We start from the raw sequence: 144179 nt of genomic DNA, 5'->3' as shown, positions 1-144179 counted from the left end.
GAGGATCAATCTATCTGGCAGAAGAGAATGGGAAAAGCTTCCTGGAAGATGTGACCCTTCACACAGAACAAAGGCTACACCTATGCCTCTGCAAGCCCCAATTTTTATAAATTCATCCATTCTGTAAACAGGCTATATTTCATCTGAAGAGCCTATAGAATAACTTAACTGTAAATCAGTTAAGATTCCAAATCCATGCGATTCCAAATTGAAGAAAGGACTCAGGAACCACCAATTGGCTTATGATTATATCCTAGGTTCTACACCATCACCCAAAGAAGCTAGTGGGAAGCAGATGTGAGGAGGCATAGTTAGTGAAAAATTGTTAGGAGAAAATGAAGAAACTCTGTATTTCATTCTCCTCAAATAAATCAATTACCAAAAGAAAAGTCTCAGTCAAAAACTGAAGATGGCAAAGATTTTAGTCTACCAAGTGATGAAGAACTGTGCAATGAACAACACACAAGTCATGTGTGAAAGCAAAGAGAACCCAGCTTAACCGAGACAGCGACTGAAGTTTCATCTTCACTGTTTACAGTTACTCTGTTTATCATTTTTACTCTTGTAAAAGAGCTAATGTATGCTGGGCTTAATACCTAGGTGATGGGTTAATAGGTGCAGCAAACCACCATGGCACACGTTTACCTGTATAACAAACCTGCACATCCCACACATGTACCCTGGAACTTTAAAATATAAAATAAATTAAAATAAAATAAAATAAAGCATTTTTAAACCTAGAAAAAGAATTTGCAAACTTTTTCAGTGCTACATAACAAATATGAAATAAAACTCAGGCCCATCCCCAGCGTGAGTGCTTCTCTTCAATCATCATCTCACAGCCAACTACAGACTGATGTGGCAACGGGAAAAAGAGAGAAAGGGAAAATCTAAACCCTCAGGCTTTTCCCTTCCTACCTCTGCCCAACCCTGGAGTCCCAGGTGGCAGCCCAGTCCTGCTCCTTTCCCACACCACTCCCCAGAACCACCATCTAGTCCCACTTGGAAGAAAAAGTGCTTAGAAGACTGAGTCTAAGTTTTCCTCTGAGTTATAAATGAATCTTCAGTTTTTTGCATATATCTGAAAACTTACTGTAGGCTCCCATCTCTGCCACCTTTTCTTACCAGAAATGAGTTGCAAAAGAACTGATAAGAGTCGTGGTCATAAGTAGAGAAGAGGTTGCTGGGATTAAAAATCCTTATAAAATTGAAATCACTCTGGTAGATGTTATGAGTAGGCATTCAACATCCATTCCACCCGCCTCTTTGTGTGTCTTCCTTTACTGCAAAGCCTGAAAAGCTAAAAAGCACAGTTTTTACAAACACTTGGACTTCTAGATGTGGTTTTGGTTTGACCCATTCAATGAACTGGTGCAATATCTGGAAGGTGGAAGTGAGTGGAGGCCATGTTACTGCTTTCTTCTGCCATTTCTACCCTTTCCGAGGATAAATCCATTACGGAGATACAACAAAATTGCCTCCTGATGTGATAACTTGGTCCAAAATTTCTCATCACCAAAAATGCAGGCTGGTGTTTTCATGAGATTAATGTAGTGACTGGAGCAAGCCCACCCAGCCAGCCAGCTGGGAAGCTCTGAGTTTCTAGCTGCACACCTAAAGTTTGTTCTGTCCCTGCTCAGCTTGTGGTCAACAGTGGCGACTATTTCTCCAGCTTTAACCTCAATGATACTCCCCAGACAGTGGCAGTATTTCCAGAAAGGCTCATCTTTGTCAGCCCCATCCAGAGAGTCTGGGTTGGGGAGACTATCAGTGATGCAGAGACTCTCCCTGTGCATCCCAACTTCTCAAGGTAGGCTTACCTAGCTTGCCCTGCCTGGCTTTACCTCTTCCCACCTAGCCCCACTTTCCCCAAGAGAAAATGGGAACTTCAGCTCACTCCCATTCATAAACAGAGCAGACTGGGTGATAGCTGCCAGTCACTTTATATCCACACTTGCACTGTTGTGGGCCGCACCATCATGGGTTTTATTGGATTTGATTATTTCATGGCTGCATTAGCAGAAGACCCTATCACTTAGCTTTGCAGGACTTAAGAAACAGTGCATGGGCATCCATTCTTCCAGTGTGAATCATAGCAGTCACAAAGCAGTTCTGGTACAAGAGATGGCAATAGTGACAATCCAATCACAGGGCATCACTGGTTATACCAGCAGGAGATCCCAGCCCTCCCTGAACCACTTTTACCTCCTCTTCTCTGTCCTCCTTTGCATTCCCACTACTTCATCCTCTTTATGGAGATTCTTACCCCAGGCAAGCAGTTAGACAAACCCCTTTTTCAACTATCCCCCAAAATGGGAACATCCATCCAGAAAGGGTTTCCTTGTTTCATTTCTATTCCTTCAATAAAAGAAATAGATTTCTGGACACATTTTCCCCAAATAATCATCACAATTTATGGTCACTAGTTACTCTTGGTTTTAACTTGAGTAAGGTACATTGCTTTATATATACTAGGTTGAAATATATTAAGTTGCCATTTTGTAGGATAAAAATGGTCAAACATTGGCAATTTCATATAGTTCAACCTAATACTTTAACAGATTTTTGTGAGCTAGGCTATAGACTATATATAATATTGTCTACAAACCTCCAAATAATGCTTACAAATGAATTTTTGACAAATATTTCTATACTGACTTGTAAGATGCTTTAGAGGAGCAGTAGTGTATTATTCATCTTTGTATCCCTTACAACACTTACCATAAAACCTTACACATCAAGCCACTCAATAAATGTCTACCAAATGAAAGGAGTCTGATACAGATATAAACTATATTTATATATATTGTTTATATGTGTAAATATATACATATATTATATATAATTTATTTATATCTATACCTTATTCCTCAAAAGATATATGGCCTCAATTTAAAGAATAGAACTATTCTAATAGGGACAAATTATATCCAAAAACTATAAACAATAATTTCACAAAAATTTAAAAGGGAGAGATTGACATGAGACTAAACCATTTAGAAACACTTGAATCACAGTCAGTTAAAAATTCCAAGCTTCCCTGTCTGCACAGGATGGCCTGTTGAATACCCCTACTTGCTTAAGTATTCCAAGCTTCAGGGTGATCACTCCAGGCTGAAATTCCCTTGTCTATTTCTCTAATATTGGGGCCAATCTGAAGCAACTCCCAGATCTGAGAAATAGAAGACAAAGGTGGAAGCTGTCATTCACCCAGGCTGAATTAACTCACAGTGAACTTATAAAATGTTGGAAGATGGGTGGTTGGATTCAAGAACACATGGATAGATGCATGGATGGGTAAATGCATAGGGAGAGAGACTAATGGATGGGCTGTATGCTCATGTGAGGAGGAAGATGAAGAAAGAAATAATGCATGTCTCTTTTTCTCTACATATACATAGAGATTGGTTGTCTTCAATCTGCACAGTTCCTTTAATAATAATAATAATAATAATAATACAGAATATTTTGTGTGGTATCCATTTGCCTGGCTAAAGTACTTATTTTAAAGCATCCTTGCCTTGGCAAAGTCCAATTCTGCTGAGCACACTCTCCTGCTAAGAAACAGGCTGAACCCTGATGATTACTAAATAAGAACATAATTAATTATTTCTTCAACCGAATAGTCCTGAATTCTACCACAAATCAATCAGTTCTTCTAGCCTAAGAAGCTCTGACTCTATTTTAGCTCAATGAAAACAAAATCAATGAAGGCCAATTATAGCCCATCTCGTTAGAGTATGCAAATGGTGTGCCATACAAATGCACAGCAATTGCTTCCAGCACAGCAGAGGATCCTAGGGGAGCCAACCGCGGGCTGCTCCGGGCCCCTAGCTGCTCAGGCCACATGGTACAGCCATACCTGGGGTCTTCCAGTGGAAGGCCAAGGGTAGGCTTCCTTCCTTCATTTCTTTAAAAAATATGTGTTTGGAGGTTCCTAGGCAGAAGACATCACAGTGGGTCAAGGTGCTGGGGAAAGTCTAAGGACAGATATCTGATGTTCAAAGATATTGGTCTATATTCTAGTGTAACAATGTTCTAGAGCTGAAAGCTGATTTCCTTATAATTTGTAAGCCTGCAGCCTGATATGTGACACCCAAAAGTTTCTCAGCAAGGATAACATACATGTCACAAAGGGCCAGGCAGGCCTTAGGGAGAGACACAGAGGGTTCATACGCAAGTGAGGCAGCGTCATTTGCCTGGAGTAATATCCAAGGTTCATTGTCTCATGCCAAGGAAATTAAGGACACAGACACATGTGGAGTGAGGTTAAGAGTGGAGGTTTAATGGGCAAAAGAAAGAGAAAACAGAATAGCTCACTCCTGCAAAGATGGGCACCTGAGTGGGTCCTCAGGTCCGGTGGTAAAGAGCACAGGGATTTATAGACTGGCTTGAGGAGGCAGTGTCTGTTTTACATAGGGCCCAAAGATTGGTTGGACCAGGTGTGACATTTACATAGCACTGGAAGAAGCTGGCCACCCCCACCCCCCGCTAATCTTTTATTATGCAAATAGATTTTCTTACATGGCCGCGCCATGTTGTTGTCAGCTCCTTAGGGTACACGGGATTGATAAAAGGGAAAATGGAGCCCCCATATTGAACATGCCTAGCCCCCAGGTAGCCTTTTTCTATTAGCACAGCTGCTGGCATTCACCCGTGCAAGCTTCCAGCTTGCTTATCTACGTTTGCAGCCCAATTTTACAAGTTGCTTTTTGTTAGAAAAGAAATTATTTGGGGCTGCTTTTCATTAAAAGGGAAACGTTACTGAGGACTTCCTTACCCTCACTATCTGCCTAAATAATTTCTTTTTAACTCCTATATCACAAGGAACATTGAGGGGATCCAAAATAAAGCTCACTTGCACACACGCCCCCAGGATTTCCCAATACCCACCACAACCTTGCCACAGGGCTCTTTGGGGCCACATCATTGCATCTCTAGAGAACCCCTATTAAAATGCAAAGGCATCAGATGGGAAGGGTAGGTCACTAAGCTACTATTTTTCAAACTTCAAGCACTAGCACACCGCATCCCCATTTTTCTCCACATATGAGTACTACTGATAGGTGCAGGAAGCAGATAAGGTGGAGGGTCCCCGGAGAATCTCTGACCGCCTGCGCACTGGGAGAACAGGGTGGAGCCACAGGAAGTTCTTACCCTGTGCGTGGGGGAGGAGCCTGACCTCTTCAGCTCATGTGTGTGACCTGGAATCAATCTGTGAGGTTGGGGGCCTGTTAGCAGGACTCCCTCTCACTTTGCTGGGAGTTTTTTCTTCTTCTTCTTTTCCTTTTTTTGCCCAATAAATTCTGTTCCCCTCACCCTTCAATGAGTCTGTGTTCCTAATCCTTCGTGGTCCTGTGACAAGAACCTGGTTTCAGCTGAACTAAGGAGCAAAGTTCTGCAACACTACCTGTAGTATTTTTATCATATTTTATTGAATCCAAAACGCTCTTATGTTGACCTTTCTTGATTTAACCACAAGTATCAACTAAAGATTCTACACCACCCTAAGCACCTTGCCTGACCTAGTTCATGGACATTGTAAGATAATATTAGTTGCATGCTGTATCATGATTCCAGAAAGGTTAAAATAATAGTGGAGCACAATGTGAACCTTTAAAAACAGTGAAATACAGCAATATTTTCTCCTTAAATCAACTCTTTATTTTACTTAATAAATTTCTTTATAAAACTTTTTTTCAATCACAGTCCTAGAAACCAGTATCACTAGCATAAATAAAAGGAAACTGTGTAAATAAATGCAATGAGAATAAAGAAATAAATTTAAATTCTAGCTAATATAATTAATCAAAGTGTACATTTTTATTTATGCCCCCTTCTGGTGTGTATATTATACTTCAATACAAAAAGCAGTCTAAGAAATTATTCTAGCCCCCAAGGCTTTGAGCCTGAAGCCTACACTTGCTTCATTTAAAAGGGAGACGAGCAATTTTCAAGGGTTAAAAACACACTAGCACCAAAATGAAACTTTATCCTTCACTGAATCAGAAAGACTTGAGAAGAAATTGAAAAGGAAATAATTTTCACTCTACGTGATTCAATGTTATGTAATGTCACGTTCATATGCCACCACCTAAAATGTTCTCCCCCACACCGCTAGTCCCACAGTGCCACTCAGTAACTAAGAGACACTGGAAAACTACCATTAACCCCTTTCGAATAAGTTTACAGAATTCATAAACTGTCATTTTGGAGTGCCAAGTAAAGGACCCTAGGCAATGGGTGAGACGAAAGGTAAGTTCTGAGAGGTCTGTGAGGAAGGGGAAGCCCAAGCATAGAGGGACATCACAGAGAAAGCAGCCTGGGGGAAGGCACCAAAGAGAGCCAGCAGGAGGGCCCTGAACTGCCAGGAAGAGGCCACCTAAGTGCCCTGTGCATACGGGAAAGAGATGTCCTGGGGTGGGTCTGCGGGAAAAGGAGACAATTGAAGGCTAATTGGGAAGAATAGAAAACAAATCTTGCCAACTGAGCAATTCTGACATCACACCAGAATTCCCATTGAAATGGGCACCTGTTTATTAGAACTCTTACAGAAACATTGCCCTTCCACCGAGTTAAGGTACCGAGGGTTCTATGACAACACAGGTAAATAGTGTATACATAGGGACCCTGAGTTATTATGCTAAGGATTTGAGAGAAAACTAGCACTCAGTTCTGGTATTTAACCACTGTTAGTTTAGGGTTTGGGGATATTTTTTGTTGTTGTTGTTTTTGGTCTAACTCTCTTAATTCCAATATATACCAACTCCCTCCTATACAAAGAACAATTAGCCAGAATGGTTTTCACAATAATCTTTCTTATACACTAGCTGCCTCTTTTCCAAAAAGGAGCAAGCCCACTTCCTTTAACCTAAGGATATGGCTACTTAGACAGAGATCACTTAAAAGGCAAATTCTAGGCATTCTGAGTCAGTACGATCAGGAAGTTGGTACTCTTAACCAAGATAACATAAAAATGGAGAATTTAACTTTTTATCGCAGCCATTGGAATTCCTTACTTACTTTTTGTTTCATTCATCATTTTGTGATTCTCTTTTAATATACAGGGACCAAAATTGGTAATTATATTCTAAATAATGGTTGATCAATGCCAAGTATTCAAGAACATATCCTTGCCCTTTTCATGTCATACTCCTGTTAATCCATCTCTCAATAATGTTCCCTTTTTTAAATAACAGCGTTACTAACTGCTGACTCATATTCAATTTATGGTCCACAATACTTCAGCCAATTCTTTTCGTACCCTTGAATGCAAATCATCAGGGCCTGCACATTTACAGATCTCACTTATTTAAATTATCTCCCTCCAAGTCTTCGTTTTCCCTTTTCATTTTCCTAAAGTATGCATTACCCATTTCCAGAGCCCATTCACTTGATCATGCAGAAAGGTTTTTAAAAAAGACATTGAATGCCCTGTGGCCTTTTGATGTCATCAGTGAGTCTCTTTCTTTCCTATCTAATTAAAGGACAACACTCCATTCTAGTCTTTTCTTGCTCCTGATAGAGTAGAAAAAAAAAGAAATACTCTATTTCGTCTTTGGAAGTTGCATCTCATTTCCTGCTTTAGTAATTCTGACCTTACTTCTATAAACCTTTCTACAGGTATTTGTCCTTGAAGCTTCAGCTTTTTCTAGAATTTTTTTCTATTTCAGAAGCTTATGTAGTTCTTTGACAAATCAATTGGATTTTTTCTGTCTTCTCAACTTTTTTAGACATGTATGTGAACCTATTCTTCCTTCGTACCCTTGACAAAGTTCTGATGACGTACTTTAAGAAATCTAATCTCATGTCTAAGTAATTAGTTAAAAAGGAGATGAAAGGAAGGAGCCCAAGTGAGCAGAAATTTTGCTAACAAAACATATCATTATAACATAAAACGTGAACCCTAATGTAAACTATGGTCTTTGGGTGACAATGATGTGTCAGTGTAGGTTCATCAGTGGTAAGAAATGTACCACTTTATTTGGAGACACAGGAAGCAGTAAATGCTATGCAGGTGCAGGTACAGGGGATACGTAGGAAATCTCTGTACCTTCCTCTCATTTGGCTGTGACCTAAAACTGCTCTAAAAAATAAAGTATATTACAAAAAGAAAAAGAGAAATGGCATGTTGCTTTTTAACAACAAGCCACTGGGATTTTTTTTAACACTGAAGAATATACAGTTACTTTTACTTGGAATATTTTCTTCCTTTAAATCCTCAATATTTCCTTTTTCTAGAATATCTCAGAAAGTTATTCCAACATTATCTCCATCTAGCCAATGCAGAATTTGTTCTCGCCACACTTTTTCCTGCTTTTAAACTAAATTCCTCTACTTACCCAAGTCCATTTCTTCCTATAATGTCCACAACATAGCAGGAATAAAAACCAGATTGTCACTATTTTTAATGTAAATCCAAATTTTATTGAGTATCATTCCACAGCCACTTTTCAACACCCCCACAGCCAGTGCTCTAGTGCAGATGATCAGCTAACTCCAACAGCCCTCAATTGTTTGTTTATTTATTGATTGATTTTTGGGACAGAGTCTTGCTCTGTCGCCCAGGATGGAGTGCAAGTGGTATAATCTCCGCTCACTGTAACCTCTGTCTCCTGAGTTCAAGCAATTCTCCTGCCTCAGTCTCCCAAGTAACTGGGATTACAGTCACCCGCCACCACACCCAACTAATTTTTGTATTTTTAGTAGATAAAGCGTTTTGCCATGTTGGCCAGGCTTGTCTCGAACTCCTCACCTCAGGTGATCCACGCCCCTCGGCCTCCCAAAGTGCTAGGATTACAGGCATGAGCCACCGCACCCAGCCAAGCCCCTAACTGTTGACTTGCTTCTACTTTACCTCACCTGCAGTGTATTTTCCATACAGTAGCAGAGAGATCCTTTCAACATATAAATTAGATCATGTTGAGCCCCTGCTGTTAGTACTCTATTGGCTTTTCATCACACAGTTACCTCCAAAAAAAGCCAAATTCCTTATCATGGCCTATCTTCCCCCCACCCCCACCCCCCAGCCATGCCCCTTCCTGCTGTTGCTTATTAAGTGGTGATTAGGGCCATGCTCATCTTGGTACCAGCGCCATTGCACTTGCTCCCCATTCCTGGAACACTCTCTTTCACATCGTTGTCTGCTTAAATGTCATCCCTTACTACCTTGTGCTGCTTTATTTTTCTTCATTCCAATGACCAAATCTGACATCATATTTATTACATATGTATGTATTTATTGAATACATCTCCCTACTAGAATGTAAGTCCTGTGAGGACTTACAGGGATTTTGCCTGTTTTGTTCTCTGCTTATTTCCAGCCACTGAAACAGCTCCTGGGATGCAAGTGCTCAAAAATAATTTTGGAATGGGTAAGTGATGAAATAATTGCTGGTCTTTTTTACCTAGTAATCTATCACATTCCTTTAGGCACACAAATTACACAATGGTTTAACAATTACTTGATGAGAACAGAATGCTTGGAACTCACGTCTTTGCTCCTCAGAAGTCTCATACAAAAGAAAAGTATTTGACTTTATAATTATAATGCAGTCTGGAAATTCCTATCATGAAATACTATTCTGGGTCATTCGTTGCAGGCTCACTGGGAAAAATAATTTGCAGTTTATAATTTGTGGAGGAAAGTTTTGCTTTGCCTACTGCTCTTTGTAAACGTCAGAAAAGATAGCATTGATGAGGGTTCAGGAGAGGTGAGAAATGCTAAGGAAATAGTCATTCTGGGTTGAATGACGAGATCTAGGAATGCATGAGAAGTGTGCTAAGTGCTTGAAGAGAAGCCTAGAGTAAGAAAGCTCCTGGGAGAATGTGTTCCTTCTGCTGCGGCCACAGCAGCAAGGAAAGAGAAAACCAAGTTATAATCACCACGTGAATCTCATTTAAAATCAGATCTGGTCTGGAATAAAACCCTCAGGAGGAAAATAATTAACTATGATATCCAGGAACTGTTTTCATAAGCATTCTTATTTTTAAAATGTTAAATCAAAATGCTTTTCTTCCAAATGAGAAAACCCCTATTACATTTCCCATTGTTTCATCACAATTAAAAATGAACATGTGATCCATTTAGCAATTATGCATTCATGCATTTCATCATTCATTTAAAAAATAGTCAAACATTTGTTGCACACTTGCTATGTCTATGGTGCTAGAAAAACAGCATTAATTGTGGCAGGGGGTTGGGGGCAAGAAGTGGTTGAAAGATGTCGTCCCTGACCTCACAGAAATTGCAGGCCATTGTATTGGTCAAATAGGCTTCAAACATGACTGCTGTCTGCTGCTCTTGTTAAAAAGAGAGTTGGTTATGATCCAAGCATCCAGCAGCAACCAAAGAGTCCAAGGAAAAACAATTCGGGCACTTATTTGACCATGGCCACAAGAAAAGTGATGATTCTCTAAGTGTATTACAAAATAAACAGCTCCATTAAATTCAATGTTATTAAATATGCTTGTATGTGAGAAAGAATATGAGTTGTTATTTATTTCTTAATGGTTTTAATGGGTGTGGGTTTTACAAACAGTTTTAAAAGACTGGGACTACATTTTCCAATGATATTCCAACATTTAAGTTAAGTTGCCTTCGCTCTCTAAGCATACTTGGTATTAGCAAAGGGCTGGACTTTACTAAAGTCCTAATAATTCAGGTTCTGTGTTATGGTTAACTGAAATTAGTCAGAGGATCAAGATAAGGTGAATGTTGTGTAGTTTCTGATTACAAACACTTATATTCTGTTCTTCCACTTACATACAACAGCACGCAGAACAGAAAAGAAGAACTGACACCATCCCAATCTTTTAATTTTCCACTGGGTAAACTATAGTAGTAGAAATCGTAGATGGATTTGCTCAACATCCACTCCAACATTTCTGGCACGCCTTCTGCACTGCAGAAGCTAGAAAAATACAAACCACATTTTTCCTAACTTATCTGAAGATGCACTTGAGCAAGACCCCAATTCAAGCTAGTGTAAGTGGGAAGGGAGATATTTATCTTGCTGGCGCAGCTTTAGCAGGCAAATCATGGCTCCAGAGTCCATCATGTTGGAGCCAGTTTCCTGATCCCTAGATTTCAGCCTGGGTGATATGTTTCTGAGCCAGCAGTGGAAGCAGTGATTTCCTGATTCCAGATGCACAGCTAAGTTAACATAACCCTGTACCCAACAATAGGCCCCATGATCTCCTGATTCTCCAACTTCCTGATTGTGCCCAGTTTGAGTTCCTTTGCCAGGCGGGGTTTGAATTGTCCTTCTGTTAGTAGCTGGGGGAGGGCCAGCCTGGGACCTGCTCCTCCAGTCCTTCCACCCTCATTCCATGATTTAATCTTCTTCTGCATGAAATAACTGAAGTGGTTTCTCCTGCATGCCACTGAATGCTGACTGACAGGACCTCTGAGCACAATTCTACCCCAGGGTTAACTGTCAAAACCAGGCTGCCTCTGCCTTCTCCATGTCTATAGAAAACCTTCCCTGAGTCTTATCTAAACAAGACATTGTGTGGCATTTTAAGGTTTTTTATTTTATGCTACTTTAATGACTCCTTAAAAAGAACATAAAATTCCTTTTATGTCTCTGTCCTCTCTTCTCCTCCATTTTTGGTCAGCCTCCATTTCCTGGGTCATGGTGAGCTCCTTGAAGTAGATCTGTTAATGCAGGGGTAATAAAAACAAGACGTGCCTGGAAAATATTGGAAGGGGATAGGGTAGGGCAGGATGGAAGTGAGAAATTCCATTTTTACTTTGGTACAAATTATTTTGTTGAAAAATTGTGCCTGAAAAAACATGAAAATCTAGGATTCCATACTTACTTTTAAGACAGAACATTAGGGATAATGTAGTCAAGCCTTCCAAAGTTGACTAAAAGAATGAGATATTTAGTTCTTCTTTGCAATTTTTAAGCCAACTATCACCTTCCAGCATTAGAGAGAAATAATAGTAATAATGATAATAATAATAATAATAATAGCTTCTATTTACTGGGAGTTAAGGCTACACAAGACTATATGATAGATCAAAACTTACGCCACCCCTCAGTCATCATTTACTTTCTATAGATGAAAAAACCAAGGCCAGGAGAGAATAAGTAAATTGCCCAGGGTTTTAACTCTAAAAACAGTCCTTCTGGTAGGTTCATTTAATCCTTCATTACATTTCTCTCTGCGTGCTTCAAAGGGACTCTGCTTCCCCAGGAACCAGGTAGGGGGCTAGAGTAGGAGATGTAGCTGTGAATAGATTAGACACAGTTCTACATCATGCCCACTTCAAGCAGAGGACAGCTGGTCATGCCCACTGCCATTGCTTGAGAAACCTTATGTGACCAGTTCTCAAGGCATCAGGGACCATCTCTTTTAAAGAACAATTTGCTTTGATTCTAACCTTTTCCCTTTTGCTTTTCATGCCTGAGTTTGCAACCTAGCACTGCTACCTATTGGCGATGTAGCCATGGGGGAGTGATTTCAACTCCCTGTATCCCAGTTTCCTCAACTTGAGAGTGAGCGTAATAAAATGACCTATGTCATAGGGGTTATGGTAGGATTTGGGTGGCACAGCACCATCTATTACAAAGGGATTTGACCTTCAAATATATAATTGTAAGCAAAGCATTTAGAAGAGTGCTGGCACACAGTACCACTCAATAAATGTTGCTTATGGTTGTAATTATTCTTACTGTTATTATGACTGTAGCACGATACAACCTTAGAAGTACAGAGTACTTACTATTTACCAGAGTATGAAAAAAAGGAACACTCTTCTCAGAATGGGAAAAAAACAAAAACAAAAAACAAAAAAAAAAAAAAACAAACCAACAAAAAAAAAAACAACTGTAGCTCATTCATTTTAGTCTGACTTGGTTTAACTTTGGTAGCATGGCCCTGTAACCAACAGTGGGCCCTGTGACCTCCTGATTCTCCAACTTCTGGAGAAGGCATATTCCTCCTAACAGCTTACTTGAGCTTCATTTGAGGATTGGGCTCATAAAGCCTGCTTGCTACTTCACTTAAGCTTTAAACCAAGGCAGTCCCTTATGGGCAAATGTGTGGGTTACTATAGTTTGCTTTGAAAATCCACACTGACGTCTATTTCCCCAAGTCAGCAGTACTTCAGTACATTTTACTAGTCTCTCAAAAGATAAGTCCTTTTGTAATAGACAGTGCTGTGCCACCCAAATCCCAGCTTCAGGGCTGGAGAAGTCATTCCCACTGCTGCAGGGCACCCTGCCCTCCAACAACCCTCAGCTCTCAGCCCTTTGGGAACCGCCCTCAGCTGGCTAAAGACAACCATCTCAGCCAAGATCTTGCCCACTTTCCAGGGTCATTGAATGCAGATTGACCCTGGGAAGTGGGCAAGACCTTGGTTGAGATGGTTGTCTTTAGCCAGCTGAGGGCTGTTCCCAATCTGCATTCAATGACTGGTGGATATAGGAGTATAAAACTCTAGCCTCCAAGCCCAAGTGGGGACAACTCCAAAGGGCTGGGCCAGCTGCAAAGCTCCTAGGAGGTCAGCCACATCACAGCTCAACTTCTTCTTCTGCCCAATCCTTCCCCAGTAGGCGTTCATCCCAAAAGCATTAACTTTGGGGTTTGTGGACAAAAACTTAGCCTTTTGGGATTGACGCCTACTGGGGAAGGATTGGGCAGAAGGAGAAGTTGAGCTGTGATGTGGCTGGCTACTTCCCAAAGAATCCAACCCACGACATTCATTCTGTGGCTGTGAACTCCAAGTTTGCTACATGTCAAAACTGCTCTTCTCAAAACTACCAACCACAATTCAACTGTACCCACATCTCAACTGTAAATATTGAGCAGTTCCCCAGCTCCTGGGCTTCCCCTTCAGTAGAATGGTCCATAGTGAGTTCTATTGGAATAGCGACTTTGTCAGCTTTTTTCTAGCTCTTTGTTTTATTTTGTTCATCCATCTGTGCATTTGAGGTAGAATGTGTTCAAGGCATGTTCCTCCTAACAACTTACTTGAGCTTCATTTGAGGATTAGGCTCATGAGGCTGGTTCCTACCTCACTTAAGGGGAGTCCTCGCCCATGAGGCTCCCTAGCACCTTATGCAAATAGACTTCTGTCAGGCCCCTTGAACCCCAGCTGTAAACACAGCTGACGTTCACATGGCTTGTCCAGGACACTTGATTTACTATTAACTGCTTAATGTTGTTTTCTGGGAGGAGGCAAGCATAAATATTTGCCTTATTCTTTTTTTTTTTTTTTTTTTTTTTTTGAGACGTAGTCTCACTCTGTCCCCCAGGCTGGAGTGCAGTGGCGCGATCTCGGCGCTCACTGCAAGCTCCGCCTCCAGGGTTCACGCCATTCTCCTGCCTCAGCCTCCCAAGTAGCTGGGACTACAGGCGCCCGCCACCACGCCCGGCTAATTTTTTGTATTTTTAGTAGAGACGGGGTTTCACTGTGTTAGCCAGGATGATCTCGATCTCCTGACTTCGTGATCTGCCCGCCTCGGCTTCCCAAAGTGCTGGGATTACAGGTGTGAGCCACTGCGCCCAGCCAGTATTGGCCTTCTAACAGAGAAGAGTCAAACTCAGCCCAGTTGGAAGTTGTCATTTTAAAAAGACTGAACAAGGCGGGGCACAGTAGCTCAACGCCTGTAATCCCAGCATTTAGGGAGGCCGCCACGGGCGGATCACAAGGTCAGGAGTTCAAGACTAGCCTGGCCTACATAGTGAAACCCCATCTCTACTAAAAATACAAAAATTAGACTGGCATGGTGGCATGCGCCTGTAGTCCCAGCTACTCGGGAGGCTGAGGCAGGAGAATCGCTTCAACCTGGGAGGCAGAGGTTGTGGTGAGCCAGAATCGTGCCACTGCACTCCAGCCTGGGCAACAGAGTGAGATTCCATCTCAAAAAGTAAATAAATAAATAAATAATAAAAATAAAAAGACTGAACAATTGCTAGTTTTCTTTGAAACCAAAAGAATTGTCTTAGCAGCAGAATTCATCCCTATGAGGGTGAATTCAGGACATTTACTGTCTGACTGGTGTATAATTTCTGGCTTCCTAATAAGGAGGACATGACATAAATTTGCTTTGCAGCCCAGGGCAGGTACTTCAAATGTGTCTTTCTTCTCCTTGAGCACAGACTTAGCCTTAGTGGTATCTGCTTCTTGCTCTCATCACTACCAGAGCCCTTGAGGAGGATTAATCCCCAATACTAGGATGACTTTACCTAGTGCAGAAAAGTCAGTGGAACGGCTGCCGAAGAGGAAAGAGCAAAACAAATCGGGTGGTGTGGGTTTGTGGACAAGGGTGATTCTGTTTCAGCTGCTCCCATTGTCGGTCACTCTTTCAGGTGTCCCGATTGCTATCCACGGCTCTCATTCCAAGTGCAGTGAGCAGGCCTCCCACTTTCCATCCTGATTCTCAGCCCAGAAGAGTAGATGGCACAGGGTGCACCTATGCCCATGAAGGAGAGGAAAAACTACATCCCAGGGGAAACCCAGGCCCCCTCTCAGAAAAATAATAGGCCTGTTACTTCTGAAGAAATCCTGGATCAGCCGTTTTAAACATAGGTCAAATTTTAATCCTAAGAGATTTATCAAATGGATATTTTATGCCTTAAATCTATGCATCCACTAGAAAATGGCTCTTATAATTACAGTACATATCAATAAAAGAATGATTTTAGTTCAGGGGGAAAAATGATTGCATAAGCTGACAAGAGAAAGAACTCACACATGTTAATCCATCACAGCAATCGAGTGAAATGCCTATCCTATTATGGATAATGATAATATGCATAGCTACTATGTATTGGGCACCTGTACCAGGAATTACGCTAAATTGTTTTACATCATCTCATTTAATCCTGATGACTAAACTATAGTGAAGGAATTGTGCCCCAGATTACAGATAAGAAAATGGGATTTTAGAGGGAGGAAGTAGACTGCCCCAGATTACACAATAGAGAGTAGTGGGAAAAGGATTCCAATCGGGACTGCCTGGCTCTGCCCTTAACCTCTACTTACTGGCCATTGCCAGCTTTTCACACCTTTGTGACAAAAACCAGGATAGAGGTTCTGCACTGAGCCATTCTCTCTCCTTCTGTTAGTAACAACATCAGGGCCTGCCTGTCCTGAAACTAAACCAAGGGACTCCACGGTTTGGTTCCTGAGGCTTCCTGTCTAAAGGCATGCACAGGCTGGGCACAGTGGCTCACGCCTGTAATCCCAGCACTTTGGAAGGCCAAGGCAGACAGATCACCTGAGATCAGGAGTTCGAGACGAGCCTGGCCAACATGGTGAAACCTCGTCTCTACTAAAAATATCAAAAAATTAGCCAGGCATGTTGGTGCGCACATATAGTCCCAGCTACTTGGGAAGCTGAGGCACGAGAATTGCTTGAACATGGAAGGCGGAGGTTGCAGTAGGCTGAGACTGCACCACTGCACAGCCTGGGTGACAGAGCAAAACTCCATCTCATAAATAAATAAATAAATAAATAATAAAATACATGCACTCTACCACCCTGGCTTCTCTTCACTGTGGTCAAATTCATAGTTCTCTTTCCTCGCATTCAAATCTGCTTGAACCTGGACCCATTCTCAGATGTTACAGACGTTGTTTCCTCAAGCTACTACACAGTCTTGGTACTGAAGACAAATATATTAGAGATGCCAACTTGCTTCCATCTTCAAAGTTTTCAATAAAGCACAATAAAGCTTTCGATAAAGCCCAAGATTCATCTTGAATGCAGTGGACAAACTCCTTCTGACTAAGGGCTTACTCATATATTTTTGTCTTCTGAGATACATAAGAAACACTGAGCTATTTGCATGGCATTACTGAGCTTTAGATATTTTTGTATTAATTTTTTTGAGACAGTCTCACTCTGTCATCCAGGCACTCTGTCATGCCAGAACTAAACTGTGACATGATCTTGGCTCACTGCAGACTCAAACTCCCAGACTCAAGTGATCCTCCCACCTTAGCCTCGAAGTAGGCGGGACCACAGCCATGGCCACCATGCCCAGCTAAAAGGGTGTTTTATTTTTAATTCAAAACGAAATGCCAGAGAGCAGCTTATTCATTTGGAAGGGACCATTCCTTCCTTTGATTCTCCCAGCCTATATAAGGGCTCCAGTAGCTCTTAGCTTGGGTCACCTCGACCTGCAGCTATCTGAGGACTTGATTCGCCAGTTAGTCCAAGGAGAAAACTCTCTGAGAAGAAGAGATTTGTTTTGCTGATCTTCTGTTCTTAGAGGCCCTTTATGTCCTCAAAAAAAAACAGTTGTTGAGTTTAATTTTACCTTTAATTCACACTGAAACAAAGTCCAAAGAAAACCCATCTAATAGAGTGATCCACTCATCCTGGTTTGCCAGGGACTTTCCCAGGTTGGGCACTGAAAGTTTTATGTCCTGGGAGCATCCTCAGTTTGGGGCAAACCAGGAAATTGGTCCCCTCTGGCATATGTATACCGACTTAAAAGTCAGCCTCCTACCCAGGAAAAAAACAAAAAATATCTTACATAAACATTTGGCCTTTTCCAAAAACCAAAATGGAACCTAATATGACAGATTTGGAGACACTGTAAGCTACACAATAAACTTAAAAAGAAAACAAGATTTTATCCCTAAAGATATTTCTTTTCTACACTCTCTTAAAGAACTTTATAATTACATCACAACTATCAAAAGATACAAGAGAAGGGGTCAGATGATGGCAGGAAGAGGCCAGATCCTCAGTGTGTGTTTCAGCTCTTAGAACTCCAAGTTAATGTGAACTAAATTGTACCTGTGTCATTTCAGCAGCATACTGTTGCACATGGTTTTTGGTTTTAAGTCAATGTTTCTTAAGGGCCAAAGGGTTAAGAAGAGGTTGCAGGCACAATTGGAGAACCTAAAAACCAGATATCATTCTTGAGAGACTATAATAGCCTGGTGATCAGTTCAAGAAAATCACAGTCATTCAAGATGATGTCTTACATGCACTGGCTTCTCTGTAAAATGAATTTACCTTTTCATTATTATTTACTGAGTGAGCCAGTATTTCATTTGTATGGATTTTATCCAGCAACTGGGGGGGAAGAAAACACAGAAAATCTAATAAAAAAATGAAGCTGCTGTACAATATTTGGAGTCTGTATCCTGCCTTTGTAGGTCATGTTGCTGTTTTTATGATGTTCATTTTAGAAAATGAAAAATATGTATACATACAGAGATATGCATTTTATGTATTTCAATTGACAGCAGATTTGACCTGACAAGTGTGGAGACATACTTATGAGGAATGACAGCAACCAAATAGTGGCAAAAATAAAATCACAACCTCACAAGCAGGTTGGCCTCATAGGTTTGTCATTTCAGTAATAATGTGAAATCTTGTCTGCCCAGCACAGACGTTTCAGCTCCACCATCTCGGGATGGGTGGTGGAATACAATACAGTTAGATTTGGCACTGGGTGCCATTCTGCATGGAGAAAGTTGAACTTTTAGAAAGCATGTTCATTAGCAAGTATCCTCCTCTTAAAAGGGACCTTCACTAAACCTTCAACCTTTCCATTTCTCATCATCTGTTGTTAACTCCTGGGAGGCAGGAAGCTTCACAATCAAGCATATTGTTTATAGTATCACTGCATTGTGCTGCACGGTACCATCCAGGCCAGAGTTCACTCAAAAGCCTTTAGAAATTAAAATATCTTGTGCAATAATTTTCCAACTGGACCCTGGTATATCATCACATGACAGATAGCAGACCCTGAAGAAAATCAAAATATTTTACCCCCAAATATATACATATATATAGAGAGAGAGAGAAAAAAATATATATATAATATATATTTCTCAAAAATATATATATATAATATATATTTCTCAAAAATATATATATATGTAATATATATATTTCTCAAAAATATATATATATGTAATATATATATTTCTCAAAAATATATATATATGTAATATATATATTTCTCAAAAATATATATAGAGAGAGAGAGAGACAGAGTCTCACTCTGTCACCCAGGCTGGAGTGCAATAGCATGATCTCAGCTCACTACGACCGCTGCCTCCCGGGCTCAAGCAATTCTCCTGCCTCAGTGATCCCTAGTAGCTGGGATCACAGATGCGTGCCACCATGCCCAGCTAATTTTTTGTATTTTTAGTAGAGAAGGGGTTTCACCATGTTGGCAGGCTGGTCTTGAACTCCTGACCTCAAGTGATCTGCCCACCTCAGCCTCCCAAAGTTCTGGGATTACAGGTGTGAGACACCGCGCCCAGCCCCGAAACATATTTATTTGACATATTTTGAAATACCCCTGCAAAGCCATCTTTTGTGGGAAAAGTTTGCATCTTTAGAGAATCTCCATTAATGCAGCCAGACCTTCCTTTTCCAGGCCTTCTAGGCTCAGCTGACTTCAAGTCTTTAGACAAAGCTGAAGTCTTTCAACCACGTGCCAATCGGAAAAGTCTTTGAATCCACCTGCGGCCTGTAAGCACCACCCTCTATTCAAGATTTCTCACCTTTTTGGGCCAAACCAATACATACCTCCCATGTATTGATTTTATGTCTTTGCCCATAACTCCTGGTCTCCCTAAAATGTATAAAACCAAACTGTAACCCAACCACCTCAGGCACACTTTCTCAGGACCTCTTGATACAGTTCCCCAGGCCAGAGTCACTCGTATTGGCTCAGAATATACCTCTTTAAGTGTTTTACAGAGTGTTTCATGAACAGGAATATTCATTCCCATTCTATCTCTGATTGTTAATACTTGACCACATTTTGTTTCCCCAACTCTTCGGCTGCTCTGACAGTGGTAGAAAGTTCACCTGTCGAGCATTGCTTACAGTATCCAAATACAGGAAGTGGCATTCCCTTTTCATCAGTGAAGCATCTGGGTGTCTCTACCCACATCCAGAGCCATAGGAGCAGCTCCAAACCTTCTGGGTCCTCCAGGAGAGAGTCCACAGTCACTCATCCAGTGCTCAGAGCCTGCCAGAGTAGAGGTATCAGCTGGGTCATCCATCAGCAGGATAGGAGGTGCAAGAGGCGTCAGCTTGTTTCCACACAGGCTATTACAACATCTCCAGGCCCCATATTCATTGCAGATTGCCCCTAATTTGAGAACTCAAGGTAAATCTTAAATCTTTGCTTGAGCTGAAAACCAAAATTCAAGCTAAAATTAACAGTAAAACCTGCAGTAATTCTGAATAATGATGGTCTCTGTGACAATACAGCACCAGAAATTAAATACTAAAAACCTATTTGAAACAACAGTTCTGTGGCCCACTTTGATGAACACAAAATAACACTTTTGTTGTTTGTATGAAGTAACATTAAAGAGGAAAAGGGGAATACAAAATGGCATTGTTAGGACAATGTAATAGATTGGTTATCATGATGCAGAATATTTATATGTACATTAGTAAAGATAGAAGATTATTTTGAGTAATAAAGTGGCTTAATAATTATTTTTGGTAAATCTGTTTACACTTGGAAAGAAATTTGAATGGAAGAGAGAGAGATGTGCAGAAAGAGTTAATATAATTTTAAATGGAACTGGTTTTAAGCAAGTGACTCTGTGCTGCTGTCCCACAAAACGCTCCCTTAGAAACCTCTGGCATCCCTCAGGGTCAAATGTGCATAACTTAGTGACCATTTCATCCTCTAAATCTGTAGGTGCCATCCAAGTCACACATTACACTATCACCTTTAACTTTGTCCTTCTTCACTCTGCCTAGACCAGAGCAGGCTTTTAGAGAATCAAAAGTACAGCCCCACTGGAAATGAGTAAAACCCTACCCCCCAAATAAATGTTTGGTCAGATGGTGTTATCCATCAGAGCTGAACGGACATGAGGCCAGCCAAGAGAAGATTCTGGGCTGTATGTTAATGCTGACCTTCTCTGGAGCAACGTGTTCTCTTTAGCTTCCACACATGTCTAATCGCTAGGGAGTTGTCTAGCTACACGAATTTTTCACATTTGTCAGCTAAATCAGCGCTCCAAATGCACAATGCAGCACTTAGAAACATTATGTGAATTTATTAAATTCTCTGGAGGACTTTGGGTCCATAAAGCAGTAAATTGATTACAGAGAACTGAGGCCATAATATTTTCATCAGCAGCAAAAGCTGCCGTGCTCCCATATTGTGCGTGGCATATGAAGAGAAACTGTTCCTCACTTCACTTGAGCTGGCAGGCTGAGAATCACACAGGAAACAAGGGGAAGGCTCTGGAATGCATCAAAATGATGCGTCATTTAATCAGTTTCTTTCACAATGCCAGCTTTCAGGTATGCCTCTTATAAGAAAACTAAGGAAAAATATAAATAGCCTCTTCCTGCTTTGGATTTGCCTAGGAATGCTTTCAGAATTAGCCCTCATGATCATAGCTGTTCATTGACTTTACCATGAAAGAGCATATTGACATTATTATCAAAATGAGGGGCATTAGTAGCAGGCCAGGAGGAGATGATGGGTCTATGTTGATGACATGGCTTGGATACTAAACATGCTTACATGTGGTTTGATGATCACATAACTGATGACCAATATCCCCTCCAAAGAAGGAAGGGAGAATCCTAGCACTTTCTGGGATGCCCACAATGCCAGGAATTATTATAGGTGCTTTTCCATAGATTATCCTATTTCAAACTTTGCAACAATCGTAAGAGCTGGGAATGATAATTCCTGTTTTTAAGCGGGAAAGCCAAGGCTTAGTAAATTGCCCAAAATCACAGGGCTGAAAAATTAGGTTGGAATCCAAACCAGGACTGTGTGTTTCCAAAGACACCCTTGTTCTTTGACCCCATTTCAACATCTTTGATGTTCTTGTCTTCTAAAAGTTTTCACTCCTCCAGAAAGTAATTGGATAGCTTTCTGCTGCTGCATGGGAAAACTTTTGTCATCTCAAATGTTTCTGGAGGGAGAGGAAGGGGTAAATCTGGGGGCAGTCATGTTAGTGTCCTGGCACTAGAGCTGTCATTTTAGAACCTGCTAGAAGACCAGAATATTCTAGGCTAGTCCTAGAATATTATTTTGGCCATTTCACTGTGTCTTTGAGCCTTCTTCAGGCATCCTGGAAAAGGGAGTGATTATGACATTTACATATGATTAATGATAATCTTTTTTAAATCTATTAATTGGATTTTGATAAACATCTAAAATGACCATAGTTCTTCCCTCTGCATTGAAAAGAGTGATGCAAGAGGAATAACCAGTGTGTTGGCAATTCTTACTTCTTGGTTGCCTCCAGACTAAACAAGGTCTTCGTATAGAGGAGCAGAGACCTTGCTACAGGAAGACCACGAAGGCAAGGAGCAACCACTCCTCTCCTTGCACCACAGCTCTTGGACTGAGTTCTTTGGCTGTGATGGAAAAGAAGCAGTGTCTCTATAAGGCCTAAAAACCCCTGGCTAAAGGCTAACCTCGAAGGGAGGGCTCTGTCTTACTAAAATTTGTGGATTCCCAGTGCTTGGCAGACTGCCTGGTACACAGTAGACCCCCAATAAGTGTTTATTAGATTCAATTGAAATATTAAGACAGCTCAGCAGTTTGTCAAGTTATAAATACAGGAGTATGAGAATTACATTGTGAGCTGTTTTTAAATATAGTAATTTGTGAGCATAATTGTATTTCATATGTGGTAATTCACAAAGTTAAGCCCAGCACTTCCCAGTTCATCTTAAAGCTATCTGTTCAAGCAACTCTTGTCTCTATAACAAAAACTATCCACTATCCATTATATCTGAATTTTTCTCAGCATATGTGCCCATCCAGAATAGTCTTTCAAAACTGCAATTATCCAGGCCACACTGGAGCATATCATCAACTTGGAATTAGCCATTTTTTTCTATTTTATTATTTCTTCCCCATATTGGCTGCAGTTGTATGAATTACAGATTTTTATCTCCCTCAGACTTCTTTGCTTATGGAGTGGGGTGACTGATTTTGGCGCTTTCTCTTTTATTGCCTCTCTGACGTTAAAAATTCTATCAATCGTTCAGAAACTAATCTAATTCATTTCGAGAATAATGTGAACTCTACAGAATCCAAAGCCATAAAGCTTCTAATGCTACGTGAAACAGCACCACCTACTGGCAATGTTGTCACATTACATCATCATACCCTCAGCCCTGAAATCCATCTCTCTCCTGTTGAGAAACTTTGACAAGTAACTTCACAAACAGAACCTATTTAAAATACTTCAAATAGAACAAATCTCTTACTCTGTTTTACCTTCATGGAAACTATTCCTTGCTAGCAATTTTTGCTAGGAAAGGAAAATATCTGATCTCCCTTTTTCTAGGACCATAAAGTTGTAAAAGGCAAGTTTCCTCCAAACTTAACATCAGGTGGGTCCAAACCATGCACTTCATGTCTCTGTGTTAAACGGGTTCAGCAGTACAATTCTTCGTATAGCAAATGTACGTTCTTACAAAACACCAAAACTAGCTTTAAAAATAATTGCATATGATTTTTTCACTGTGACCATTTATTCATTCCTGACCACAGCATTCATTCAACAAGTAATTTTTTTGTTTTTTTTTTTTTTTGAGATGGAGTCTCACTCTGTTGCCCAGGCTGGAGTGCAGTGGTGTGATCTCAGCTCACTGCAACCTCCACCTCCTGGGTTCAAGCGATTCTCTTGCCTCAGCCTCCCAAGTAGCTGGGATTACAGACACGTGCCACCACGCCAGGCTAAAATATATATATATATTTTGTGTATTTTTTGTGGAGACAGGGTTTCACCATGTTGGCCAGGCTGATCTTGAACTCCTGACCTCAAGTGATTTGCCTGCCTCTGCCTCCCAAATTGCTGGGGTTAGAGGCGGGAGCCCCTGCACCCGGCTACATTTAACAAATATTTACTGATCACCTAGGCTTGAGAATACCAGTGAGCAGCATGCATCTGGTCCCTGCCCGCATAGAGCTTACAGCTGAGGTGACAGAATAAACCCATCCAATGCTGGATTTGACTAAGGAAACAGCTGTGGAATCACAGAGCAAGGGTACTAGCATAGCCAACGTGAATTCAGAGACAACCTTATCGCTGGCACTGTGAGTGTCCCAACCATTCCCCAGGACACACTGAGAGTTACTTGGCACTTCGGTAGATTGTTCTCATCTTACTCTTGGTTTCCTGCATCAAACACCTGCATTTCTCTGGCTGAGGACTTCTGCTAGCCACAAAATGGGCAAGCTAAAAGTACCAGGGAATTAAGCAACCCTCAGCCAGTGAGGGACAGGAGTTGGTGGATAGACACCCTAGCTCCCTTGCCCTTCAATAGATAATTCTGAAGTGTATTCCACTCAGACTCTTAGAAAGTCCCCGGCCAGGTGCAGTGGCTCACACCTGTAATCCCAGCACTTTGGGAGGCCAAGGCGGGCGGATCATGAGGTCAGGAGTTTGAGACCAGTCTGGCCAACATAGTGAACCCCGTCTCTACAAAAAATACAAAAATTAGCTGGGTGTGGTGGTGTGTGCCTGTAATCCTAGCTACTCAAGAGGATGAGACAGGAGAATCACATGAACCGGGAGGCGGAGGTTGCAGTGAGCCGAGATTGCGCCACTGCACTCTAGCCCAGGTGACAGTGCGAGACTCGGGAAAGAAAGAAGAAAAGAAAAGAGAAGAGAAGGAAAGAGAAAGAGAGAGGGAAGGAAGGAAGGAAGGAAGGAAGGAAGGAAGGAAGGAAGGAAGGAAGGAAAGAAGGAAGGAAGGAAAGGAAGGAAAGGAAGGAAAGGAAGGAAAGAAAGTCCCCAGTAGAATGTGCACAATTCATTGTTAACAGGACTGCTGGGATTTCAACAGGCTTGGTAAATGACATCCATCTTTCTCACAAATGTTGTGAGGCAATTAAGAAATCTGACCAAAGAATAAGGCAGCTAGGAGAGTAGACATCACATTGTTAATATTGAAAAATGGGGCTACGTCTCTAGGCAAGTAGATCACATTGCACTCAAGAATTAAACTGCTGGTCTTTTTAAATTTTTGTTTATTTTTTTGAGACCTGGTTATAAGACTGGCTAATTTTTGTATTTTTCATAGAGATGGGGTTTCACCATGTTGCCCAGGCTGGTCTCAAACTCCTGAGCTCAAGCAATCCATTTCCCTCAGCTTCCCAAAGTGCTGAGATTACAGGCCTGAGCCACTGCACCCAGCCACTGCTTATCTTTTGAATCCCAAGTAGCACGGACTGGGGCAAGCCTCTGAAAAACAGGGCCTGCCTGGTGCATTTATGACAAGGAGGATCAGAGTGGAATGCAAGCTTCCAGAAGACAGGCTCCTCCCAAGAGAAAAAGGGAAGAGGCTGAGCTATTTGGTCACAGTTATTCCTTCCACATTCGCCAGTCAGATAAGTGACTTATCCTCCAGAAAGGAGCAAGGAAGGGGCATAAAAACACCAAGGAAGGGACCTAGAGAAGACACTATGTCTGAGCCTAAGAGGAACACATATCATCCAGAAATTCCAGACTAGTGGAGCTCCTTCCACAAGAATAAAACCTCAACAGTGGGAAAAAGGGTCCCCACCACCACACACTCCATCCCATGTCAAAACTTTAAGAGAGTTTTGCTAGTCCAGTGATTCCCTCATACCACCATTCAACATAGTAAATAAAAACAACATCTTTTGTAATTTCCATACTGTCAACACTCTTTCTGAGTGACGTTGGTCCCCAATTAAGAGAGCAGTAATCAATTATATGAACAAATAATAATCAATTATATGAACAATAATCAAGTCTCTATAGCATTAATAAATGGATTTTAGCCATGTAGTGCCTACTTTTAAAAGGCACTTAAGAAAGGCTTCACTTTTTTCTAATTATTCTTTCAACATGTATATAGACCTTACTTTATGCTAATACTGTGACATATTTATTTAACACTCACAATGACCTTACAAGTTGAGTACTAGTACAAGTTGAGTACCACTACTTAAATGAGAAAACTAAGAAAGCTAAGACTCTTACTGAAGGTCACAGAGCTAATAAGAGTGAAGCCAGGACTAAACATTGGTGACTTTTTTTTTTTTTTTTTTTTTGAGACAGAGTTTCGCTCTTGTTGCCCAGGCTAGAGTGCAATGGCTCAATCTCGACTTACCACAACCTCTGCCTCCCGGGTTCAAGTGATTCTCTTGCCTCAGCCTCCCGAGTAGCTGAGATTACAGGCGCCCACCACCACGCCCAGCTAATTTTGTATTTTTAGTAGGGACAAGGTTTCTCCATGTTGGTCAGGCTGGTCTCGAACTCCTGACCTCAGGTGATCCGCTTGCCTCAGCTTCCCAAAGTGCTGGGATTACAGGTGTGAGCCACTGCACCCAGCCCACCTTGGTGACACTTATATCAAAACTTATGCTCTGAAGTACTATCCAGTCCTTCCCTCTAATCATTAAGCTAGATGTTTGTCTTAGGAAGTCATTCAATGTGTTTTAAATTAGAAATGCCAGTAGGACAACCAGTTAGTGAATAAAGCAAATTGATTCAAATATTCTGCTTCATAAGTAATTGGCCCTCAAATGCACAAACCAAAATTTGCTAGAACAAAAGGCCACATAAACTAGGAAAAGGAAGAAAATGGTTCTATCATTTTTGACAAACTGTTACCAAGTATCTTCCAACTTAAAATTGGTCCTAATAATAACTCTAACTCTTTGAGGTTCTATTTATCCCTATTCTCTGTATCAATGAGAGTCTCTTATTTCTGTGGTTTCAATTTTTCATAAATACCACCTGTAAAATATGTACAATTCTGTAAAAACGGTAAAAATAGAACATACATGCAATTCATACTGCAATTATAGCCCCTTACTGCTTAGTTATTTGCTCATGTCTTTAAGTTCAGAGAAATGAGGGACATACTCCTAGCACCTAAAATGATGCCTGACAAATATTAGGGGCTCATATAAACACTTACTCAAAACACTGATTTAAATGAATAAATAGCTTTCAAGTGTTTGACTCAATAAAATAAGACACTTACAGGATTTGTCTCTTTTGGAAATCTTAAAAGGTATGTTAAGTGAATCCGAAATAGATTAAATAACTGGCTTTGTGGTCAAGTTTTTTTCTTAATGGAAATAGATTATTGGACCTGGAGTAGACACTACCTCTGAACCTAAGAGGAACACACATCATCCAGAAATCCTAGACGTGGTGTTGAACACATCAATTCAATATATCTTTAATTCCTCTTGGGAAGAAGATGAGTTTGTACTGTGTCTACTCAGGAAAGTTACAGCATTTAGGCACTTTGGGAACTGCACGCATGGGGAGAAGGGTATGGATGTGTTCTGCTGTCTCAGTAGCAGAATGCAGTAGGTTGTGGTTGCTCTTTTTAGTTTGCTCATTTGCCCAGCAAGCCTTCCCACTCTCTTCCTAAGGTAACATATTCTGCCTCTTCTTCTCCATCCCCCAACCACCGAGGATGATCACCCAACTCAAGCTGGCTGTTCATGGTGTCCCATTCCCCAGAATACATGATTGGTACAAGGCTTGGCATGAGACCCAATCAGGCCAGGGTCCTTCCTTGAGATTCTTCTGCTTGTAGCTAGCTGAGTCATAATGTGGAAAATTATTCAAAATCTGCATTTCTGATAACAACCTTCCTTGAAGCAAGATGGAATAAAACCAAAGGCCCTGGTTCTTACAGCAATTCCTTCTTCTGTGAGAAAACCCCTTCTTGCTGAAGCCAGTTTGAAATAGGTTTCTGTCACCTGAAGCTGAAAAAGACATGACTAATATACCAGGTCTTTGCCATAGTAGGATAATGTAACCTCCCTTTGTGACATTGGTTCTATGGAGAAATGTATTCAAGCCTCAACAGCCCGAAAGCCGTCATGAACTTTGTACACGGTCTCCAGCAAGTTGAGGATGAGTTGAATTCAATGCATTCATAATGCTGACCACAAGATGGCGCCTAAGGCATTCTTTCAAAGGCCACTCATGCCCTACGTAAAGAATCCTAGATTCTATTAAGTTGCAAAATCCTTCCATTCTAAATTATTCCATAAGCACTCTGGTAGTTACAATGTAGCCTTCAGAGTATCATGCACATAATGGTCTTCAGTGAATGGTCAAATCACCAAAACACTGAACAAATATGAAAAGATGATGTCCGGAATTTTCTTACAGGATAACAAATCAACCAGCAACATGTTCAGGAAATTTAGTCAAATAAAAATGCTCTATGACAGCTGAGATCAGCAAACCCCTATTATGCATTCATTAAATTAACCTGATTATCCTCCCTGTCTTCAAGGGCAAACAGAACTTTACACTATTTTTAAGTTGTTTTCCCTATTGACAACTTAAGGTCACAAGTTCATGTCCCTGTCTCTCAACCAGGTTTAATGTCCATCAGCTGGCCCAAGAAGTCTCCTCAAAGCTTGCCTTCAGTTTCCAGATACAACCTACAACACATAAAGTCAAAACCAAAATACGTTACGTCTTACAGATTCTTTGAATTACGTTTTAAGGTGAGCTCATGAAAATGGAAGGAAAATGCCTCTTGGGTAAAGTACAAGGCTCCTACTACCATAATAAGTTTTGTGAACTTTCTTTATGAAGAAAAGTTTTTCCCTCTTGTCTCTCCTTTGGTAGTAAAACACCATCACATGTTACATTCTATTCAAAGCCAGCAATTTTCCTTTTGAGCACTTGGCACACGTTTTGTAATTACATATTTCTACTTAATTGTTTATTTTTCTATCCTCCACAGTTATCTATCTCCATGAGGGAGGAACTATATTTTGTACTACTATGTACTTAGCACCAACAGCAATGACCAGCACTCAATAAATATTTATGTAGGCACCCAATAAAGTTATTGAATGAATAAACAAATGAGAGTGTCAAAAGTATGTCAATACAGAGAATTACTATAAAACAAGTACAACTATTTATCAAGATACAATCCATGTCTTGATAAATAATGGAAGGTACAGAAAACAGTCTCACATGCCAACACTTTTGGGTTGGTAGAAAAGCCTTAGTCAGTCTATTAGTCTGTTCTTGCATTGCTATAAAGAAATACCTGACAGTGGGTAATTTATGAAGAAAAGAGGTTTCACTTGCTCCTGGCTCTGCAGGCTGTATAGGAAGCAAGACGGGGAGGTCTCAGGAAACTTACAATCATGGCAAAAGGCAGAGGGGAAGCAGCATGTCTTACATGGCCAGATGAGGAGGAAGAGACTGGGAGGTGCTACACACTTTTCAACAACCAGATCTCATAAGAACTCATTCCCTATCATAAGAACAGCACCCAGGGGAAATCCACCCCCATGTTTCACTCACCTCCCACCAGGCCCCACCTCCAACACTGGGAATTACAATTCAACACGAGATTTGGGCAGGGACACAGACCCTAACCATATTGGTCAGAGAGCCCAGGATCACTGGTATCCAACCCATCTCCAGCATATCCTCTCCTCTAACTAATACAGAGGCTGACTACGAACTTCTGGATCTATTTCTATCCCCACCAGAGTTCTTCCTAAACTCTTGGCCATACATAGATGAAACCTACCCCAGTCTCCAACCCTAAACAGGGTTCTTGTCCAGTCAACATATTTCTAGCCACCCTCTCATTTGTCTTTTTCTCTCCTTGTTCTATTCACTGTTTCCTGGTCACCTCTGTCAGATTTTCCTATTTTTATTAACTGTTTAGCCAAGTTCCAGCTTGTCTTCTGTCTAAAAAGTCCTTTTTTCCCACAAATTAGTATACGTGCAGAAATATCTGCATAGAAGATGAAAACTGCCCACAACAAAGGGGACATTGAACAACGCTTTACTGCCTCTGTACCTGTTAGGGTAATTTAACTTTAAGGAACAAAAATTAACTCTGGCTGATTTAAACTAGAAAGTAACAGAAGTAATTCATAGAATCAAAATTTTTAAAAAGGCTAAAAGCGGTGGCTCACACCTGTAATCCCAGCACTTTTGGAGGCGTAGGCAGGTGGATTGCTTGAGCTCAGGAGTTCAAAACCAGCTTGGGTAACATAGCAAGAGCCTATCTCTACAAAAACAAAAACAAAAAATTAGCTGGACATGGTGGCGCACACCTGTGGTCCCAGCTACTCGGGAGGCTGAAGCGGGATGATGGCTTGAGCCCAGGAGGTCTGGGGTGCAGTGAGTGGAGATTGCACCACTGCACTCCAGCCTGGGCAACAGAGCGAGACCCTGTTTCAAAAAAAAAAAAGAAGAAAATGAAAGGAAAGGAAAAAAAAAAGGCATAGAAGCAGGCTTCAGGGAGGATAGAAATAGCCACTAATGAACACGTTCTCTCTTCAAGATGCCTTCCACAAAGGCAATGAGTTCAGTCCATGTTCAGTCCTTATGGACAATTCACTCCAGGTGCCAGTTTCACAGAGAGTATCTGATTGGCCTAGAGTAGATCATTGGACCAACCCTTGACTGGAGGTGGGGCACCTAGATTGACAGGCATCCTGTACAGTGCAGATAGAACGACGTCATGGGGCAGAATTGCTATCCCACCCTGCACTGTCTGCCTTCACATTAAGTGAGCAGGGCACAAATTTTACCTTGTTTAATCCACCGTCATTTTAGGTCTCCGCCCCTTGCAGACGAATCCCAACAGATGCACCCATGTGAACCTTACTTATGGTTAGAACACAAGCAAGGATAGACGCCAGCTGTGTCGAGGGGAAAGTAATCCCTCCTCATGGAAATCAGGAGAGGAAAAGAGGCATTCTTCTCTAATTAGTAATAATTTCTGCCTGATCTGGCATAGGTATTGAATAATACCTACTTCATTCATTCTCTAGGGCCTAAGGACCATGGAATTCAAAGGATCCATTGTCTCGCGCGTCCGTGTGAAGAGACCGCCAAACAGGCTTTGTGTGAACAACAAGGCTGTTTATTTCACCTGGATGCAGGCGGGCTGAGTCCGAAAAGAGAGTCAGCGAAGGGTGGTGGGAATATCACTAGTTCTTACAGGTTTTGGGATAGGCAGTGGAGTTAGGAGCAATGTTTTGCAGGCAGGGGGTGGATCTCACAAAGTACATTCTCAAGGGTGGGGAGAATTACAAAGAACCTTCTTAGGGGTGGGGGAGATTACAAAGAACCTTCTTAAGGGTGGGGGAGATTACAAAGTACATTGATCAGTTAGGGTGAGGCAGAAACAAATCACAATGGTGGAATGTCATCAGTTAAGGCTATTTTCACTTCTTTTGTGGATCTTCAGTTGCTTCAGGCCATCTGGATGTATATGTGCAGGTCACAGGGTATATGATGGCTTAGCCTGGCCTCAGAGGCCTGATATCCATGAACTTAAATGGGGGAAAAAAGTTACATCTTGATTTTCACTAACCTCTTAACTGAAATTTAAAATTTGTTTCAGTTAAGAATTTACGGCCGGGCACAGTGTTTCATGCCTGTAATCCAGCACTTTGAGAGGCCAAGGCAGGGGCGGATCACCTGAGATCAGGAGTTCGAGACCAGCCTGGCCAACGTCGTGAAACCAGCTAACAAAAAATTAGCTGGGCGTGGTGGCAGGCGCCTGTAATCCCAACCACTCGGGAGGCTGAGGCAGGAGAATCGCTTGAACCTGGGAGGCGGAGGTTGCGGTGAACCGAGGTCACACCACTGCACTCCAGCCTGAGTGACAAGAGCGAAACTCCATCTCAAAAAAAAGGAATTTAGGCAACAGCCAGGACAGGACGGAGTGTTTACAACTAATTGATTATAACCAGTTACAGATTTCTTTGTTTCTTCTCCACCCCCACTGCTTCCTTTGACTAGTCTTCATTTCTTTTTCTGCTTTTTTTAGACGGAGTCTCACTGTCTCACCCAGGCAATCTTGGCTCACTGCAACTTCCACCTCCCAGGTTCAAGCAGTTCTCCTGCCTCAGCTTCCCAAGTAGCTAGGATTACAGGTGTGAGCCACCACACCCAGCTAATTTTTTGTATTTTTAGTAGAGACAGGGTTTCACCACCCTGGCCAGGTTGGTCTCAAACTCCTGGCCTCAAACGACCTACCCACTTCAGCCCCGAAAATTGCTGGGATTACAGGCATGAGCCACAACGCCCAGCCAACTAAACTTTAAAAAACAAAACCAAAACAAAGAATTTAGGCAATGAACCAAGTATTATAGTACTGGCCAGAACCTGTTGCTTACTCAACCAAGTAATATCATAGTTTTTTTTGTAATAGTTTATAGTTGCTGCAGATATCATAAAATATATACACTCATCATTACTTTCAAATTACAGTAGTTCTTAGACCTACCTATGGAGGTTAACATGTTGCTAAGAAGCACACGTGTTACAAATTTTCTCTTTTAAAATAACTGTATTTCAATATAATTGGTTTCTTTAGTGATGCTATTTATTTTATGTTACGCATGGAAAAATATTCCTCTGAGCTTTACTGGACTAGTCTACGAACATGTGGTACAACAAAGGTTTCACCATGTTGCCCAAGCTGCTAATTTTTTATTGTGTAGAGACAAGGTCTCCGTACATTGCCCAGGCTGGTCTGGAACTCCTGGGCTCAAGTGATCCACTCACCTTGGCCTCCCAGTGTATTTCAATCCCTATTCTACAAATAACCCCATAAAAAAGGAGCAAAGGACATGAACAGGCACTTCTCAAAAGAAAACATCCATGCAGCCAACAATCATATGAAAAAAAAATTCTCATTATCACTAATCAGTGTCTCACTAAACCACAATGAGATAGTTTCTCACACCAGTCAATATGGCTATTATTAAAAAGTCAAATAATAACAGATGCTGGCAAGGCTGCAAAGAATAAAGAATGCTCATACTCTTGGTGAGAATATAAGTTAGTTCAGCCACTGCAGAAAACAGTTTGGAGATTTTCAAATAATTTAGAACTACCATTCAACCCAGCAATCCCATTACTGGGTATGTGCCCAAAAGAAAATAAATCATTCTACCAACAAAAGACGCATGTACTCACTCATATGTTTATTGCAGCACTACTCACATTAGCAGAGACTGGAATCAACCTAGGTGTCAATCAATGATGGATTGGATAAAGAAAATGTAGTACACGTACACCATGGAATACTTTGCAGCAACACAGGTGCAGCTGGAGCCATTATCCTAAGTGACACAAGAACAGAAAACCAAACACCGGCAGGGAGTGGTGGCTCACGCCTGTAATCCCATTAGTTTGAGAGGCTGAAGTGGGCAGATCATTTGAGGCAGGGAGTTCAAGATCAGCCTGGACACCATGACAAAACCCTGTCTCTACAAAAAAAAACACACACACACACACAGAAAGTAGCCAGGCGTGGTTGTGTGCACCTATAGTCCTAGCTACTCAGGAGGCTGAGGTGGGAGGATTGCTTGAACCTGGGAGGTCAAGGCTGCAGTGAGCCATGATTGCACCACTGCACTCTCCAGCCTGGGTGACAGAGTGAGGATCTGTCTCAGAAAACCACACACACACACACACACACACACACAAACCACATGTTCTCACTTATAAGTGGGAGCTAAACATGAGGTACTCATGGACATAAAGATGAGAACAATAGACACCAGGGACTACTGGGCAGGGGAAGAAGGGGGGAAGTAGGGGGGAGGGGATGGGTTTTGAAAACTACCTACTGGGTACTGTGCTCACTACCTGTATGAATGACGGGATCATTTGCACCCCAAACCTCAGCATCACACAATATATCCATGTAACAAACCTGCCCATGTGCCCCTGTATCTAAAATAAAAGTTGAAAATATTAAAAACCCTTTAAGGAATAAAATACATTGTTATTAACTATTTTTTTAAAAAAAAGAATTTCTACTTTTATTTATTTTTTTATTTTTTTTTTTTTTTGAGACAAGCCCTCATTCTGTTGCCCTGATTGGAGTGCAGTGGCACCGTCACAGCTCAGGCTCACTGTAGCCTCTATCTTCCAAGCCCAAGGGATCCTCCCACCTCAGCCTCCAGAGTAGCTGGCACTACAAGCACCTGCCACCATGCCTGGTTACTTTCTGGTTTTGGGGTGTTTTTGTTTTTGTTTTTGTAGAGACAGGGTTTCACCATGTTTCCCAGGCTGGTAATTTTTTATTTTGTAGAGATGAGGTCTCCCTATGTTGCCCAGGCTGGTCTGGAACTCCTGGGCTCAAGCAATCTACCCATCATGGCCACCCAATGTATTTCAATATATTTGGTTTCCTTTGTGATCTTATTTATTTTATGTTATGCATTGAAAAATATTTTTTCTGAGCCTGAGCCTCTGCACTCAGCCAAGAATTCCTGTTCTAAGGGAAGTCAATACAAGACTTTTAGCTAAATGACATGATCATATTTGTCTTTCATAAAGAGAACTCTGGAAACCTTTATAGAAAGATCTAGAGTTGGGGGAAATTAACATGTCATACAAGGCTCTCTGCAGGCTGGCCTCCACATCCCTGTCCTGCCTCTTGTCCTGCCTTTCTCTCACTTGTATCTGACCTTCTGGACATCTGGGCTTCTCACTGTCTGCCATATGTTTCATGCTCTTGACCTCTCTGGGACTCTGAACATGTTCCCTCTCCTCTGAATGACTTCCTCCCTCTTTCCCACAGCATGAGCTTCTTTAAAACCCAGCACACGTCATCCTCTCTTTGGGGCTGCTTACTCCCTCTGTCATATTCCCATAGCCACAGCACCTTGAATGTAATCCAGAATAATACACAACACATGGTATCCCTTGTCATTCTGAGTACCTGTCTCCCAGCTAAGCTGTTCCTTCCACTGTCCTGGGGTCTGTAGGAATCATAGGCCAGCCCTCCTTGATCCATCTCCTCTCATGCTGGTTTTGTTGCTGACACAATTCATCCCCTCTTTCTTTGATTACCAAGACTCAGTCACCACTACATGCAGATGTGTCTTATCCCTGTCCCCTTTTGCTTCAGTCACCAAGCCCTAGCGAGAGAGCCTGGGTCCTCCTCATTCTGACTGCAAGGCACCCCCACCCCAAGTTCTCTAGTCAGGGTCCCGGTCAATTTTATGCCCCTGTGGGGAACTTTTCCGTGCAGCTTCATGTGCAGGTGGGTGGATGGGCCGGGGGACATGCTTGCTACACCTGCCACGCTACCACTTATGCCCTTCTTCAGCTGCACCATATTGGCAAGTGGGCTAGTATAGAAGGGCTTCTTGTCCTTCTGCCATGTTTATGCTCATTTCATAAATGAGTAAGTGGAACTTACAAAGGCCAGTTTACTGGCCCAATGTCATGTAGCTACTAAATGGAAAGCCAGTTTTCAGCCTAATGGTGTTTAAGGCCAGAGCCCAAGCTCCTAACACGGACCTACTATGTGTCAGACACCATGCCATGGGCTGGGAATACAAGGAAAAATAAGATACAATAGCTGGTCCTGTGTTGCTGGGTCTGCTAATGATACAAACTACTATTTGTCTGCTGCTGCTGCCTGCAGTGATATTTCTGCAAGGTGAGAACAATGATTTATCCTTTGAAATCTACTTAATAACTACTTACTCATCAGCAATGTCATTTACTGCAAAGATCACAGGACTTAGGGTCTAAAGCTTCTGGTTCTAGCCTTCTCTGCTACCTATTAGTAATCAGTTCAGTATGGGCCTCCATTTCCAATCTGAAAAAGAATAAAATATGTGCACTGATAAGCTCACAGGGATATTGTGAATTTCACGGACTTGAAAACATAAGGCCAGGCTCAGTGGCTCACACCTGTAATCCCTTTTGCATCTCTACAAAAAATACAAAAATTAGCCGGGCATGATGGCACACGCCTGTAGTCTCAGCTACTCGGGAGGCTGAGGTGGGAGGATCACTTGAGCCAGGGAAGTTGAAGCTGCAGTGAGCCACGATTGCACCACTGCATTCCAGCCTGGGTGACAGTAAGACCCTGTCTCAAAAAAAAAAAAAAAAAGAAGAAGAAAAAAACAGACTTGAAAGCCTTCAATATAAGGTTGAGGATTATTGTTAATACCAATCTGAAGTCACCTTGCATATTCTCCCACTAAGATTTTCAAACCTTTTCATAAATAGTTATAATCAGTTCATAATAATTTTTAAAAGTAAAGCACAGTAGTGGTTCCTAGTGGGAGGGGAATGACAGGAGAAGCAAGGAACTGAGCAGATGAATACAATGCCATTGTTATTGTTCTGGCTCTTAAGTTGATCAGTGGTTCCACAGGTGTCCAATTTATTAGTATGCTTGTTAACTTATATCTGTGTTATAAGTATTCTTTTTCATATATTAAATATTGAATAATAAGTGTTTGGATTTTTAATTTTAAAAGTAAGGCTTTATTGGAGGAAAAAAGCTGCAAAGCAAGAGGTTAGAAATATGGAAACAATCTGCAGGAGAATTCTTGTGTTTGGGATTCTTGCATGAAGGGAACTTAAAACCACACAGATTTTATGGGTGGAGGGGAATGAAAGCAACACATATGCCTATTAATTTTTAAAACTCAGATCCTACCAAATTTCAGCCTTAGAAGGGCTGAGTATCATGCCCACTTTATACTGAAAAATCTATCCCTCTTTGAATTGTAGGAAACCATTTATTTCTTTTTCCAAAAAAGAACTCTCAGCTAATCTAGAGAGATAACACATTTGTTGTAGCTATAAATTTATTTGGAAGAACAACTGGGCTTTACACAGGCCATCTGGAGAAGACAAATGTTTCATGGAAGCATGTGGGAAATTTCACTGACAACATATGTAGCTAAATGAACTGTCTTTGGCATTGCCAAAAGGAGAAAATTCCATTACACACAAGGAAGGTATTTCAACAATCACCTCAAAGTAAATATACATTAATCTACTAATTTAACTAAAACATATGTAAGGTGAAGCTATGCTTCTCTTCCATGTACTGACAGCTAAACATACAGCCTCTGCAGAGAGAGGCATTTGGTTCAACTGCACAGGGACACCTTTGAAATCACTGTATTCTTCTGCACATGTTTAAAGAAATGTGTCTTCCTGAAACTCCCCCTTCCTCTGCACACCTTCCACTCCCCTGAACCCTTATGTGATGTCATGGAAGTGTGGAAGAATATTAGGTAGGGAATCAAGAGAGATAGTCCTACCCCGTCACTAATTCAGAGACCTCAGACCAGCCACATAGCTGAAAACTACATTTCATGTAGTTTTATCACCTATAAAATGAAGGAATAATTCCTTCTCTAGTTACATCACAGGGGTTTTGTGAAGACACTATGAACACCTCATGTTAGGATAATAGTTTACAATTTGATAAGTGTTTTAAACAGATTGTTTCATTCATGTCACAACTTTATCCCCATTTTATAGATGAGAAAATTAATGCTACATTAGGGAAACAGTAATTGCTACAATAAACAAAACAGTCAGTACTTAACACAATAGGGTTATTTCCTGCTCATGTAACTGTGTACTGAGGGTGTTCCTGGTCAGGGCACAGTTTTCCTCCATGAAGTAATTGAGCCCTGGCTCCTTCTGTCTTGTGGCCCCACCAGATCCTACAGCCTTGGAGTCTCCTGCCTCGAGCTGGCAGACAGGCAGAGAGGTTGGATAAAGCACACCTACTTTTTAACAACCTCATGCTGGAAGTGACCCAAATGACTTTCACTTACATCTCATTGGTGAGAACAGTCAATGCCTCCACCCAGATGCAAGGGGTATTGTGAAATGTAGGCTCTCGCTGGGTGGCTGCTTCCCAGTGATACTGCTGTTCTGTGGAAGAGGAAGCATAACTTTATGGTGAACAGTTAATCACCTCTGCCATGACAAAGCAGTTATGCTATTAACTCAAGGCTGCACAACTAGTAGATAGTCTATTAGCTATCTATTTCTGCATAGAAAATTACCATGAACTGAGTAACTTAAAATAACACACAGTCTGAGCCAGGAGTCTGGACATGGTTTAGCTGGGTTCTCTGCTTCAGTCTCACAAGGCTGTAGTCAAGGTGTCGGCCTGGGCTAAGTTCTCATCTGAAGGCTTGCCTGGAGAAGAATCCATTTTCCCACTTAAATGGTTCTTGGCAACATTAAGTTCCTTGCAGCTACAAGATTCATGACAGCTTTCTTCTTCAAAATCAGCAATGGAGATGGTAGAGGGGGTGAGGGAGCAAGAGGCTCTGGAGTGATATATAATATAATGAAATTTTAAGGGCAGCATCTCCTCACCTTTGCTATAGTCTACTGATTAGAAGTAATTCACAGGTCTGCCTACATGCAAAAGAAGAGGATTGTATAAAAACATAAACACCAGGAGAGGAATCATGGGGGCCGCCTTAAAGTTTGCCCATCACAATAAAAAACTCAAACCCAGAATTTCTGATTACAAATCCAATGTCCTTTCCATTTAATCATTTGTCCATCTTTGGACTCCACAGTTCTAATCTGTAAAATGAAGACAATATTTGCATATAACATACCCAGTTATTATGAGGAACAAATAAAATAGTGGATGTGAATTCACTCTATAAGCTGTAAAGTACCTGTAAATTTAATGGTTTTTTATTTTTATTTTATCCCCTTGCCTATGATGTTTCCCTACTCTTCCTAACCATCTAAATCCTATTCTTCCCTCAAGGACCATCTCAATGCTACCTCCTCCATGAAGCATGTGTATCATTTGGGATGAAGTTCAAATGATGGCTCAAATAATTTTGAAGCCAGAGCTGATAATCCACAAAATCACTGAGGATCAAGACATCTTCCAGATCTCTAACCTAGAGTGTGGTCTCTATTCTCAAGGCCCAAGATGGCTGCTAGAGCTCCAACCATCACATTCCCAAACCAGACAGCTAAAAAGAAAAAATACTTTTTATAGATACTTCCCAAAAGTCCTACTTAAGACTTGGATTCAAGTCCTTTTGACAAGAACTAAGTCCCATTCCTATACCTGGTTGCAACAGAGCCTGAGAAATACAGTTTCTAGTTGGGTATGCTAATATCTTGAGTAAATGTAGGGTTCTGTTACTAAGACAGAAGAGAGAATGAATTTGGAGAGAATGAATTTGGAGAGAGTAAATATTCTCAGCCATAAGATGTTATTTATTTATTTATTTATTTATTTATTTATTTATTTTTGATACAGAGTCTTACTGTGTTACCCAGGCTGGAGTACAACGGTGCAATCTCAGCTCACTGCAACCTCCGCCTCCCAGATTCAAGCCATTCTCCTGCCTCACCTGTAGCTGGAACTACAGGTGCACACCACCATGCCCAGCTAATTTTTGTATTTCTGGTAGAGTCAGAGTTTTACCATGTTGGCCAGGCTGGTCTCAAACTCCTGACCTCACATGATTCACCCACCCCAGCCTCCCAAAGTGCTAGGATTACAGGCATGAGCCACCGCACCAGGCCTCATAAGATGTTTTAGAAATATCAAGTATACACATCTACCTAGAGGAAAGGGGATAAATAGGAATATCAATAATTTGGAAATACATTTGTAGAGAGCCTAGAATTGCAAGCTAGGGAATTAGATTTCACTTGGTATCTAATAAGGAAAAGTGACACGATGAAAGGTGTGAGTTAGGAAGCTGAATGTAACTGTGGCTTCAGGCTTAGGAATATTAGTTCTAAGACTGTTATGATCTAGCAAGAGATGAAAAGATCTGAATGTTACCTGAATAGGGATGACAGGGAAGAATGAAATTAGAGAGCTATTTTAAAGAAAAAAATCCAATTATATATAGATGGCAGAAGAGAGAACAAAGAAGCCAAGCTGGTGGAGAGAAAATGAGACAGGAAAACCTAAGGAGGTACCATGTCAATAGAACAGGAGGAGCAAGGAGAACTCTGTGGCTGACTGCTAGAGTTAAGGAAGGAAAATGATGGGCCTGATAGCAAATATGAGAGCCATAGCAGTGAAATATTTATAAGAGAAATAACTTAAGTGGCTCCATCTCCCACAACTTAGGCAAGCCTTGGCTGGGCAAGATGCTCAGGCTCTGTGGAACTCAATTCTCCTCATTTGAAAATGGGGATAATGATCCCTACCTCGCAAGATGAGAGTTCCTGGTACGCAGAGTAAACAATGTCCATTACACCTAATTTTGCAACTAGAAGGGGGAATAGAGGCATACCTGGCACTTCACGGCATGCCCAGCTTTGTGGCCTAAACACATCCACCTGTTAAAGCAGCAAGTAGATGAAGTTCCTTTCTCTTCCAGAAAATTACATGAATCTACTAGCTTTAATATAATAGAAAGCCCAATCATGGGGGACAAGCAAAAAGTAACAAAAAGTTTCCTTATTTGAACTCAGTATTCTCGAAATGCCATCCACCTTTACCAGCCATCTGCCAATCTGAGACATGTGCATGCACCAGCCCGGGGCTGCATCCCACTCTACCCACCACTCCTCTTGAGGAACACCAGTAGCCAGCCTCGGGAGCCAGCCTAACTCACCAGTTATGCCCCTGGCCTGGCCCCATACCTCAAGAGGCTAGGGAGAGCTAGTCCAAGCCTAGAGAAGGGTCTGCAGATAACAGATCCTGCCCCAAGACCACACCAGCAGACAATCTGAGGTTGCCCCAGACAAGCCATCGTACAGATAGGCAAGGCACCCAATGTGGAAAAACAACATTCATTCCTGCCCAGGTAGCAGGTTGTTTGGAAAGGCTCTGCTTCAGTGAGCACTGATTAAATAAATGAATGAATATCCCTCAAGCTTGCATTAAGAAAGATGGGCTACAGAACAGATTTATCTGTGAAATATTTTGAACTGCTGCCACCAGATCCACTCTCTTAATTTCATCCATAAATATAATGTGACAATAGCAGAACAAGATCCTCAGAGTTGGAATTTATCAGAAAGTGTAGAGAAAGAAATTTAAACATGTAACCATGTAGCAATGCTTTGCAATTTCCCATTACAGAGAAAAGCTGTTAAGAGGACATTGTTTTACTTTGTTAGTAGAAGTTGAACTTCTGGCCTAAGACTTAACGTTTTATGAAAACCTAAGTTTTCATAAACTTAAAACTTTCCTAAAAACTTCAGTTTTTAGGAAAACTGAATTTTCTTTTAATGATGTAACCAATTACATGATGAGACCACTTTAGAAGGAAATAATATCAGTACTAGGAAAGAAAATGCTTCTTGCTCCAAAGTAAATCTGATAAGAATTCACAGATCTACTCGGAAATTCTACACTTAAAAAAAAAAAAAAAAAAAAAAAGTCTAATTTGGATGTCGCCTCAGTAATGATTATGCCTTTGTTAGTTCAGTGACTTGTGCTGCCCAGATACATGACTTTGATCCCAAACTACCTCCACACAGTGTTTAAAAATAGCAAACCCAGATGAACTGAGCATAGGTAACCCAAGCCAGACATGCGCTAGAGCCACACTACAAATAGAAGGAAAGACGATCCAGAGAAAACAAGGTCAGAGAAACAGCCAAAATGGTTTTTAAATACCGACTGATTCTCTTTCCCAGAGACAATAAGAAAATGGGTTACTTCCTACATTGTTTTATTGAAGGCTGACATGGTTTACGCAAGCTCCTGAATTCTAAGAGCAGTGTTTCTGTGAAACAGTATCGCCTCCAAACAGCGGTGTATGTTCACGGAGGAAATGCACTGCTGGAATTTTCACCTGCTCGCCTCCCCCTAAAAGAGGGACTGCAGCATTGCAGAACCTCTAACTACCAGTATTTATAAATCCCTTCATAATTCTGTTAGATTTAATTTTCCCTTTTATGTTCAGATTTGAGAGTGGTGTGTTCTATGCCAGAATTAACCACTCTGCAACATTAAACAAATGTGTGTGTTAGCGTTGAATTTGGGGATTTCTTTTGGGCTATAGGGAGTAGAATCAGGTGTAAATTAGCAATAAGAGATATTGACAGCCTCAAATGCTCTGTTTTTCTCTATCTCACTCATAAATTGGGAATGAGGATTCTGGAAAGTCTTCCTCCGGTTCCTGTAAGTTTGCAATACTCTCCCTGGCTGTCTTTCCTGGCACTCACCAAAGAACGTGTGCTCTACAGCTCCTGGAAGAACTCGTGCACTTTTGAGGCCTCTATTGTCTGGGCAGCACCCAACAGTGGCTTCTCTGCCTCAGACATGAGTGTAGCAGCAGGTGGGAAACTTCCAAAGGCTTCTGTGCACAATTGCCTATCTCAGCTAGTGTCCAGTTTAATTAAGTTAATATTTAATTTAGCTCAATAGACATTAGATTCAATAAGCATTCAACAAAGTCTGTTGTGAATATTTTATATTTAAATCAGTAAAATTAGGTCCTACAATAGAGAGGGGAAGAATCTCTTAAAGTAACATATTTCTTGCTCTAAGGCTGTGTTTTAATGTTTGCTTCGCAGAGCCTCAGGGTTTAATAAGGTGCGTTAGAGACTATCAATAGAAGCAGAAGGATGAGGTCAGGAGTTTAAGACCAGCCTGGCCAACATGGTGAAATCTCATCTTTACTAAAAATACAAAATTAGCCAGGTATGGTGTCGGGCGCCTGTAATCCCAGCTACTCGGGAGGCTGAGGCAGGAGAATCGCTTAAACCTGGGAGGTTGCAGTGAGCAGAGATCATGCCACTGCACTCCAGCCTGGGCGACAGACCAAGACTCCGTCTCAAAAAAAAGAAAGAAAAGAGAAAAAAAAAAGAAACAGAAGGAGACCAAGGGAATGGGGCTCTGAGTCTTTGGAACCTCATCACTGATTCAATCAAAGCATTATGTAAGATTTCACTGAGGAAAAACTTCTATAGGTAAAAAAAGAAAATGTATGTGTGTGTGTGCACACACATGCAGACATAACACACATATGTATGTATAGATATGCACACATATATACTACACGTATATGCTTATAAAACTCTTCATTTTAGGACTATTTCATTTGCAACTCAATATAGCTGTAAATTCAATTAGCTAATTGCAAACCCAGTTTGCTCTAGCTGAAGTATGTGGAAAAGATTGGATTAACTGTTATATCTGGAAAGTCAAAGGGTTTTCTGGCTTCAAGCATTGATGAATGAAGGGTATCAAGCTATATCATCAGGATGAGTCTCTCTCTTTTTTCTCCACTTTCCTCTGTGCTGGCTTCATTCTCAGAAGGTACTTTCCTTGTGGCAGCAAAGATGACTCCCACGATCTCTGGATCTGCATAGTTCTTACTATTTGCAATCTAAGAACCTATCTCTTTGTGTCCTTATTGCGCTTTCAGGAGGACTCTGCTTGACACTCTTAGATAATGTGTCCACCCTTGAGTCAAAAGAAGTTCTCTAACCAGCCAGTGTGGGGGCATGTGCCAACCTCTATGGAAGGAGAAGATGCCCAATAATATAACATATCAACAAAAGAAAAGAATACATGGAAGATAAAAGGTAACACTTACCCCTTACATCACTGAAATAAGGTAGGACAATTTTGTTTCATGGTAATATCAGACCTCCATCTTCAAAATGAAATTTGACGGCATAGCCCAAAATATACTAACATTCTTTGTTTATTAAAGCCAAATTGAAATTCACTCAGTGTATTAGCTCTGCTCTCACACTGCTATGAAGAAATACCCAAGACTGGGTGATTTATAAAGGAAAGAGCTTTAATTGACTTACAGTTGTGCAGGTCTGGGGAAGCTTCAGGAAACTTATAATCATGGTGTAAGGGGAAGGATGGTGGCAGCTTCACAGGGTGGCAACAACGAGAAGTACAGAGCAAAGTAGGGGGGAAGTCCTAATAAAATCTTCAGATCTCGGCCAGGCTTGGTGGCTCATGCCTGTAATCCCAGCACTTTGGGAGGCTGCGGTCAGGAGTCGGAGAACAGCCTGGCCAAAATGGTGAAAAGCTGTCTCTACTAAAAATACAAAATTGGCCAGGTGTGGTGGCACACATCTGTAATCCCAGCTACTTGGGAGGCTGAGGCAGGAGAATCGCTTGAGCCCAGGAGCAGAAGTTGCAGTGAGATGAGATCACACCATTGCACTCCAGCCTGTGCAACAAGAGCAAAACCCTGTCTCCAAAAAAGATAATAAAGTAAAATAAAAAATAAAACCATCAGATCTCATAAGAACTCACTAATCATGAGAACAGCATAGGGGTAACCGTCCCCATGATTCAATTACCTGCCACTGTGTCCTTCCCACGACACATGGGGATTGTGGGAACTACAGTTCAGGATGAGATTTGGGTGGGGACACAGCCAGATCATATTATTCTATACCTGGCCCTCCCAAATCTTATGTCCTCACATTTCAAAACACAATCATGCCTTTCCAACAGTCCCTGAAAGTGTGAACTCATTCCAGCATTAACTCAAGAGTCTTAGTCCAAAGTCTCATCTGAGACAAGGCAAGTCCCTTCCACCTATGAGCCTGTAAAATTAAAAGCAAGTTAGTTACTTCCTAGATACAATGGGGGTACAGGCATTGGGTAAATACACCCGTTCCAAATGGGAGAAATTGGCCAAAACAAAGGGACTACAGACCCCATGCAAGTCCAAAATCCAACAAGGCAGTAATTAAATCTTAAAGCTTTAAAATAATCTCCTTTGACTCCATGTCTCACATCCAGGTCATGCTGATGCAATAGATGGGCTTCCACAGCCTTGGGCAGCTCTGCCTCTGTGGCTTTGTAGGGTACAGCCCCCATCCTGGCTGCTTTCACAGGCTGTTTTTGAGTTCCTGTGCCTTTTCCAGGTGCAAGCTGTCAGTGGATCTACCATTCTGACTTCTGGAGGATGGTGGCCCTCTTCTCACAGCTCCACAAGGCAGTGCCCCAATGGGGACTTTGTGTGGGGGTTCCAAATTCACATTTCCCCTCCACACTGCCCTAGCAGAGGTTCTCCATGAGGGCTCCACCCCTGCAGCAAACTCCTGCCTGGACATCCAGGCATTTCCATACATCCTCTGAAATCAAGGAAGAGGTTCCCAAATCTCAATTCTTGACTTCTGCATACCCACAGGCCCAACACCACGTGGAAGCTGCCAAGGATTGGGGCTTGCAGCCTCTGAAGCCACAGCCTGAGATCTACCTTGATCCCTTTTAGCCACAGCTGGAGAGGCTGGACACAAGGCACCAAGTCCCTAGGTCGCACGCAGCAGAGGAGCCCTGGGCCCAGCCCATGAAATCATTTTCTCCTCCTAGGTCTCTAGGCCTGTGATGGGAGGGGCTGCCAGGAAGGTCTCTGACATGCCCTAGAGACATTATCCCCATTGTCTTGGTGATTAACATTCAGCTCCTTGTTACTTATGCAACTTTCTGTAGTAGGCTTGAATTTATCCCCAGAAAATGGTTTTTTTCTTTTTATTGTATTGTCAGGCTGCAAATTTTCCAAACTTTTATGTTCTGCTTCCTCTTGAACACTTTGCTGCTCAGAAATTTCTTCCACCAGATACACTAAATCATCTCTCTTAAGTTCAAATTTCCACAGATCTCTAAGGCAGGGGCAAAACATGCCAGTCTGCCAGTCTCTTTGCTAAAGTATAACCAGAGTCACCTGTGCTCCAGTTCCCAAAACTTTCCTCATCTCCATCTGAACCACCTCAGCCCAGACTTTATTGTCCATATCACTATCAGCATTTTGGTTAAAGCCATTCAACAAGTTTCTAGGAAGTTCCAAACTTTCCCACATCTTCCTGTCTTCTGAGCCCTCCAAGTATCTAGGAAGTGTCAAACTTTCCCACATTTTTCTGTCTTCTTCTGAGCCCTCCAAACTATTCTAGCCTCTTCCTGCTACCCAGTTCCAAAGTTGCTTTTACATTTTCAGGTATCTTTATAGCAGCACCCCACTCCTGGTACCAAGTTACTGTATTAATTCCGTTCTCATGCTTCTATGAAGAAATACCCAAGACTGGGTAATTCACAAAGGAAAAATGTTCAATTGACTTACAGTCAATTACAGGGCTTGGGAGGCTTCAGAAAACTTACAAACATGGCAAAAGGGGAAGCAAACATGTTCTTCTTCACATGGCAGCAGCAAGGAGAAGTGCAGAGTAAAGGCGAATGGGAAAACCCCTATAAAATTGTCAGATCTCATGAGAACTCACTCACTAGCAAAAGAACAGCATGGAGGTAACTGCCCCCATGATTCAATTACCTCCCTCTGGGTCTCTCCCAACACATGGGCATTATAGGCACTACAGTTCAAGATGAGATTTGGGTAGGGACGTAGCCAAACTATATCATTCAGGAAAGTGAACTGGTTATTAAAAGAGACTATGTCTTAAATATGCATGCTTATCTATGTGTAATTTAAAGAAACATGCAAGAGATGGGCTTCCACAGCCTTGGGCAGCTCTGCCTCTGTGGCTTTGTAGGGTACAGCCCCCATCCTGGCTGCTTTCACAGGCTGTTTTTGAGTGCCTGTGCCTTTTCCAGGTGCAAGCTGTCAGTGGATCTACCATTCTGACTTCTGGAGGATGGTGGCCCTCTTCTCACAGCTCCACAAGGCAGTAAAGGTTGAATAAAAGGTTGAAAGTACAGGTTGAATAAAAGATACACTCTGTAACCACAAATCAAAAACAAAAATAAAAGCCATGCATGGTGGCTCCCACCTGCAATCTCAGCACTTTGGGAGGCTGAGGCAGGCATGGTGGCTCCTACCTGCAGTCTCAGCACTTTGGGAGGCTGAGGCAGGCAGATCATTTGAGCCCAGGAGTTCCAGACCAGCCTGGGCAACAGAATGAGATCCCATCTCTACAAAAAATATAAAAATTAGCCAGGCATGGCAACACATGCCTGTGGTCCCAATTACTCAGGAGGCTGAGGCAGGAGGATTACCTGAGCTCAAGAAGTAAAGGCTGCAAGTGAGCCAAGACAGTGCCAGTGCCCACTCCAGCCTGGGCAACAGCCAGTGGCATGATCTCTTTTTCCCCTTCCTTGAATACTTCAGTCCTAAAGCCATAGGTGGGCAGAGCAAGGTGGGCCTCCACACTGGTGATGGGAAGCACTGGTGGCCCAGAGCATGGTCTGTGCGTGGTGGAGCCTGTGTATGGTGAGAACATCCTCAGAGGAAGGCTGCCCAACCCAGGGCATTGGAACCCAAACAGGTGAGGTGACAGAGCCTGCATTAAGTGAGGAGGATATCTTCATTGGGAGGGGACAGCCTGGTGTAGGGAGGCAAGCCTAGAGCAGTAATGGGAGGATCCACAGGAGGGAGTGGCCCCTCCTATGCAGGGTAAGAAAGGCATTCACGGAAGGAGGTGGTCCTCCATAAAGCAGACACTAAGTGAGGTAAGGAAGGCATCTATATGGGGAGAGTGCAAAGCCATTGAGACTGGTTACAAATAAGTAAATATATCAGATAGGGAACCAGGCTCCTCACTATTTGAGAGGGGACTTACAAGTACAAAGAGGGAGAAAATTAAAATGAACCTGTAATCTTGGATTGGAAATGGACAGTATGGGGGAAACCACTCCTATGATTAAATTATCTCCCACGAGGTCCCTCCCACAACACGTAGAAATTATGGGAGCTAGAATTCAAGATGAGATTTGGGCAGGGACACAGCCAAACCATATCAGATACTTGTATAGTTTCAAAGTATCTCCCTCAAAAAGACTCATTCACTAATGAAGGAGAAAAGAGTAAGTTTACCATGGAAAAGCCAGGCAGACACCCCCTATTATGTGCTGGATTGTGTACCCCAAAAAATGTGTAGGTTGAGGTCCTAATTCCCAGTACCTCAAACTGTCACTGTTTGGAGATAGGGCCTTTAAGATGGTGATTAAGGTAGAATGAGGTCATATGCACGGGGCCTAATCCAATATGACTGGTGTTCTTGTAGAAAAAGGAGATTAGGACCCAGAAAACACACAGACTGGGGGACAACCTTATGAGGACACAACAAGAAGATGAAGTGAAAGGGAAAACCCTTTTTAAAACCATAAGATCTCATGAGACTTACTACCAATCCAGTCACCTCCCACCAGGCCCTACCTCCAACATTGAGGATTACAATTGAATATGAGATTTGGGGTATGGGACACAGCTCCAAACCACATCACCACCTTAATCAAGCACCCAGAGTACTGTGCTTCAGTCATGGAGCAAATCAAAAGTATGCGCCTCCTGATAGGAAACAATGAAAAGGGCGCTGAGCATCAATCACTTCTTGTTTTTCCTGTCAAAGATGCATAACCTGGAACTAACCATGAGAAAACATCAGAAACATCAAATTAAAGGAACTACTGAAAAAAATGCCTGGCCTGTAATTCTCAAAATTGTTAAGGGCATGAAAGTCAAGGAAGAACTGAGGAATGATCACAAATTTACCTGTTCTTTGGCAAATATTGATCAAGCTTATAGTGTGGCGGGGGTGTGTAAAACTAACAAATAATGTTCAAAAATAAGTACTCATGGGAAAAAAGCAGGATAGGGGGATAGGGAGTGGCAGGGGCTGCTCTTTTAGGTGGGATGGCCAGGGAAGTCCTGTGAAGAGGGGATATTTTGGCAGACAAATGAAGAAAAATGAGCTTGGCAAATATCTAGGAGATCATTCCAAGCTGAAGTAGCAAGTGCCAAGGCCCTGAGCATAAAAATTCATAGTGGTTTCCAAAAAAGAACAAAAAGGCCAGAGTACTGCAGGAGGTTGAGCCAGGGAAAGCATGATAGAAATCAGGCTAGAAGACTGATCAGTGGTCAGATTGTTTCAAGGCTTCAGACACTGGGGTAAGGAATGTAATCTTTATCCTCTGTGTAATGGGAAGCCACTGAAGAATTCTGATAGTGGGAGCAACATGATTCAATTTATGAGTTGAAATTATCACACTAGCTTCTATTTACCAAATAGACTATTTGGGGAACAAGAGAAGAGGCAGGGAGATCCATTAGAAGAGTTACTATAGCCCAGTAAGAAATGATGATGGCTTGGGCTAGGGTAGTGATGCTGGGGAAGTGGTAAATGGCTCCAAAATAAGACCATGGGGCATTTCGGAGTCAAAAAGGTCTGCGATTATAAACAACCCTCTCCTATTTGATTTTGTTTTGCTTTGTTTTCTCCAGGGTATGGGGATTGGGAAGGACAGTACATGTACAGAACAAGGAATCACCTGCACGTTTCCTGACTTCACTGGAGAGCACTTAGTCTTCTCCAAGGCACACTCATGTCCTCCCTTCTACACACCCTTCCACTCAACATTAATCACTTCTCCACACTCCCACAGCAATTTGTTCCTGGGCTGGAAAACAGGGCCTCGCCACTTCCTCCCGTGGTTAGTGGTGTTTGTCTCCACTTCCAGATTTTTCTAAGCTCCTGAACGGCAAGTTCCTGTCTTGGGCAGCAAAGAGCCTCAGGACTAACACAGCCTGAATTATAGTATGTATTTTATAAAATATGTGTAAATGTCTAAACAGAATAACTGTTAAACAGAAGCAGTTTCCAAAGAGAGCTATTGGACCAAGGAATTTACTAGGTGAAGCTATGGTATTTCATTCATCACTCCATTGGTTAACCAAAAATCTGGAGAACGGACTGGATAGAACAGGATTTCCAAAGTCATTTCTCTGCCTGTCCTAAAAAAAATTCTGGTTCTGCAGGAACAATTTCAGAACCTGCCTTACAAACAACCAGCACTGAAAATTCCTTCCAGTTAGGAAGTTTGACAGGTTCACTTGTGCTTAATTTAGCAACAGACATCAGGGCTGCCTGTATCAAAGAATGATTGCAATGAAAAACAGGCTTTGAACCAAGGTCAACCCCACAGGTGACTCAGCACATGAGCACTGTCACGTGTGCATTCCATAGATGTCCGCTCCACTCCCGGCTCCTAGTCACACAGCGTGATTCCATTGACACTATACTTTAGTTGTAAAGGAGGTATACTTTTCTGTAAACTCTTTCAAAAGAGTGCTTAGGCATTTACTATCCCAAACTTACATGAAAAATGTTCAAAGCCACTCTAAATCCCCTATGATGTTTTCATCCAAACATGTTTCTTGATTTTGTTTTTATTTTCCACCTGCTTCAGTGGATTTCCATAGCCCAGAGTTTTTGTCTTTGTCATTGCTGTGTCCTCAGACCCAGAACAGTATAGGAATTGTAAGCACCAAATATAGGTGTTTTCCTTTATAAAGCTAGAGAAACAATGATTTGAAAACTTGCCCAACTCTAACCTGTGATCCCTAATTGATTTGTGTAATCAGCAAGGATATATCTTAACTAAGCCAAGACATACGATTGTCAAAGGTTCTCAAAAAAGTTTAAATTCACCTATTTGTATAAGAAATATATATATTTCACCTTGAGAGGAGACTAACTGGTTCTGCTCTTTCAGCTATCCACTCCCTGATCACAGCATAGAGGGAAAACGGATTTGAAATGTTTTAGGTCACCAAGATAGAGTATACATTTTTTATTCTCAGAGTTCTCCAAGACATCTTTCCGGACGTAGAGCCAAGAGGCCAGCAAGTGGCCAGAATTACTATAGGCATCTCGCAACAGCAGGGAGTGCTCATAACAGGAATTTATGACCATGGAGGGCCATCAAAACCTTGATGGGATCCTCAGCCTAGGCTGTAACATGTGCAGCCAGAAAACTCACCACCCACCCACAATGCCAAGAACACCAACGACCTGGTGGCTTCTTTCAGCTGACTTCCTGCTGTCGGGTTCTTGTATTCTCCACCAACACCAAAATCTTCCAGTTTTCCCTGTGTTAGTACAGATCTCCTATAAATCACTTTATCTTACAAAAACTTTCAGCAAAACATTTAATTTGCAAATGAACTGTAATGATTCTAAAGGAGAGGCTTTTCTCCTTATATTTAAATAATGGCTTTAATCTAGAGTAAAACACTCAGAGAAACTTCTTTTTAAATTTAAAGTTGTCTCCTTCTAGAACTTTTATTTTTAGCAACAAGTACTCACTCTCTTCCTATATGATAAAAGAAAATGATTTTGAATGCTTTCGTAACTAGCAAGAAAGTTAGGACTACTCAAGTCAAAGACTAAAGGAAGATCAATTCCCAGAGAAAAAAGCAGAGCAGAGAGCTCAGCAGTTGTCATTTACTTTGCAGGCATTGGCTGAACCAGGCAAACTCTAGCATTGGTTTCTAGAGCCTTAAGGGCCTAAGGGACAAAAAACAAAATTGAAGTCCTGCCCAAGATGGAAAGTCTAACTAGAGTCTTCCTTTGAAGGTGAAATATCAAAGAACTATAACCTCTGTGTAAGAGTAAAGTAGAAAGGGCTAGGTGCAGTGGCTCATGCCTGTAATCCCAGCACTTTGGGAGGCCGAGGCAGGCGGATCACCTGAGGTCAAGAGTTTGAGACCAGCCTGACCAACAAGGAGAAACCCCGTCTCTACCCAAAAAAAATACAAAATTAGCTGGGCATGGTGGTGCACGCTTGTAATCCCAGCTACTCTGGAGGCTGAGGCAGGAGAATTGCTTGAATCCGGGAGGCAGAGGTTCCGGCAAGCCGAGATCACACCATTGCACTCCAGCCTGGGCAACAAGAGCGAAACTCCATCTCAAAAAAAAAAAAAGAAATCATCCATCCTCCACTCTCAAATGTAAGCAAGGTAAATTGCTTGTGTCAAACCTTACTGCTAAGTGAAAGGGAAAAATAACTTTCCCCTAAAGATTTAAAACTATTTGGCAATTAAAAAGAATGAATTACTTATAAATACAATGTGTATTTATCTAAAAATAGTACACAGATCATTTAAAACCACAATGGCTCACATTTGGATTTACAGGCTGAATTCTCACTATTTCCATAGCCCAATAACCTCAAGCCAATAATATAGTTTAAAGTAGTACCAGATTGATAGTGCCCTAGAGCTGGGGTGGGCAAACCATATCAGATGAAGAAACAAATAGTAAACATTTTAGGCTTTGTGGGCCATGCAGGTCACTATAGCAACTACTCAACTTTGCTTTTGTCAAGCAAAAGCAGCTATAGGCAATATATAAACAAATGCTGTCTTCCAATAAAATTGTATTTACAAAAACAGACAGAGGGCAGGATTTGGCCTACAAGCTTTGGTTTGCTGATCCCTGCTCTCCAGGTCTAAGAGAGGATAAAATTCCAAAGATGATAATTATGAAAATTCTCTAAACACACAAAGACTCTATGAACAAGAAGCAGCAGAAAATATAGACCCAGACCCTCAAAAGATATAAGATTTTGGAGTTGTTGGGAAAAACATAAAATCAATAAGCATAAGGTACTTCAAAACTATGTGAGAGTAATCACATTTGAAAAAGAATTAGATATAACTCTTACAAATGAGAAATAAGGCTGGGCGCAGTGGCTCACGCCTGTAATCCCAACACTTTGGGAGGCTGATGCAGGCAGATCACCTGAGGTCAGGAGTTTGAGACCAGTCTGGTCAACGGCGAAACCCTGTCTCTACTAAAAATACAAAAAAAAAATAGCTGGGGGTGGTGGTGCACTCCTGTAATCCCAGCTACTCAGGAGGCTGAGGCAGGAGAATCGCTTGAACCCAGGAGGCAGAGGTTGCAGTGAGCCAAGATTGTGCCACTGCACTCCAGCCTGGGTGACAGACGGAGACTCAGTCTCATAAAAAAAACAAAGGGAAATAAAGGACATCAACAAAATGGCTGACTAGAGTTGCCTGGCACATATCCCTCCCAACAAAAAACAACCAAAACAACAAATAAACAACTAACATTCAACTCTAGTGTCTGAGGGACAGCACTGGAGTGCAGAAAGGAACTGGTGAAATCCCTGTGGAGAACAGAAGCCCAGGATGTCAGCAAAAAGAGGGGAGCAAGGCACCCTGCCCCTGCCACCCCATCTCTCCCATTGAGATTGGCTCAGATCCAGGAGGGACTTCTCCATATGGGGAAAAGGTAAGCAGAAGGCCCCCACCTGCCTGAACTGCCATTGCAGATTCCTGTAGTACTTACTATAGGAGAATCTCACAGTCCTCAAAAGCCCTTAGCCCAGTTTGGGGAGCTGCTTGGAATTAACATAGCTGCATTACTCCAGAGTAAGAACACAAGGTGTGCACTCCCCACCCCAATCAAACCCTGTGAGCCAAGCTACTGCAGCACTGTGCCATCTTGAAATTGGAACCACTGCTAGAGTCCACCCTGCTCTGGGGTCCAGCAGCCACTGTATGTCTCCAGCCTTGAGTCACTGCCATTATTTTACCAAGTCCACACAGGTGGATGCAATACCACAGCGCTGTCTGCTTGGAGCATGGGGCCAGGAACAGCCATGACTTCAGCACTGCACAGTAGGAAAGTCAACCCTTGGCTGGCTGAACTAAATAGTCCAATGGACCTTCCCCCAGAAAGTCTCCCTTCTTGGCACTCACTACCAAAGAAACAGCCTGACAAACCTGCCCCTGAGACAAACCACCGAACTACTGCACACCCATGTCCCAGCTGGAGAAGCAACAAGGTGAACCCACCTCCAGCAGAAACATTCCTGGTGGACCCACCCCCAGGTCCACCAAGCATCTGTATCCCCACACCCATGGCCAGCAAAACTGCATGGAAAATTCACCCCCAGCAAGCCAGTCAACAAACCAACCCACCCACTGCACACTTATGCCTCTGGCCAGAGAAAAAGCTCAATGGTCCCATCCCTGCCAAGATGCACCACTGCCACTATAGATTCTACAGCCTAGGCCACTGAGGTACTCGCAAAGATCATTAATGTGGATTATAGCCAAACAATCTTAACAGATTAACAGACTACACTACTGTGTCCACCCAGAACCAAGGCCAACTCAACTTACCCATTGACACCATATGACTCACCTACAGGAATGACTCTCCCTACCAAAGGTACTCCATAAAATTGGAAGAGGCAATTGTTTCAGCAGATACACAAGTATCAACATAGAGATACAAGAAAATGAAAATGCAAGGAAACATGACACTTCCAAAGGAACATAATAATTCTCCAATACCAGTGCCCACCCCAAAAAATTTACAGGATGCCAAAAAAGAAATTCAAAATAATGAGTTTAAGAAAACTTGGTGAGATGCAAGAGGATACATACAGACAATTCAACAAAATCAGGAAAACACTTCGTGATCTGAATAAGAAATTTAACAAAGAGACAGATAGAATAAAAGAAACAAACAGAAATCTTGGAGCTTAAGAATTCAATGAATGAAATAAAAAATACAACCGAGACCTTCAACCAAAGACCAGAGCAAGCAGAAGAGTTTCTAAACTTGAAGACAGGTCTTTTGATATGACCCAGGCAGACAACAACAAAAACAAAAGAATAAAACAGAATGAAGAAAGACTACAGGATTTACAGGGCATCATAAAGCAAAACAAAAATTCACATTATGAGAATTTCAAAAGGAGAAGCGTGTAAGTCCATTTTGCATTGCTATAAAGAAATACCTGCAGCTGGGTCATTTATAAAGAAAGGGGGTTTATTCCTGTACAAGAAGCATGATACCTGCATCTACTTCTGGTGACAACCTCCAGAAGCTTTTACTAATGATGGAAGGCAAAGGGAACCAGCATGTCACATGGTGAGAGAGGGAGCAAGAGAGCAATGGGAGGAGTGCCATGCCTTAAACAACCAGCTCTTGTATGAACTAATAGAGTAAGAACTCATTCATTACCATGGGAAGGGGACCAAGCCATCATTCATTACCATGGGAAGGGGACGAAGCCGTTCATGAGGGATCACTCCCACTAACCAGACACCTTCCAATAGGCCCCACCTCCAACATTAGTGGGGATGGGTCACATTGCAACATGAAATTTGGGGAAGACAAATATCCAAACTATAGCAAGAACAGATGGGAAAATACATAGAAAACCTATTTCATAAATTAATAGCTGAAAACTTCCAAGGTCTTGGGAGGGATAGAGACATCCAGATCCAAGGAACTCAGAGACTCCCAAATAGATTCAACCCAAAATGGTCCTCTGCAAGGTGCATATAGTCAAACTGTCTAAAGTCAAAGACAAAGAAAATTCTAAAAACAGCAAGAGAAAAATATCAAGTCACATATAAGGGAATTTCCATTAGACTAATAGCATAGTTATCAGCAGAAACCTTACAGGGCAAAGAGAATGAGGCAACATAGTTAAAGTGCATTAAGAAAAAAAAAAAATGCCAGCCAAGAATACTATACCCAGGAAAGCTATCCTTGAAAAATGAAGTCCACAAACCCTTTCCCAGACAAGCAAAAACTGAGGGAATTCATCAACACTAGGCTTGCCTTAAAGTAAATGCTTAAGGGAGTTCTACATCTGGAAGCAAAAGAACAATAACTACCATCATGAAAACATATGAAAGAACATGAAAGCATAAAACTCACTGATACACCAGATATACAAAGGAGAAAGAAAAATAAATCAAATCTTATCACCACATAAAACCACCAAACTTCAAAGATAAATGATAAGAGAGAAAGAAAAGAACAGGGGCTATACAAAGCAATTAGAAAACAATTGACAAGATGACAGGAATAAAGTCCTCACCTGTCAATAATAATCTTGAACTTAAACAGATTAAATCCCCTACTCAAAAGATATACAGTGGCTGAATGGATTTTTTTAAAAGACCCAACCATATACTGTCTACAAGAAACTCACTTCACCTGTAAAATACACATAAACCAAAAGTGAAGGGATAGAAAAAGATATTCCACACAGAAACCGAAAGTGGGCAGGAATAGCTACAGTTATATCTGATAAAATAGGCATTAGGTAAAAAAACTATTTTAAAAAAAGGGACAAAGGGCCAGTCATGGTGGCTCACGCCTGTAATCCCAGCACTTTGGGAGGCTGAGGCAGGTGGATCACGAGGTCAGGAGATCAAGACCATCCTGGCCAACATGGTGAAACCCCGTTTCTACTAAAAATACAAAAATTAGCTGGGCATGGTGGCACGTGCTTGTAATCCCAGCTACTCAGGAAGCTGAGGCAGGAGAATCGCTTGAATCTGGGAGTCAAAGGTTGCAATGAGCCAAACGCACCACTGCACACCAGCCTGGCAACAGAGCGAGACTCTGTCTGAAAAAAAAGAAGGTTATTATTTACTGATAAATGGATAAATTTTGCAACAAGATATAACAATTGTAAATGGATATGTACCCAACACTAGAGTACCCAGATATACAAAGCAAATATTATTAGATCTAAAAGGAGAGATAGACTCCAATAAAATAATAGTTGGGGACTTCAAGACCCCACTCTCAGCGTTGAAGAGATCATCTAGGCAGAAAATCAACAAAGAAACATCCAATTTAAACATACTACAACCAAAAGACTTAACAGACATTAACAACATTTCATTCAACAGCTGTAAAATACACATTCTTCTCATCAGCACATGGAACTTTCTCTATGACTGACCATACATTAGGCCACCAAAAAAGTCTCAAAAGATTTTTAAAAACCAAAATCTCATCTAGTATCTTTTCTGACCACAACGGAATAAAACTAAAAATCAACAACAAGAGGAATTTTAGAAGCTGTACAAATATATGGAAATTAAACAACATGCACCTGAATGACCAATGAGTGAATGATGAAATTGAGGAGAAAATTTAAAAATTTATTTAAACAAATAAAAATGGAAACACAACACCCAAAACCTATAGGATACAGCAAAAGCAGTATTAAGAGGGAAGTTTACATCAGTAAACACATAAATCGAAAAAAGTAGAAAGATTTCAAACAAATAACAATGCACCCCAAGGAACTAGAAAAGCAAGAACAAACCAAACCCAAAATTAGTAGAGGAAAATAAATAATAATATCAGAGCAAATATAGATGAAATTAAGACCAAAAAATGCAAAAACAAAAGATGAAACAAAGAGCTGCTTTTTTGAAACAATAAACAAAATTTGAAAAGGAATAGCTAGACTAAGAAAAAAGAGAAAAAACCCAAATATATAAAATCGGAAGTGAAAAAAAAAGACATTACAACTGATAGCACAGAAATACAAGGGATAATTAGAAACTATTATGAACAACTCTACTTCCTAATTTCTGTTAGAAAAACCTAACAGAAGTGGATAAATTTCTGGACACATACCACCTACTGAGACTGAACCAAGAAGAAATGAAAAACCTAAACAGAATAATTACAAGTAACCAGATTGAACCAGTAATAAAATATCTCCCAATAAAGAAAAGACCAGGCACAAATGACTTCACTCCTGAATCCTACAAAATTATTTAAAAAGAACTAATATCACTGCTTCTCAAACTATTCCAAAAAGTTAAAATGGAGAGAATTCTTCCAAAATCATTGTATGAGGCCAGCATTGCTCTGATAATAAAACCAGACAAAGTCACAATAAAAAATAGAAAAGTATAGTCCAAAATATCTGATGAACAAAGACCCAAAAATCCTCAACAAATACTAGCAAACCAAATTCAACAGCACATAAAAAATACACACCATGATCAAATTGGATTTATCCCAGGAATGCAAAGATGGCTTAATATATGCAAATTCAAAAATGTGATACATCACATCAACAGAATGAAAAACAAAAACCGTATGATTTTTGAGCAAAAAGAACAAAGCTGTAGGCATCACACTACCTGACTTCAAAATATGCTACAAAACTATCTTAACCAAAACAGCATGATACTGGCATAAAAAGAAAAATAGACCAATGAAACAGAATAGACAATGCAGAAATAAATCCATGTACTTAAAGCCAACTGATTTTTTACAAAGGTGTCAAAAACATTCAATGAGAAAAGGACAGTATCTTCAATAAATGGTAATGGAAAAACTAGATATCCATGTGCAGAAAAATGAGACTAGATCCTTAGTATAAAAATCAATTCAACACAGATTAAAGACTTAAATGAAAAACCCAAAACAATGAAACTACTAGAAGAAAATAGAGGGAATGTTTCAGGATATTGGTCTTCTTTAAAAACCCAAAACTATGAAACTACTAGAAGAAAATAGGAGAAATGCTTCAGGACATTGTTCTGAGCAAAAAATTTATGAATTAGACCTTAAAAGCACAGGAAACAAAAGCAAAAATAAACAAATGGAATCATATATAACTAAAATGCTTCTGCACAGCACAGAAAACAATAAATGGATTAAAGAGACAACCTGCAGAATGGGAAAAGACTTTTGCAGACTAATCATTTGACAAGGGAATTTTTTTTTTTTTTTTGAGCAGGGTTTCACTGTCACCCAGGCTAGAGTGCAGTGATCATAGCTCACTGCAGCTTCAAATTTCTGAGCTCAAGTGATCCTTCTGCTTCAGCCTTACAAGTAGCTAGAACTACATATATGCACCACCATACCCAGCTGATATAAAAAAAAATTGTAGAGACGGGGTCTCACTGTGTTGCCCAGGCCGATCTCAAATTCCTGGCCGCAAGCTATTCTCTCACCTCCACCTCTCAAAATGCTGGGATTACAGGCGTGAGCCACTGCACCTAGCCACTGACAAGAGATTAATATCCAGAACATACAAGGAACTAAAAAAACTCCATAGCAAAATAATAATAATAATCTGATTTTAAAATGGGCAAATGATCTGAATAGACATCTCTCAAAAGAAGACATGCAAATGATCAAGTTTACAAAAAATGTTCAGCATCATTAATCATCAAGTAAATGCAAATCAAACCCACAATAAGATAGCATCTCACCCCAGTTAGAATGGCTGTTATCAAAAAGACAACAAATAACAAATGCTGGCAAAGGTCCAGAGAAAGGGGGACTCTTATACACTGTTGGTGAAGATGTAAATTAGCACAGCTATTATAGAAAACAGTATGGATGTTCCTCAAAAACTAAAAATAGAACCACCATATGACACAGCAATCCCAGTGCTGAGTATTTTTCCATAGGAAAGAAAATCAGAATGTCAAAGAGATATCTGCATTGCCATGTTTATTACAGCACTATTCACAGTAGCCAAGATATGGAATAAACCTGTGTCTATCAACAGATGGATGGATAAAGTAAATGTGGTGTATATACACAATGGAATACTATTCTGCCATAAAAAGAATGAAATCCTGTCACTCACAGCAACACGGCTAAGGCTGGAGGACATTAATGGTTAGCCAAGCACAAAAAGATAAATACCACATGTTCTCACTCATATGTCGACGCTAAAAAAGTTGATCTCATAGGAGTAGAAAGTAGAATAGTGATTACTAAAGGCTGAGAAGGGTAGGAGGGAGGGGGGTATAGGCAGAGATTGGTTTACAGATACACAATTATAGACAGATAAGTGGAATAAATTCTAGTGTTCTATATAGCATTGTAGATGGCTAGAGTTAACAATTTATTGTATATTTTCTTTTCTTTTTTTTTTTTTTTTGAGACAGTCTCACTCTGCCACCCAGGCTGGAGTGCAGTGGTGCAATCTCGGCTCACTGCAACCTCCGCCTCCTGGGTTCAAGTAAGTGATTCTCCTGCCTCAGCCTCCCAAGTAGCTGGAATTACAGGTGTACGGCATCATGCCCAGCTAATTTTTGTATTTTTAGTAGAGCCGGCGTTTCACCATGTTGGCCAGGCTGGTCTCGAACTCCTGATCTCCGGTGATCCGCCCACCTCAGCCTCCCAAAGGGTTAGGATTACAGGCATGAGCCACCATGCTCGGCTTATTGAATATTTTCAAATCGCTAGAAGACAGGATTTTGATTGTTTCCAATATAAAGAAACTGTAAACGTTTAAGGTGATGGATTTGCTAATTATCTTGATTTGATCACTACACATTGTACACATGTATAAAAATACCACACTGTACCTCATAAATATGTACAATATCTATCAATTAATAATAATTTAAAAATAGATATGCTAAGGCTGATGTTGCAAATATCAACAGTCTAATTAAAACTTTCAGAAATTATGTGCCATTAGTTCATTATATAAGCTTCCAAAGTTTTTACAAGCCACAAATTAACTTAACTATTACTTAATGTTTTACATTTAATATGAATAGCCTGATGATATATTTTGCAATTTCTTGATTTTCCTTACATTTTGGGCACAGCCACTATACATGAGGAAAGAAAACAACAAAACCAAAGGAAAGCCCTTTCCCTAGACTGCCCAATTTTGAAAAATAGGGCTGCAGGATAGTGTTGTGGATGACTGAAACTATTTTATCTGGGAATAAGTGCTGATTCTGAAGGAAAAGACACAGGATTGAGAAGTTACAATCTATCACCTATATAAAGGGGTATGAATATGAACTGAGCTAATAAAGACATATGGCAAGTAGAAGACATTATGAGCCAATCACCAATGCTTGCTTACAGAAGTAGTAATCATAATAAATATTTACTGAGCATTAAAAAAGGAATGTGTAATAAAAAAATAGAATTGGCCATGTGCAGTGGCTCACATCTGTAATCCCAGGACTTTGGGAGGCCAAGGTGGGTGGATCACCTGAGGTCAGAGATCTGAGATCAGCTTGGCCAACATGTTGAAACCTCGTCTCTACTAAAAATACAAAAATTAGCCGGGCATGGTGGCGCATGTCTGTAATCCCAGCTACTCAGGAGGCCGAGGCAGGAGAATCACTCGAACCTGGGAGGCGGAGGTTGCAGTGAGCTGAGATTGCACCACTGCACCCCAGCCTGGACAACAGAATGAGAGTCCATCTCAAAAAATAAAGAAAATATTTTGTTTTATGACTCTGTATCCCATTAATCCCATTATCTTAACCATTTTTTTAAAAATCATTGCTAGTATCAATCCACTAGAAACAGCTGTTAAAAAACAAAAGCAAACACACAGCTTTTGTGAAGATACTTATTAGGGCCCCTAGCAGTATCAATCCCAGATCCCAGCCTTGCCCCCCACACCCCCAACACCCTTCCCCACTTCCCTCCACCCCACCTCCGCCCCCAGCCTATCCTCCTATCATAACCTACCCTTTTCTATCATGAAGCAGTTTAGGTTAATAGTGCCACATTGAAGGAAAAAAAAAAACCTGAGAGCAGCTTTGGCCAAGAGGCAGTCCTCATGACTACAATACATTATTTGTACTCACAAGAAACCAACAACCCTTATCATGTAGGTTAAAATAGCAACATGGCACATGTATACATAAGTAACAAACCTGCACGTTGTGCACATGTGCCCTAGAACTTAAAGTATAATAAAAAAAATCAACAGAATGTGCAAACTGCAACATATGCACTGAGATCATGCAAATCACCAAGACAAAGATGACTATGTCTTGGAAAGTCTGTTGACGCAAGAAAACTTCCCGAGACTGTTCTTTGCCCCAGAGTGGCATCTGAAACTATTTCCCCTGTGCTCCGGGTATATTTACTGTTTCACACATGGCTGCTCATCCAGTCCCAGAATGTGGCATGTTTTAGAAACCCTTGGCATTCCTAGAACCTGCTGTCTATAAATATGACCGCAGGACAAATAATTGAAATAAAAATAGGGCAACCTTGAGGCTCAATGAATGAATGTATGCAAGAGTTCGATGAAAGGTCTTACTTATTGGATGAGATTTTTCTACCAAATCCTGCCTTCCCTTTATATTGCCTCACAATTAGGGAAGACTCAGGCATACTAAACTCTGGACATAATATCTCCAAAGTGGGTATGGAATAATATTAGGGAAAACAAACATAAAAGGAGTTCTAAGGAGCATACACTAAATCTGAGCAATATCAGCTTTCCAAAAACATGGTTTCAACAACATGGCAATTCCTCAAGCAACCTGAAGTCTAGTTGTGTAAATGAGACCTACAAGACAAAAGTTCAGATTGAGATACTATTAGGTTATCTAGTGAATACATGATAGCATTGTTATTTTTATAGTGCTCTTGGAAAGATACACTTGTCTGAGAACTGGGCTAATGAAATTGATTTATTAATTCAAGTCATAATTAACATAGAATTTTAAAAAATGGTACTCCTTTTTCTGAGGAAAAAAAATAAGACAAAAAGTCACCCAACATACATATTTAGATTTGCTAATTTTCAGTCAAGATCACTACTAATAGAGTTTGTGGGGCAAAATTTCACCAAACAACGAAGGGAAAGTGAGGAGAGTGAGAACAGAGAGGTGGATGGCCATGAGAGTAACCTATTTGCAAGTTTTCTTTTGGGATGAAATCCAACTAGCTAGATAGATAAGAAGAGTATATACTGATAGTGCTATGTTAGGCCTACCTAGATAGTTAGATATAATTGCCTTAATTCACCTGCAAAATAACTGTAGTCTGTGACATTGCTCAAGGTGGAGTTCACAGGGCCAGAGTCCAAATAACTAGACTGAAAAAAAGATTTAAGCGGGGGAGGGGAGGGGGAGAATCAGTGGCTCATGTTCTTGTTTCCCATTTGTTCCAGTCCAATAAAATCTAACTATGTCACTGAAATGAAAAACAAACAACCCTTGTTTGTAATAGGAAAGAATTTAACTTACTCAAAACCAGAAAAGGGGGGAAGGGAAGGGGGAATAATGCAACACACATTTAGAAATATAGAATTTATTTATATTCATAAGACAGTTTCACATTCTGTACATGGTTACCAGAACAGATACAATACTCTCAGTAGTTTACAACGGCATTATATTGCTGTCAAACATTGCTTATGCTGTGTGAGTTGGGGAATACTTATTTCCCCCTCTAAAAAAAATTAAGGCTCAGTTTCCAAAAGGTAATTATATCAGTCATTTTTCTGTTTAAGAGATTGGGAAAATTCGGGAATAAACCACAAAGGGGTGGAGTGTGAGGGGTAGCTCCACACACTCTCATTCACTCATACTGAAGTTACTCAATGTGATTTTTTTTTAAGGCTCCTTCTATCTGAAAATGTGTTTGGTTACAAAAACAAACAAATCAGTAGATGGGAGGGGTACTAGGTATAGATCTACAGCATTCAAACAAGGAAAACTAAGCTCTTTGTTACCAGTTGCTGGCTAAAATGTGGTCTACGAGCTGCCTACATATAAATGCACACACACATTAACTTTGACATACTTTTCTCTGGCGAAGCTTACTGAATAGTATTTCTCTTCCAACACACTAATAACACTAATTTACATTTCCTTTTGACTTTCAGAGCAGGTGGCCATAAAGTTGTCCCTTTTCCTAAATACAATCCTCCATTTTTCCTTTCAACCTTGCAGTAGACCATAACCATAATGGTCATCTTGCACTGATGTGTAATCTCACCATTTAAGTGACTGAAGAAAGTGACAAGGCTAATTACAGAAAAAGAGTTTGGGCATTTTTGGAGAATTACCCTATCAATGAGTTCCAAACACACTTTACAAGCACTTTTTCTATACAAATATTTCATTCAGTCCACAGTGACGCCATCATTTTACAAATGCAGAATCTGTTTTAACTCAGTAAACCACCTTACAATCCATGGGGCTAATGTTACAACAACAACAAAAGCCAAAAAGGGCACCTGTAGGTTCTGCCTCTGGCATAAAGAGGTAGAGACAATCATTCTGTAGAAAAGATTAACAATAATAAAAACAAAACAATAAAACAAAACAAAAAATAAAGCCATTCCATTTCTAAGGGCTAGTTCTAGATCTAAAGGCTGTCATCCGTCCTCTTAGCTGAGAGATCCATTGCCCACAATCATCTTGCTGTAATTTTTCTGCTGCTCTTCCTTAAAGATGTCCTTCACCTTTGCTCTCTTTAGTCCTCCATCCCTGCGAACAGAAAGACAAATACATAAAAGATACTTTACAGCGGTGATTTAAAAGAGTTAACTTAGTAATTACATGCTGCATGATACCATGACACTTAGGCAGCTGGGATGAAATAAGGGAAAGAACACTGGATTTGGAAACAGGAAGACCCAGGTTTCAGTCTCTGCCCTACCGCTTGCCAAATATATATTACTTTGAGGAAGGAACAATCTCTCTGATGTTTGGTTAAAATAAGTAACAATATCCCCAACTCAGTTTCTTTAGAAGTTAAGGGGTGGTGTATTAAATATTTGGATTGGCCAGGCACAATGGTTCACATCTGTAATCCCAGCACTTTGGGAGGCCGAGGTGGATGGATCATCTGAGATCAGGAGTTCGAGACCAGCCTGGCCAACATGGTGAAACCCTGTCTCTACTAAAAATACAAAATTAGCTGGGCATGGTGGTGCATGCCTGTAATCCCAGCTACTTGGGAGGCTGAGGCAGGAGAATCACTTGAACTCGGGAGGCGGAGGTTGCAGTGAGCCGAGATCACGCCATTGCACTCCAGCCTGGGCAACAAGAGCGAAACTTCATCTCAAAAACAAACAAACACACAAAAATTGGATTGAAACAAGGATTATTAAAACTAGGATTATTTCTCTATATTGTTCCTTAAGGAAAACAAAATACTGGTTTTTCATCTACCTATGTCTTACTAGAAAACCACAGGAAAATTTAAAATATACACAGAAGAAACGGTAAGGGTACTGTATATGTGTGGGTAAATTTCTTAAAGATAAATGATTATTCAAAAAAGATAAATCATTGTTCAAATATAACCCTATCTATGTTTAACAAGTTGTATTTTCTTTTTTTTTTTTTTTTTTTTTTTTGAGACAGAGTTTTGCTCTTGTTGTCCAGGCTGGAGTGTAATGGCACAATCTTGGCTCACCACAACCTCCACCTCCTGAGTTCAAGTGATTCTCCTGTCTCAGCCTCCTGAGTAGCTGGGATTACAGGCATGCACCACCACGCCCGGCTAATTTCGTATTTTTAGTAGAGACAGGGTTTTTCCATGTTTGCCAGGCTGGTCTCGAACTCCCAACCCCAGGTGATCTGCCTGCCTCGGCCTCCCAAAGTGCTAGAATTACAGGCGTGAGCCACCGTGCTCGGTCTAACAAGTTGTATTTTCATTCAAACCACTACATTTCCAGCATTTATAATCTTTTGTATTCCAAAACAGACTCAGAATAAAACAACAAAATCATAAGTTGCATTCAACCAGAAGTGCCTATGTAAGCAGCATTCCTTCATTCAGAGCCTGTAAATCTTTGAACTCTCTCCAGGGTGCCTGCCTGGGTATAAGAACTCTGCATGCTTTTCCTTCTTTGGACTACACATAAAGAAACAACAAACTAGAGTTGCTGGGAGTAGTTTGGACTATCATAGGTCACTATCTGGCTCCTAGTCTAAAGTTTTAGATTTTAACTGCTAGGAGAGCATGGACTGAGAACTTGCTTACTTTATACTCTGACTGTTTAATTTTAACCCAGTTAAGCACGCATGTTTGCCAAATGCTTTCTGATGATGATGAATGATCATAGGTTAGCCAGTGAACTCAATGCCATGTGGACAGAACTTGACCTCCATAGAGACACTGGCTTGAGACAAATGCAATGTTCTGGCTTCTAGAGTCAAATCTAAGACATAGCAATAAGTCCTCAACTTAAAAACAAACTGTGATCCACAAATCATCCAGGGGGTCAGTTGTGGGAGGTTTTCATGAAACAAGATTATAAATTGTTGTTAGGTCCACAGAATTGTCCACATAAGCCTCTTTTATCCAAATGAGCTTCTTCTATTAACAGCACTTACCTGAATTCTGAATAGTGAGAACTAAGGAAACTAAAGAAGTAAGAAAGGCCTTTCTCCTTTCACAAGATCCAAGCCCAAAACAGGCAAAAATTTAAGTCTTGAGCAATCTGACATCATTTTGTACAATTCTCCTTCCCAAGCACCCAGTAAACCTCATGCTGCTCTAAGCACTTAAACTGTGACTTGCCACCCCTAGAGACTTCAAAATTTTATCCAGTTCCCCTTTGTAATGGCAGCAGGTCTTAGTTCTTAAGAAAGGGAGCATCCATATATAAGAGCCAGTTTAAGATCATAAAATTAAATTTTCACTCAATCTATGAAAAAATAATCTAGATATGTTAATTCATAACCAATAGGTACATGACAAATATATCTAGAAAGGCAATGAGGCCACTTTCTTTTTTTTAAGAGGCTAGGTAATTAAAAGTAATTTTATTATACAATTGCATATGGCCTGAAAAAAGGAAACTGGACAATTCTGAGGATCATTTTTGACGGATTTAGTTCACCCACTCTGATGGAGAGTCTGTACTTGGCTGACTCCCCTAGGTTGTTCTTGTCTCTCAAGGCTTTCTTCCCTTCCTCTGTGTCTGAGACTACAGACACTGACTTCAGGGTAGGAGCAGGTGGGCTGAGTGTCAGCTAAGATAAAGAGTGAGTAAGGAGTTTTAAATAAGGAAAAGGAACCCAGTTGCACATATGACCGTGGGTTACAGGACATTTGTGGACCAAGGTTGTTTTATATAGTTTTGTGATGCTATGATTCTGTCATTTAGTTTAACATATTCCAATGTAGACAGTGTAATACAAATGTTTAGTCTTAACCTATACCTTAGGACTAGTCAGTTTCATACTCCAGGGTGTATGGAACTCAAGTCATACACCTTGTTAGTCAAGAACTCATACTCCAGGGTGGTCAGCTACCATTTAATCAGAAGGCCGCCTTTCAGAGATGCCACTAATGGCTTCAGCTATCTTTATTGCCTATCGATTTCTCAAGCTTTGTTAATTAGCATAACAAATTTTATTTATTTGTTTATTCATTTATTTGAGACAAGGTCTCGCTCTGTCACCCAGGCTGTAGTGCAGTGAAACAATCTCAGCTCACTGCAGCCTCCACCTCCTGGGTTCAAGGATTCTCAGGCCTCAGCCTCCCGAGTAGCTGGGACTACAGGTGCGCACCATGGCGCCCGGCTAATTTTTGTATTCTTTTTGTAGAGACAGGGTTTCGCCATGTTGCCCAGGCTGGTCTCGAACTCTTAAACTCAGGTGATCTACCCACCTCAGCCTCCCAAAGTGCTGGGATTACAGGCATGAGCCACTGCACCAGGCCCTTGCATAACAAATTTTAGAAATGAGTTTTCACTGTAGAAATTAGTGGTTTGTTAATTTGCATAATGGATATCAGAAACTGGTTTACCTGGATACAATTTGTTGTATTCACGCTATGTGAATGGATAAACATTTTAGTGATATTCCCCACCCTTGCATAATGGAGTACAGTAAGTCCTCCCTGAACATTGTTGATAGGTTCTTAGAAACTGCAACTTTAAACAAAATGATGCATAAAAAACTCAATATTTTTTCTCATCAACATTATAAAGAAACAACATTGAACAAAATGATGTTATTTATTCAAGAACCTACTATAAAGTCATTTTGCTTAAAGTCACAGCCTACAAGAACCTATCAATGATGTGAAGTGAATGCTTACTGTGTAATATCTAGCCAGCCCTTCTTCGAGAGGCAGACACCTTAAACTATCCTCTGCTGGTTCAGGAGGGTTCTTGGTATCCTGGCTGACAGCCTAACTCAGTTGGCCAAATCCTGCTCCTAGAAACATTGCTACAATTGTCTCAAATAAACTTTTCTTGCAAAGTGTTTTTGAAACACCAAAAAACACAGCAGGGAGTTTATTAACTGTGTAGGACTTGAAGTATAGACTGTTTTGTGACAGCCTGCTAATTTAACATCCTGTATGTAAATAAGAATCCAACCTCCCGGCCAGGCTCGGTGGCTCATGCCTGTAATCCTAGCACTCTGGGAGGCTGAGGTGGATCACCTGAGGTCAGGAGTTGGAGGGCAGCCTGGCCAACATAGTGAAACTCCGTCTTTACTAAAAATACAAAAAAAATTAGCCAGGCATGGTGGTGCATGCCTGTAGTCCCAGCTACTCAGGAAGCTGAGGCAGGAGAATTGCTTGAACCCAGGAGACAGAAGTTGCAGTGACCCAGATTGCACCACTGCACTCCAGCCTGGGTGACAGAGAGGACTCCATCTCAAAAAATAATAATAATAATTCAATCCCCCATTATAATGTAGGTATAGTTAACCTTCACTGAGATAGACTGAATGTTTTTTCCCCCCCAAAATTCATATGTTAAAGCCCTAACTACCAATGTGGTGCTATTTGGAGATGGATCCTTTGGGAGGTAATTAGGGTTAGATGAGGTCATGAGGGTGGGGCACTCATGATGGGATTAGTGCCCTTATAAAAAGAAACACTAGAGAACTTGCACTCTCTCTTCATGCCTGCACAAAGAAGAGATCATGTAAGCACACAGGAGAATGCAGCTATCTGCAACACAAGAGGAGAGACCTTATCAAAAACTGACCATGCTGCACCCTGATCTCAAACTTCCAGCCTTTAGAACTGTGGGAAAATAAATTTCTGTTGTTTAAGCCACCTAGTCTGTGGTACAATAACTCCCCCCTTATCCAAGGTTTTGCTTTCCATGGTTTCAGTTACCCACAGTCAACCATGGTCTGAAAATATTAAGATATTTTGAGAAAGAGAGAGACCACATTCACATAACTTTTATTAGTCAGTGTATTATTATAATTGTTCTAATTTATCAGTTGTTATTGTTGTTAATCTCTATTACTAATTTATAAATTAAGCTTCATCATAGCTATGTACATATAGAAAAAAACATAGTCTATATAGGATTTGTACTATCTATGGTATTAGGAATTTACTAGGGCACTTGGAACATATCCCCCATTATCTAGAGGGGACCACTGTATTTTGTCTGGCAGCCCAAGCAGACTAATACATTCACCTACATTCAATCTTCCTCAAACAAACAAAAACTAAAGGCATAGTGGTCCATAACTAAAATATTTCACTTATTTCCCTTCTTTGAAGTTGTTCAGTTTTCTTACAATATAGTTATAGCTAGAGTTAAATATGAATGAGCCTGTAAGTAGCCCCTTGCCTCCCAATGCCCACCCCACTCACAAATCCATCCCCCCTTTCTTCATCAGAAAAAGAACCCTAAATGTGAGATAGGCATATGGCCACCCAGAACAAAGACTACATTGCCCAGCTTCCTTTGCAGCTAGGTGTTATCACATGACTTGAGTACTAGCCAATGGATACAAGTATAAGTGGGATATACAACTCTCAGCTTGTGCTCTTAGAGATGGGTGTGTCCTTTTTAAAATTCTTTCCTCATAGCCATTTGCTGTACACACTGAGTAGAGTTGGAACAGCCATCTTAGACCATAAGAGAAGCACAAATTGAGGAGAGTAAAGCAACACAGATTGAGCTGTTACCAGCCTTGACTGGTTATGTTTAAGTGAGAAATAAACTTCTATCTTACTTAAGCCATTGTTATATATAAACCACTATTACTTTCAGCTAAACCTATAACCGACTAGAATGATAAATGACATTATTACCAGTGATTTTTTTAATTAAAAAAAAAAAAAAGGTCAGGAACAGTAGCTCATGACTGTAATCCCAGCACTTTGGGAGGCTTAGGCAGGAGTTCAAGCCCAGGAGTTTGAGACCAGCCTGAGCAACACAGGGATACCCCATCTCTACAAAAAATTTTAAAATAGCTGGGCATAGTGGCAAGCACTTGTAGTCCCAGCTACTCAGGAGGCTGAGATGGGAGGATCCCTTGAGCCCAGGTGGTCAAGGCTACAGTGAACTATGATCACGCTACTGCACTCCAGCCTGGGTAAAAGAGTGAGGCATTCTCTCAAAAAAAAAAAAAAAAAAGTGATAGTACTTCTGAAAGATCTCTTACCAGGGAAGTTCAGTCAGGCCTCCTTGTATAGCAATAGCAGACTTAACCCTGTTAGCAAACTGGACTGCATCTTCTCCTTCCTGGTTTAAAAAAAAAAAAAATTGCAAGAATATCTTAGTTATCGAGTTTTTAATACCATCTCATAATCATTTGTATTTGTTTTAAAATATAAGATTCATATTTCAGCTCAAATGCTTTCTATTCTTAATCAATCATAGCAAATATCATTTGTTCTATCAAGAAAATGCAGTGCTGTATTGTTTAATTTTTTACCATGTGCATATATTTATTACACTCTTTATTAGTCTTACCCAAGATAATATCTGTAGGTTCAATAAACCAACAGCAATTATAAAACCATCGTGGAAAATAATCTCTCAATATAAAATGGTCGATTTAAAGTGAGCTAAATACATTATTTAAAAAATGACCCATTTGCTGAGAAAGCAGAAAAGCATGACATGGAGAAGGGAGACACCCAGATTTTCAGGTGAAGGTCTCCTTGCCTCTACCTGATTAGATAAAGTGTTAGCTAAGGAATACCTCTCTGGTCATGGGGGGCATGTACCACACGTCACAGACGATTGCCCAGCTGGTCATCATTCGAAGCAGGTAGCTCACCATGTTGTATTTACTACTGTTCCAAAATGCATCACCAAACTGAGGGTTATACTGAGAAAAAAGAAAAGAAAATACATCTCAGTTATGAACTAAGGGTGGTTTCTCATCCGTGCCCAATGTTTTAAAGGTGGTAGGCCAAACAGCTTTATCAGACTCTAAGAAAAAGAGAAGTTATTTCACTTGATAGACTTTATCAAAAAAAAAAAAAAAAAAAAGTAAACAGGGCCAGCTAACACATCTGACTAGAGCTGACTGCTTTTCTAAATAGAACCAAAGAGCACACCAAAAAGAGTTATTTACATGTCTATAAAATATCTGTCTCCACACTTAACTAGAAGGTTGATGAAAGCAGGAATAGAATCTGTTTCACTTAACACTACGAGCAAATACAACGCCTGGCACAGAGTCACCCAGTACACATCTATCTACAGATAGAGACCGAGCGCATGAGAAAGCAGGGGAGGCAAAGTGCAGAGGACTGGTGCATCCAAAAACTGGTGTTCCTCGTTCTTGCAAATTTTAAGTTTGAAATGCTACCAAAATAAAATTACCAATCCAATATCTTTATAATAATTATTATTCTTATTATGGTATCTGTTTTACCTTAATTGCAACTGGATGTATGGTTCCTCCAATTTCAAAGCTCCCCTTTTTAAACATCATGACTGAAGTATTATTGATGCAAGTTCCTGCAAGGGGGTGAGTAGGAGCGTGAATATTTTTAAAGGCAGTCATTTTAAAAATAAATTTGAAAAGAAATTATTTTGATATAAAATAATTTAAAATATCAAAATTACAGGCATCATACTACCATATCACAAACAAACCCCTGCCAAGGTAGTAATCCGATAGTTCTAACTAAGCAGGTTTAACAACAAGCTTTTACTTTTCTACTGAACACTGTGGGCCTACGGGAACAACTTCTTCTCAACAGGTGAAATTTCAATACATGCAACCCTTAAAGTCATGGACAATTCTGCTCTCAGTTCACTACCCAGAAATGACTTTTGAATTAAAAAGGTAACATGACTTCTATCAAGTCTCAAAAGAAAGCAAGGAATTAATAACTCAGAGAATGCCATCCCATTCCTCTAAGGGCAGAGATCTGGGCTAAGGTTGCCAATTCTATGGCAATTCTATTCCTTACACACTTTTGATGGTTTGTTGTTATCAACTATAGCTCGGTAGGCAGGCCCATTCTTACCTTCAGGAAAAATTAGTATGGGTAATTTCTTCTTATCAGCAATATGTTCTTTTAGTCTATGGAAAAAAAAGGATCAAAATTCTGCCTTTATAAAGAGAGAGGTGGATGTCCTTTTTGATATTCTTTGCACTTTACTGGCACAATTGTGAAGCAATAAGGAGAAAATAATTGAGATACAGGTAAAAGAAATAAATCTGAGTTGTTTCCTTTCCAAAAAAGTATAAGAAGATCTGCACCATTATAATTTCTCTAATTTCAAAGTAAGTCATTTTTTTTTTTTTTTTTTTTTTGAGATGGGCTGGAGTGCAGTGGCATGATCTCGGCTCACTGCAGCCTCCACACCCTGAGCTCAAGCAATCCTCCCTCCTCAGCCTCCCAAGTAGCTGGAACCACAGATATGCACCACCACGCCCTGCTAAGTTTTTGTATTTTTTGTAGTGATGGCATTTCACCATATTGCCCAGGCTGGTCTCGAACTCCTGAGCTCAAGCGACCCACCCACCTCAACCTCCCCAAGTGCTGGGATTACAGGCATGAGCCAATGTGCCTGGACCAAAGTAAGTGATTTTCAGTGTCTTCACCTATTCTTAAAAAAGAATATTAGACAGTCATTTGACATGGACTCTGGAGCCTCTGTGTCATGAGCTTTGTGCTCTTCTCCATGTACTTAGGTTTCCTCATCCGAAAAATGGGAATATTGGGTTGCTGGACCTACCTGCATTATGGCCATTAAGTACAAGACAATCCTTAAATGATTCAGGTTGAACTTTCCATTTGCATACCATGAAGCTGAGAAAGACTGACATTCTTCCAGGTTTAGGTCCTGTCCTCCCTGCAACCAACCCTGTATTCCCAACTCTTCTCTCCAGAGCTGGTAAGGGCTGAGGTAGCCAGATTGCAGCTGCCAGAGTATCCCACTGCCAAATCATCTCAAGATAGGGAATCGTTTTTCTAACTTGAAGCAGATTCAGCAAGTACTTTTCATTATATTCTTAAGAGTAATGGACCACCTTTGTGTTTATAGAAGCGATAACCAATGTGCCTTCAGCTAAAGGCCTCAGGCCAAAAGCTGTTTCCTAACAAAGGTTTCTGGTAGCTCATCTCTACCCTTAACCCCAGAGGTTCCTTCTCCCATTCCTCTGTCTCTAGCTGGATCTTCTTGTTTTTTTTTTTAAGACAAGGTCTCCTCCCCCTGTTGCCCAAGCTGGAGGGCAATAATGTAATCTCAACTCACTGCAGCCTCAACCTCATGGTCTCAAGCGATCCTTCCTCCCAAGTAGCTGGAACCACAGGCATATGCCACCACATTTGGCTAATTTTATTTATTTATTGTAGAGATGAGGTCTCACTATATTGCTCAGGCTGGTCTTGAACTCCTGGGTTCAAGCCATTCTCCTACCTTGGTCTCCCAAAGTGCTAGGATTACAGATGTCAGCCACCATGCCCAGCTTCTAGCTGGATTTAAGTGATAACAATCATTCAGCAAACACTTAATCAATCATATATTTAGCAAGTAGTTATCAAATATTTAACCTTCAAGGTGGTTTTTTTTTCTTTTTTATATATTTTTTATTGAGGTAAAGTATACATATTTAATTTTTTTTTAACTGCTAATACTCAACTGAGATCATATCTAATTTAAAGGTGGTAATTTTTATCTGTGAAAATTCAGTGACTGGACTGTATCTAAGTCACAGCAATATAAATACACTGGCCTTCTAATCCCATCGTATATCCCACCATGACTACAGAATTACATTTTTTAAAAATCTGGCTAAGACAGGTGATTTGCCAGAAAAATCCAACAGCAAACAGAGCTCTGTTTTAGTTTTGAGACTCAGTGCTGCTCGGTCCTCTTTGGTAGCAAGGCCGAGACTGGTCAGCTTTTATGCTACTCCAGTGAATGCTGAGTAATTTCACTGCTTACCTCTTAGTAACCAGGTGTCGATCCTTCATTTCTGAGCGTTCAAACCAGACATGAGGACAAGCCTTGACCATAGCTCTCTGAATAATTCCCATCAAGCCGCCATGAACCTGGCCAACCTAGAAGTACCATAACAAAAGGAAAAAATGTAAAAGGCACAGTTGTCCAAAGAAAGTTTTTTAAGTACCAACAAATTTCTATTCTTCACTTAAAAATAAGATTGGCCTTCTACTGACTGAAGTTCTTAGTCTGATCATATAGTCTGAAAGGCCAAATGTAAGCAAAAAGGTATTCTTTCGTAGCACCTTTGAATTTTAAGTTATGTTGCTGTGCTAGCAATCCTCTAACTTCAAAAAGTAGAGGTTTTTCAGCTTGGTCAAGATAGAGAAATGCAAATTAAAACTACACGGAAATACCTTTTCAAACCCATCATACTGACAAAGATTTAAAAGCTTGACAATACACTCTGACATAAGTCTATGGATAACTTTCACACATTGCTTGGTGGAAGGGAGCAGATTATAACACAAATGGAAAGAAATTTGGCAACATCTACAAAATTGCATATACACTCATCTTTCATTTCAATAATTCCTCTCCTAGAAATTTACCCTGAAGATATACTTCCAATAAAATGAAAATATATATGCACAAAGCTATTAACTACAGCATTACTTGTTATGGCAAAATATTAGAAACTACCTAAATGTCCAAATATAAGAAATTAGATAAATAGATAATGGTACATACAAATAATGGAGTACTATGCAGCTGAGAACAGAGCAAGGTTGATCTCTATGACTAATAAAGAGTAATTTCCAGGAGATATTGTTAAATGAAAAAGACAAAAGAACAAATACAGTATGCTACCTTTTGTATAAGACTAAAGGGGAAATAATACACATACACGTGTTTATCTCTACAAAAAGAAATACAGAAAGGATAACCAAAGTCAATGAACCTACAAGAGTAGGAAGGAATGGGATAGAATGAACATGGAAGGTAGTGGCACTTCAATGAGTATAACTTTTCTGTTTAGTTTTGACATTTGGAAGTATATTGATACCCTACATATTAAAAAAAAATTAAATCAGTAAGGAGCGAATGACAAACTAAAGCAAACTGAAGCCAATGAACCCAATTGTATTTTAAATGAATAAAAGAACAGCATTAAAGGAAGGGGGAAACATCCAAGAAACTTACAAAGACAGTATCTGACCACATACCCTCCATCTTGGATGGCATTGTAAGAACCGCAAAACATCCTGAACTCTTTTTACTACCTTTTTTTTTGTAGTAGTGAAGCAATTCTGAAATAATTTTAGATGTATCATAGAATTGAGAAAATGAGTAAACATATTGATATTGTTGGGAAACAGGATTTTCACTATGAAAACAGGAGATACAAATATGAATTGAAGGAAAGCAAGAAAGAACCTTAAGAGTTGGACGTATTCAGATTTCCAATGTAAATATTAGAAATAAACAGTAAATATAGGCCAGACATGGTGGTTCACACCTGTATTCCCAGCACTTTGGGAGGCTGAGGTGGGAGGATTACTTGAGGTCAGGAGTTCAAGGCCAGCCTGGCCAACATGGTGAAATCCCATCTCTACTATAAACTACAAAAATTAGCTGGGTGTGGTGACGGGCACCTGTAATCCCAGCTACTTGGGAGGCTGAGGCAGGAGAATCACTTGAACCTGGGAGGCGGAGGTTGCAGTGAGCCGAGATCACACCACTGCACTCCAGCCTGGACGACACAGGAGGACTATGTTTCCAAAAAAAAAAAAAAAAAAAAAGGCCTGGCTCAGTGGCTCACACCTGTAATCCCAGCACTTTGGGAGGCCAAGGTGGGTGGATCACCTGAGGTCAGGAGTTTGAGACCAGCCTGGCCAACATGGCAAAACCCCGTCTCTACTAAAAATACAAAAATTAACTGGGCATGGTGATGGGCACCTGTAATCCCAGCTACTAGGGAGGCTAAGGCAGGAGAATCACTTGAACCTGGGAGGCGGAGGTTGCAGTGAGCCGGGATCACACCACTGCACTCCAGCCTGGGCAACAGAGTGAGGTGCTGTCTCAAAAAAAAAGAAATTTTAAATATAAATATATTAAAAATACAAACATTTTACCCACATTTTTATAGGGAGAGACAGAACAAGAGAGCTTTTCCCAGTACCTGAGAAAGCAAATGACAAAGCAAATGAGGCACAATGTTACCAATAGGTAAATGTGGATAAAGGGCATATAAGAGTGCTCTAATGTGATTTTCTTATTATTACAACTTTTCTGTAAGCTTGAAAATATTTCTAAATTTAAAAAAGTAGAGGTCTTTGTCTAGAAGGAAAAACAAGACTAGAAAAGTCACTGAGTGAGGTAATGGATATGTTAATTAGCTTGATTTAGCCATTCTACAATGTATACATCTATCAAAACATCTGTTGTATACTATACATATATATAATTTTTATTTGTCAATTAAACAATAGATTTCGTTTAATAAAAGGAGAGTCACTGAGAAGAGATCTTTGATGTTCTTTCAATACAGAGTTTATGTTTAGTCAAAAGAGGCCAATTATGATGTCTGGAGGCTAATGGCATGGTATCATCCCACATCTGCCTTACGCCACCTCCAATTTAAATTCAATCAGCTTTAGTTTTCTACATTCAACCCACTGGACAGTTTACAGTTACTATGCTTTTTTGGCTAATATATTGTAATTGCAGTTATACATGATCCAAAAGTAAAGAAAATGCCAACAAAATTCTGAGGTCCTTGGTTACAAATGGGTTATACTCAACTCTTTTTGACCAGAATACAGGAGGAATATGATTTCTGAAACACAAAACCGTGACCAAGGAGTGTTATGGTTTGCAACAGCTTTGGGAGGTGGGGCATAACAGGAGATACTGAGGCCATGAGGGTGCTCTCCTCATGGATGGATTAATGCCCTTATAAAACAGCTCTGGGAGTAGGTTTGCTTTCTTGGGCTTTTGGCCCTTCTGCCTTATACCATGTGATGACTCAGCAGGAAGGCCATGGCCAGATGCTGGCACCTTGATATTGGACTTCCCAGCCTCCAGAACTGTTAGTCAATAAATTTCTGTTCATTATAAGTTACAGTCTGTGGTATTCTGTTATAGCAGCACAAAATCAACTTAGACAGGCAGATTGGTTGCCTAAGCCTCTGCTTCCTCATCTGTAATAAAATCTCAGACCTAACCTGATTGGATTACAGAGAAAGTCAAATATAATGCATGAAAGTGTCCGCATAAATACAAGGATTATTACATACACTCAGAACTGTGCTGGGGGGTCTAGGGTGTTAACATGAGGGTCCTTGGATGGTCTTTAGGGAGACCCATAAACATCTTGAAATTATACATAAAATTGTTGTTTATATGATGCAGATATGGTTAGTTTTTTCTTTAAAAAGGTACATAACTATCAACTAATTCCTAACCTAAGAAAAGATTAAGAACTACCAATTCCCATAAGTCTTTTCATAAAGGTGGCTAACGCTTTCTTAGATTCAGAAAGAGCTCCATTATTTAGAGAAATTTAATAACGTGTTAAAATGTAGTATCCAAGAGTTATATATCTGGCCATGTATTTTAGACAGATTAAACACATGGCAATAAGGAGAAATTTTTGCAAAGGTCTTCAAAATCCCCTTAATGATTGTGTAACCCATGCAGAGTCAAATACTTGCACATGTGCCAATACTCTCCACCTTCCTACTTGCGGCGACATTTAATCAAAAATGGCTCCCTTCAAATTACTTCTCAGAAAAACACACCAAACCATGACTGTCAATCCCTGGAACTGGTAAGTGAAATAAAACCCATCTACTCTCCCTGAAGCCCAACCCACCACCTGAAAATATGAAAAGGCGATCCCCTAGGACCCTCATCCAGGCATTCTATGCCAAACACCAACTGAAGGCATATTTAACCACCATGCAGCTTCAATTATCCTGCAGAATTTACCTGACACAGAAAGGAGGTGCAGGAAATCTTGACAAATTTGCAAGGGCAACAGAAAACACAGATTTGAAAAAAACAAACAAACAAAAAAGTACATGATTCCTGTATTCATCCCCAAGAAAGGCTGTTTTGAGGTGTACAGTTTTACTGTGGGCTTTGTAGTTTGTTCTTGGGTTTGTTTCATTTTCTTTTCTTTTGGGGCTATAGGCAAGGACTGAGAAAGACAACCTGATATAAATATTTGCCTTTCTTGCTAGATCCTCATTAAAGAGCCAGATTTCTTTTAATTGCATATAAGTCCCTGAAGGAAGAAATAACTAATTGGCTGGCTAGGGGATATGTGCAACTGTAAAAAGAAAGAATTCAATGTTGCAAACATTATTAAACACTGGCAGGGATTTTACAAGGAAAATGGAATCAACTTTACAAGGTCCTATTAAGCTCAAGAATGTCTGCATTTCAGTAAGTTAATTTTTTACCATCTTAAATATAATGGCTATTTTCCTTCCTTTTCTTGCACTACATATTCCTCATGTAAATATATTACATAACTTATATAGCTACTACAGTATAACGCAGTCAAATTTCTAACATAAAACCAACTTGCTAATTTGTGCCAAAATAAAAAGTTTGATCAATCCATAAAACATGCAACTACTTGAAACATCAATGAGCTGCTCTTACCATAGCATAACATCCATCCGTTGTCAAGATTAAAACATCAATTGGGGAAGTATGGTTGGCAACACAAATGCCTCCCTTCTGGGGTCTGTACTGCCTGCAATTACAAACAATGGAAAATTCGAAGTCTTCTAAAATAGCCACAGCATGTAAATATTCATCTTATTTTTTTAAGTGTGTGTGTGTATATATATATAATTTTTTTTTTCACGTCTCACTCTGTTGCCCAGGCTGGAGTGCATTGGTGCAATCTTGGCTCACTGCTACCTCCGCCTCCGGGGGTTCAAGCAATTCTCCTGCCTCAGCCTCCCAAGTAGCTGGAATTACAGGTATGTGCTATCAGGCCCAGCTAATTTTTATATTTTTAGCAGAGACAGGGTTTCCCCATGTTGGCCAGGCTGTTCTCAAACCCCTGACCTCAAGTGATCTGCCCCACTCGGCTTCCCAAAGTGCTGGGATCACAGGCATGAGCCACCGTGCCTGGTCTTTTTTAAGTATATTTTTAAAAATTAAGTTTGGAGGTACACAGGCCCATCTTTAAAAGGTGATCTCTAAGTAGTGTGACGAGAGTGTGGTAGGGGGCCCATGATTTTTCCATTGATAATACATAGCTTTCACTTATTTAATCTGAAGTATTTTCACATTATTTTGATCTTCATATACATCACTTTTAGTGGTTTCATGGTAATCCACGGAGAAAATTCACCATAATTTCCTCCCTCCTATCCTCCCAGAGCAGAGGTTGGCAAACTTTTCTTATCAAGGGCCAGACAGCAAATACTTTAAGCTTTGCAAGCCAGACAATGCCTGTCACAATTACTTGACTCTGCTGTTGTGACACAAAAGCGGCCATGGCTGTGAATGAGCACGGCTGTGTTCCAATAAAACGTTATTTACAGAAAACAGCTGGTGGACCAGATTTGGCCTATAGGCTCCCAGTTCAGTTTGTTGATCTCTACCCTAGAGCGAAACCGGTATTTGACACCAATAAAGCAAAGTAGTTTTGTTTGGGCCTATACAGAGAAGAAAAAGAACCAAATACACAATTATTTAGCATATTTTCTTCAAAATGAGAAGCAATTCTATAAGAACTTAGGGACTCCTCTTTATGTAATAAGTGTGCCTTTTCTACAGGTGTTTCTTCTGACTGCACCTCTGCCAGAGTGTTTTCTTTTACTCTTCACTTTAAAACTCATAGTCCAATTGCAACATCATATAATTTAAAATGTTTAAAGGGTCTTTTATGTTGGTACCACACGGTAAAGCCAAATGGCAAAATGTTTCTCTTCTACAAATGAGAAAGAAAGACCAAATCAGTAAAAAAGAGAGGCTTGGGCTAGAACTTTTAAAATGATGTCAAATCTAAAAAAAATTAAGATAATAGAAAAGTAGTTCAAATGCAATCAAAATCACTTTCACTTAACTAATTACTTTCCTTTGCTACCTTCATTCTCTACAATTCTGGGAGAGAAAAGCAGAATTTTGTTTTAAGGCTCGATTATGGAATTTTAGAAGTAGCAGGACTAAGAATAGAGACCACATTTCCAGACTCCACGTCTAGTCCTATTTCCACCACAGTACAGACCTGTCAACTTCATTGTTTTTAAAATCAGAGAGACATGGCTCAAAACCTGATTCCATTGTTTATTCACTATGACCCTAAACAACAAATCCCAAAGCTTACATTTCTTCCCCTATAAAATGTGTTAACAGTGCCTATTTCATAGGGATGAGCTACAAGAAACATAGGGTCTGGCCTGCACACCATAAATGCCCAATTATTGAGCACAACTACATGTTTATTATTATATTCTTTCTGCAAACACTGCTATTTAGTGTTTTTGTGCATTATGCCTGTGCCACACTGAGAAGTAGAGATGAACACATTGGAAGCACTCTGACTCCACCCACTTCTTCCCAACCACTTCCAATGCTTCCTTGTCAATCTCATGCTGAATTGACCTAGAAAAAGACAGGCACATTGGCAGCAGATACTCACTTGTTATGATAATGAATGGTACCAGAGAGGGCTCGCACACAGATCCGGCAGCAAGTCAGATGGACCAGTTCACTGAGCCAGTTTTTGAGGCTGAAGGAAATAGAAACATTTTATTGTGCCATTCTGGGCACTCTTAAGAAACAATATAATAAAAGTTTTAATGTGCTTTTTCACAACAGCATACCGCATTCTATTCTGGTGAACCAGTACAGTTCAATTCTTATAGTCTCATTGGCGCATGTAGTATTAGATCACAAAAGTCTACCAAAAAAACTGGACATAACTCTAATGAAAAGTAGCTCAAAACCACTACGCTATTATGACAAATTCCTGAACAAGATAATGTGAAGCTTCTTTGGTCTCGGTCTTATGAGCTTGCCAATATATAAGACTCTCTTAGGTAACTCAGTTCATTTTCTTTCTTCAATTCTCTTTTGAAAAAACAACTTCTTTCAATTAATATGGAAGTATGATTTTAAAAAATCAAAGACTATGAAGATGAAGTGAGCAGGATTCTAATAAATGAGTAGAGAACATAAATTTAATGCAATACGGCCTGGTGCGGTGGCTCGCAGCTGTAATCCCAGCACTTTGGGAGGCTGAGGTAGGCAAATCACAAGGTCAGGAGTTCGAGACCCCCCTGGCCAACAGGGTGAAACCCTGTCTCTGCTAAAAATACAAAGAATTAGCTGGGCATGGTGGTGGGTGACTGTACTCCCAGCTACTCGGGAGGCTGAGGCAGGAGAATGGCGTGAACCCAGGAGGCAGAGGTTGCAGTGAGCCAAGATCACGCCACTACATTCCAGCCCGGGTGACAGTATGAGACTCCATCTCAAAAATAATAATAATAATAATGCAATACATAGGAATCAAACAAATATTCTCTTTGTGGACATGGCTAAGAAAAAAGACAGTCCTATGTATGGCTGGATGGAAGGAAACATTTCACCTGCTGTCTGGCAGCTGCCCAACCAGTGTAGTTCCTATAACCAGCAAACTGATCCCAATGAAAGCCAAGGTAACCCTGAAAAAGAAAAGAGAGGGTCATATAAGATTTTGACACATAGTATGGAAGTAACCAAAAAGTTCATAAATAATAAAATTGTAAATAAGTTATACAGAGTATCCACATGATGAAATATGATGCAGCCACTAAAATAACTGGGTAAATCTATATAGATCTAACATGGAAGAATGTTCCACGACACATTTTAAGAGGCAAAAAGCAAAGTAAGTTTCAGAATAAAGTACAGAATATGATGCCATCTGCAAAACAACAACAAATACATGTGTAACAAGTCTGTATATGCATAGAGAAGGCCTGGAAATTTTCACAAAACTATCAAGTTAAATCTATATAATCACCAAAGGGTTAAGAGGGCTAGTGAAGGGAATATATTTAAAGGTGCTTTCATAATAAGAACACCAAAATATATCACCATGTAGACATCTTTTAATGCAAATCTAACTGTTGTCCTTTTGCATGCTTCAAGATAACTCAGAACTTAGCAAACAAGGTGACTGACAGTACCTCTAACCTCCATATAGACATTGCCTTCTTTTTGAAAAGTGCTTTTAATATACATTCCAATGACTTCAAAAGGAAAGTAGTAATTTCTAGAAATGTAAATAGAATTATTCAAAAAGGAAAGTTAAGACTTAAAATCTTTCAAAATAAATAGGATTTAGTTAAAAGAGAAGAAAAATCAATAGATTAATCACATTTTACTAATAAGATACTTTAAATCATCTTACTTTGTCAAATGGAGAAAGCAGAAACTTTAGATTATCTCATTACTCTCTCAAATCAAACCAGAGGCCTATCTATGTCTTCCTGTTCCCAGAAGAGCACACACGTGTTGCTGAATGCATGAGGTGTTCAGTAAGCAGACTGAAGGGGACCACCACTGCAGTATCAGAAGGACCCTGTGTGCCTGGGGAAGCTACAGTGGCTGCCTAAGGTCAAGGGTCAGGAACAGTAACCCTCTCCAGGGTGAAGCTCATTTACTGCTGACACGTAGCTATCTTTACTTTTTGATCAGGTATTTGGAGCATAAAATCGTTTGTCTTAACCAATCCCAGGTTTTACATTAGATGATGATGAAGCAACAGCTAGCACTATATGCCAGGCAATATTCTAAGTACCTTTTATATTTAACACATTTAATCATCCCCAAGACTCTATGAGGCAATAATATTATCATTATCCCCATTCTACAGATGAAAAAATTGGAGCATAGAAAGGCTAAATAACTTACCCAAAGTTACACAGAAAATAAGCAGCAGAGCCAGGATTTGAACCCAGGGAGTCTGGCTCCAGAATTCATTTTCATAAGCATTATGTTATTCTGTCTTTCAGGAGATTATTATTTAACATAGCAGTTTAGCATTATTTAAAACAAGAGAAATAAACAGTGTCTCACGGCTATAATCCCAGCAGTTTGGGAGGCCCAGGCGAGTGGATCACTTGAGGTGAGGAGTTTGAGACCAGCCTGGCCAACATGGTGAAACCCTGTCTCTATTAAAAATACAAAAATTAGGCAGGCATGGTGATACATCCCTGTAACGAGAATCGCTTGAACCCAGGAGGCAGGGGTTGGTTGCAGTGAGCCAAGATTGTGCCACTGCACTTCAGCCTGGGCAACAAAGTGAGACTGTCTCAAAAAAAAAAAAGAAACAGCATAAAAGGCAGCAGTCTTAACCCAGTTGGAGAAACACTCCATCAATAACACATCAGAACATGCACCCCAATATGTTTAAGAATAATGCGCATATGCTGTACTGATATAATGTACATTATAAAACATCTGGAAACATAAAGAATGCAAAAAAAATTATAAATATTTTTATTTAAAAATATAGTATTTTGAAATTATATTAATGTTGCAATTTGTCCTCACTCAAAATAGGATAATACAGTAATACATTAATATATATTATTAATTTTATAATTATAATTATCAATTGTATAATTATAACTTAATAACATGATATATTACTATAGCTAATAAATATAATTAATACTATTACAATTTTGAGCAAGAAGAAAGCTTTTTGAATATGCTTTCCTTAAATGCCTTGATAAATAAGGTGTTAAATCTTGGTAAAGATTTGACATAGCAATTTGAAGGTCAGGTTCTTTTTTCTTGTCAGTTACTGATGCAATAACTAAATTATTGTTTAATCTCATCATCAATTATGCAAAACTTCTAAAATACTGTTTTGTCATCTTGCCCCAATGAGAATCACTTGTTCCTGTCCATTAAATCAGAAGGAGTTTCATTTTAACATGTTTAACAATTGGGTTCAAAACTACTGAAACTTTTTATTTGCTAGATTAACAGGCCAGAACATTATGTATCCCAGTTTAAGTGAGCCAATGTTAGAGTTCTCATAGATGACATAAGTTTTCAGCCACAGTCTGTTTTTTAAGAGCTTTATTGACATACAATTCACATGCCATACAATTCAACCCATTAAAATGTGCAATTCAGTTCAGGCGCTGGCTCACGCCTGTAATCCCAGCACTTTGGGAAGCCAAGGCAGGCGGATCACTTCAGGTCAGGAATTTGAGACCAGCCTGGCCAACATGGCGAAACCCCATCTCTATTAAAAATACAAAAATTAGCCAGGCATGGAGGCACACACCTGTAATTCTAGCTACTTGAGAGGCTGAGGCATAAGAACCGCTTGAACTCAGCGGGCAGAGGATGCAGTGACCCAAGATTGTGCCTGAGTGATGGAGTGAGACTCTATCTCATCATAAAAACAAATAAATAAAATAAAGTATGCAATTCAATAGTTTTTGGCATATTCACAGAGTTGTGCAACCATCACCACAATGTATCTTAATACAATCTGGTTTTTGAAAAGCTCATTTTGTAGTAGGTGCTTCTTTTAAAAAGCATTTACAAAGCAATTCTTCCACACTGAAGAGAATCTACTAAGAGTAGGAGTCTGAACTCTGCATTTTCTTTTTGTTCTTGGATGCTTATATCACTGCACTTGATCTTAGCCCAAAGGCCGAGAAGTAATAAATGTTTACATGGCTTTATTATCTTAAATCATAGTTTCTTTGCAAAAATATTTTAAGTCACTTATCTATTTTGTGAGTATTTGTTCAGTAGATAAGGGAATCATAACAGCATTTTCTGGGCCCCCACAGCATGGTGAAAGCTAACCAACAACAAACAAGGGCATCTCAAGCACTGTGCTGTAGAATTCCTCATTCTTCCTTCAGGTTACCTTGGATACGAACCAATCCATATATTAAACTTGACTAAAGCTTCATGTGTTTTTTTGGTGTTTTTTTTTTTTTGAAATGGAGCCTCACCTCACTCTGTCACCCAGGCTGGAATACAGTGTCTCACTGCAACCTCCACCTCTCGGGTTCAAGTGATTTCTCCTGCTTCAGCCTCCCAAGTAGCTGGGACTACAGGCATGTGCCACCACATCTGGCTAATTTTTGTATTTTTAGTAGAGATGGAGTTTAACCATGTTGGCCAGGCTGATATAGAACTCCTGACCTCAACCGATCTACCCACCTCGGCCTCCCAAAGGGCTGGGATTACAGGCAAGAGTCACTATGCCCGGCTAAGCTTCATTTTTTTTTTTTTTTTTTGAGACAAGAGTCTCACTCTGTCACCCAGGCTGGAGTGTAGTGGCATGATCCTGGTTCACTGCAACCTCTGCCTCCTGGGTTCAAGCAATTCTCTGCCTCAGCCTCCCAAGTAGCTGGGACTACAGGTGCACATCACCACACCTGGCTAATTTTTGTATTTTTGGTGGAGATGGGGTTTCACCATGTTGTCCAGGCCAGTCGAACTCCTGGCCTCAAGTGATCTGCCCACCTCAGCCTCCCAAAGTGCTAGTATTACAGATGTGAGCCACCATGCCCCTGGCCTTTTTCTTTTAAGAATGAAAACAGAATAAATGGAAGCTCTAGTTAGAAAGCGAACAGAAGCTTTTTCCTTTCTTTCTTTTTTTTTTTGGTACGGAGTCTCGCTCTGTTGCCAGGCTAGAGTGCAGTGGCGCGATCACAGCTCACTGCGACCTCTGCCTCCCAGGTTCAAGCGATTCTCCTGCCTCAGCCTCCCGAGTAGCTGAGAATAGGTGTGCTCTACCACACCCAGCTAATTTTTGTATTTTTAGTAGAGATGAGGTTTCACCATGTTGGCCAAGATGGTCTCAATCTCTTGATCTCGTGATCCGCCCGCCTCGGCCTCCCAAAGTGCTGGGATTACACGTGTGAGCCACTGCGCCCAGCCAGAACAGAAGCTTTTAGTAAATAAGAGCTCTAATATTTCCTTCCTGCATGCCAATGGATAGTCTTGTACACTCCCAGAGTACACGAACCCTGCTTTGGGGGCACTAGTTTAAGGTTCAAGCAAAAGCATATGTGAAATCTTGAATTTCGCTTCATTATCACAGCTGAAATGATTCCCAAAAGACATACTATGCCCCAATGTCTGAACTAGCAATATGGGCAAAAAAAAAAACAAACCCAGAAATAATTTCTTAGAAATCTGTATTTCCCTGTAGTTAAGCAATACTTTCCCTGGTAATAAATCTGAATGAGGCAAGCATAGGCCGCCCCACCCTGGGGGTGGTAAAAAGATTTCAATTCATGTGCCAAGTTTAGTTGGCAGGTAGCCACTGCCTGGAAAGCTCTGCTGAGAGGATGCCAAGGCCATGTCCAGGGAAATGAAGCAAGATGATCAACAATAATGTTGTGGCTGGTATACGTGCCTACTACTGCTACCACCATATGCTAATCAGATCTCAGCCACTTACAGCTTCATCCCACCACGCAGTGCCTTCTATTCACGTTCCACATCGTGCTTTCCATAAACTAGGCTTGACACTGCCTCCTCACCAGGTGGCACTCAAGCTCAGAAGCAGAAGGGGACCCAGGTGGGGACGCTTTAATAAGAGCAGTCCGTGATCACAATGAATTGGATGGAACAAACACACTTCGAAATGGCTCTCTCCCACGTGTAACCACACAAGAATTTTTTCTCTCTTATGCAATTATGAAGTGCTATGGACTGCAAAGAAAGGCAGTGGGTTCTGGTCAGCTCTTACAGTTTGGATGCTCTAGTGAATATGAAACTGTTAATGATCTCTTTTCTTCATCTTCCTCTTCCTCTTCTTCTTCTTCACTTCCCTTTTCTCTCCATCCTCAAGTTAGCTCAGATGCTAATAGCAAAGTGGATCCAGATTCTAAGATATACATTGGATTCTGAATATACAAGTTCATTTGGGGAAAAATTGTGAAAGGAAAATGGATACTTAATACATTCCTGCAGAGGTCATGTTTGGTGGCATTTCCTACGTGAGAATGGGTGGAATAAGCACCACACAACACTTACGTGGCCATTATGTACATGATTCAAAAAGAAAGCTGAGTTAAGTGTATCATCAAATTACCAGGCATATGACTTACCTCAGAGGCAGTAGGACACAATAGCGCACTATGACGCCCAGCACCCACACCATAGTAAGCCGCAGACTGATGTACTGGAAATTTACATTGGTTCTTGTGAGGAGATTCCATGACACTAGCTCCTCTGAGGAAAACCTCTGGGTCACTTCATCTTCCACAATGGCTTCCAATCCCTTCTTGGAGAAATAAAACACGTCAGACAGCTCAAAGTCCCTTCCTCGTAGACCAGAGAGCCCTTTTTCCATGGGTGACTCATCTCTTTGGATAATACCTTAAAAGAAAGCATCAGGACATGAGAAAATGCCATAGGACAGAAGAATTGACCAAAGGGGCAACTTTAACTGTGTAGAAGTTAAATACGCCAAACAAGTAAATAAGTTTAATGGGTGACATCAGCCATCTTCAGAAGTAAGAGACAAACAATTGCAGTGGGAAAAGAGGTGAAATCACTGTGTCTGCATGAAATGGCCTCTACCCCATGATCTTTGTTAATTATAAAGAGGGGTTTTTGGTCCTCCATAATCCTCTTGTTTGGATTTCTTCCCTGCATACCATTAGACAAAGAACTCACACACACACATACACAAAATTCTCCCCAAGTATAACTCTAGATTGTGTAAAAACAAAGACTTCTGTTCTCCCTGACAAAAACCATAAAATCAAAAAGCAAGCAAAATGGCAAAAGATTCACCATAAATGGCAAAAAGTTGATTTTTTTTTTTTTTTTTTTTTTGAGACGGAGTCTTGCTCCATCTCCCAGGCTGGAGTGCAGTGGCGTGATCTCAGCTCACTGCAAGCTCCGCCTCCCGGGTTCACACCAATCTCCTGCCTCAGCCTCCCAAGCAGCTGGGACTACAGGCACCCGCCACCATATTCGGCTAATTTTTTGTATTTTTAATGGAGACAGAGTTTCACCGTGTTAGCCAGGATGGTCTCGATCTCCTGACCTCGTGATCTGCCTGCCTCAGCCTCCCAAAGTGCTGGGATTACAGGCGTGAGCCACCACACCCGGCTGATTTTTTAATATATGAAAATTATTTAATAAGAAAAATACAGCCTCCCGCATAAAAGCAAAGTTCACAGAAATTAACATGAATATTAATAGTTAATATCATACAACTTTTCACTAGTGAAAAAAGAAATGTGAATTAGACAAAGGCCTATTTACAGTATCAAATCAGCAGCATTTTATTCAATGATAAAATTCAATGACTTGAAATGACACAGGTACTCTCATATTCAACTTGTACAAGTAAGGAAGTAGTAGCAACTTTGTCAAAGTTGGTTTGGCATGAAAAGACTGAAGATAGTTTTGCTGATGATCAATAACTCCAATTCAAGGAATCTGTCATCAGAAAATAATTAGAAATGTAGGCAAATGTAGACAAGGGTGTTCACTGTAGCATTCTTCATTATAATTAATCCAAACAATGATATAAAATGCATCCATTAATAAATACTATAATGTTAATCAAGAAAAGACGGAATCTAAAACTATAGTTTCACTCTATGAAATACATATATACAGAAAAATGTAAAAATGAAAACATTAAGTAGCTATTTCTAGACAATAGGATTAGGTTTTCCTCTCTGTGCTGTTATTGTATTTTCCATCAAGAAAATAATTAAATGATTTTTAAAGCAGCACAAATTTTTATGAATTGAAAAATGACTACTGTCATTCAATTCTAACTACTAAATACAAAAAATGAGAAAGTCTTCAAAGAATAAAGAGTAGCTATATACACAGTCATATGATCATTCATTGGTTCCTTTGGGGTGTATCACAAAAGGTTACTTCTGACATTAGACTACAAAGAAAAATATTTTCTTTTGAGATAGTAATTAAGATGTTAAATTCCCTGAAAGAAGATCTGTTTTGATCACCTCATTTTCCAGTTTACTAGGAAATCAATGAGGAAAATGGACAGTGCTGTATTACCTATCCCGGGAAGAGTTATATGTGTATTAGTAGAAAGAGCTGTAATAGTTCAGTTTTTGGAAGGACTAATACTACACTAGAGGAGAAAGGAAAGATGACCTGGAGTCAAAAGCCAAGTCCTGTTTAGGACAACCACCAGCTCCATGACTGATGTCTTTTATAAACTGAGAGAATGGAAACAATTTAGTTTTCTTACAGGGCTAATGTTTTATGATTTTAGGTTTGGGATATATGGGTATTTTGGAGTTTTTGTCCTATGTGCAAAGTTTATGCCTAGTCACCTTAAGAATTAAAGCAATAGGGGCTTGGCATGGGGGCTTATGCCTGTAATCCCAACACTTTGGGAGGTCAAGGTGAGTGGATCACTTGAGCCCAAGAGTTTGAGACCAACCTGGGCAACATGGTGAAACCCGTCTCCACAAAAAATACAATAACTAGCTGGGCATGGTGGCATATGCCTGTAGTCCCAGCTACTTGGGAGGCTGAGGCAGGGGGATCACTTGAGCCCAGAAGATGGAGGCTGCAGTGAGCCGTGATCGTGCCACTGCACTCCAGCCTGGATGACAAAATGAGATGGAAAGGGAAGAGGAGAGGAGGGGAAGGGGAAAGGGAAGGGGAAGGGGAAGGGGAAGGGGAAGGGGAAGGGGAAGGGAAAGGGAAGGGAAGGCAAAGGGAAGGGAAGGGAAGGGAAAGGGAGAAAAGAGGGAGAGAAGGAAGGAAGGAAGGAAGGAAGGACAGAGAGAGAGAAAGAAAAATTAAAAAACGAAAGAAAGAAAGAGAGAGAGAAAGAAAGAAAGAGAGAGAGAGGGAGGAAGGGAGAGAAAGAAAGAAAGAAAGAAAGAAAGAAAGAAAGAAAGAAAGAAAGAAAGAAAGAAAGAAAGAAAAAGAGAGAGAGAAAGAAAGAAAGAAAAGAAAAGAAAAGAAAAGAAAGAGGGAGGGAGGGAAGGGAGGGAAGGATGGAAGGAAGGAAGGAAGGAAGGAAAAAATTAACTTCTTGAATGATTATTAGGTTCTCTTTTTCAGAAGTCAAGTCTAAGTGTTTTAACCTTTTTTCACCATCTCCAAAAGAGGTTTAATTAGTATTAGAGGATGAACCATGATAGTGTGCCTACTGAATTACCCTTTTGCTCTACAGGCACTGCAATACCACTCAAAGCCCATTACTCAATCCAAGTACTGGCCAGTATTTAGCAGTGCAACAGTTTCATTACAGCAGGAGGGAAGAATACCTTCTTCAGCAAATTTCTGAATGAAATACACTGGGGACAATAGACAGCCTTCCTAAAAATAACCTTTTTCAGAGGGGCCAGAGATAAGAATGCAAGTTCAAGTTGCCCCATATTATTTGACTGAGCCAAGAGAGAAGAGATCTGCAAACAATGCCAGCCCTCCAGCCCCTACACACTTGTCGTGCAATGTTTTCTCTGCCTTCTTACCTAGTTTATTCTGTGTAACTTAAATAAAGTATAACTCAATTTTATATTTTAGTTAAGCATTTTTCAAAAGTATGTAGGTAACTGCAATGTATCTAGCCGACAAAGGATTAATTTCCCAAAGGATTAATTTCCAGAATATATTAAGACATACAAAAAATTAATTTAAAAATGTCAAAGAACTCTGTTTTAAAAATGGCTAAGAATATAGCAAGCAATTCATAAAAGAGTAGCCTTGTTGATGAAACATTTGAAAAGATGTTCTGCTTCACTATAATGAAAGAAATGCAAACTCAAACCACAGTGAGGCCAGGCATGGTGGCTCACACCTATAATCCCAGCACTTTGGGAGGCCAAGGTGGGCAGATCACTTGAGGTCAGGAGTTTGAGACCAGCCTGGCCAACATGATGAAACCCCGTCTCTACTAAAAATACAAAAAATTAGCCAGGCATGGCGGCACACGCCTGTAATCCCGGCTACTGGGGAGGCTGAGACAGTAGAATCACTTGAATCTGGGAGGTGAGGGTTGCAGTGAGCTGAGATTGCACCACTGCACTACTCCAGCCTGGGCAACAGAACGAGACCCTGTCTCAAAAAAAAAAAAAAAAAAAAAAAAAGCCACAATGACATACTCCTTCATACCCATAAGCCTGATAAAGATGTTTAACCTGATAATGTGAAGTACTGGTAAAGATGTGGAACAATGGAATATAATTAGTCAACCATACTGGAAAACCACTTGGCACTATCTAGTAAATTCAAAGACATTCAGAGCCTATGACCTAGCAATTCCACTCCCAGGTATAACTTAGGAAGATCTTTTTAAAAAATAATTTCAAACGTACAGAGAAGTTGCAACAATAGGTCACTTCACCCAGATTCACTAATTGCCAACATCTTGCCACATTTGCTTTATTGTTCTATCTTTATATGTATATTAAAAAATTTTCCTGAGCCACTTAGAATATGTGGTAAACATCATACCCATTACCCCCAAATACTTCAGCATATGTTTCCTTAGGACACAGAGATTCACTTATTTAACCAAATTATAATTATCAAAATCAAGGAGGTTGACATTAATGCAATATGAGAATCTAATCTACAGACTGTATTCAAATTTTGACAATTGTCTCACTAACATCCTTTACAGCAATTTTTTTTTCTGGTCCAGGATTGCACCTTACATTTACATGTCAAGTGATTTTAGTTTCTTTAAATGTGGAAAGGTTCCTCAGCCTTCCTTTGTCTTTCAAGACACTGACATTTCTTAAAAGTATGAGCCATTTATTTCGTAGAGTAGCTCTTAATTTGGATTTGCCTAACGTTTCTTCATGATTAGATGCAGATTGTATATTTTGGGAAGTAATACAATGCAAGGAATGTGGTGTTCTCAGTGCATCTCATCAGGAGAGAGTTTGTCATGACTGGTGATGTGTGACTTTGATCACTTGGCTAAAAGTGGTGCTTCCAGGTTTCTCCATGTAACATTAGTTTTTTTTCTCTTTATGATTAATAAGTAAGTACTTACTACGTACAAACATCTATAAAGGGGAGATACTTTGAGACTATATAAATAACCTGCTCCCCATGGATATTTAGGATATCAAACTTTGTATATTCAAACTTTCACCCATGGCATTACCATCTATTGATGACTCTGGCCTTAATGAGTAAGTACTATGTGTCTTTTAAAATGATATTTTCTCACTCCCTTGGGCATAATGGTTCACACCTGTAATCCCAGTACTTTGGGAGGCAGAGGCGGGCGGATCACTTGAGGTCAGGAGTTCGAGACCAACCTGGCCAACATGCGAAATCCCATCTCTACTAAAAATACAAAAAAATTAGCTGGGCATGGTGCCACACACCTGTAATCCCAGCTACTCGGGAGGCTGAGGCATGAGAATCGCTTGAACCAGGGAAGCAGAGGTTACAATGAGCCAAGATCACACCACTGCACTCCAGCCTGGGTGACAGAGTGAGACTCTGTCTCAAAAGAAAATAAATAAGTAAATAAATAAAACGATATTTTCTCACTCCTTCAATCCTTCCACATTTATTATTCCACACTTATTATTTGGCATTCCACCTTAACGAGCTTTTTCTCTTATTCTCCAGAGAGATTCTTATAAAACTGTGCACAAGGAGACATATACAAGAACACTTTGCCACATTGTTTGCTTTAGCAAAATAGTGGAAACAATCTAAAGTCCATTAAGGGAGACTAGATAAGAGACTTGATAGATATATACAGTAAATACTATATAAGAGTTAAAATAAATTAGCTAGAACATGTACTAATTTAGATAATTCTGAAACATCAGAATGAGCAAAAGTCAGAATGAACACAAAATGACATGTGGAAGACAACATTTTTATCATTTGAATAATGCAAAACAATAAATACTATGTATGAAGGATATATACATATGTAAGGGAAGTATGAAAATATGCATCAAGATAAGCATGAAAGTCAGAGTAGTAGTTCCAAGGAGTAGCAGGGTAAGGGATCAGGAAAGGATACCTAGAAGAATTCCATTGTTTCTGTAATGTTGTATTTATTAAATGAGGTGGCAAGTACACATGTGATATAACCAAAAAATAAAGTGCTACATGGAACTGACAGTTGTCCCTAAGATGAAGATCTGTACTGTAAAAGAGCAGGTACCACACTATGAGTGCTCTAATATTAGGCACACAATATCTGAAAATGGGTACTATTATAAAATTAGGTGTCGGCCGGGTGCAATGGCTCATGCCTGTAATCCCAGCACTTTGGGAAGCTGAGGCGGGTGGATCACGAGGTCAGGAGATCGAGACCATCCTGGCTAACACAGTGAAACCCCGTCTCTACTAAAAATACAAAAAAATTAGCCAGGCATGGTGGTGGACCCCTGTAGTCCCAGCTACTTAGGAGGCTGAGGCAGGAGAATGGCGTGAACCTGGAGGCAGAGCTTGCAGTGAGCTGAGATCACACCACTGCACTCCAGCCTGGGCGACAGAGCAAGACTCCTTCTCAAAAAAAATAAATAAAATAAAATAAAATTAGGTGTCAAAAGGAGCATGACTGAAAACATAATATTACTTTCTCCTGAGATATGTTGACTATTGAGGGTCTGAGTTACAGATCCAATTTACCTAAATATAAGCTCTGACAGGAAAAAATATTCAATTCAATCAATATATAGGGAACATTCACTATGCGTCAGGCCTCAAATTACAGATTAGAAAGGAAGAGAGGAAATATTTGTTTTGGCACCAAGAAATGTTCTTGAGTAGACCAAAAGTCTTCAAAATACACAGAAATAAACACAGATTAGCTGACACAGATTCAATTATTATATCAGTTTTGTTATCATTAAAGCAATCTCATTATTTTTAATAAGTTAATCCTGATCCTTCAAAGCAGCCCACAGTTCTTAAATTGGTAAAACTCTAATTCTAAAAAAAAAAAATTCCTTTTACTTTACAAGTCAGCTTTAAAAGGGTAAAGCCATAAACGTTTGAACTTTGTTCTTACACCAAATGCTTTCACCAAGCCAACATAGTCCATGCTTGGATGAAGATAAAATTACAACTGTCTCTCTATCTCACGCAAGCGATTAATTGCACAAGCTGCCCTGTGCCCCTGTGCCTTTAGCAAGTCACTTGTACATAAATAATACCAGATACGAAAGGCCTGTGGAAATGAAGGCAGAAGTTGAAACCATCTCAAACATAATTAACTCTAAATTAGCTGAGTGAACTCTTAGAATAACAGTCCATTTATAAATCACACTAGTTTTTCTGTCCTCCAGTTGTAAAGCAAACTTCCTAAGCAAGCAGTTAAGAAAATCAGGGTCTGCTGAAGACCAAAGAAGATACAGTAGCTTATATACAGAAGTAGACCCTTAATCTACCAATGGCCTGTATTCCAAACACAGCAGCAAAACATTCAGCATTCAAAACACTTTCTCATGGAAGCCTTGATTGAAGTGGTCTGTGTGAGCAAGAACCCTACCCAGTCATAAGCCCAACTCACTTAAAAACAGGTGATCACAGAGCAGTAATAGCATGAAATAGAAAGTCTCTCTTAACACTGTTTCTATAGGAAATTTTTAAATTAAATCTAGTTTGGAATTGACAAAAATATACTCCTAAATCCCATAGAGACTGGAAGGGGACCTTGGGGGAATGTTCTGGGGTACTGGTAATGTTCTGGGGTACTGGTAATATTCAATTTATTGACCTAGATGAGAGGTATACGAGCAAGTTCATTTTGGAAAATGCATGAAGTTGTATACTTATTTCACACTCCTGTCTATGTATGTTATTATTTTAAAATTGGGCAGGGAGGAGTTTACCTGTTCCAGCACCAATTATTGGTGGTAGTGTCCTTTTCCAGGCATGAGAAGCTCCTCTGAGGGGCTCAGATCCTTGGCAAAGAAGCCAGGCCTAGGTCTTTCCCTACCATCCCCAACTTCCTTCCTGACCCATAAATGTGATTAGTGTGATTAAAGAAGAGACCACAATAAGGTAGTATAATGACCAATGTATGTATACATTGGGGAATGAGATGGACCAGTGCTACTGGGATTAAAGAACAGAAATATTCAATGTCAAGGAAGAGGCCTGGCCCATGCTCAAGCAATTACCTAGATGTAAAGACTAAAAAGATCATTAAGGCCAGGTGCAGTGGCTCATGCCTGTAATCCTAGCACTTTGGGAGGCTGAGGCGGGCGGATCACCTGAGGTGAGGAACTTGGACGCAGCCTGGCCAATGTAGTGAAACCCCATCTCTACTACAAATACAAAAGTTAGCCGGGCATAGTGGTGTGTACCTGTAGTCCCAGCTACTCAGGAGGCTGAGGTAGGGAATCACTTGAACCCAGGAAGAGGAGGTTGCAGTGAACCAAACCAAGATCATGCCACTGCACTCCAGCCTGGGTGACAGAGTGAAACTCCATCTCAAAATAAATAAATAAATAAAATAAAATAAAAGATCATTATACCATCTTAACAAGCTAGTACCAAGGACAGATCCCAGGAATATACAACTGATCTCCATCTTGTCCTTCTACAGTTCATTAATCACTAGGTATGTTAATATGTTAATTACTGCATCAACAACATAGTCACCTAACTGCACAGATTTCCAGTCCATGTTTTGCCACCTTTTCTCACAATAACGTAGCTGTAACACTGCAAGGCTAACCTCTAGATATACCAAATCCAAACCATTCCCTGAGCCATTAGTCAAGTTAGGATTTCCACGATATAAGTTAGGCCACTTGGCTAAGCTCATTTCACAGTGACTCCTTTGTGATCCTGATTATCACTGCTTCCCTTCCCAAACATTTTTAAATTTTTTTATTGTTATTAATTTAGTTAAGCGTAATAATGGCATTAGGGTTACATTTTTCAAAAAGTCTTATTTTTTGAGATGTATCCTGAAGTATGTAAAAGGATATGATATCTGTAAGTAACTTTAAAATACTTTCATAAAAGGATATACATGAAGATGAGACTATGGTATTTCTAATTACTTATTGGTGTTCTCTACCTTTCTACATTGCTCGTATATTGCCTCTGTAATTAATTTTTTTAATTGAAAAATACTTACACAAAGGAAAACCTGAAAAAAAAGGATAGATGTAGCAAATTCTTGATAACTGTTGAATTTGGGTGATGGGTATAAGGTGACTAATTGTACTATTCTTTCTACTTTTAAAAAATTAATACTATGCTTAAAAATGCACTTAAGAAATTTGTTGGAGATACCAGCTTAGCTGAGGATCAATTTCCTCATCTAAATTTAAAAAAATCATTCACTCATTCATTCAGTTAGTCAATATATAAAGAGTGACAGGCACCAGACAAGATACTAAGTTATAAGGGAAAGGGAGAAAAAAGGGTTGAGCTAACTCAGTGGTTCTCAAGCATGGCTGCATTCCATAATTCTCTGTGGAATCTTTTAAAAAACAGACACCAGGGCCCACTCCCAGATATAGCAAACTAAAATGTCAGTTACATTTTAGAATATATATATGAAGCCAAGTGCAGTGGCTCACGTCTATAATCCCAGCATTTTGGGAGGCCGAAGGGGGTGGATTACCTGAGGTCAGGAGTCTGAGACCAGCCTGGCCAACATAGTGAAACACTGTCTCTACGAAAAACACAAAAATTAGTCGGTGTGGTGGCAGGCATCTGTACTCACAGCTACTTGGGAGGCTGACACAGGAGAATTGCTTGAACCCAGGAGGCAGAGATTGCAGTGAGCCAAGATGGCACCACTGCACTCCAGCCTGGATAAAAGAGAGAGACTCCATCTCAAACAACAACAACAACAAAACTATATATATATGGGGGAACTATAAGGAAACACATAAAAATATTACGCTTTTTCTGATTAATAAGTATTTCATATGGCTGATTTTTAACTTTCTTATTTATACTTCTGCAATGTCTAATTTTTCAATAAAGTATATAGATTAATTTACATTGAGAAGAATACTTAAGATGTTATTTTTAAAACTATAATGAGATACTACTACACACCCACAAGAATGGCTAAAATTTTAAAAGGCCAAAAATACCAAGTGCTGGAGATGCTAGGGACCAACTGGAACTCTCAAACATTGCTGCTGAGAGTGTACAAACATTTTAGAACACCATGTAGCAGTTTCTAATAAAGTTCAACAAATACTTGCTTACCCTATGGCACAGACAGTCATAAGAATGTCTGTACAATGTTTATAGCAGCTTTATTCCTAATGGCTAAAAACTGGAATTAACCCAATTATCAATCGACATTATAATAAATAAACAAACTATTGGTATTATATAAAGGAATACTCCAGAGCAATTATTTTTAAAAATCCACTGATTCATGCAACATGGAGAAATCTCACAAATATTATACAGAGTGGGAACAAAAACAGACACAAAGAATATATAATGTATGATTTCATTTATATAAATGTCAAAAACAGGAAAAACAGATGATGACAGAAATCAGAAGAGAGAGTACCACTGGGACTGAGCGATGAAGGGCAGATACTGAGCAGGGACTTAAGAGAACTTTGAGATCATAAATGTGTTCTTTAGCTCAGTTGGGGTAATCACATGAGCCTACGAATATGTAAAAAATCATGTATCTGAACACTTAATATGTGCTTTGTAACAGATGTAAATTATACCTCAATTTTTTTTAATCAGAAAAAAAGGTTACCTTTAAGAGTTCTCCCAAGCCAGGCACAGTGGCTCACGCCTGTAATCCCAACACTTTGGGAGGCCAAGGCAGGTGGATCACCTAAGGTCAGGAGTTCGAGACCACCCTGGCCAACATAGTAAAATCCTGTCTCCACTAAAAATACGAAAATTAGCCAGGCGTGGTGGTGCACATCTGTAGTGCCGGCTACTCAGGAGGCTGAGGCAGGAGAACCGCTTGAACCCAGGGGGCGGAGGTTGCAGTGAGCTGAGATCGTGCCACTGCACTCCAGCCTGAGTGACTGAGCAAGACTCCGTCTCAAAAAAAAAAAAGAGTGCTCCCAAATTTCTAGCTATAGTTTCAATTAAAGGCTCTAGCCAATCCTATCTTCCCATGTATGTTTTAAAATCTTCCTTCCTAAACTAGAAGGCAGCTGACATTGACTGAGTGTTTCCTGATGCCAGGCTGTATATAAAACCCTTGACACCTACACTTTTGTAGTCTTCACAATCCTATGAGGTATTCTGTATTATCTCCAACTTATACATGAGGAAATTAAAGTTCAGAGGGGTTGAGTAACTTGCCTGGGGCCAGAGAGAAGAAGGAACTGAGCCAGGATTTGCAACCAAGTCGGTGACTCCAAAACCAAGTGCTTCCTCATATGTTATTGCCTCAAGTTTCACATCACTCTAACCAATACCTGCCCACTGACGAATCCCAAATATGTAAGATATTTCCCGTCAATACCACACCACCCCCAGTTCTTCCTTGCTAAACAGAAAGCCCTGAGTAGCAGCTCTTCCTAGCATTTCTCCTACCTTTGAGGGAAGAAAGAGAACTTTAATTGATACAAGAAAATCTATATATGGCCCCTATCTAACATTAATCTAGACATGCACTTACAATTCACTTACACGTGATCATTCTTCCCAGAAAGTTGTGACTCAATTCACCCTTTTTTTTTTTAACTGAGGCAGGAATCTTTTACAGCTTGAAACCCACTTAAATTCCTCTCATTTAGAATCTCTGGGCCATCCTACAATAAGCCAAACAAACAAACAAACAAAACCATGCCCTGGGCAGTGGTGCACCCAGTGGTCCCCCAGTGCTGTAGTTCAGCCAGGTCCACGTTGTCCAAGGAGACCATTCTGCCCTCTGCTAAGACTCTGTAACATCAGTGCACAGGCATCCTGCCAGTATCCTTACTCTTCAAGGCCTCTACACGGCAGAAGCAGCTTCCCTACACATCTTACAGATTAGTCAAGGTTTAGAAAGGATAATCACCCTTGATTTGTTGTTGGTGTTATTTTTCTTAGATATAGTCTCATACCTTCTACCATTTTTACATCTTTATTAACCTGGACTGTCAGCCAGGCAAGGTTTATAGAAAATGGTCTCCCTTTTTTGGTCCAAAGACCCAAGCAGCCCTGCTATATTCTCAGTCATCACTCCAGGTTTGAGTTCAAGGTCTTTGAGCAAAAGACAGATTGACCATGAAGCCAGTAAGGTTAAACTTCAGGGTCCAAACTTGCATAGGCCCCTTCCAAGGTCCTGTACTTACTTTCGCGTGGATCACTTTGTATTCCTTATTAAAGAAGGCCTCCAAATTGCATAAGCTTTAAGCCCCCATAAGACCTGGACTTGCCCCTACCTCTGAATAACATTATCATTTTGTTGATACAAACAACAGATCTATGTTAAACCATTCACCTTACAAATGAAGCTGATTTAGGAGAAATACTTAAGATGAGAGAACCAACTTATTACCAGTAAGTATTAGAACACTGGGAGGTCACAGACACACATAACATCTTTCCACTTAATTTCACATATTATGAATAGTATTTTATCTATTTAATGGTTACATTAACAATGTACTAGTAAGAGGGGTTGCTCCTTGTTAGGCAGTTTTGTTGTTATTTTAAGGTTTTAAGTTTCTCAGTTATTGGAAGTGGGGGAATTGAAGAGGATGACAAACGAAAAATGTGAATACAGGCCGGGCGTGGTGGCTTATACCTGTAATCCCAGCACTTTGGAGGCTGAGGTGGGTGGATCACCTGTCAGGAGATCGAGCCCATCCTGGCTAACAGGTGAAACCCCGTCTCTAGTAAAAATACAAAAAGTTAGCCGTGCGTGGTGGCGGGCGCCTGTAGTCCCAGCTACTCAGGAGGCTGAGGCTGGAGAATGGTGTGAACATGGGAGGCGGAGCTTGCAGTGAGCCGAGATCGCGCCACAGCACTCCAGCCTGGGCGACAGAGCGAGACTCTGTCTCAAAAAAAAAAAAAGTGAATACAAATGAAAAATGAAAAAACACTACATAAAAGTTTCACAGGTTTCCTGGTAGCAATAACCCTGCCTTAGAAGAAATAGATTACGATATACCATACAATAGGTCCATAAAATGAAAAGGAGAAGAAGTCATCACAATTATGATGACCTTTAATATACATGAAATGTGCTCAAAATAAATGCATCTCCTTTGGTTTTCCTAAGCACTACTCAATGATGATGACTCAATCACAATTGCCTATTTTTTAAAAAAAGCATTCGAGTTATGAAACTACTCACGCTCCCCCTAGTAATGTGGCCTGGGTTGGCACATTTAAAGATACAAGTTACAATCAATTTTTTTTAATGTGAAACAGGGTAAAGTTTACTTTAAGCACCTGCACACCCCACTACTTAATCCAATTAAGAAAAATAAAATAAGGGCAGGAGAGAAAGCCCACATATAATACAAAATAAAAATGTGCAAAGAAAAAAACAGAAAATCATAAAAATCATAAGAAAGAATTCTACACAAAGTCTTCTGCAAATAACTTTAATAAAAATCTGGGTAAATAGATAATTTTCTATTTAAAAAAAATTGTTCAAAGCTTTACTGACACCAAGAGATGAACATGCTAAAGAGAACCATTTGCACAGATGAAATAATGTTGCAGGCAGCAAAAAAATACCTGCATATGCACCCCTAACCAACCAATAAGCACCAGACCCAGGCTTTTTTTGTTGTTGTTGTTTTTAAATAGAGACAGGATTTTGCCATGTTGCCCAGGCTGGTCTTGAACTCCCGAGCTCAATGATCCACCCACCTCAGCCTCCCAAAGTGCTAGGATTACAGGCATAAGCCACCACTCCTGGCCCAGATCTTTTTTTAAGGAATTCTACCAAACATTTAAACTGACAAGGGAGGGAGAAATAAAGGAAGATAGGTAAGTAATACACTAATCACAAGTATAAGAATCAACTGTAAAAATCCTAACTTCAATTTTGGCAGACAACTTCCAGCATCATATTATGACCAGGTAATGTTTATTCCATAAATGCAAAGATAATTCAAATATTTTTAAAGTTATTAATAAAATTCACTACAATGGGTCTAAGGGGGGTAATCTATCTTCACCATCAGACATGCCTTAAAAGCATGAAAATTCAACATTCACTCTTAATTTAAAGTAACAAAACAAGAATCAGCAACTATTTAACATGAGATGGAAAAATAGATCAAAGCTGACATGATCCTTATTGGGAAGACCCTAAAGGCACTGAAGACCATCCACATAGGAATGCCAACTTGCCAACTAGCACCACTACTGTTTAGCACTGCAGGGAGTATCAGCCAGCACAACCAGACCAGAGAAAAAAAATGAAGTACAAACTGGGAAAGAAATAACATTCAAACCAAAGTTGAATAAGAAGTAGCAAGCCTATCAATATCTGAAGATAAAATAATTACATATCTGAACAAAAGGAAATTCCTGAAAACCATATACAGTATGAGAATTCTTAATTTTATATTCTTCTACCTTACTAAAGTAGAAAGTTTTCCTATACATGAACAACAATTATTTAGAAAATATAACGGAAGAACACATCCTATTTATAATAGCAACTAAAATATAAAACTAAGAGGAAATGTGCAATACCTATCTGAGGAAAATTTTAAAACATCTCTTAAGGATACAGAAGAAAACCTAACAAATGGGGGGAAAAAAAAGGAAAGAAAAGCTAAACAAATGGGAGGAAAAAAAGAAAATCTAAATAAATGGAAAGATATAATGTCCTCAGAAAGTAAGACCCAACATAGATAATGTCAAACCTTCCTCAATAAATTTACAAACTTAATACAACTCTAATAAAAATGGGTTGTTGTATTTCCTTGTATCATAGAAAGCTGAATCTCAAGATCATATGGAAAAATAAGTAAACAAGAATAAATACGAGGCCGGGCATGGTAGCTCACACCTGTAATCCCAGTAATTTGGGAGGCTGAGGCAGGTGGATCACTTAAGGTCAGGACTTCCAGATCAGCCTGGCCAACCTGGTGAAACCCTGTCTCTATTAAAAATAATAATAATAATAATAAATAAATTTTTAAAAAAGAATAAATAGGAAAAGCAATAAGAACAACTATTCCTACCAGACACTAAAACAACTATTGGCCAGGTTTGGTGGCTCACGCCTATAATCCCAGTACTTTGGGAGGCCAAGGCAGGTGGGTCACCTGAGGTCAGGAGTTCCAGACCAGCCTGGCCAACATGGTGAAATCCCATCTCTACAAAAATACAAAAATGTGGGAAAGAGAGTTTCTGGGATGCCAGATGAGTTGGTCTCCCCTGTGTGAGACAGCCAAGGGGAGCCATGAGTGGCCTCTGAGGAGAAAAGTCTCCTTATTGCCTTCATGTCTTTATGTCCCGAGAGCATAACAGCTCGGCGGCATTCCACAGGTTGCTCGGGGAAATAACACTCCCTTGAAGCAGTGGAGTATAATCAAACATCTTGGTTTCTCCTGAAACCCACTCCCACCCATGTCAGTTAAAGATCTTAAGTAGTTTAGACACACGCCTTTGCTCGAGGAAATTCACAGAGTTCCCCTTCACTGATGAATCCTTTTCTTCATCCCTTCCTACCCCTCCCATTTGCCCTAAGAACAAAGAGCTTGTAAACAAAGAAATTGGGTGGAGGCCGAGAGCTCAGGGCATGAGCAAGCCTCTGATGCTCCGGTCCCCTGGACCCGCCTTATAAATTCTTATTCTGTCTCTTTCTAATTCCTTTGTCCCCACTGGACTCAGGGTACCCACCGGGTGGTGTGGGGCTGGTTTCCCCAACACAAAAATTAGCCTAGCATGATGGCAGGTGCCTGTAATCCCAGCTACTAGGGAGGCTGAGGCAGGAGAATTGCTTGAGCCCTAGAGGCGGAGGTTGTGGTGAGCCGAGAGCGCACTACTGCACTCCACCCTGGGCAACAGAGCGAGATTCTGTCTAAAAAAATAAATAAATAAAATAAAATCAATAATTAAGATAATATGATAACAGTGCATGAGAAGACAAGTACACAAATTAAATAAAATAGCTCAGAAACAGATCCAAATGTATAAACTGGAGGCTGGGCATGGTGGCTCACACCTGTAATCCCAGCAATTTGGGAGGCTGAGACGGGAGGATCACTTGAGGTCAGGAGTTCGAGACCAGCCTCGTCAACATGGTGAAACCCCATCTCTACTAAAAATACAAAAATTAGCCAGGCATAGTGGTGGGCACCTGTAATCCCAGCTACTCGGGAGGCTGAGGCAGGAGAATCACTTGAACCCAGGAGGCGGAGGTTGCAGTGAGTTGAGATTGCGCCAGTGTGCTCCAGCCTGGGCAACACAGCAAGACTCCATCTCAAAAAAATAAAAATAAATAAATAAATAAATACGTATAATGGAATTCTGGAAATTATTGAAGATGCATCTCAAATCAGTTGGTTAAAAGATTTTTTCACAGAGTGTTGAGACAACTAGATAGACATCTGGAAAAACACACAAGAATAAATGAATCAAAGATTTTAACATAAAAAATAAAACCATAAAAGTAATCAAAGAAAACTTTGGAGAATTCCCTTAAATCTTGGCAGAGGAAAAAAAATGTTTCTACTAAATCCAGAAGTTAGAAAAAGAAAATATTGATAAATTAGACTATATATAAATGAAAAATGTCTGCACAGTAAGAAGTATGATAAGCAGAGGTAAAAATACAAATTGCAAACTGAAACAAATATTTGTCTCTCACCACAGACAAAAGCTAATCCTTTTTTTTTCTTCTTTTGTGACAGAGTCTTGCTCTGTTGCCCAGGCTAGAGTTCAGTGGTGTAATCGCAGCTCACTGTAGCCACAACCACCTGAGCTCATGTGATCCACCCACCTCAGCCTGCCAAGTAGCCGGGACCACAGGTATGCACCACCACGCCTGGCTAATTTTTTGAGTTTTTGTAGAGAGAAGGTCTTGCTATGTTGTCCAGGCTGGTCTTGAACTCCTGGGGTCTAGCTATCCTCCCACCTCAGCCTCCCAAACTGCTAGGATTATGGGCATGAACTACCACACCCACCATTAATCATTTTAATACATGAGAAGGTCCTAGAAAACAAACAGAATAGCCTGACAGAATAACGGTCAAAAAACATGAGTAGATAGTTCCCAGAAAAATTAATGCAACTGACCCTTAAACATGAAAACATGTTCAAATGCTTTATCAGAGAAATACTAATTAGAACCAAACTGCATTTCCACTTTTTGTCTGTCGGATTGGCACAAATCGAAAAGTTAGACATATATTTACAACATTGGTGAAGCTGTGGGGAGACAGGCACTTGCATACACTCCTAGTGGGAACTCATAGCCCCACTAGCCTCCATAATAGAGGCCATTATGGAGGGCAGTTTGACACTATCAATCCAAATCACACATGTTCTCTGACAGAGCAGTCCTATTGCTAAGAATTCATGTTACAGATATATTTACTTCAGCATCATTTTTTTAGCAGCAAAGGTTGGGAACTACAGGTAAATTGAACTATTTGCATTCATATAATGAAATTTCTTACAACTCTTAAAAAAGAAGAAACTTTCTAAGTAATAATAGAGAAAGGTTTATGGGATATATTATAAGTGAAGAACACAAGGCTCAGAATACTGTTTATAGGACATCATGTTTGGTGTTAGCAAGTCAAGAAAATAATAAATACTTGGCCGGGCACAGTGGCTCACGCCTGTAATCCTAACACTTTGGGAGGCCAAAGCGGGTGGGTCACCTGAAGTCAGGAGTTCGAGACCAGCCTGGCCAAAATGGCAAAACCCGTCTCTACTAAAAACACAAAAATTAGCTGGTTATGGTGGTGCATGCCTGTAATCCCAACTATTCAGGAGGCTAAGGCAGGAGAATCACTTGGACCTGGGAGGAGGAGGCTGCAGTGAACTGAGATCGCACCAATGCATTCCAGCCTGGGAGACAGAGTGAGACTCCATCTCAAAAAAAAAAAACAAAGAAAAAATAAAATAATAAAGACTTGCATTAGAATAACATATTTGTAATGTAATACCATAAAGAAACAATGGAGAGATACATAAGAAACTAATTTGGGATAGAGGTAGGCAGTAACAGGAGTGGAAGCTACATTTATTAAAGCGTATGTTTTTAAATTGCTATAATTTTTGACCCATGTGAGTTTTTTATGCAAAAAGTTAAAACGTTTTTAAAACGAGTAAAACCCAAATTTAAAGTGTTTATACAATTACTTGCACACACATATCCTTTGCATGTTTGTCCACTAGCACTAGCCCTCCCAGAATAACATCAGTCTGATGTTTCAGCATGTCCTCAGAATTGTAAAGATGAAACAAAGTAAAACTAGATTATGGTGCTTTCCACATAACTAATGTTACCCTTTCATTCCAAATCTTACATGAAATACTTAATTTCTGTGTTAGCTTTAGAAGTCCCTAATAATCTCCCACCTCATGTGTGTTATTAATTCACAGAAAAGCACAGTTTACAGATAACACATTCAATGCTTTTGTTTCTGAAGAGGAGTTGGTAGACAAATTCTATTATTCTTGGGAGAAAAATATAGCCCACAAGAGTAGCAGTGGACAGAAGAATGAGGAGAGAGAGAATATATATATATATATATATATATATATATATATATATATATATATACTTAGAAGTCTCTATCTATCTATCTATCTATCTATCTATCTATCTATCTATATCTCTTTCTCTCCATCTCTCTCTGTTTCCATTTTCTCTGCTCTTATTCTCTTACCAGGTTGATCTTTGTCTTGTTCATTCATCTCTTCCTGCCCTTTTTCTATGAATTTTTCTCCAGCCCTTGTAAATGTCTTTCACTTTCTGTGAGTTCATTAAATCTACTATTTCAACTTTCACCCTCTGCAAATAATTCCCAAATATGCATCTATAGTCCTGACTTCTTCCCCAGGCTCACATTATTATATGGCTGCTAGGAAATTCCACCACTCCCACTGCTCTGGTTCAAGCCCCCATTATCTTCCAGAATGGCCTCCTGTCTACTACGCCTCCTTTCTCCACTTCCCCCACACACATCCTGTCTAATCCCACTCATAAAACTGCCAGATTCATCTTTTCAAAACTTTGAGATCTCCTCCTCTAAGGAATGAATTTCCTAGCCTGGCATTCACTTAAAGCCTTTTAGGATTTGAGGTAAACCTGCATATTCAGTCTCAAGTCCATCCATGCCCAACTCATCTTCATGCATTCTAGCTGCAGCCAAACTATATAATATATATATATATAAAATAACTAGAAATTAGTTATTGGGTGCCTAATATCTCCTAGGCTCTCCTAACCTCCTGCCTTTGCTTACAATTTCTTCTACCAAGATGTCCCTTTTCCTGAAATCATTCTGAGTTTTCACATCAGTAGAACTCTGTTTTCTTGTTTCTTATTTTCCTTGAGCTCATGACTCCATTCATTACATAAGGCATCGTCTTAAATGATTACAAGCAAAGATCAAAAAATGACCAATTATATCAAACTTATGAAATATCATTTCCAAATTTCTAAAATTAAATCAGGCTTGTACTAAAGAACATGATAGATGCCTGTCCTATGGAGATAAGGATGGAATGGCAAGGCAATTCTCTCTCTTTTTTTTTTTTTAACCCAAAAAGGGGGGGAAAAGGACATTAGTTTTGTTATCTTCCTCAATTACAAAATGCCTGTTTTTTACTCTCCGTCACACAAACCCTGATAAACATGCTTCTTTATCAATTAGCACAGTTGGGCTTATACTTTTTGTACAGGATGCCAGTGGAACATCAGATGCTGAACACCAGCACATGCTGTAATTTTGCAATCCCTGCCCACTTCACACACTTGATATCATTTGTGGGAGGTCATGTGGGTTGGCCTACACACTGACAAGTAAACTCATTGATTTGGACAATGAGTCACTGAAAATGAGGATGTTATTTTATTTTAGCAGATTTGCGCCAACGTCATTGCAGAGGCAAGAAGAAGAAGGGATATGAATGATACACTGACAGATACCAACTTAATAAATAAAAAGCTTGCCAATCTTGAAAAAAAAGGAACATGGACTTACACCTTGCAAAGATTTTAAGTATTTTACGTATTCTACCAAGCATGTTATATAGCCAAAGCCTGTAATCTCTTTCTGGCATTAATCTCCTTTTTTTAAAAATTCTGTTTTGTTTTTGTTTTATTAAAATGATGGCCTCTGGAATTCATTATCAGTTTCTCTCCACTTAAACCAAGAGAATACTGCTGGTTGCAAAAAGATGTTAGAAATCATCCCCCATTGTGCTGTTTTCTCTACTAATGTGAAGAAGGGTGTCATTTGCTATTTGTATACACTGTCTCCAAAATACATTAACTCCTTATAAAGGCCTGATGCCAGTTGTATTAGTCTGTTCTCACATTGTTATAAAGAAATACCTGAGATTGGGTAATTTATAAGAAAAGAGGTTTAATTGTCTCACGGGTCTGCAGGTTGTACAGGAAGCATGGCAGCATCTGCTTCTGGGGAGGCCTGGGGAAACTTACAATCATGGCAGAGGGCAAAAGTGGGGACAGGCACACCACATGGCCAGAGCAGGAGCAAGAGAGAGAGAGGGAGGGGAGGTACCACACGCTTAAATAACTACATCTTACGAGAACTCATTCACTGTCATGAGGACAGTACCATGGGGATGGTGCTGAACCATTCATAAGAACATACCCCTGTGATCTAATCATCTCCCTGCAGGCCCCACCTCCAACACTGGGGATTATATTTCAACATGAGATTTGAGCAGGAGGACACATCCAAACTGTATCACCAGTATTCCTCCAAGTGGCTGTCCTCTGCATAGAGTGCTTTTTCCCAGATACTTAAAGGTAAAGGGGCCAAAGTATCCCACCCACAAAATCTGTCCTCAGTATCCCCTGCATCCTCATGCTTCAGAGTCACTCCTATTTCTCAGGTGAAATGAGCAGGTACGTATGACTGTGATGTCACTTAAATACAAAAAAAATACAAAAAAAAAGTTCAAACAAAAATAAATAAGAAATGAGAGGTACGGCTGCCTGGGCACCATACCAGAGAAGCTCGGAGGCAAGGTCCACCCACCCCAGGGAGAAACGCTGAGGCTCAAACTGGTGAAGAGCAGGCCACATCGCACTTTCCTCTTGCTCTTGTTCACCAGCTGTTCCTCAGAAATTACAGGAGATGTAAAGGTCTACTGGTTTACTCCCTGAGAGACCTTCTGGAAACTTCATGGGCCTCTAGGCAATCAAAGCTCTTCTTTCACCAGTCCAATCTTTGGAGAAAACAGAGCTTTGAGGAAGAGAAGCAGGAAAACCAGGTACCTGGTCTAGAAAAGTCAGTGAAGGGGGTCCACAGTGGAGCTTCCACCATACTATTTTGAGGCTGCTTCACAAAGACCAAAGCTCCTACCTAAAGGTTTTGCCTGCTCCCCGGGCATCCAGACATCACTGGATTTTTCCTACTCCAACCCAAGAAAAGGATTCTGTCTAATCACAAGTCCAATTGGCTGTCTCTCTTCTCTGAGCCCAAAATCCTGTTCTCGCCAAACAGAAGCACTGCTATCTACTTCCATCTCCCCAGCCTTCTGTGTACAAAGCATGCCTTGCCACCTGCCCCCCTCATCTTTTTGTTCATGTGAGAACGCATGGGTCCCAGGAGCTTCAGTGAGAGGACAGAGAAAAATGGGAAATTCCATTACCAAAACACTTTAGAGAAAGAAGAAAAGGCAAAGGAGAATGGAAGGATTGTTGCTACTTGCTGGCAGATTAAAAGAACTGATGAAGAACTTTCCTGCTTTCTCCAGGTGCACTGGCTCACGCTTGTAATCCCACACTTTGGGGGGCCGAGGCAAGCAGATTGCCTGAGCTCAGGAGTTCGAGACCAGCCAGGGCAACACAGTGAAACCCCATCTCTACTAAAATACAAAAAATTAGCCAGGCATGGCAGCATGCACCTATAATCCCAGCTACTTGGGAGGCTGAGGCAGGAGAATCGCTTGAACCTGGGAGGCAGAGGTTGCAGTGAGCAAAGACTGGGTCACTGCACTCTAGCCTGGGTGACAGAGCAAGATTCCAACTCCAAAAATAAAAAAAAACCTTTCCTGCTTTCTCTGCCTATATACTAAGTAATCCATATGAGATAGTCCCACGATTATAAACACTGCCTAAAGAAGGATTTAAAAATAAACAGACATTTAAAATTTTTATAGAGAACTTTTTACAGCCAAGATGACCAGGCACTGTTAAGAAAAGGAAAAGATTTTTGTTATGTGACTTATAATAACTTATATCTCTCCCAAAATTCTAATCTATTTATCCTACTTGTAAAAGATCTCATATAATCTACTTGCTAGTCTGGTCCAGTTTTCTAATCATTTTTTGCTAATAAGAAGTGTTTTCTTATATACAATATAATTCTTTTATTTCCATTTAAACCAATCTTTTTGTTCCATCTCTTAAGAATTTGAGAAAACGTGGGTTTGCTTCCTCTTTCCAACTTAGTTAACCAACTTAATATGAGTCATCCCTTGGTTTTTCTCTAAATTCAGTAATCAGCCTTCACAGATCTCACTTAACAGATTCACAGATCTCTTAACTGTTTTTCAGGCTTCAGAATTTCCTCTTTACCACCCTTAATATGAACAGTTAACCTGGGTTTATCTATGCTTTTACATCAAATCCAAACTGCTTTGTTTTTAGGGCCTCCAGAACCCAATCTTGCTTTCCTACAACCTTATTTCTATGTTTTGTCCCTTCTATAAACTAAATACACGCCCATTGCTAATTAAGCTATTCCCTCATCCCTCCAGTTTAGACAGTCTTCTCACTTTATTTAATCCCAATCCATCTCCACATGGCCACTTCAACACCAATATATCCACCAAAAAACATTTGCCAATGTCCCCCATCCAGAATGATCTCCTTTCATGTTGCAGGCAGAAACCAGGGTAAGTGGTTCAGTCATGGATGTGTAGTTGAATGTGCTGCTTCTGTTAGCAGTGCAGCATTTTTTAGGTTCTGTTTTGCCTTGTTTTTCACTGGTTGTCTAAACCTCTGCCTCTGCCATTCTGTGGCACACCTTTGTCAGGTAACCTGGCCCAGTTTTTTTAATCCCATTTTAGAGCATCATCTATGGGTAAACAATCTTGAAAGGAGTCCCGGTCTCTGACGGCTCGTTCATCAAACCTGTCAAGATGACTTTTTTTTTTTTTTTTTGAGACAGAGGCTTGCTCTGTCACCTAGGCTGGAGTGCAGTGGTATGATCTTGCCTCACTGCAACCTCCGCCTCCCCAATTCAAGTGATTCTCCTACCTCAGTCTCCCTAGTAGCTGGGATTACAGGCATGCACCACCATGCTCGGCTAATTTTGTGTATTTTTAGTAGAGATGGGATTTCACCATGTTGGCCAGGCTGGTCTCGAACTCCTAACCTCAGGTGATCCACTCGCCTCGGCCTCCCAAAGTGCTGGGATCACAGGCATAAGCCACCACACCCAGTTAAGATGACTTTAAATTCTATTCCGGTTTCCTACATTGTTTAAAACTCTGAGTCTCCAATCAACTTCATTGCCCTTTACGTTATGTCAAATTCATCAATACTACCTCAAACAATAAAATCAAATGCATGCCAAAACCCAGCTACCCAACATGTTCCCCAACTCTCAGTTAGTGACCCTCTCTGGTACACAGCATGAGAACCCCTATCTATCCTCCAGACCAGAGGTGGTGCAAAGGCCAACTCCAAAACAGTGAGACATGCGTAGCTGTCTGCTGGATTGCATGAAGAGTTCTGAGGACATATCATGGTTTAGGGCATCTTGTCCAACCCATGGCCTGTGGGCTGCATATAAATTTGTGTTGGGCCACATTCAACATTAAAACATTATGAAATTTTTTTGCAATTTGTTTTAAGCTCATCAGCTATTGTTAGTGTCAGTGTATTTTACGTGTGGCCCAAGACAATGCTTCTTCCAATGTGGCCCAGGGAAGCCACAAGACTGGATACCCCTGAGTTAGAGTCAGACTTCATCAACTAGTGATGTCTGCCAGGATGATGGCAAGGGAACAGGCAGAATGGATTTGCTGACCTGTTATTTGGGATTAGAATAGAATCAAAAGCTTTACTAAAATAAAGGTAACTTCAATATTCCCATTTCTACATGGTTTGCATATTTGTAATAGAATAATTTGTACCCCTCCCCTTTTTTATAACTGAGTACTTTTCTGCTAGCATCTCTCAGTTATCAAAACCAAGTTAAATGTACTGCCATAGACTAAATGCATCTGCCAAGACTAATGTGTTGAAACCTAATCTCCAATGTCAGAGTATTTGGAGGTGGGAACTCTGGGAGGTAATTAGATCATGAGGGTGGAGCCCTCATGAACGGGACTATTGCCCTTATAAGAAAGGTCCTAAAAAGATCCCTCACTCTTCCCATCATGTGAGGTTACAGCAAAAGGACAGCCCTGTACAAACCAGGAAGCTGGGCCTTGATCTTGGGCTTTCCAGCCTCCGGAACTGTGAAAAAAATCAATGTTTGTTGTTTATAAGCCACCCACTCTATGGTATTTTGTTATAGCAGCCTGAGTGGACTAAGACAGATACTAGGCTAGAAGCAATAGATTTACCTTTTTTTTTTTTTTTGAGAAAGGTAGATGAGAAAAAATCTATTTCTTTTTTCATCATTACATATTCCAGTAGTTCTCCAAAAACTTACAAAATAATCAATGCTGATTATAAAATAGGAAAATTTTAACCCCAAATATAAATATTAGCCACATCATTAACGGAATTTTGATGCATAAATGGGGATGGGGTGGAGCTGAGGACACTAATCAGTTGTCAGTTAGCACTGAAAAAAGAAAAGCAGTGTTGAGAATAACAGGCAGAGTTCCCTTTTTTGTTTGTTTGTTTCTTTTTCTTTTTTTTTTTTTTCTTGAGACTGAGTCTCACTGTGTCACCCAGGCTGGAGTGCAGTGGTGCAATCTCAACTCACTGCAACCTCCACCTCCTGGGTTGAAGTGATTCTCATGCCTAAGCCTCCCAAGTAGCTGGGATTACAGCTGTGCACCACCACATCTGGCTATTTTTTTGTATTTTAGTCAAGACAGCATTTCACCATGTTAGCCAGAATGGTCTTAACAGAGTTCCATTTTAACAACTAACATTTTAACAACCCACTCAACACACAGTTGAACCACATCTTGGCTGGCAGCCCACATTAACTCTGTTGATTGGATACAGCTAATTTGATTAAACAAGAAATCCCACAACACAGAAGCATTCATAAAACTCCACTGTCAAATGAACCATTAATTCACTTAAAATGTCAGCCTTGTGGTTTGGCATTTATGTATGGTACCTTTGATTGTAATGCTAAATATTCTTAATAGATTTGTTTCTTCAAAAATTTAATTGATGACTTGAGGAGCTTCCTGGTAAGTGACTATATAATAAGAAAAAAACAAACTGACTTTTCTTCTACTATACTCTCACCAAAACACAGAACACTCCTGTGACCCCAGATGTGTGGGTTTTTCTCCCACACCAAACAATTCTTCAACACCAGCTAGATGTCCCATAATTCAATTAAATTTTGACACTATCTACCTGGAGTTAGAGTCAAATTCCACAAATGAAGGGCTCAGTTCTACAAGACCGCCTCCACTTCAGGTGCCAATTGCAAGCCCAAGCCTTTGGTACTTCTGATCTACCAGCTATAAATTGAACGTTCCCATAGTCCCTTCCTCAGGTTCAGTCATTTGCTAGAATGGCTCACAGAACTCAGGGAAACACTTTACTTACTAGTGCTGATGTATTACAAAGGATATTTTAAAGCACACAAATGAACAGCCAGATGAAGACTGCACAGACGACAAGGTTCAGAAGGGTCCCTAGCACAGAAGCCTCTGTTCCCATGAAGCTGGGGTGCACCTCCCACCAGGCACCTGGATGTGTTCAACAACCTGGAAGTTCTGTAAACCCTGTCTTTTTGAGTTTTTATGGAAGCTTCATGACATCAGCATGATCAATTAAATAATTGCCCTTTGGGGAGCAATATGGAGAGGAGCTGAAAGTTCAAACCCTGTAATCACATGTTTGGCTCCCCTGGCAATCAGCCACCATCCTGAGGCTATCCAGGAGCTCCCAGCCACCAGTCATCTCATCAGCATACACAGACACTATCACTTATCACTGCAGAGATGCCAAAGGTTTTAGGACCTATGTGCCAGGAAAGGGAGAGGGAGCAGAAGTCCAATACATATTTCTTATTATGTCACAGTGAGAAAGCCAACTCTCAGAAGAGGAGGCCAGGCGCAGTGGCTCACACCTGTAATCCCAGCACTTTGGGAGGCCAAGGCAGGTGGATCACCTGAGGTCAGGAGTTCTAGACCAGCCTGGCCAACATGGCAAAACCCAGTCTCTACTAAAAATACAAAAATTAGCCGGGCATGGTGGCGTACACCTATAGTCCTGGCTACTCAGGAGGCTGAGGCTGGAGAATCACTTGAACCTGGGAGGCCAAGGTTATAGTGATCCAAGATCACGCCACTGAACTCCAGCCTAGGTGACAGAGCAAGACTCCATCTCAAAAAAAAAAAAGAGGGAGCTTCTATTCCATTCCATGTGTGGAAGAGGAGTCACCTTAAACATGAAGAGGAGAATCAGAAAGTATGGACCAGAGGAGCTAGTAAGGAAGGCATAGTAAGACAGTAGTAGAAAGTGGTAACAGGGGCTTTTGAGTAGAACAGACAAACTGGGATTCTTTTCAAGCTGCCTTTGACCAGTCATGCAATGTAGAGCAAGTAAAATCATGATTAACAAGACCCCCTCATATATAATAAATAATTTGGAACAGTGGGGCCAATGTTTAACAAATGGTGGTGATTATTATTATTATTATTGACAGGTTCTTGCCTAAAAGATAGAAACAAAATAAAGAAGCTTTGGAGTTTTGATTGGGATTTTTCTCTGGGGAATAAAGAGACCAGGAGATATGCAGAGGGTGGGGAGCCTGGTTTGGGGAATACTTCTAAAATGACAAGCTGGATTTTCAATGTGGTAGATACCAGCTAAGAGGTCTGCTCCTATCAACAGTGAAGAGAACTTCCCTAAATAAATAAGGCAGCCAGCCTTTAATCTGAGCACTCTGGGAGGCCAAGGCAAGAGGATCACTTGAGCCCAGGAGTTCAAGACCAGGCTGGACAATATAATGAGACCCCGCCTCTACAAAAAGGAAAAAATTAGCCAGGCTTGGTAGTACATACCTGTAGTCTCCCAGCTATTTAGGAAGATGAGGTGGGAGGACAGATTGAGCCTGGGAGGTCAAGGCTACAGTGAGCAGTGATCCTTACCACTGCACTCTAGCCTAGGCAACTGAGGGAAACCCTGTCTCCCTAAATAAATAAATAAAAGGCTATGTATTCTTGAGTTGACTGTAAGGGACTATTGTCTGATCCTATTATCTTCTCCCTCTCAAATAATTTATTTTATTTATTTATTTTTTTTTTTATTTACTTATTTTTTTTGAGACAGGTTCTCACTGTGTCACCTAGGCTGGAGTGCAGTGGTGCCATCTCAGCTCTCTGCACCCTTGACCTCCTGGGCTCAAGAGATCTACCCACCTCAGACTCCTGAGTCACCATCTCTGACTATTTTTTGTAGTTTTTATAGAGACAGGGTTTCACCATGTTGCCCAGGCTGGTCTTGAACCACTGGGCTCAAGCAATTCACCTGCCTCGGCCTCCCAAAGTGCTGGGATTACAGGTGTGAGCCACCGTGCCCGGCCTCAAATAATCTTTGAATCTCACTCAACTTTTTCAAACCTCCACAACTCTGAGATGCAGGTACCCTCTTCCAAGCTGCTGAGGGGTTTTGGACTAATGCAGCTAAATCACCAACCAGACCTTCAGCAGTTAGTGCTAGAGACAGAAAATTTTAAGACTGCTTAGTTACATTTTTTTTAACTAGTTTCACTGAAAATCGAGGTAAGGCATAGGAATACTATCCACGCTGTTACTACTATTCAAAAAGAAAAACAATCTAAAAAATAATTCAAGACATTTTATGAATGTCGTAGCTAGTTTCCTTAGATGGGAGCCTTCCTTTCTGTGATTCAAGGCTTAATTCCCTCTCTTCACACCCATCACTTCGCAATGCAGTTACAAGAGCATAGCTCTGATCTGACCTTTTACCTTCTCATTTCCTGCCAGAACCACTTCATCCTGCTCATTCATCAGTGGTCAAAGTTAAATGCTAAGTCATTTACTTTCAGAGGTTTAGAGCACTGCCTTAGTCACTTCAGGCTGCAATAACAAAGTGCCATAGCCTGGGTAGCTTACAAAAAACAGAAATTTATTTTCCCACAGGTCTGGAGGCTGGAAGTCCAAGATCAGGGGGGCCAGTGGGGTCAGGTTCTGGTGAGGGCTCTCTTTCTGATTTCCAGATGGCTATCTTCTCACTGTGTCTTCACATGGTGGAAGGGGCTAGACAACTCCCTGGGGCCAGAATTTATAAGGGCACTAATCCCACTCATTATGGTTCTACCTTCATGACTTAATTACCTCCCAAAGGCCCCACCTCCTAATACCATCACTTTGGGTGTTAGGATATCAACATATCAACATATCAGTTTGGGAAGGGGGGGACATAGACATTCAGTCCATAAAGCACAGTTATATGCCAATCTCTAATCCACTTTAAAATAAGTCTCCCTCCAAAATAGACCACTATATTCTCATTAGATTATGAGGCAAAGTTTGAAGGAAGATTTCTTTGTCTGCTTTCTACCTTTCCTTAAGGAACCTGCCTCCTCTTCCACCATCTGCTAATCCTGTTGCTCATCTAAGCACCCCCACATATGCCTTACTTTGTCATTCCATTCTTCCCCAAATCAACCACCAAAAACTGTAGAATCAAATTCTTCTCCTTCAAGGGCCTATTTGTTAGAAAACTAAAATCATGCTAAGGATAGTGGGGACCAATACACTAATGCATTCTTCTCTAGGAGCAGTGATTCACAAATGAGCAGGGGTGGGGCAAGGGAAGGAGAGAGAAGTGCCCCCAGGGGACAACTGGCAATGTCTGCACACATTGTTGGTTGTCACGAATGGGAGTGTGCTACTGTCTGTCATCTACTGGGTAGAGGCCAGAGATGCTGCTAAACATCTCACATTGTACAGGACTGTTGCCTACGACAAAGAATTACCCAATCCAAAGTATCAGTAGTGCTGAGGTTGAGAAAGCCAGCTCTAAGAGGTAATGTATTTTTATTAAAAACTCCTTTGTTCCATAGGTTTAAGTTTATATACCAGGCACTGGTCAGGCTGAATGGAGCTGTGTTTTGCAGCAGATAACCATCAAATCACACCCCAAGAAGGTACCTATCTTCCATTCATATATAACTAGTTCTGTTGTCAGAATAAACATTAGCTGAATGACTACTGATGTTTTATTTGGTTGGGGTTTTCTGTTTTTTATGTTTATAATATAAATTTAACCCCCAAAAAATGAGTTTAACAAGCAAAAAAATACTCATTGCCATATTTGCTTCAGATAGATAGATAGATAGATAGATTGATTGATTTTTTTTTTTTTTTTTTTTTTTTTGAGATGGAGTCTCACTCTGTCTCCCAGGCTGGAGTGTAGTGGCGCAATCTCGGCTCACTACAACCTCCGCCTCCCAGGTTCAAGCGATTCTCCTGCCTCAGCCTCCAGAGTAGCTGGGACTATAGGTGCACACCACCACACCCAGCTAATTTTTGTATTTTTAGTAGAGACCGGGTTTCACCATGTTGGCCAGGATGGTCTCGATCTCTTGACCTCGTGATCCACCCACCTCGGCCTCCTAAAGTGCTGGGATTACAGGCGTGAGCCACTGCGCCCAGCCCAGGTATATTTTAAAGAAAACAAATTATAAATACAGTTAAAGCCCCTCCTCACCACCTCTTGCCCTCCCTCCTGAAGATAACCTGTCTCAGCCAGGCGCAATATACTGCCCTGTAGTATATATAATTTCCATGCATATATTATATATTCAGATAAATGTATAGTATCTATTTGTGATTCTAAATTTTAAATAAATGTTATTATACTATATATTTTCTTTTCTCTCAATATGGTTTGAAATTCATCTCCTTTTTCTTTCCATGTAAGTCCAGTTAATTCAGTTTAACTGCTGTACAGCATAAATAAACCAGCTTACATATTAACTTTCCTTCTGATGGATTGTCTCCACATTTTCACTGGTTGTAAACACTTGTAACACGTCATCTAATACATATATGCTGAGGCTCTGGGTACATTTGATATTTTAGGAGATGTAGAATTGTGGGGTTGTTATGTAGTTTTCTGGTCTTTAACTTTCCTAGGTATTGCCAAATTGCTCTCCAAAGTGATTGAACTAAATTTTTACAATATTGTACATAAAAGAAATACAGATGACTAACCTAACAATCAAACTTTTGCCTTCTACAGAGCTATGTTAAGATGTAAAGATTAAAATGCACGGTACTCTAGTGAGTTTTATCAGAATCAGTTGCTATTAAGTAATCTTTGTTCCAAGAAATAAAACTGCACCCCTGCCCCCACAAAAACTTTCATATTTCCAACTTAAAGCACTGCAAAAAATTAAAAAATAAAGGTTTTTGTGAACCATGACTGAAATTCATTTCAAACAAATCAATTATAAAAACATTTTGAGACTGTTAGGGAAATCTAAATATGGACAATACATTAGATGATATTAAGAAATTATTGTTTGCTAAAGGGATAATAGCATTGTGGTTATTTGAAAAAGTCCTTTATGCATTAAAAGACATGAGATTTTGTATCTAAATTTTAAAACTTTACCAAAAAAATGAGAGGGTTGATAAATGAATCAAGCATGGCAAAATCTTGACAAATGTTGAATCTCGTGATATGGGGCTCATTTACTATTTTCTCTACTTTTGTGTGTGTTTGAAAATTGTCATCATCATCATCATCATCAGACACAATATTCACAAATAGGGATAGACTAATGCAAGCAGGGGGACATTTGGCCATGCTAAAGAAAAACTCAGCTGGGTGTGGGGGCTCATGGCTGTAATCCCAGCACTTTGGGGGACGGATGCAAATGGATTGCTTGAGCCCAGGAGTTCAAGACCAGCCTGGGCAACATGGTGAAACCTATCTGTATATTTTTTTAATTATTTAAAATATATTTGAAAAAAAAGAAAAAGAAAAACTCAGCTGGGCACGGTGGCTCACACCTGCAATCCTAGCACCTAGGGGGCCGAGGCAGGAGAATCACTTAAGACCATCCTGAGGAGTTCAAGACCATCCTGGTCAACATAGTGAGACCTCATCTCTATTTAAAAATTAAAAAATGGTCTAGGCGTGGTGGCTCACACCTGTAATCCCAACACTTTGGGAGGCTGAGGCAGGTGGATCATTTGAGGTCAGGAGTTTGAGACCAGCCTGGCCAACATGGTGAAACCCCAACTCTACTAAAAATACAAAAATTAGCCAGGTGTGGTGGTGCATGCCTGTAATCCCAGACACTCAGGAGACTGAGGTGGGGGAATCTCTTGAACCCAGGAGGCAGAGGTTTCAGTGAGCCGAAATCACACCACTGCACTCCAGCCTGGGCAACAGAGCCAGACTCCATCTCAAAAATAATAATAATAATAATAAATATATACAAAAATTAGCCAGGTGTGGTGGCACACCCTGTAATTCCAGCTACTCAGGAGGTTGAGGCAGGAGAATTGCTGGAACTCGGGAGGCAGAGGTTGCAGTGAGCCAAGATTGCCCCACTGCGCTCTAGCCTGGGTGATAGAGTGAGACCCTGTCTTAAAAATAATAATAATATATATTATGTATTAATAATATATATTTCACATACTAATACATAATATTTCATATATATATATATATATATATATATATATATGTATATACAAACACACACATGCAAAATAAAAAAGAAAGCCCCAACCTATAATCCTTCCAACCCCATAACTGGATTATGTTGCTCTCTACAAGTAGCTAGACAAGTTCCTGTATTTTAGCAATAAGATAACCCCATTAGATGTATTACACTTCATATTCTTGAGGGCAACACATACTGGTTTGTATTCAGAGTTTATACCATTAAATCAAGTTAGCTAATTTAAACTATCAAAAATGGCCTGCCCAAAACAAAATAAGTATATAAAAATATTCCTCAATTTTCTTTCTTTTTTTTTTTTCTTTTTAAGATGGGCCTCACTATTTTGCCCTGACTACGCTCAAACTTCAGATCCTCCCCCTTCAGCCTCCCAAGTATCTGGGAGTACAAGCATGCATGACCCCACCTGACTTGATATTTCTCAAACTTCTGTCACAAAATATGATCCCATATTTTCTGTGAATGTATAAGATTTTATTAATGTTCATATAACCAATGTATACAGGATTTCAAGTAGTTAGTCAATTGCCTCACAGAAAAAAATTCCCAAAGTAAAATTAGAGGGCCATGTTAGGCAACCTGAATTCTCTCCGAATAGGTATAGCAACCAAAATTTTACCTTAGTACCTTCTCCTTTCTGAGTGTTTAGGTGGGCAAAGGGGCAGAGACTTGGGGGCATGAGATACAAGGCAGAGAGAAATTTAGCACAGGGGCTAAATCAACAGCAGGCCATGCGACCACAGTCTTCGTGTGTGGTGCCGCTGGAGCCTGGCATGGTGTAAGACTTGCAGTGGTTGCGTGCACTTTGTGGCCAACAATGCTGAGTCATGCCAGCATCAGCCTCTAAGGGAACAATGCCAAAGGGACAAGCCACCGCCTCTATGTATTTGTGGTGTTTATGACTCACTCCCAGGTAAATGCAGGCCTTTATTCATGCTTGATGACTTTTCATGGTAATCATTTAAAATGTCCTAGTGTCATAATGCAATTAGAGTAGAATTCATCTTGAGTCACTAAAATTACATAATTACTAATATTAATCACAATTACTATCAAAGCTATGAGCCGATTCAAACTCCAACCTAACAGCATCATAATCCCTGGAAATCAGATGCCCGAAGAGTAAGGCTGGTGCCTCTTAAAAGTCAAACGATCCTTTGTATATTTAAAACAGGCTAAAATAAAAGTTGCTAAGATCTCAGTCAGACCAAGTCCCAGGGTCCAAGGAGATGCATTTGTCCTATGGCTGGAGCAACCAAAGCACAGCTGATAAAAAGAAGCAAATGAGCCATTATTCCTGTATTTTCTTGTCCTAGCCTTCTATGCTGTGGCTCTAGCACTCCTGCTTTCAGGAGACAAAACTAGGGTAGAAGGGTAACTATATTCTCCACTGAAGTTTAATGCTCAGAATAAAAGAGTTACTTGAAGTGGGGAAAAAGATTTACCTTTTTCTTTGTGTTAACAATGAGGAAAAGTGCTTAAGCTTAGAAGAGTAAGGTATGGCCCAGCACTATGGCTCGTGGCTGTAATCCCAGCACTATGGCTCGTGGCTGTAATCCCAGCACTTTGGGAGGCTGAGGCAGGAGGATTGCTTGAGGCCAGGAATTTGGCACAATACAGCCAGACCCCATCTCAAAAAAAAAAAAGGAAGAAGAAGAAGAGGAAGGTGAAAATGCAATAACAGAGCTTCTTAACGAGATTTACCCATAATCATATCTGAAGCTCAACAAATTAAATAGCTTTTAAATAAAAGACACAGAAGAATATGGCTAAAGACAGAAGAGAATTATTTAACCACAAAGATAATAATTTGCCTAGGCTCAGCTTTCAGTTGGCTTATTCAATAAAAGCACAGAAGAAATACAATGCAAGAGGGATTTAACTGGGAAGGGAGACTTGAAATGCATTTCAAAAAAAACAAATGTGTTTCACTAAATGAAAGAGCAGCAGAGTCCAGGCGCGGTAGCTCATGCCTGTAATCCCAGCACTTTGGGAGGCCAAGGCGGGTGGATCACGAGGTCAGAAGATCGAGACCATCCTGGCTAAGATGGTGAAACCCCGTCTCTACTAAAAATACAAAAATTTAGCTGGGAGTGGTGGCAGGCACCTGTAGTCCCGGCTATTCGGGAGGCTGAGGCAGGAGAATGGCATGAACCTGGGAGGCGGAGCTTGCAATGAGCCGAGATTCTGCCACTGCACTCCAGCCTGGGTGACAGAGCAAGACTCCATCTCAAAAAAAAAAAAAAAAAGAGCAGTAGAAGGAAGTTTTTCAGTGCAGAAAATAAGCATAACTCTCCCTCTCAGCTCCTCAAAATCGATTTTCAGGACTATATCATTCAGACACATCTCAAAATTGTACCCAAACTCATGGGGTCCTTGGCCTGCCTATGACCCTTGCCTAAACTTTGCTACAGAGACATGGTGCTCTCAAAGCCAAAAGCTGCACCAGCCAAGCACACAAGTACTCAATGTTTCATCATCACCCTCTATCAGTCTGTCTAGGATTGTGACACTACTTCTCAGATGACTCCAAATACTAGTATGTATCAACAGGGAACACACCCCTTACTTAATACCCCTGGTACTAAGTACCCCTGGATACCCAAGCACGAAGTCAGGAGGGGAACAGAGTTGCATACCATGCACAGTTGTGGGATTAGCAGAGACGAAAGCAGTACATATCAGAGCCAAAATTAGATCTCACACTATCCTTTGCTTATGCACCTATTTCAGTATTTATCACAGTGGTCTGTCCAATGCCTATCTCCCCACAAGGACCATGTCTTAATCAACTTTGGATCCTTTGTCAACCCTACGTTGTTCAATAACTGCGAGAGTCAATTTCCAATTTCACAGGCTACAAGGAAGGGTAGACACTCTGAATGAAATATGACAAATTTTGTGGGCATCAGCATTACTCTAAAATATTATGATTTCTATTTTCTCCTCCTGTTCACTTCCATTCTTTCCTGGAGACACCATGGAAAAGACAAAGATCAAAAACAGAAAAAGCAGATATTTGACAAAGATTATAATAAAAATGGTAATCCAACAAGTGTAAATATTCAAAAAGTTCTCATTTCTGTATAGGCAAGCAAAAAAAAAAAAAAAAAAAAAAAAAAAACTAAACCCATGCTACTGGACCCTCTCATCTACTGATTTTTTAATCTTATCACCTGCCAAATTGAAATACTTTGTGTCCTTTAAAACTCATGGCCCAGCCGGGTGCAATTGCTGATGCCTGTAATCACAGCACTTTGGGAGGCCGAGGTGGGAGGATCGCTTGAGGTCAGGAGTTTGAGACCAGCCTGAACAACATGGTGAAACCCCGTCTCTACTAAAAATACAAAAATTAGCCAGGCATGGTGGCAAACGCCTGTAATCCCAGCTACTCAGGAGGCTGAGGCAGGAAAATCACTTGAACCTGGGAGGCAGAGGTTACAGTGAGCCGAGATCTCGCCACCGCACTCCAGCCTGGGGGACAGAGTGAGACTTTGTCTCAAAAGCAGAAAATTTAATTAATTTGATCTAATTTAAATAAGAAAATTAAATTAAATTAAAATTCATGGCCCAAAACATGTACCGCAATCACCCCAATCTATTAAGTCCCACTGATTTTCTCTCAAGATCAACAACTCAAAGTCTCACCAAGCACTACAGAAAACCAGCAACAAACATTGTTCTTTCCTTAAATCATAAGGACATACCTTTTTAAATGAACCCACAATAATTTTTTAAATGATAGATCTGCTATATCTCAGAGAAGGTAGCTGGCAATTAAAAAAAGGATAAAATATAGCCAGAAATATCCAGACTTGGTAAAAATGTGATTGGTGATAATATTTGGGTGAATATTTTGGGATAAAATTTTGAGATAAAATTGGTGAAAAAATTATGAAAGATCCAAACCCTATAGAACACACTGCTCTCTGCATATTTCAAGCTCAAATTGGGTAGGTTTACATCTACCCAATTTGAATATGGTAACAATCATAATGAAAAGGAAAACTCACCAACAGAAGCAGAGTTTTTAAGAATCGACTCCTTTGGTGTTCCTTTTTCAATTCGTATTGTGGCCCACTGTTCAAAAACAAGAAATATTAATTTAAACTGTCCCACAGACACAACATAAAATACTTCAACCATGATTATACAGAAGTGAAATTACACATCAAGCTCTGGCAGTGTCTGAACTAAAGAGCTAACCCCAGGGAATCTCTGATATAGCAATATTCCAAGTCCCAAGTATACTTTTATATCACTTAGTGATAATGCCCTAATAAAATGTGGAAAGGACAATATTTACCCATTCTCAACCACCTCACATGCATTGGTGTCTTGATAAATTACTCCTTGAAAAGGCTGTGAAGCATGGGGGGCTTGAGTACAGGTCACAGCATCAAGAACATCTGGGTTTGAAATTACTTATTCCCTATAGGCCTCCGTTTCCTCATTGTAAAATAAGGACAATAGATCCTATCCCATAGGGTTGCTGTCACATTAAACAAGATGACACATGTAAGGGCCTAAACATAGGGCGTAAAGTGTAACAGTTATTTTCGCAACAAATTAGACATTCGGGGTAGGACACACTCAAAGATGCATCAGAAATAAGCTTGCAGAAAGAGGCAGCACAGACTTGGAAAGCTGGAAAGGACTCGATGAAATCATTAACTAAGGCACGATTGGCTCACGCCTGTAATCCCAGCACTTTGGGAGGCCGAGGAGGGTGGATCATTTGAGGTCAGGAGTTCAAGACTAGCCTGGCCAACATGGCGAAACCCCATCTCTACTAAAAATACAAAAATTAGCCAGGCATGGTGACGCATGCCTGTAATCCCAGCTACTCTGGAGGCTGAAACAGAATTGCTTGAACCGGGGAGGAAAGAAGGTGCAGTGAGCAGAGATTGGGCACCTGCACTCCAGCCTAGGCAACAGAGTGAGACTCTCTCAAAAAAAAAAAGAAAAAAAAGAATGAAAATGAAATCATTAACTACAGAAAATAATCTGTCCACATGGTTACTTACGAAGATGCATAGGAAAATGTTATAATTATGAAGATCTACAGATTTGAGGGAATTTAAGAACTGGAAAACAACTCTCACTTTGTTTTGAATGTACCTAGGAGTATAAAGAAATGTACCCAGATGTGATATTTTGTATTTTTTTCTTTATACATTTTTTACACATATCCCAAATTATTCACTATTAACATCAGAGTTCAAAAACTGCTAGTGAACTTTTCAAGTCTCTCATTCTAGAGAATCCCAAGGGCTTTCATACTAAAAAGTATTGTAATAATTATAATTGAACATAAGCACCCTTGAAGGGGCAGAGACAAAATTTTTTTTTTTTTTTTTTGAGACAGGGGCTTGCTGCAGCCTTGACCTCCTGGGCTCAAGCAATCCTCCCACCTCAGCCTCCTGAGTAGCTGGGACCACAGGCCCGCATCATCACTCCCAGCTAATTTTTGTATTTTTTGTAAAAACCAGGTTTCACCTTGTCAACCAGACTGTACTCGAACTCCTGAGCTCAGCAATCTACTGGCCTCAGCCTCCCAAAGTGCTGGGATTGCAGGCGTGAGCTACCATTTTATATTTTATTTTATTTTACTTTTTGAGAAGGAGTTTTCACTCTTGTTGCCCAGGCTGGTGTCCAATGGTGTGATCTCGGCTCACTGCCATCTCCATCTCCCGGGTTCAAGAGATTCTCCTGCCTCAGCCTCCCAAGTAGCTGGGACAACAGGCACCCACCACCGGGCCTGGCTAATTTTTGTATTTTTAGTAGAGATGGGGTTTCACTATGTTGGCCAGTGTGGTCTCGAACTGCTGACCTCAGGTGAGCCATCTGCCTCGGCCTCCCAAAGTGCTGGGATTATAGGTGTGACCCACTGCACCCAGCCCAGAGACAGATTTATTAATATGCCAAGTCAAAAACTTCAGTTATTGCTAGGCTCAAAAGAGTTTGTTGACTAGACAGGTTTAAAAAATTTTCAAATAAATAAGAACATAACTGATAGAGAATAAATAACCTAAAACCTACATCAAGGTCAGGGAGTAACGCATGATATCTGACTACGTCACGACCCCTTCAAAACAACCCACAGAGCCAAACAAGAACATGCCATTTGCACTTAGAGAACAGCCTATTAATAGAGGCCAATCTCCCAGCTTCTAGTGACAAGTGACTAAATCATAAGACTCGGTCTTAATCTGATTGCATCCTGTTGTCTTTTGCAGATTTAGTGCAGGAGTTCTCAAACTCTGGACTAATACCACTCAGCTTTTCTCAACTGAGGTAACTGTTTCCATAGTTTTTTACTTAAAGCTTTAGTGCCTATTATCATTTGTAAGTAAACCAAAGATATGATTAAAATAAAATTTTGTAAACAATCAAGCATTGTTAATCTCAGACTCACTTTTTTTTCATTGTGGGTGAGTGATTTTATATTTTATACAAATAGTAGTTATCTTAGACTAGAACTGTTATTCCATGCTCATATGATGGAAAATGCTGGTATTCTGTGCCTGTTATGGGCTGAATTATGTCCCTCCGAAATTCATATGTTGAAGCTCTGACCCCCAGTACTTCAGAATGTAACTATATTTACAGATAGGGTCTTTAAAGAGTGACTAAGTTAAAAAGAAGCCCTTAGGGTGGGCCCTAATCCAATCTGACTGATGTCCTTGTAAGAAGAGAAAACTTGGACATGCAAGTAGACACAAGGATGTGAGCACAGAAAGAAAGGGCCATGTGAGGATACTACATGGCCTTCTTGCTTCTAATACGCCTTCTTGCTGGAAGGCGGCCACATCCAAGCCTAGGAGAGAGGCCTCAGAATGAGGCTAAACCTGCCGACATCTAGATCTTGAACCTCTAGCTACAAGAACTGAGAAAATAAATTTCTGTTGTTCAGGCCACCAGTCTGTGGTACTTTGTTATGGCAGCTCTAGAAAACTAATACAGTGACATCCCTCAAACAGCATGATCTGCTCAAAAGCACTCCATGTTTTGGCACCAGACAAGTTTCAGAATGCATTCCATCTCCTGAAATGATAGCTCTAAAGGTCTACCCTGCATAACACAATTACTGTGTTAAGATAAGCAAATTTTAGGCCAGACACTGTGGCTCATGCCTATAATCACAATACTTTGGGAGGCCAAGGCAGGAAAATCGCTTGAGTCCAGGAGTTCAAACCAATCTGGGCATCAGGGTGAAACCGTGTCTCTACAAAAAAAAAAAAAAAAAATGTTTTAAATTAGTTGGGCATGGTGGTACACATCTGTGGGCCCAGCCACTCAGGAGGATTGCTTGAGCTCAGGAGGTCAAGGCTACAGTGAGCTGTGATCATGGGACTGCACTCCAGGCTAGGTGACAGAGAGACCCTGCCTCAAAAAAAAAAAAAAAAAAAAGATATGCAAAGTTTAAGTTTAAGGTTGAAAACGCAGACATTTAGTGCTTAAGGGAATTTGCACTAGAAAACGCTTTTCTTCTGTAGGTTGATCCTCCGGTGAAAGTAAAAACATGCCTGTGCCTTGCAGCTAGATAGATATACATTTGAATTGCAGTTCTGCCACTTCCTGGCTGTAATCATCTCAGACATCAGACAAGAGACTTTAACGTCTTGGGGCATCCATTTCATCATCTCTAAAACAGGGACAAGGCCAGGCGTGGTGGCTCACACCTGTAATCCCAGCACTTTAGGAGGCCAAGGCGGGCAGATCACTTCAGGACAAGAGTCGGAGACCAGCCTGATCAACATAGTGAAACCCCATCTCTATTGAAAATACAGAAATTAGCTAGGCGTGGTGGCTCCCGCCTGTAATCCCAGCTACTTAGGAGGCTGAGGCAGGAGAATCGCTTGAATCCGGGAGGGGGAGGTTGCAGTGAGCCAAAATTGTGCCAGTGCACTCCATCCAGCCTGGGTGACAGAGCGAGGCTCTGTCTCACAAAAAGAAATAAAATAAAATAAAAATAAAACAGGGACAATACCAAGTGTGGCTGTAAAGGCTAAAAGAGATAATGTAGCTGCTGCCTACCACACAGTAGGTGACAAAGTAGCCTCCTCCTCCCTATATTCCATATTTTAGGCCTCTGAAATGGCCAGTTTTTTCCAGACTGTCCAGTGCTTCTCCTCATAAATAGCTATTTCTCTTTTACCATGCCAGCTTCTCTAGCCAATCAGATCAACCCAAATACAAAGACAGAATATTTCTTTCAGATGTTCTGAGTCTCTTACAGGGGTATCTCAGAACATATCTGTCTCAAGGCATCACAAAAGAGGCAGCTCTGTCACCAAAATGGTCCTAAAGTACAAAAGTGGCTTCTAACAACCCACATTCTCTGCCCCCCAAGGAAAGTTGAAAGATACTTATCAACCAAGTTCTCTTTCCACCTAATTTCCAAATCCTCTTGGAGGGAAAAAGGTAGCTGTCCAAAATTCACCAAAAAGAAATGGCTTTAAGTCTGATTTTTTTTTTTTTTTTTTTTTTTAGATGGAGTCTCGCTCTGTCACCCAGGCTGGAGTGCAGTGGCGCGATCTTGGCTCACTGTAGCCTCTGCCTCCCGGGTTCAAGTGATTCTCAGCCTCAGCCTCCTGAGCAGCTGAGATTACAGGTGCACACCACCATGCTTGGCTAATTTTTGTATTTTTAGTAGAGATGGGGTTTTACCATGTTGGCCAGGCTGGTCTCAAATTCCTCATCTCAAGTGATCCACTCACCTCAGCTTCCCGAAGTGCTGGGATTACAGGCGTGAGCCACCGCACCTAGCCAAGTTTTACTTTTCATAATTTGTATTCCTAAAACAATTTTCTCGAATATAAAGCTGTAATATTAACATACATATCCAACAAATTATCATATATCCCTTGAAAATCACTGGCTTGGAGAATCACTAAACTTAGTCCAAGCTAAGTATTCAAGGCTTATCCTCAAGTATCTTGCCATATCAGTGACTTATGCATACATCTAGAGATACCCAGCAATGCAGAAGAAAATAGAAGTAGGTGCTCAATAAATGATTATTACTGGAACCAGTAGATTAAGAAGGGGTCAGAGAAGAGCATAAAGCTCAGTGAGTTAACAAGTAACAATTACCAAAATCAGCAATTTAGAGGGTACGCTACACACATTTCAACTTCTAGAATTTGAGTTTATTGTCATGAGAAAGTCACCCATTGACAGTAAAACTTGTCAAAGTAAACATATAATAGACAAAACTAAATGATCTTTTTAAATGGTACATAAATTATAAGCAAAGAAACTTGAGAAATATCCAATTATGATCAGAGCCCAAAGAATATTCTTGGGAATGAAATGCAAAGAAACAACTAAATCAATTAAGAATTTACCAAGCAGTGATACAAGGGCTTGGCCTTGAATGCAATCTACAGAAAGGCAGGGTATTTGTCCAGCACTGAAGATGTTCTAATGCTAAACATCAGCATAATCCCTTAAGGAATTATTCCTATAGTTGAGAAAAGCAATCCACCATATTAACCCCAGTCTAACAGAAATGTCTTTGAAACATCTAACACTGTTCTAGTTGAAGGATGGAGGATCCTGGGTTACTGTTCTCCTGCACCTAAAGCAGAAATCACTATGGGATCACAGCTCTCTTTCCTGATGAGCTCAGATGCTCCCAAACATAGGAGTTCCAGGCAGCCGCAACCAACAAATCAGAGCTGGCTCACACAATGAATCTGTATTCAAATTCCACATATATCAAGCATCTCTTTGACCTAATAACTTAGTCTCAGCAGACAGGGTGGGTTCCTGATGTGTCACCTACCTAGTTTCCAAGCTATCTGGTTTCTCCCACCAGAATTAGAAAACTGGCATTCTTGACAGTTTGATTGACAAGGAGTTCAGCTCTGGAGTTGTCCAGAAGGACAAAAATTAAAATCTCTGGCCTGTCAAACTGAAAGTCAGATCCTGGACTGCAGATCATCCTATCAGGTATAATAATTTGCCAGGCTGACAGCAACTAGCTGGCCTCCGCCCTTAGCTGACCTTGAGTTACTAAAGAAAAACAGACAGGAGTGAGCCCCTGGAAGCCAGTAGATGTGATTTACCTTTACACCATTCTTACACAGGGTATAAATTCCAAAAGACATTGCTGTATGGGAGAGCAGTTCAATCATTTCAGAGTTCAGAGAAAGAGGGAACACCAGCTGAAGAGGATCATCTGCTATGGGAGAGGATTCTGAAGGTCTAACAGTAGGAAGCAGTTAAGAAATTCACGGCATAATGTGACCAAGCTCAGAATGTAAAGTAAATAAGAAGAGTTCAAAACTGAGAAATAGCCCCCAAGTAGAAACAATAGAACTTTAAAAACATGAGCACTGAGGATGAAGAATCACATACAACTTCAAAGTCTAGGCAAAGAAATAGCCACAAACAAGAGTCTAGGGCAATACAGGAGGCTAGCAAGTACAAGACAATGTCCAGTGGATTAGAGATGTGTATACCTGGGAGCCACCCAATTAGCTGAGAAAGAAGAGCAGATAAAGCCACGTCCTGAGGGCAGAGAGAAAATAGGTCACAAAAATGGGAACCAAACTTATTAGAAGGCACTGTGGAATGCTAGAATCTCAGTAATCATATTATTCTTTGAATAGCAACAAGCATTCGTATAGTAGGTGCAGGCAGCCTTCTAAGGTGCTTGATACATTTTAACTCATTTGAACAACCCTATGGAAATAGGAGTTATTGTTACTCCTATTTTATAGATACAGAAAATGAGGCACAAGAGTAGATGACCTCCCTAAGGTCACATTTTGAGAAACAGAGCTACAATTTTGGTACCAAATCTAAGCAAACCTGTATCCAGGGTCTCTACTAACCACTAGGCTGCAGGGCCTCTTCTCAGTTGAGATGCCTGTTTCTGGCCAGGCGTGGGGCTCACACCTGTAATCCCAGCACTTTGGGAGGTGACGGCAGGAAGATTGCTTGAGGCCAGGAGTTCAAGACCAGCCTAGCCAAGATAGCAAGACCCTGTCTCTTATGTCAAATATATATATATATACACACACACATATTATATATATAATTAAATTTTTTTTAAAAAAAGACTCCTGCTTCTAACACTTAATTCAAACAAACCACTGATCTCTGACTCTCAGTTTCCCTCTCTGTAAAAGGGGGATAGCACTTGCCCTCCCTACCCTATCCAGCCTTTTGACACTTAATAAAACCCTAAGAGTAAGCTGTAGTTGTTCTCTACCAGGTCCACTTCCATCTATCATTTTTCTTTGCAGAATTAGAAACAGGAAGGTAGGAAGACCTGAGGTCAAAGAATATATACCTTTTCAATGGCATTTCAAGTACTGTTGGTTAGATAAAATTTCCATGACTCCACTAAAATAAAATAAGATTTCTTTCTGCCATCCAGCAATTGGTCTCTTATCTTGGGCATAAAGAAGAACATGATGCCTTTCTGAACAGGACGCCTTAGTACACAAAAGGACCTCTGAAACCTGGGGCTGTAAAAATAAGTGGGTGAAACGGAAACTGCACTGCATAATGGATATAAGCAAATCCTCTGATACAAAAAGTTGGTCGCATTGTTATTCTAATCAGTAAAATAATAACGATGCTCAGGGAGTGGAGTGACTTTTTGCCTTCGACCAGAGAAACAACAGAGTGGTCCAGTGGTTCCAGCCTAGATCCCTCCAGCTCCGCGAAAGAAGCTGAGATGCTGACTTTCGCACTGCTGCGGGCAAGGAACAGAAATGCACGCACGCATGCACACGCGCGCACACACATCCCTGACCCGCGACCACTGCCCTTGAGAACTGGACCCCTGGGTTCTCAGCCCGCAGCGGTGTGGGGCTGGCTGCATCCCTCCCGGCACTCACCTCTAAAGTTTTCACTAGGATCTTCATGTAGATCTCGGAGATGCCCAGAGACACTCCGAAGACCGAAGGTAGAAGGATGAAGCCGAGAACCAGCGTCAGCCAGGTGGAAAGGATCTTCCCGGCCAGCTCTGCGCCCTCCATGACTCGGCGCACCCACTCAGGAGAGGTCCGCAGTGGAGGCCCGAGCGCCACAGCAGTCCCTGTCCCCAGGCAGTCCCGCGGGAGCTCCAGGAGCAGAGCGCCGAGCCCGGCACTCACCTCTGCGAAGGGAAGAGAGGAAGGAAAAAAACTTTCAGAATTACGGCAATATCCTTCCTTCCTCCCTGGGCTCCTCCTCGCCCCTGCCAGTTAACTCTTTCTCCGCTGGCGGCCCAGGTCTGAGCTGAAGCCACCGCGGCGTGCGGAGACCTGGGTAGCGCGAGCCAGTGGTCGGAGCTGCGGGTAAGCGGAGGCACAACGCGGCGCGGGCAGAGCGCGCGAGCGCAGCCAGGAACCGGCCCCGCCCGGTGCCTGATTTCCTCTGGGTGGCGATTGCGACAACTCAGCAGATGACTCACGGAGGCCCTCCCCGAGCCAGGTTCCCTGCGGGAGCACCGCACTTTGGCACACCGGTCGCCGGCGGAGCTGGCACCGGGCCGCGGGCTGTGATGGAAGCTGGCTGCGCTCGGGCGCCCAGCGCCCTATTTCTGCCCGCTGCCCTCGCCCCACCTCCTCCGTCACCCAACGGGGGAGCTCCCTGGCAGGACTTAGCCCAGGAGTGCCGCAGCCTCCTGGGCGGTCTCCGTTCTTCCCCGCGCCCCGCCTCCCCCAGCACTCAGCAAAGGTCCTTTCAGGAGGAGAGTTTTCATCTGAAAAATGTCAATATTTTCTTCACCCGCAGAATGAACTGCTGACGTATCTGGGACGCTTGAGGTCTTGTTTGTGTGGGTGTAAAACGAACTCTTGGAAAGGGCTTCCAAGGACAGGAAAACGCAGAGCGCACCAGGCAGCCGTGTACGCCGCTTCAGGCTTCCACACCTCCTTCCCCACATGGCCTACAGCTGTGGGGCTCAATCTTGCTTATCCCGAGAGTAGGAAGCTCTCTCCACGCGTTCCTAGCCCACTGAACCGCCATCTCCCTGGCACAGAAACCCTGCGGCTAAGTATCTGTCACTCCCTTCCTGGGGGAAGTTTCCAACCACACCTTCCCCTACCATTCAGCCAATACTATCCGCGCTTAGGCGTAGCAGAAATGCCAGGCCGGCGCAAGCCGTCATTCACCAAGCTGACACGTGTCTCCTGGGTGTTCAGGCTCCGCGCTTCTACCGCGCCAGCCCCTATCAGAGCAACGAAGGGCAAAACCCTGTATGTTATTTACTACATTGCTGTTCTCTTAGAGACCTGAACTATTTTTAAGAATGAGCAGAAGGGATTTTGAGAAGGGATTTTCCAGATTGCCGCTGAAATCGACCAAAATCTCTTACAGGTACTTTTCAGGTGTTGTTTCAAGCTGGAAAAAACTGAGAGGGCCAGCAAACTGAATTGAAACAGCGCTGATAGCAAATATTGCAGAGAAAATGGTCCCTGCCCAGGGTGTGGAGGAAGTGGGGAGACAAGGAAGTGAGAAGCCCCTCTGTAAAGAATGTAGATGTGTGCCTTAAGTACTTACTGCCAGATAGCTGTCACAAGCCCCCTCCCACATTAAGAACGGAAGAAATTATAACTTGATGATTAAAACCAAGTTATGGACCGGGCGCGGTGGCTCACGCCTGTAATCCCAGCACTCTGGGAGGCGAGGCGGGCAGCTCATCTGAGGTCAGCAGTTCAAGACCAGCCTGGCCAACATGGCGAAACCCCCGTCTCTACTAAAAATACAAAAAAAATTAACCCCGCGTGGTGTCGCACGACTGTAGTCCCAGCTACTCCGGAGGCTGAGGCAGGAGAATCACTTGAACCCGGGAGGCGGAGGTTGCAGTGAGCCGAGATCGTGCCACTGCACTGTAGCCTGGGAGACAGAGTGAGACTCAGTCTAAAAAAAAAAAAAAACAGGTTATGAATGAAGAAGTGTTAGGAGCTTGGTTTCTCAAAATTAAACCTCTGTATGGTTGGCTAGTTTAGAAAAATACGGAAAACACAACTACCGAAAGCTGCCCAAAGTCCTTGCTTTCAAACACTATATATATTGAGTGCAAAACTTCAAATATTATATTGGCATATTTAACACCATATGTTCAGGCAAAATTCTTATTTTCCTTTTATTTCCTCAAACCAAGATAACTAAGGAAGGCTAAATCCTTGTACCAAAGTTTACCCCACAAGGGAGATAATACACACAATTTTGCATGTGCCGAGTGCACACACTCTCCAGTGATTTTTGGTGCTCATGAACAAACGCCACAAAATGGTTTTGGTTTGGTTTTGTTTTAACCTTTATGGAAGAATTATCCATCCACAACTGTATGGTGCAATGGTAATAAAATGGAATTTGGAGTCTTCGATTGACAGCAGCACGGACACATATAAGTTTGAGCAAGTGCTTCGGTGCTTCACCTTTCTCATCAGTAAGATGGGTTCTTCTCAGGGTTGAAAGTGATTGTGAGCATGAAACTGCATGATAAATGACAAAGCTCTATGCAGAGATCAGCAGGCAGCCTGGTGCAAGGGCAAAAACTCTTCATCTTTTTCTTGCCTAAAAGGCAGGAGAGCCAGTACAGGCTCCCCAGGGTTACAAAGGCTCATCTTTGCAGTGATGGAGGAGGGTGAGGGAAGAGAAGAAATGTAGGGTGATCCTGACCCTGTCTCAAGTCGGGGAAAGGTGGCCCCAACTTGCCGCTCTCCTTGTCTCTCTTTCACTCTCCTCACCTCTCCTCCCTCCTCCATTCCCTGAGACTTAAACCTAGGTAGGAACCTACTTACTCCGTCCCTGAAGTCAAGACCCCCTTTACTTACTGTATTTGTTTCCTAGGGATGCCTTAACAAATCACCACAAATTTAAGGACTTAACACAACAGAAATTGATTCTCTCAGTTCTGGAGACCAGAAGTGTGAAATCAAGGTGTCTGTCTGTGAGGCCACACTCCCTCCAAAAACTGTAGAGGAGAATCTTCCAGCTTCTGGTGGATCCCAGCATTCTTTGGTTTGTGGCAGCACACACATCTCTGCCTCAGTCTTCACATGGCCTTCCTGTGTCTCTTCTTCCCTTCTTTTCTTTTACGAAGACACATTATTCTGGATTTATGGCCCACCCTCATCCAGGATGATCTAATCTTGAAAGTCTTCCCTGAATTAAACTTAATCTGCAAAGACCCTTTTTCCAAATAAGGTCATATCCATAGTTAGGGGTGTTAGGACTTGGACATACCTTTTGGGGAAGGTGCAATTCAACCCATTATAACTACCATCTCTGTAAAATGAGGATAATAACACCTACCTGGAGAGGTTGTTATTGGGATTGGAGAGTATGTATTAAATGGTAGTTGATAGTCAATGCTCAATAATGAAGTTATCCATAATCCTGTTTTTTTACCTATTAATCCAGGCATGTATATATATACATGCCTCCCCAAAAGATATGTCCAAGTCCTAACACCTGTAACTATCAATATATATACACACCTGTATATATATACACTTACACACCTGTGTATATATATACACTTACATACCTGTGTATATATATATATACACACATATATATACATATATGTGTATGTGTATGTATATATATACACAAGATATATGTGTATATATATATATACACACACAGCTGATCTCTACATATATATGTATATACAGGTGTGTATGTATATATATATATACAGGAGTGTATATATATACATATATACATATATAATAATACACACATATTATATATACAACATATACTATATATACAGTATACACACATACATTGTATATATACTGTATATATAGTATGTATGTATATATACAGTTATATATAGTGTATATTTAAGTGTGTATATATATACAGTATACTGTATATATGCAAAGCTGTATGCAGAGATCAGCCTGGTGCAAGGGCAAAAACTCTCCATCTTTTTCTTGCCTTAATCTACAAAGACCCTTTTTCCAAATAAGGTCATATCCATAGGTCATATCCATAGCAGGGAGAGCACCCGCCTCGGCCTCCCAAAGTGCTAGGATTATAGGCTACGTGTGTGTGTGTGTGTGTATACATATATATATATATATATTTTTTTTTTTTTTTTTCATGACAGCCTCAGGAGGTCCTGACGACATGTATCCTACTGCACTCCAGCATGGGCAACAGAAGAAGACCCTGTCTAAAAAGAAAAAAAAAACCCATTGAGGTCCAGCTAAGTGTATGGATATCAAAGCAAAAATAATTGATCCCAAACAGCTGCCCTTACCTGTTAACTCATTGTGTTATTCAAGTCTTCTTCAAGCCTCTGCTTTTACAGCAATTGTGGCCAATGTGAACAGAATTTAGGCTAAAAAACTTTGAGCAATTGTCAATATTGTCACAAAGACTATTCGTTCAATTTCAAAGGTATGGTAGAACTCAGAAGTCTGGGGGTGAAGCAGACTTTTGAAGTACTTTATTCAACAGACAAGTTGCATTGCTTATCTCCAGTATCTTTATAAAATCTTTCTTTTCTCTGGTTTTATTTCACACGTTTCTTGAGCTTTCATTATATCCTGCCTTGGTTTGTGTATTAGATGAATTTTCCTACTGTGAACTCATTGCTTGATATCAGAAGCTACAGCATTCATCATACCTTTCTGCCTGTTATTATACCCCTTTTCCACCTGCACAGAATTTCACTTCTTGACACACTCTTGTTCAAAGCCAGCAGCAACTTCTGTAAAAGAAAAACTTCAGCCAAATTAAATTTAAAGGAGTTTAACTGAGCAAAGAACAATTCACAAATCGGGCAGCTCCCAGAATCACAGCAGATTCACAGAGACTCCAGGGGTGCCTCATGGTCAGAACAAATTCATAGACAAAAAAAGTAAAGTGATGTACAGGAACAGAACAGCTAGATTGGTTACAGGTTGGTGTTTGCCTTATTTGAACACAGTTTGAACACTCAGCAGTCTATGAGTGGTTGAAGTATGACTCCTGGGATTGGCCAACACTCAGCTATTGTTAGAGGCACACATTCTTTTGTTTTTTGTTTTCTGTTTTTTTTTTTTTTTTTAGAGACGGTGTCTTGCTCTGTTGCCCAGGGTGGAGTGCAGTGGCGTGATCTCAGCTCACTGCAACCTCCACCTCCCAGGTTCCAATGATTCTCCTGCCTCAGCCTCCCAGGTAGCTGGGATTACAGGCAGGCACCACCACGCCCAGCTAATTTTTGTATTTTTGATAGAGACAGGGTTTCACCATGTTGGTCAGGCTGATCTCAAACTCCTGACCTCAGGTGATCTGCCTGCCTTAGCCTCCCAAAGTGCTGGGATTACAGGTGTGAGCCACCGCGCTGGCCAGGTGCATACTCTTAAGTTAGGTTTTTCGATCTTGTCTGCCTATTAAGTTAGGTTGCAGCTCATCCACAGGACTCAAATATAGAAGCACAGAGTCCTTCTCAGACCACATTTAGTTACTTTAACACTCCCTAATAGCCAGAAGTTAAAGCTGAAATATTGAACATCTTAGGTTAGATCTGGAAGCATTCCACAGTCTGCATCCAACCCAATGTTCATCACATGCCAAAAAAAATCTTTCCCACCTTCTGGTTTATGCAGGGTTTCTTCTTCTCTGGGTCTTTGGTCACATCCCAGTGCTTCCCCCAGTGCACATACACACACACCTGTCTCCTGTTCTCATCCACATCCCTCACTTCACAGGTCAGGGATCCATCATGGAGATCCTACCAGTTGCTGAGTATGTCTATTCCAATTTTGCATTCCAGGACTGGGAAAATAACCACAGGATGGGTTCAAAGATTCATTGGGCCCAATATAAGATGGACCTGAGATAAAACTCCATTGATCACCTGCCCTACATAAGCTCCTAGTTTTACTTGTGAACCAGGATGACATGCTCCCACTTCCTTCATGGCATTCCCACACAATTCTCCAGATTTCTTTCAGCATACATTGCAAAAAAATATGCAGTTCTTTGGCCAGGCACAGTGGCTCACCCCTGTAATCCCAGCACTTTGGGAGGCCGAGGTGGGTGGATCACCTGAGGTCAGGAGTTCGAGACCAGCCTGACCAACAGGCGTAACCCCGTCTCTACTAAAAATACAAAAATTAGCCGGGCGTGGTGGCACATGCCTGTAGTCCCAGCTACTTGGGAGGCTGAGGCAGAGAATCACTTAAACCCAGAAGGCGGAGGTTGCAATGAGCCGAGATCACACCACTGCACCAGCCTGGGTGACAGAGTGAGAAACTGTCTCAAAAAATTAAAAAAAAAAAAAAAAAAAAAAAAAAAGCAGTTCTTTTGGAGTACAGTATACCTTCTCCTAGGACATACTTTGGAGTATAGCATACCTCACCTTTCATGACCTGCTAGGACTGGAGTCTAGTTCTAGTCTAGAACCAGACAGGAGTGATGGAGGCAGGTCCTGAGGAGCATGAGCAAGGCAAATGCCTCAGGGAAGGCCATGACACATTCTTCAGGCAAAGGAGGGCTAACTTCTTCAGGCAGTGGTGGAAAGCACCTACAACTGGCAAAGGAGATGCATCAGAACTTAGGGATTCTGTAGCCTCAGCTTCATCAAGATCTGCCTTTTCCCATACCAAATTTCAGGATCCTGTTCCTTCTCAATCAAGGACTCACTTTTGTATTTAATTCAGCCCTTGGCAGAGGGAGACTCAGGGGCTGGTTTTCAGAAATCTTTGCCACGTGGCTACAGGAGATGAGGGTTTATTTGAGGGCAGACATAGAAGCTTTCAGGTGTTTTATGTGGAGTATGACCTGAGAATTTGAAGGCTTGAGCTCATCCATTTCTTTTCCTACTACTCAGTGAAGTTAGGAAAAATCAGCCAATCTTATTATATTCCGTAGTTTGACTAAAAGCAAATACTTGGCCACCCAGAACCTTGCCTCCGGTAGATATTTTATTAGAAGTATCCAATGGCCATGCCTTGCATCTCTCTTACCATATCATAATGTGGACTACCTGTGCCCTCTTTACCACTGAAAATAGAGGCATTGGTGCCTTCAAATCTAATCAGATTAGAAAACCAACTCCAAAAACTCATTCTTATGATTCTGTTTCTCTATAACCACTTCCACTACCAAAATTTCTATCAGTCAAAATCTTTTTTTTTTTTTTTTTGAGATGGAATCTCACTTTGTCACCTAGGCTGGTATGCAGTGGCATGATGTCCACTCACTGCAACCTCCATCTCCCGGATTCAAACTATTCTCATGCCTCAGCCTCCCAAGTAGTTAGGATTACAGGTGAGTGCCACCACTCCCGGCTAATTTTTGTATTTTTAGTAGAGACGGGGTTTCACCATGTTGGCCAAGCTGGTCTCGAACTCCTGACCTCAAGTGATCCACCTGCCTCAGCCTCCCAAAGTGCTGGAATTACAGGTGTGAGCCACCATGCCTGGCCTCTATCAGTCAAAATCTTAATCAGAACAGAAGGAAATATGTATTAAGAGATTTACTGTAAACAATCATTTATGCAATTGTGGGGACAGGCAAGGCAAGTCTGAAATCCACAGGACAAGCTATCAGATGGAGCTGACTGAAATTCTAAGGCACAAGAAGCTATCAATAAAATATCAATATCAATAAAATAACTTCACAGTAACACCTAGATTGTAACTAGAGGACTATAGCCCTTGAATAACTGGAGACTATATCCTGGCCAGGTTGATGCATCAAAAATATAATAAATCACATGTATGAGAGAATGAGGCTAAAAAAGGAAAATAACATCTCAGTATTAAAAAAAAAAGATAGTTTTGACCTCATGGACCCTCTGAAAGACTTTTTTTTTCCAGATATGGTCTCACTTTGTCACCCAGGCTGGAGCACAGTAGCATGACCACAGCTCACTACAGCCTTAACCTACTGGTCTCAAATGATCCTCCCACTTCAGCCTCCAGAGTGGCTGGACTACAGATGCACACCACCATACCCACCATACCAAAATGGAGTTTCTTTATTCGCAGGCTGGTCTTGAACTTCCAGGCTCAAGCAATCCTGCTGCCTCAACTTCCCAAAGTCTTGGGATTACAGGGATGAGCCACAGTGCCCAGTCCCCCTGAAAGGTGGCAAAGACTTCCAGGAGTAGCTGGGCTACACTTGGAAAAATGCTGGATTACATGAAAGTAAGTATCCAACAAAAAATAATGCTACTTGGAGGTCCATTATTTACAGTGGAATTGCCTAATACCCCATGCCCTATTTAACATATGTGAATTAAATTATATGACTAAAATAATGTAAAGAACAAAAATTAAAATAGTGGTCATTCCACTCAGAGAGCTTTTTGAAATGGGGAATATAAATGTGCTTTTCCTTTTAGAACTCTCAGTTCCTGGGGGAGGGTCTCTCAAAATGTGAACATTTTCTCCATGGAGTGCAATCCTAGTGTTTAAAGCTATAGTTTATATTTTCAAACTGCTCAGCCCTAAAAGCCACATAAGTACTTCATTTGTGCTCAGCCCAAGAAGCAATGAATCTATTCCAATAATGGAAGCGTAACTGCCCAACAGATTCTTCTTGCCCACTGCCCAAATAAAGCCAATTTATTAAGACAAGAGAATTGCAATAGAGAGTTTAGGCCAGGCGCGGTGGCTCACACCTGTAATCCCTGCACTTTGGAAGGTCAAGGTGGGCGAATCACCCGAGATCAGGAGTTTGAGAGCAGCCTGGCCAACATGGTGAAACCCGATCTCTACTAAAAATAGAAAATTTAGCCGGGCATAGTGGCAGGCACCTGTAATTCCAGCTACTCAGGAGGATGAGGCAGGAGAATCGCTTGAACCTTTGTTATCCCAGCTATCGTCTTTGTTTCAAAGTTAAATGATAAACTAAATTCCTCCTGTAGTTAGCTTGGCCTACACCCAGGAATGGACAAGGGCAGCTTGGAGGTTAAAGGCAAGATGGAGTCAGTTAGGTCAGATTTCTTTCACTGTCATAATTTTTCCATGTCAGATTTTTTTTTACTGTCATAATTTTTGCAAAAGTCAGTTTCAGAAGGAAAACTAACATTTCTAGGGAACTTTTCAAAGATGATATTGATACATCCAACTTTTTCTTTATGAGTGGGCTTAGAGCCTAATCCTTGGATCTACTGTTAAAAACTTTAGACGAATTAAACAGAGTTTAATTGAGCAAAGAATGATTCATGAATCAGACAGCCCACCTTCCAAAACCAGAAATAGATTCAGAGCAACTCTGGCACTACTGTCTGGTCAGAGAAGATTTATAGACAGAAGAAAGAGTGACACACAGAAAATGGAAGTGAGGTATAGAAAGAGCTGGATTGGTTACAGCTCAGTGTTTGTCTTGCTTAAATAGTTGGCCACCTGTGAATGATTGAAGTATGGCTGCTGTCTTGAGAGTTGGCTTCTTGCTGTTGCTACAAGAGTAGGTTATAGTCGGTTTATACATCCATTTACACATCCAGTTTGCTATGTACAGATAAAACTTTAGGCCAAACTTAAAATATGTAAGGAGGTAGCTTTAGGCTAAACTTTATTTATTTGTTTGTTTATTTATTTAAAGAGAAACTCGCTCTGTTGCCCAGGCTTGAGTGCAGTGGCGCCATCTCAGCTCATTGCAACCTCTGCCTCGAGGGTTCAAACGACTCTCCTGCCTCAGCCTACCAAGTAGCTGGGATTGCAGGCATGCGCCACCACACCTGGTTAATTTTTGTATTTTTAGTAGAGACTGGGTTTCACCATATTGGCCAGGCTGGTCTTGAACTCCTGACCTCAGGTGATCTGCCCGCCTTGGCCTCCCAAAGTGCTGAGACTTAACCTAGTCTTATTGGAACCACTGTCATAGTATCTGATACCTGAGCCTACTATATCAAGTCTTCAAAGTAGTAGTGAGAGCTAGAGGTGAGAATTTTCATCCCAGGGCAAACGATCTTGTCATTACACACTTGCTGAATTGAACGGAGGGTCTCACAGGGGCAAGTATGAAGCTTGGAGGAGTGGGTACACAGGGAAAGAGAAATCTCTGAAAAGAAAGCCCAGGCTCTCCTCTTCCCAACTCATTTATACACTGGTTATATGTAAATCGGCAGTCACAAGCCAGAGAACCACAGGCCAGATGCCCTTTACAAAGGTCTCATAAAATGTTCTCTAAAAACTTTGAATTGGCCGGGCAGTGTTTCCCACCTGCAATCCCAGCACTTTGAGAGGCTGAGGTGGGAAGAATGCTTGAGCCCAGGAGTTTGGACCAGCCTGGGCAACACAGTGAGACCCCATCTCTACAAAAACTAAATTTTAAAAATTAGCCAGGCCAAGTGTTATACGCCTGTAGCCCCTGCTGCTCAGGAGGCTGGGGTGAGAGGATTGCTTGAGCCTGGGAGATAGAGGGTGCAGTTGAAAAATTGCCATTGCAAAATTATGACAGTAAGAGAAATCTGACATACTTGACTCCATCTTGCTTCTAACCTCCAAGCTATCCTTGCTCATTCCTGGGTGCACGCCAAGCTAACTTTGGGAGAAATTTGTAGTTTAAATGATAGTAACCCTTCCCAAAACTAAACTGCCTTTCTAAAACTAAAGAAAGTCCAACAGGTTAGAAGGATGACAGGTGCCCGAATTCTGCTAAAATGTAGGCTTAAACAGTTACCAGCCATTATTCTGGAGGTCACAAGACTTGCAATTTCTCCAATTCACTATTTTAGGACCTAAGATTGGCCTTTTGGGACATCTCTTTAGACTTTTGCATTTCTGACAACTAGATGGCTCCACCACCCAGACCCTCAACTCTTAGTTCAACTGATCCTGTAGCCCCTACCCAGAAGCAGACTCAGTACACAAGGACCATTGTCCGCAGCCCTATGATTTCATCTCCAACCAATCAGCAGCACCCATTCCCCTAGCCTACTGTGCACCAAACTATCCCTGAAAGATCCTAGCCTCTGAATTGTCAGGAAGATTGATTTGAGTAATAACTCCATCTCCCTATGTGGTGTGGCCAGCCTTATGTCAATTAAACTCTTTCCTTACTACAATGTCATGATCTCAGTGAATTGATTTTGTCTGTGCAGCCCACAGGAAGAACCTGTTATGTGATTACACAGTAAGCCATGATCATGTCACCGCACCCCAGCCTGGGCAACAGAGTGACACCCTGTTTCAATAAATAAATGGCCAGGCTCAGTGGCTCATGCCTATAATCCCAGCACTTTGGGAAGCCAAGGCAGGTGGATCACTTGAGGTCAGGAGTTCGAGACCAGACTGGCCAACATGGTGAAACCCCGTCTCTACTAAAAATACAAAAATTAGCCAGGTGTGGTGGTGGGTGCCTGTAATGCCAGCTACTTGGCAGGCTGAGGCAGGAGAATCACTTGAACCTGGAAGGCAGAGGCTGCAGTGAGCTGAGATCACACCACTGCCCTCCAGCTTGGGCGACAGAGGGAGACTTCATCTCAAAAAAGTAAATAAATACATTTTAAAAATTTGAATTGATTGCCCACATATTAAAATATTGACACTAAAATTAAAATGCCTATATTATTCTAAAATCAGGTGTTGGAGAGGGAAAAAATGACTTCCCTCCACCCTTCTCAGTTCTCTTATATCTCTTTTGGCTGGGCTATAAATTAAATTGACATAAAGCAGATTAACAGGAGAAAAAACATACTGAATTACATATATATATGTACAAGAGTCCCACAAAATACGGAACTTGAAAAGGGTCTGGGTGATTGAAGCTTTCATAGCACTCTGAGCTACTGAAGGGAATACGGGCTTGGAGCTTCTGGGGTGTGGTAAAGACAACTTATGAGAGGGTGAGGGGGAAAGCTGTCTTGTTTAGGGGGGTTTTGTTTGTTTGTTTTTGTTTTTGTTTTTGAGACGGAGTCTCGCTCTGTCACCCAGGCTGGAGTGCAGTGGCATGATCTCGGCTCACTGCAACCTCTGCCTTCCGAGTTCAAGCAATTCTCCCACCTCAGCCTCCCAAGTAACTGGGACTATAGGCGTGCACCACCACACCTGGCTAATTTTTGTATTTTTAGTAGAGACGGGGTTTCACTGCGTTGGCCAGGCTAGTCTCGAACTCCTGACATCAGGTGATCTGCCTGCCTCAGCCTCCCAAAATGCTGGGATTACAAGCATGAGCAAACACACCCGGCCAAAAGCTATCTTGTTATGCAGATGAAGTCTCTCAGGTAATAAAAGCAATCTGAAGTAGCCCTCTTTCTGATACAGATACTTTTACGAATGTAGATTTCCTTTATAGATCTAAATTTCTTTTATAAAATGAGTTTTTCAGAGCTTCCTGATACAGATACTTTTACTAATGTAGACTTCCTTTATAGATCTAAATTTCTTTTATAAAACAAGATTTTTTTCAGAGTTCCCTGATACAGACACTTTTACTAATGTAGATTTCATTTATAGATCTAAATTTCTTTTACAAAACAAGAGATTTTCAGAGCTACTCCTGTGTCTGCAGTTCCTTAGAATAACCAGCTTGAAATATGCCAAAGAAGTATATTTTGAGGTGTCATAGTCTGGTCTCCTATAGTCATATTTTGGGGTGGTTGGTCCTGAGCCCCAACACAGGCAACCCTGAGCTCACATGTCTGCGGAATGTAACCTCTTCAGTGTGTCCTCTCTCCATCTCTCCCACGGTCTTTTGTCATCACCCTGGCATTGATATATCTCTTATATCAAGCAGTGGCTCACACCTGTAATCCCAGCACTTTGGGAGGCCGAGGTGGGTGGATCACCTGAGGTCAGGGGTTCAAGACCAGCCTGGCCAACACAATGAAACCCAATCTCTACTAAAAATAGAAAAATCAGCCAGATGTGGTGCACCTGTAACCCCAGCTACTAAGGAGGCTGAGGCAAGAGAATTGCTTGAACCTGGGAGGCAGAGGTTGCAGTGAGCTGAGATCACAGCACTGCACTCCAACCTGGGTGACAGAGTGAGACTCTGTCTCAAAAAAAAAAAAAAAAGAAAAAGAAAAAAAAAAGAAGAAGAAGAAGAAAATGACATGTATTTTGTACCTAGGTACTTATCAAAATGTCTTAACCCCAGCTTACTTTCTGCTTTTCATCACCTGTCCAGCCTCTTTCAGTAGGCATTTGAATTTAACTGTTGATAAACTTCAGTTAGTGCCAGTTAATCAGAACCTCTTCCCCTGGGACTTCTAATACCCCCATCACTACGAAGCTTTAGATTTTCAGTATTCCTAAGGAAAGGTGTGATACCTTTCCTCACTCATCACCAGGGTCACAGCCAACAGCCCTATAACAAAAGACAGGTTAACAAGAGAAAAGAATGACAAATTTATTTAATCAAAGTTTAACACGACATAGGAGCCTTCAGAAATGAAGACCTCAAGCCCCAAGGAAAACTGTCTATTTTTATGCTTCACTTCGATGAAGAATGGACAGGTATGTGGAACTGTGATTGGACAAAAGGCTATGGCCTAATGGTAATAGACTGAGGGCAGACACCCAGCAAGGCCTGTCCATTCAGATTCTTCTTGGCCTTTCTGTGTAGCATTCTTTCCTCCCAGATAAGGCAGGACTGTTACAGGAAAAGGGTCCAGATCCAGACCCCAAGAGAGGGTTCCTGGATCTCACGCAAGAAAGAATTCAGGATGAGTCCATAAAGTGAAAGCAAGTTATTAGGAAAGTAAAGCAATAAAAGAATGGCAACTCCATAGACACAGCAACCCTGAGAGCTTCTGGTTGCCCATTTTTGTGGTTATTTCTTGATGATATGCTAAACAAGGAGTGGATTATTCATGCCTCCCCTTTTCAGACCATATAGGGTAACTTCCTGATGTTGCCACGTCATTTGTAAATTGTCACGGTGCTGGTGGGAGTATAGCAGTGAGGACGACCAGAGCTCCCTATTGTTGCCATCCTGGTTTTGGTGTGTTTTAGCCAGCTTCTTTACTGCAACCTGTTTTATCAGCAAGGTCTTGACGACCTTGTGCTGACTTCCTGCCTCATCCTGTGACTTAGAATGCCTGACCATCTGGGAATGCAGTCCATAAATAAGTCTCAGCCTCATTTTACCTAGCCCCTATTCAAGATGGAGTTGCTCTGGTTCAAACACCTCTCACAGAATCCCTCTGGAATAACGGTGTTCAAGGAAGAAAGGCAAAGGA

General features: G+C 40.7%; 1 protein-coding gene across 5 annotated transcripts; it reads right to left on the bottom strand.

Moving 5' to 3' along the window:
• Positions 1-62280: 62280 nt before the first annotated feature.
• On the bottom strand, positions 62281-131109 carry GPAT3 (glycerol-3-phosphate acyltransferase 3). Of its 5 annotated transcripts, none has more exons than XM_063723494.1 (13): positions 130820-131109; positions 129946-130205; positions 122098-122164; positions 86240-86510; positions 80744-80818; positions 79795-79884; positions 77799-77892; positions 73128-73243; positions 71201-71256; positions 70600-70685; positions 69919-70047; positions 69376-69455; positions 62281-63480 (listed from the first exon to the last, which is right to left on the bottom strand). In XM_063723494.1, the coding sequence occupies exons 1-13, from the start codon at positions 130974-130976 to the stop codon at positions 63381-63383; spliced, it is 1581 nt and encodes a 526-aa protein (XP_063579564.1). In that variant the 5' UTR covers positions 130977-131109; the 3' UTR covers positions 62281-63380. The 5 variants fall into 5 exon arrangements, with proteins under 5 accessions (XP_063579564.1, XP_002814985.1, XP_063579565.1 ...); XM_002814939.6 differs by lacking the exon at positions 130820-131109 and adding an exon at positions 130503-130799; XM_063723495.1 differs by lacking the exon at positions 130820-131109 and adding an exon at positions 130654-130758.
• Positions 131110-144179: the final 13070 nt, after the last annotated feature.

This window comes from Pongo abelii, chromosome 3, assembly GCF_028885655.2.
Source record: "Pongo abelii isolate AG06213 chromosome 3, NHGRI_mPonAbe1-v2.0_pri, whole genome shotgun sequence".
Taxonomy (NCBI): domain Eukaryota; kingdom Metazoa; phylum Chordata; class Mammalia; order Primates; family Hominidae; genus Pongo; species Pongo abelii.
Note: the sequence above shows the minus strand (reverse complement) of the source record. Positions and strands in the feature narration are given on the sequence as shown.

What these genes read in the sequence shown, in the direction of transcription:
- GPAT3 (XM_063723494.1), bottom strand. Translation starts at nt 130,976, where the DNA reads ATGTGGGGAAGGAGGTGTGGAAGCCTGAAGCGGCGTACACGGCTGCCT. An exon ending in TGTGTCCTACTGCCTCTGAG is followed by an intron (nt 80,819 to 86,239) that starts GTAAGTCATATG and finishes TTTCTTTTTCAG; the next exon opens with GGTTACCTTGGCTTTCATTG. An exon ending in CGACACCTGGTTACTAAGAG is followed by an intron (nt 71,257 to 73,127) that starts GTAAGCAGTGAA and finishes TTTTTTCCATAG; the next exon opens with ACTAAAAGAACATATTGCTG.